Here is a 144,179-nt window from a genome sequence, read left to right as displayed (position 1 = left end):
ATATTTCAGACAGTTCTGTCTGATATGTTTCTGGATAAATGTTGTATTCCAAACAGACATGGGCAAACACACTGGCATCTTTGACGTGCCGATATTTTTTACTCTATATACAGTACATAATCTGCCGACTCTGCCCTCCCTCAGGTGGGCGCCTACTCCCGTGGCATCCTCCAGGTGCGCTACCCTGTCTGGCCACGCTATGGAAACTTCCTGGAGCATGTGACTGATGACCGCCACCTGACTGTGGCCACGTTGGAGGAGCATCCTTTTGTCATGGTGGAGAACGTGGACCCTGGGACGGGCACATGTGTCCGCAACACGGTACCGTGCAGGCGCCAGTCCAATCATACTGAGAGGTACCCCTTAACCATTGTATGACCTTCTTCACCATTCTCTTCTCTGTGTCACGCTGACCTCCTCGTGAGGTATTGCTGAGATAAGATTTCGTTTGCAAGGTCAAGAGCGAGCTGTGGAGCTGACTTGTTTGTTTTGTTGATCAAAAAGCTTGCAAGCTGAGGCTAAATTTGGCAATTTATGCAAATTGCATGCACTCTCCTTGCTCTCGTTTGGAGAACGTCTCCATCTTAAGAGTCACTTTTGTGTGATGACTGAGCTGCGTCGTGCGAAAAGGGGACCGTTGACAGTAGTTTGCAGGTTTTGGTAAATCATTTCTATTTTATTTGTATTCATTTAATCCACAAATAGCTTGTGTTCCCTCATTCACCCCATGTGGGTAATTATTCCTAAATAGTTGAGAGTACTGGCCTCTGGGACACTGTTTAGCGGGGTCAATGATCAACATCTCAGTTTTATCGGGGTTCATGAGTAAAAAGTTACAGGACATCCAATGTTTGATATCAACGAGACAAACAAACCAGATTAGAGCAGTCCTGTGGGTCAGTTAGCTTTAGTGGCACATACAGCTGAGTGTCATCAGCATAACAGTGAAAGCTAATTTTATGTTTGTGAATAATGTCGCCAAACTGCAGTATGTAAATGTTGAACAGAAGAGGGCCAAACACTGAGCCTTGTGGAACTCCGCAAGTGACACCAGAGAACTCAGGAGTCACATCATCACAGACGACATGATGCGTCCGATCCCTAAGATATGATCTAAGCCAGGGGTGCTCATTAAGTCGATCACGAGCTACCGGTCGATCGCGGAGGTGGTACTGGTCGATCGCTGGTCGATCGCGGCGTGACATTAAAAAAATATCATCCTAGCATCAATGCCGTCACTTGATTGATATACAGGGCAGCCATTCAGATGACAACTGAATGTTGCCCTTCGGGCGACCAATCAAATCAAACAACGTCTCTAAGTGCAGCAGAACTTACGATGTCAGCCTATCATCCATCCCCGTTACTTGATTGACATACAGGACAACCAGTCAGATGACAACTGAATTTTGACCTTTAGGTCACCGCTCATGCGTAAACAACGATGCAAAGTGCTAAGCTAGTCGGCGAATTGCGAGATTTTAAGCCCTCGCTAAAGTTTATGGTCACTAAAATGAGTGAAGGAGCTGGACCAAGTAAAAAGACAAAAACTGGACCAAGGAAAAAGGCAAAAAACATATCACTTCCATACGGATATGGAATATTATACGGACATTGTGATACGGATATTATCCATGACTGATAAACATTTGGAAGTGTGCTTGAGGCTGGCTATCAGCAGCTACTGTCCGGACTATGCATCCCTGGCTGGTTCAATTCAGTGCAAGTCATCAAAGTAAACTCAGGTAATTACAAAAAATGTTCATAGTTAATTATGTGTGTTTTGCAATATTGGCTCATTTGGTTATGTAAGGTACATCAACATACATTGTACGTACAAATAATCCTCAATACATTTGAAAATAAATAGATGTTTTGCATTTTTGTAGTGGGTAGATCATTTTGACTCGGTCATTTTAAAAGTAGCTCGCATGCTGAAAAAGTGTGAGCACCCCTGATCTAAGCCAAGAGAAGGCGTTCCAGCAAGCTATACCAACCTTTGTTCATCCTGAATTTCCATTGCATTTTTAAGTCCTTTTTTGTACACATTGACCATTTATTCTTATACGTATATGTCAGCATGATTCAGCATGTATACCTGATTCCCCAACAAAAACACCAGGAATTAGGAAAGTTCACCTGCACTGTCCGGTATCCAGCTATTTATTTCACAGTCACACTGGATGATTTTTTTGTCTAAAAAGTAACAGAATCAATTGAAATTCAATCGTTTCAAATGGTATCATTGAATCGTATCGGCAACCATGAATTATGAATGCAATCCACTCGGTAATAAAAGGTGACCCCCCCCCCCCCCCCACTTGCAGTTGTAGTCGTTGACAAGTAGGCATGGAATGTAACTCCCACGAAAAGTGAGACTCAACAGTACCGTTTTTCTTTTGGAAAGTTGCTCAATTTTGTGGTGAGCTGAGGCATAGAGTATGGAAGTATACCTTTCATTGTGGTAAAGCATTATGGTCCTATTTTCAGACATGTTCTCTGGGATAGGCCTTGGCAGAGGTCTGGAAGCCACGTAGTGACCTTTTTGCCAATAACATGTTGCGGTATTCCTTCGCTTCGGTCGGCTAGAATGTGACATATGAAAGTGTAACATACTGTACATACATACTGTACACATAATATCCAGTGTCATGTAATTGAGCACCACCATGCTTATTGATGACCAAGTCCAAATGTCAGCTGTCCAATATGTTAAATATCATCCTTCATCCACTTCAAACGCATGGATCATGCACCCAGTGCTTCATTCATTCTGGAGGTATGTACTGTATATATGTCACATCGATTGTCACTTAGGAAGGATGTACGAGTCCTGGGGGACACTGGGGGACATCCCAGCCGGGTCTGGCTACTGTGTCCCATTTGGAGCGAGCCCAAGCAGACTGGGAAGAAATAAAGCTCTCAGTGCACAGCAGATGTTCTTTCTGCCTTATTTAGCGTGGCTTTCATACAGTCATCTATTTTGTCGGTTTTAGGACCACAACCATAATCAATAAATCCATCCGGCCTCGATAAATTGACACGTGCAGGCATACATGTGTGTTCAGGCTGTATGCTAAGCTGTTTCACTAAGAGCACACATACTACAAAATTAAAATAAATTAGGAGCACAGAAAAACATTTGCAAATTATGGTGTGAAATTTTTGAAATGACACAATTTTATTACTAAGATCTGGGTTTGTATCTCCGCTTGCATGTTCTCCTGGTGCGTGTGTGGATTTCCTCCCCCATTCCAAAAACATGCTAGCTTCATTGGCCACTCCAAATTGTCCATAGGTATGAATGCGAGTGTTGGTTTTTGCGCTAACCACTCATCCGCCGTGCAGCCACGAAACGAAAAACAATGGCATTATAAAGAAACAAAGCAAAATGGCATTATATTTACTTTTGAAAATAAAAAAAATGTTTCTTTAATTTATTTGCCTTTTATTTAATGTACAAATGTGTCATATCATTTTGCCTGACCCTATCCAACAAATGACACTGGGTCACTGAGAAGCCAAAAGTACAAATAAAAGAGTACAAAGTAGCAAATAAGGATTACAAACTACTTACAGACAGTAGGCAACGAGGCATGACAAGGCAAACAATCTGACAGGGGAACAATGGAAGTGGAGTGGTATAAGAAGGTCTAATGGCTGATGGGCAACAGGCGTGCAGACGAGGAGAGCAAGGCAGGAGTTCGCAGCAAGACAGAAAGGAGACAACAGGGGGCAGCAGACCAAACAAGTGCAAATCATGATAGTACCCCCCCCCCCTTATCAGACGCCTCCTGGCGGCTCACCTGGTTTACCTGGATGACATGCGTGGAATTCAGTGATGAGAGAGTGGTCGCAGATCCAGGAGCGGGAGACCCAGGAGCGTTCCTCTGGTCCATATACCTCCCAGTCGACTTGACGGTAAACACCTCTTGGCCATTGACTGGAGGGCTGAGCTGACAGGTGGCGACTGGCTTGTAGCTAAGACGTGGAAGACCGGTTTGACTGGGGTCCAGCTTCCTAGAGACCCACGCCAGTCTCAAAACTTGTGCAGAAAGCCATACCTCCTGGCCTGGTTGAAAATCCAGAGCCGGGATCCTGTGTTGATCTGCCAGTTGTCTGTTCCAGTCAGCCATGCATCCCAGGGCAGCGCCAAACACAATGGCCTTACCGCAGATGGTGGTTGATGGAAGGTACAGACACATCTGACTCCTGGGAGGGGAACAGAGGAGGTTGAAACCCATGAGCATTCTTGAAAGGTGTGACATCCCTGTGGCCGAGCAGACGAAGGCGTACATGATCCAGTGGAGATGGGTGGACCAGGCAGAGGGGTGGCAATGGCAGACACAGCATAGCATAGCTTCTAAGTCCTGGTTAGCACACTCTGTTTGATAATTGGACTGGGGGTGGTGACTGGAAGATAGGCTTAATGAAGCTCCCAACGCCCTACAAAAGGCCTTCCAGACCTGGGAGATGAACTGGGGCCCGGAAGAGATGTTATATGAGCAACTGTGCTGCGATGACAGGAGACTCTTGACTCATGCCCCAACTGCAACACCTCGGACCTGAGTTCTGTTGGGAGGAATAGCTTCCCGGGGGGACATCCCTCAGGAATGGTGACGTGCTTGCCTGCATTTGCCAACTTCTTCTCCACCTCCCACTGGAGAGCTCCAACTACCCGGCTCACAGGTATGACAGGCTCCAGGGTGGATTCGTCTGTGGTAGGGAAGTAGATTCTGGAGAGTGTGTCAGGCTTGATGCTGCAGGAACCGGGTCTGTTACCGGGGAACTGGTAAATAATTTATTAAGTAATACAAATGTGGATTCAGCCTCAGGGGTCCATTCAAAAGGAACACCTTAAGAGATGTCAGCCTTGTGAGAGGTGCGGCTTGACTACTGTAGCCTCGAATGACTCGTCTGTAAAAGTTAGCAGAGATTCTAATTTGGTGGTACACGTTCCTCAAATCAAGTTTGTAAAAAGAACGTGGTGTAGTGGAGAGACGCGAAGACCGAATCCATGAGCGGAAGGGCATATTTGTTATTGATGGTTATGTCATTAAGGCTGCGATAGTCGATGCACTGACGGCGTGTCTAATCCTTCTTTTGCACGAAAAAGAAACCGGCAGCTATAGGTGAGGATGAGGGACGAATAAGGCCTGCTGCGAGGGAAGATGAAATATAGTCCTTATCCGGCAGCCACCTGATCGCACAGCCGTATGGGCGGTGCGGGGGTAGGGACTGGGCTTTATCTTTACTAAAAACAGTCTTAAGGTCATGATATTCCTCTGACACCCCGGTTAAGTCAATCTCCTCTGGGAGACTGCGAGTAAGTGGGGTAGGAGAGACGGCAGAAAGCAAACAATGGGCCAGGCAGAAGGTGCTCCAGCTAAAGAACGTAGGTTTGTGGGTGGTTGTGCGGGTTGTGGGATTGTAACCATGGGAGCCTTAAAACTACAGGTGCCGACTGCGAAGGCATAATAAAAAAAAAACTGTGGTGGTCACCAGAGAGATGCAAGCCAAGGTATTCAGCCTGGTGTGTAAACAACTGCTAAGCGGTGACCATATAAGGAGAGGATCTCCTTGAGGGTCATTGGCCCCTGAGAACTGCAGCTGCTGTCTCCTAGAACTGGTAGGTGAGGAGGCAGTAGTAGGGTACTCACACACCATACGTTGAGTGGGTGAGGCAGGAGAGGAACCTGTTGACTGTTGATGCTTGGCTGGGGGGTGAGTTGGGCAGCTAGCGAAGTGATGATCCGGCTCCCTGCAGTAGAGGCAGAGGTGGAGCTTGACTTGGCGCGCCTACTCACTGGGTGCGAGCCAACGTCCACCCCGTTGCATGGGGATTTTGGTTGGTTGACTTGACGAGTGGCGTGGTGGCAAGTTGACGGGCGATCCCAGTGTAGATACCGAGCCCCGAAGATACCATCCCTGGAGAACAAGGCCCTCAGCATCCAATGGGGGCGACCTGTTCCCTGCAGTCGCTGAGCCACTTGTCTATCTGCTCTGCTAGAGCGATGATGTCATCAAGGTTCTTAGGCATCTCAAGAGAGATGAGGTGGATAGAAATGTAAGATTGGAAATGAGCCTGTACTCAGAGAGAACATCTTGATCCAGTGTGGTTTCTTCAGTCATGGTATGATGACAGCAGTTTTTAACGCAGATGGATTGTGGCCAGCCAGGAGGGTTGAGGATCTGATGATGAACGGAGAGATGGAAGAGATGTTGGCCTTCAGGGGGCTGAGGGAAAACTTTCGTTCACTTTGCTGATGACCTCCTCCACCTCCTTCTTTGTCACAAAACAAAAAAAAAACCCTTAAACTGTATTATGGAAAGCAGGAAGTGAACAAATGCAACAGTTACTGATTGTAAAAGTACCAGATGGAGGGGTAGGATTTAATAAGCTTTGCTTCTTCCTACTCCTTTTGGACATGTGGAACTGGGAACTGATTATGGGATGCACTCAATGGTAGTGCAAGTTTTGGTCTAAAAAAGGTGATATGCACCTCTTCTCTGAGGTCTCAGAGTGGGAGAGGGAAGGGGGTTTGAGGAGGTGATTTATACTTGAGAAAAGTTGTTTTGACTTGCCACTGCTGTTGTTAATGATGGCGGAATAAAACCTGGACTGAGAGCTTCTACATACGCCTTGTAATGTTCTCTGTATGCCAGCTTGTGAACAGTACATCCAGAGGCCTGGAGCCTGCATCTCATTGTCTCTCTGTACCACACAGGCTGGATGACAAGAGGGTTCACTCTGCCTCTGTCTGTGCACATTTGTTCTATAGTGGAATGAATGAAGAGAGTGAGCCTTCCTCTCAGTTAGCCTCTTTGCGGAGGCGGGGCTACTTGTGAGTGGATATAGAGTGCTAGCAACAAGTTAGCTTCGTCAGCCAGCATACGCTAACATGATTGAAGGCACAGGCGAAGGCGATGTTTTTCAAGCCATTAGCCATGTTTTGAAAGTAGTGACGAGGACAAAAGGCACCACGGCGAACTAGTATGCACACCTGAAACACAACCATCCTTTTAGTTTTCCCAACTGGTGCAGCACAGCTTTCAGCCCAACAGCTAACACTTAGCGAGGTTTGGTCGGCACAAAATGGTGCACGCTCACAGACAGCGTTGCTCGCAACAATGCAAAAGAAAGGCTACCTTTCAATACCTTTCAATCTGAAAAGCCAACATTTGGGACAATGTTAGAAATGTTTGACAGACAGAACGAATTGCCTGGGTAGGGTGTACTTGTCACAAATAGTACTGTATAAGCCAATGAAAGAAGATATGTGGTCCAGCTCACATATGGGCCCCAACATTGGTTTAACAAAACACTACATAACTACGTGTGTGGGAGTACTTTTGTCTTATTAAGTGACCGAGTCCATTTTATTTTCATTGATTTTTGGAGTTATTTTGTTGTTTATTTAAAAGCTCTTGACATCCCAATCATAATGTTATATATTGCTTTTGATGGATGGAATGGAATGGAATGGAATGGCCTTTATTGTCATTATACAAGATGTACAACGAGATTGGAGAGCTTCTCCTTTCAGTGCAATTGTCAAGTTAAAAAAAAAACGTACATAAAAGTAGAGTAAAAAATACAATTTAACAAGATATATACAAGATATATACAAGATATATACAAGATATCCAAAATATACACATAGTATTGCACAGGAGCATATGCAGGAGCAGACATATTGCAGATATATTAATTTTAGTGCAATGATAAATGGGTCATAGTGCAAATAATGACTGGTGTATACAGATGAGTAAAGTCACATATGAGTGTATTGTATTGGGTTGTTAAATAAATAAATATGATTGCGGTAGTAACAGAGGCAGTGATGGAAATATTGCACATTTGCATTACGCTAATGACCGGGCACATTGTATATCTGAGTTCAGGGTGGTGATGGCTCTTGGGAAGAAGCTGTTTCTCAGTCTGCTTGCCTGCTTGTTTTGATGCCATGTACTGTCGTAATTATGCTATATAATTCTAGAAGAAATGGCCTGGAAATGTCAATACTATAATTATTGACAATAATTTGTAGCTAACTTGTAACTATTGTCAGGCATAGTTAGTTTAACCAAAGCTGTCGCCCATACAGTATATAGTACATCCCATAATATTCATCATCAGGTCACCAGCCACGCTGCAACACACTCTTCCAGTCCTCCCAGTTCTCTCCTTCCAATGGATGGAACAATGCAGCATACTCAGCCACGCCATTGGCAGAGCTCGTGCCAAAGAAGCATGCGACCTCCAAGGTCTCAAGCAAACGTGAAGCAAGGTCCGATTGAAGGCTTCTATTTGACATTTAATCAATTAGTCATTCAGCTGTCTCCTACGTCTGCATGGTGAATAGGATTAGACCAGAATGGGAAATGCTTCAGAAAGGCCTTTCTACTTCTCAACAGCCACTGTGGCCCTCTTCACATTTATGTTGATATTATCTTTCAGATATGTATATATTATTTTTTTTGAAATGTCATGTCAAACCATGTTTAATCCAGATCTGATCCAGATTGGACATGAAGCATGCTCTTGTAAAAAGAAGAATAATAATACAAATAATTCTACACAATAAAAAAATGTAATAGTCATAATGATAATGATGTAGTGTAGTGATGATCTTCATCATAATGATAATATAGGATGAGAATAGGATGATTTCATCTCTGTATAGGTTCTTGTTTTGTGTTGCTCAGGAGGTCCTGCATTGTTCCCTCACTGGTTTCACAGGTGAGAAATATTTAAGCCGTTCTTTCATCTTCATCAGCGTTTCCTTCCCTCGCTTTCTGAGGTCTTCTCCGCCTCATTAAGCAGCGAGGCCACACAGGAAGGCAGCACCTCCACGCTCCTTGATTAGACGCCATCACGTTGCTATAGACCGTCCGCTCAGGCTTCTTCCACGTTGTCTTGTTAACACTCATTGATTGCAGCCAATTCTGTCTGAGCACAATGTGAAATCACAGCAGACCGTGATTGATTTGAATCTCAATCAGATAAAATGTTCTTTTTTGTCAGCATCATCGGCCACTCGGAGTCCTACACCAAATTGTGCTGTAAAGGCTTCTGCATCGACATCCTGAAGAAGCTGTCTCGCACCATCAAGTTCTCCTACGATCTCTACTTGGTCACCAACGGGAAGCACGGCAAACTGGTCCGAGGAACTTGGAACGGAATGATCGGAGAGGTGAGAGCCGGAGGAAGCAAGCTCTCATCAGGAGACATACATTATTTCCCTTTACAGGCGTAAACATCTTCAGCGTGGCCTCCGAGAAAGGTCCAGGTAAAAAGTTTCACATCAACATTGCGCCAAGAAAAACAAGGATTCTTCAGTATTCTTGTGGTTTCACCTGCAGGGCAACAAGCTCTTGCATTTTTCAATTGGCTTCAAGTCATGAGTTGCATGGAGAAAAACAAAAAGCTGCTGCTGCTGTTTGGGGAGCTTTGGGATTCTTTCCAGTCGCTTTTCTGAAACCATAAAGACACGTTTCACAGCAGTGGATCATTTCATTTCATTATGGAGGTAATTATAATCAGATGATGTCATTTCTAAATATAATGGCATTACTTCCATGACATCACATTACATTCAATTGCTGGGTTGTTTTTCATTCTCTAATTAGAATTAGGACATTCTCCATACAAATGTCAACTTGAAAAGTATACTTATTACATACTAGAAATTAGTGACGTCCTTTTGCTATCTTTGACAGTCTTGGCATTTGAGGCCCAACAAATGAATGTTTCCAACAATGATCAATACATATTGATCAATACATGATCAATACATATTGATCATTAGCAGCCACAATTACAGGATGTGAATAATGTACATTTGGCACTGTTGGATCTTCACAAGCTTCAAAATGCAAAAAAAAAGACGCTTTTGCAAAGAAGCATACACGTGAAATAGGCTGATCAAAAGTTTAACATCGTAGCTGAAGAAGCTCGAAAATAGAAATAAAAGCTGTAAAAAGGAGAGAGTGATAATTAGCTATGCCGTTCTTGACGATGAGGTGAAACATGGCTTTGGGCATGCTTGATGTTCCCAGGAGGTCTCAGTGGGAATGTTCTCCAGGTGCTGAAGATGGCTTTTTGGTAAATCCATCCCAAATGTTCTCCATTGGATCTAGAATATCAAGGATGGTCCAAAAGAGTCAGCTTATTCCTCTGGAAGAAGTCCTTTGTCGGAGGCCTCGCTCATGCAGCTCAACCATCCCACCTTGTCCAAGGAGAGAAAGCTTTGCTGCCTTTGCCATCAGGAGATGATGACAGTGAGAATATCGAGCCACATTTTGACAAACTTTGCCTTTTAATGGCTGAGCTCTTCAAGCTACGATGTGAAACCTCTGAGAAACAGCCCATTTCACTTGAATGCTTCTTTGTGATGAATTGTTTTTTCTCAGTACCATTTCTTCTTTTTGCATTTTCAAGCTCCACTGAGAGCCTTCTTAAGATCCAACAGTATCAAGTGTACATTGTTCCCATTCATCACTGCCCCTCCATTGTGATGAGGAGGACGTTGTATTGGCCAGGTTTGTTCCACGGTGCTTGGGCTGCTAACATCCATCTGCTCCGCTACAGCGGCGTCTCTTTGATGGACTTTAAAGTGGGTCAGTGATGTGACAGTGCGCAGACACACACACACACACACACACACACACACACACACACACACACATAGAACAGCTGCATGTGGGAGCGAGGCAATGCGAGCAGGTGTTCTTCAGGAGGCGTTTTGCTAATCCACCTGCTCCTGCTATTCCACAATGACAGACTGACTCCCACAAAGTTGCTGCTTTTCCAAACCACCATGTTGTTTGCCAAATGACATTTTTGGTGCACCTTTAATTCTCATTTTGTATGCTGTTACATTTGTGGGAAGACCCCTTTGTGTTCCCACGGCAGAAAGACAGGTCTGCCTGGATGAGTTTGGTGTAGAAGAAGTCCTTTGGGATGAACTGGAACAGTGGACACGCCCTGAAATTGTATGAAAATAGTACAAGGTTACTGATCGCTGTCTGTCTTCCAGGTGGTCTACAGACGTGCCGACATGGCCATCGGCTCCCTCACCATCAACGAGGAGCGCTCAGAAATAATCGACTTCTCTGTGCCGTTCGTGGAGACGGGCATCAGCGTCATGGTCGCCCGCAGCAACGGGACCGTCTCTCCATCTGCCTTCCTTGGTATGGACATCAACAGACTCCTCCCAAGTTTGATTCCCGTTTGCCTTCCCCGCGCTGCTTTCTCTGGGGATGGCCTACTTTTAAAAACTCCTCCTTCTCCGCCGTTGACACTTTTCTCTTCAGGAAAAGTTTCATGAAGCTTTTATCCGACTGATAGCTGGAGCCTACAACAACCCCCAAACCTCACACTCTGCTTTGTCTCCCCCTGCAGAACCCTACAGCCCGGCCGTGTGGGTCATGATGTTTGTCATGTGCTTGACGGTGGTGGCCATCACCGTCTTCGTGTTCGAGTACTTCAGTCCAGTGAGTTACAACCGCAGCCTGATGAGCGCCAAAGGTGAGCTTCATCCCGACATGTCCTGCTAGCGCACCAGCCCCTCCCCTTCCGAGGCTAATCAATCCCAGCATGCAACCCCGGCAGAGCGTGCCTAGTCTGCAGGTCTGAAAGGTCATTTTCTCCTTTTAATTAACGTTCGACTGCGCGATAATCAAAGTTGGATGGATGGTGGCGGCTCCCCTAGCTTGTGCCGTGATGGAAAGTGTTGTTCTGCTGGAAGTTTGCAACACGTGAATGATGTTGACATGAAATGCGACCCGTTGTGAGTTGGGTGAGCAATAGATGAGGGAAATGGCAGACTCATCAATCAACCAATCAGTCAATCAATCAATCAATCAACCACAAAACCTATGAACAAATTAAATAATCCTCTTAAATATTTTATATTTGAGCTGGCAAGGAACCATGTATGGCAGGGTGTCCCAATCGTACAGGGGCCAGAAAGTCGTCTTTAGGTTGTGGGCCAACCTGGACATTACAACCCTAACCTTGTATCCTTCTTATTGTTTTCACTGACATTTTCAAGGCGTGTACATTTATGCATATTTAAAGTATTAAAAAGCTTAAAACCTTTCTGTCCTTTCAGCCAACATTTGGTGAATGAAGCACACTCATAAGCATCACCGATGCACACCTTGTTTCAAGTTGCCAACACGACAGGACATGTCCCAATAATCTTTTGTATCGGCCAAAATCAGAACATTTTTGATGAGCACCTCCACACCTCGATGGCAGTTGCCTGCACATGCAGTGCTGGGATAGAGGATAGCAACATCATGCACCCTCGTGGTGGCGTCTTCACGTTGGGACAAAATGTACATAGAAGCTGGTCAATGTCTTTTTATGTGGACATGTTTTTTTTGAAACTTCGCTTGTGTGGATGAACTTTTTCTTTACATTAGCAGGATATACGAGTACGTTTTTTTTGGCGTAGTGTTGGTTTCACTAAAGCGATTGTTGCTTGACCACCTTGTCGTCATTCTCTGGGTCTGAGTGTTTTATATCAACACAACAGCATTACAATCTGTGAAATGTGTAGTTTGCAGCTGTGGAATGAGTAGAATATGTATTTCCCAGCATGCTTTGCTGGAGTTAAAATGATGACTTTTGACTTTCTTGTGCCTCTTAAAGGTGATATTTTGTCCAGACAAGTGGAATAGTTCAAGTGATGCCGTTTTTAGTCATGTACAGTTAAATGTTATTTTGCAGTTCGGGGGCTAAATATGGCCATGTGATTCGTGGTAACTTAGAGTGAAAAACTATACAATAACAAACTATAAAATGAGCATTTCGAAATTATTATTACTGGGGCTGTCAAAGTTAATGTCTTGATGACGCGTTAACAGAAGTTGTGCTTGAACGGTTGTCATTTTTTGGATGCACAATTAACGTGCGCTCCTCCTGTTTGACCCTCGGTCCCCACCATAGTTTGATTGAAGCACGATAACTCTGTAGCCACAAGCTGGAACAAATATTGATGGGAAATGGGGAAAGAAAAGAGTATTTAGATTGGTAAAGTTAGCTTCAAAGCCCTGGTAGATGGCTCTTGTAGCAAGACCAAAGTTATTTGTATCTACTGTCGCTGTGTTAGACTTATCACGGATTACATGGCCTGGTAGAGACTGGAGCAGTGCAGGTATTGTTTTTATTGTCATATACAGTGCTACCTTGGCATAAGAGTGGCCCAACTAACCAGTGCTTTTCACATTTTTACATCTGATGATCTGATGATGATTTTGGCATTGAACTGCCAGCTAAATTGGAGTTCCAGCTGCTATTGACGGGCTGTCAATGTGATGACGGTGGCTGAAGTCCAGTGCTGTGCTAGCGTTAGCCATTTAGCATGGAACTACCACAATGATGCACATTAGCACTCAAAGTCATCAAATCTTACCTTTATGCATTCCCACATAGTATCAGCATTTGGGAGCAATTAGGAGGTGAAAGAAAAAGGGGGAAACAACATCCAAATACATCCATACATCTCTCTGGGCATCGGAGAACGGTGCATTGGTGCGTTCAATGACCATCAAAAAAGTAGGAAAAAAAACGCAGCTCACTTTAAACATTCAATAACTGTGCAAATAGTAAGAGTATTGTAATAAAATAATATTTACTGTAATATAATGACGATTTTCTATGTATTTGAATGTGTTTTAAAAGACAAATGAAATGACATTAGGTTTGCAATTTGGATGAAATGTTTTATGACTATTGCCCTATGTTTTAGGTATTTTCATTTCATGAAGGAAAGGTGCATTGAGGCAAATCTTTAATAATAATCCTTTCTGAATGTTCCTAAATAGGATTTTTTACTCACAAACATTTAGAATTTAAAACCAGTATCATACATAAACAAATCTTATTTGGAGCTGACACAAATAAACAAAAACATGTTAGTGTGAGAAGTCTCACTCGCTCATATTTTGGATTTGCTGAACATTTGTGGGTGAGTTTAAGAGCTAATATGCTAATAATAAAGAAAAATAGTAATACAAAATATGCTTGCTGACTGTATTGTTTTAAATAATGCCCCAAAGTTCCAATAATTGATATTCTTTTAAATAAAATTGGATGTAATTATCCTTGTAGTTGCACATCGAATCGTTTACCACAAAAAGATCTCCCCTACTTATTATAGATAAAAACCTATTTCTATCTGCGATTAAATGTGATTTAATCTGAGTTACCTGTGGACAAAATGTGATTAATCATGATCAAATATTGTAATCGATGGACAGCCCTAATTATATAGTGTATGTATCAATTACGGTATATATAGTATATATAGTATATATATATATATATATATATATATTCCTTTTGATACACCCCCATCAACAATTAAGACGAGAGGTCAGAGAAGCCATGCAATACAAATAAAAAGAGTCAAAAGGAGTGAGTGATGAGTAGCTGTGCCATTCCTGTTGATGATTTGGGCATGCTTGATGTTCCCAGGAGGCTAGTGGGAATGTTGCTCGAGGTGCTGAAGATGGCTTCACTGTCTGGAACGCATGTCCACTTTTGTAAATCCATCCCAAATGTTCTCCATTGGAGCTAGATGAAGGGAAGACCCAGGATGGTCCAAAAGTTTCAGCTTATTCCTCTGGAAGAAGTCCTTTGTCAAGTGTTAAAAAGCCAGTCATTACCACACAGACCAGGGCCTTCAGTCATGAGGGATCCCCCCTCTTCCCTCCACATAGCCGGCTGCCGTTTGACGCCCCCGCGTGACCTGAAGCTCCATTGTTTTATTGAAGGATGAGGATGGTGGAAAACATCTCAGGTGGGATCTCCTTGTCATGCCAGTAATGTTGGAAGCCATCAGGAACGTCAATTTAATTAAATTCAATTCAAAACATTTTATTTATCCCCGAGGGGCAATTTAAAGGACACAAAGAGCAGCATATGGAATAAAAAATGGAAAAGCAGACAAGGACAAGTAAAACAGCAGACACTACTGAACACACACATACCTAGAAGAATAAATAGAAATTAAATATTATAGAAAAAAGTAAAACAGGTTAAATGGAGGTTGTGCAAAATCTGGACAGGGAGGGGTCCAAGTTCAGAAGCTGGACTGCTGTGGAGACAAAGGTAGCCCTCCTCCTTTGTGTTCTACAGCATGGGCATCTTAGTCTACGACCTGATGGAAGCCACTCAAACACAGGGTGTAGTGTGCGGGAGGGGTCCTGTATGATCCTGTGAGCAGTGCGGGTTATTTGCTGATCGCAATATAAAGAAAGAGCTATAACAGGATGGCCAACGATTTTGGAGCAAACTCTTGAAATGCTGAATAAACGAGTCCAGTCCTGAAGATGCAGGGAATAAAACCATCAGATGAATGAAAAGGTCAATATGCTCTCAATAAAAGCGTGGTAGAAGGTCAGCAAAACTTTTTTGTTCACTCCAAAAGAACTCAGCTTCCTCAACATGTACTGTCTCTGATTGCACTTCTTGAGGATCTCCTCTGTATTGGATGAAAACATCAGAAGGCCATCAAATATAGTGCCCAGATACCTATACTCCTCAACTCCTGCTGGTTCAAGGTTCCATATTTTTCCAAGAGGTGTGGCAGTATAGTGTAGCGTTGATACTGATCTCACCTGTCCACATCTACAGTACATTTGCAAATAACGGGCACAGAAAATATGTGCCATATTCAAGTATTACAATGTGACAGCGCTGAAAAAGAAGGGCAAAGCGGAGAAAACGGGAGGTAAAAAAATGATGTGAAAAGTGATGCTGATCAATGCTAAGACTTTTCAGCTCCACTGGCTTTAGACAATCTTTCTATTAAAGGTCAGTATACAGATGTAACTCCTGTCAGTCTCACCATAGCTTCCATTTCTGTGTCTCCAGCTTCGGGCGGCCCCACCTTCACCATCGGCAAGTCTGTGTGGCTGCTGTGGGGCATTGTCTTCAACAACTCGGTGCCCATTGAGAACCCCAAGGGAACCACCAGCAAGATCATGGTGCTCATCTGGGCCTTCTTCGCCGTCATCTTCCTGGCCTCTTACACCGCCAATCTGGCCGCCTTCATGATCCAGGAGCAGTACATCGACACAGTGTCGGGGCTCTCGGACAAGAAGGTAAGAGATGGGCTGGAAAGACGGAATGTCAGAATGGAGCACGGCGCTGTCAATGAGCAAATCCATAGCTGACTGGTGGCAGCACCAGCTTTTGTTGCCAGTGTTTGTCCATCAATAATCCACCACTCAGTAGTCAGTAGACGTAGGCATCGCTAAATGTCAATATGCACATTCAATATGCACAATATTCACATACCAGGAGGGTTTGGTGCAGACTGAAGATCCCAGTGACTCTCCAGATCCAGCAGATGCAACAACAGCGTGGAGCAGTTTGCGCCTATCTTTGTGTAATGTGCTTCACTGCCACCTACAGGACTGGAGTGGAAAAGTTTAACTATCAACAAACCACCTTCATGCTGCATTCAGTGATGCCCTTTTGCTGATTTATGCACCAAGAGCACTCACTCTGGTCTGGTTCCATCCTGTGGTTCTTGGGGGTCCGACTGTACAATGCTTGTTGCCTGATGATTGGATGGCCGTGTCAAAAAGACAGGATGACTGCCAATTTGGATTTCATTTAACTGAAAAGTACCTCATCCTCCCCCCGTCCCCCTCTTTGCCTCCTTTATGCACCACCTTTCACCATTCCTTCTTTGGAGTCCTCACATCACCTCATTTCTCTCCATTTTCCACATTCCGTTCTCCCCTTTTACACTCTCCCTGGCTTCAGTTTCTCTCCTCTCCTTTTTCTCTCATCCCATCATCTCCCGTTTGTTCCCTCATCCTCCCCATCCTCACCCCCCCCCGTTCCCCTCATCTAACTCCAGTTCCAGAAGCCACACGAGCATTACCCTCCTTTCCGCTTTGGGACGGTCCCGAACGGCAGCACAGAGAGAAACATCCGCAGCAACTACCCCGACATGCACACGCACATGATGAAGTACAACCAGAAGGGGGTGGAGGAGGCGCTCGACAGCCTCAAGAACGGGTACCCAGTTTTTTTTCATATCACAAAAAGATTATATTTAACTTGGCCTGTTGTCACTTGAAGACGTTTTTAGAAGCGCATATTTAAGGAAGAAGGGGGGTGTATTTTTAGATGAAAACAGGCACCAGGAGTGTAACTTCATTTGTTTTTTAAAGTGCTGTCTAGGATGAGAGTTGGAGGCCGAGACTATGGCCCATATTTTGGATGATGATGTCATATGAAGAATATTTAGCTGAAAAACTTGTGCATTTATTTATGCACACATATTTCTTCTCAAACGTTCAATAAATGCCAAAGCATATAGTAGGGGTGTCACAAGACACCCAACTCATAAGACAATGCACGAGATTGGGTCCTCGAGACAAGACGGGACTTGCTGATTATTAATGTTCCCATCTCCTCTCTGAGCTACCACCTTATGGTGGTGGTCCTGGTCTTGGAGTATCATGACAGATGACCAAACAAAGTGTAGCTCAAGTAGTCCCGGATGACGGTGACCCCATCAGGGTTTCTGGAGACGAGGACCCTGAACAGTTGAATCTAAAAGCACCATATTTGACAGTAAGAGTTTGATGAAACAGAGCTTCTTTTTGGACAGCGTGACTAAATGAGTGCAAATGAATAAATAGATCATATAGATTTTCAGGTGTGCCTAACAATTCTATTGCATACTGAGTGTAGACAGAGATTGTCAATTGGCAGGAAGCTGGATGCCTTCATCTATGACGCAGCCGTGCTGAACTACATGGCGGGCAAAGACGAAGGCTGCAAGCTGGTGACCATTGGCAGCGGCAAAGTCTTTGCCACCACGGGCTACGGCATCGCCCTGCAGAAGGACTCCCACTGGAAGAGGCTCATTGACCTGGCGCTACTGCAGTTCCTCGGAGACGGTGCGTGACCGATCCAAACCCACCCTGTACTGGTTTGGATCTTTGAAGTCCAAAGATTATCCCCTATGGGGTCCGTTATGGGGGCAGAATTTTTTTCCCAGCTCCCAAGCAATTGGTGACAGTCCACTTTGCTTTGTAGCAGAGAGGCTGGCTTTCTGGGAAGATGTAAACCCTGCAGAACGCTGTGGCGTGTGAGGGAAATGATTATCTCCATTACACACACACGCATCCGACACAAACACAACATGAAGGCTGCCCGCGTGGACTTAATACCCGAACTCCACTGGGAGGCTTTCGGTATATTCCTAAACACACAACGCACACACGTGAGTGACAAAGGGGGCAATGGGGGTTGAAACGGTTTTTGGAGATATTGTAGATGGATTGAAATGGAGCAATCCTCCTCTTGTCTTCAGGCGTCGGCATCATAATCTGTCACTCCCTTCCTCTTCCATTTGCAGGAGACACTCAGCGCCTGGAGACGGTGTGGCTGTCGGGCATCTGTCTGAACGAGAAGAACGAGGTGATGAGCAGCAAGCTGGACATCGACAACATGGCAGGCGTCTTCTACATGCTGCTGGTGGCCATGGGCCTCAGCCTGCTGGTCTTTGCCTGGGAGCACCTGCTCTACTGGAAGCTGCGACACTCGCTGCACAAGTCGCGCAAGCTTGACTTCCTGTTGGCCATCAGCAGGGTGAGGCTTCCCGTGAATCGTGATGTGTTTGGGAGTGCTGAGGAGTAGGACATTATACACTTGGACATCTCAAAAAACAATCCAATCATGCCAATCTAAATCATTTTGTGTATCAATACCACTAAATGGACCTTTACCTGTAAAGTGCTTTTCTACACTCAAGGTTCTCAAGGCGCTTTGACAAAGTCAGCACTTTTACTGACTGATGACACAGCATCAACTTGACATGGTCACCATAGGACATAGGATTCAACCAACAACCTTCAGCTTGGGCGACTACCACTCGACCACCTGAGCCACACCGCCCCCAACATTAGCTACAAACAATGTCCCTCCCAATAAATACAGATGTATATGAGGTCTTTCCCATATGTGGTGGTAGTTTGTCCTACGTTCCGCCTGGTTTCACTCACTTCACATTTGTCCACTGATTGGCTAACAAATGAAAGGTGTGTGGCAGAAGGTGATGGCTCCATTCCGGACAAAAACAATGATTTTTGAGGCTGTAGATGTAAAAGCAAGGAGGAGATGAAGCGTCCATTCCGGGTGTTGGCTCAGCGCTGAACTTTAAAGGTCTCATTGTGCTATTCACGTAACTCAGCAGCTGGTGAGCTGGCGCCATTGTTGCTGTTGGGATGTGACTATTGAGACTGCAGCCTCTGTGCTGCTCTTCTGTGTAATTACACCATTCAGCCCGGATCAGATTAACAGCTAAAAGGGCTATCAGATCCTAAAACCGCATGAGGTGCCCCCGAGGGCATCATTAAATTCAGCTTTTTTTCTAGAATGTGCGAGTTGAGCGTCCGTCAGATTTGTATTTGTCCGTGAATTGCTCTGCGGGCGTCGTTTGACTCGTCAGTTTAGTGGGTCGTCTCTCTCTCCCTCTCAGCGCTGGCACTTTTTAGTCGCAGGAGAATATCCACGCACGGGGAGAACATGCACTCCACGCAGAGATGCCAAGTGGCAAATCCAACCCCGGTCTTCGCTGCATGCTAAGCGTGGCTGCATTGCTACTTTTAGTTTAGTTTGGTTTCTGACTGAAAGATTACACACACTCTGTTGAAATGTCATACGTTTTAATCGTCTGATGAACCGCCCACTAACATTTTTGTCCAGTCTCAGACATTTGTCAAGAGCTACTATGTTGAGCTCGTCAACGTCTCGTTTTCATCATGAAAAAAGCTTTGTTAACAAAATGATTTGGTTATGGTCATTGCGGATGAAAACAACACTGTTTTTTTATGATGTTCTAAGAGTAGTAATTAATATCTGTCCCTGAGGCTTGTTCACGGGAACCAAACACGAGAAGACTCTATAATCTCCATTACTTGTTTGCTGGAGATTTGAGAGAAGAGGCGCTCACTTTTAAAGCTGAGGCTTGCATCGATGAAATGAAAAAAGAAAGACCCCCTTCCTCATAGGCAGGATACCTCTTCTGACCTGCCTTTGCCCCAATTATATGCCCGCCACTTTGTAATAAAGGAGGCGTTGCTACACATCTTAAAATAAAGCTACAGTTTGTAAGTTTGATTATTTGTTTTATCTTCTATCAATATGCTAACCTAGCATGGTCACATTTTAACAATGTAATGTTAGCACTTGAGTTGAAATAGCTATGCTAGTGTTGCTGTGCCCGCCTTCTTTGTGATACCACATTGTATGGGATATATAGTGTATATGTCAAACGTACACAACATCTTTTCTTGAACACAGACACAAAGTTCATTAGCACTCAAAACAATATGTTCCCAGTAGGGCTTATTAAAAGCGCTTTGAAACAATTAATTTCTGTTATGCTACTGTGGGACAACTTACTCAAAATGGTTGAAAAATGCTACAATGTGCGACCTTTAAGAACAATTCTGACAAGGAACCACTGCAGTCCAATAAAGCTTCCCAATTTTCCCAAATGTTTCTTTCACACAAATTCTCTTTTCTCTTTTGTTTCTTGATGGCTTCTGTGTTTTCAACCTTTGTCTTTCATTTCCAGGGTATCTACAGTTGTTTCAAAGGGGTGGAGGATAATGGGCGTTCTGGTCTTGCTAAACCAGACCTGACGTCCAACTACGCCCAAGCCAACATGCTGAAGATGCTGCGCACCGCAAAGGACTTGGTCTCCACTGCCAATGTGGAGAGCTCTTTGGACAACGCCACCAAGACCATAGAGCACTTGAGTCGGCATGGTGGAAGCTTGCCCGTTCGTGTCCCGCACGCCGCTACAGAGACCGTACCGGGAGGATTCGCATACATCATGGAGAACCACTTACCACAGAGATCCAGCTCCCCGCCTCTGGTCGCCATGACGTCATTGAAAAAGCAGAGGGCCGTGACCAGGCCCACGCCGCTGCGCTACACGCTCCCGACTCGCTCTACTTCCTGTTTGTACGAGCGTTCGCTTCCCGTTTCCAGCCTCAGTACCCCCCAACTGGCAGTTAGTGAGACATTCCCCCATCAACATTCCCACCACTACCAGACCACCGGAAGACTCTATGCGGATGCCCACCCGCACTCGCAGTTCATCTCTTACACTGACTTGCAGCTACCTGACATCTATACCTCCCACCCCATCTCTTTGCCCCAAAACCAGCACACAGAAGTGGGCGTCTACCAGAGGAAACACAGATCTAAGAGCTTCCAGTGTGGGGACGGGGATGCAGAGAGAAAAAATTTTAGGAATCCTGAAAAGAATGAGCCTCCCATCTGCCTCAGTGAGCTGAAAGCCAACCACCTGCAGGACAACCACATCTCTGCACCCAGCATGGAGAGTATCTACTCTGTGGAGGGTACGTGTCCCCAGGTGGAGAACTACAGTTCCTGGCCTCCAGAGGACCTCATGCTCAGGGGAAAACGCAGGCGCCGTCGCTCCTCTTTCCTTAAAGCCACTTGGGGGAGCGAGCAGATCCACCAGCTGGACGAATCCCAGTCATCTCTCTCAAGCCAGTCGCCCTCCACGCTTCCAGACCTGTTCCCTTGCATCGTCACACAGACCACACCTGTTAAGGCCTACAACCCTGCCTCCGTCCGGAACAACCTGTGCCTCCCTCGGAACCAGGCCTACCTGCACATCAGGGAGGACCACAGAAGGCCTACTGGGCGTAAAGGCCAAAGGCTGCGATACTCCCACTCCACTCATCTCCCGACATACGGAGAAGCGGTGCGGCATGGTGCTGGTCTTGGGCGAGGGATGGTGCGGAGAGCCACTAGCTTGCTCAGCAAACAATACGCCCACTACCTGAACTCTTATCCTGGGCTACCCCTCTGCCATTCTACCCTGCAGTGCCACAACCAGACCCGAGGCAGGCACCCGGGCCCCAGCCCAGTGTGCCAGCTGCTTGCCTGTGGTGGTGGACGATGTGGGGGTCAGCGGGCCCTCTTGTACCAGGACAGTGTTTACGGAGGTTATGGGGTCTATCAGGGCTCCCAGACTGGATCCGACACTCATGTGAGTCAAGGAGGACTCGGCCAGTCTGTGGGGAGCCCGTGTGTGCTCCGTCCCTGGAGACGGGTGTCCAGTTTGGAGTCGGAGGTGTGAACCAGGAGGAGACAACAGACCACTGTGGAGAAGGTTAGGTCCTTATAGTACAAGTTCTTGTGAGTTGAATTAGCAGTTTACCCCTGAGAACACTGTTGAAAGTTGGCAATATTGAGCCTGTCTCTGCTTTCGTGTCCACTTTATGGGCTTTAAATGTGCACTGAAGTGTCGGCGTGTCGGTGCGTGGTGGATGTATAACCAGAGTTGTCCTGCTGTGATTGTGGCGTATATATTTTACTGTGGATGGAATTCACACTTTGGTGTTGTTGACATGATAACGCTGTGAGGAGATTAAAGGATCTTTGAAAACTGTCATCTAAAAAAAACAATACAAAGCAGACACAGTAGCGACGTGTTATGATAGGACGCACACAAATCAGACATTTTGACAGAGCAGCGTTTTTTGGGAGGACATAATCGGTTTGAGGATCTGCAAAAAGATATCAGGTACCTTCTTTAAAGTGGTTATCTATTTTTGCAGCAACTTATTAGAGTGTTTTCAAAGACGTGAAGAAGCATCACAGATCTGAAAGCTCATCTTCACAAGTTTTTGTTGGCAGGTTTATGCAAAAACTGCAGAACCCATTTCTATGGAACTTTGTAGGGAATTGTTGTATGGGCCGGTGAAGAACTTACCAACATTTTGGTGCATATTGAGAACGTTATTTTCTCTTGTCCTCCACCCAGAATGAGAAAAGAACAGTTTGTCTTCCAAGAACCAGGAAGTAGCCTGCCACCAAGAACACTTTTAATGCTTTAGTTTTAGTTTGGCCTTGTAGCCGAGGAAGAGAGACATTGGTCAGCAGTGACTAGATGCACACTATTGGCTAATTATTGGCGCATGTAGCAGTTTGAGAGCCCAACATTTTCCTCAGGTGTTGACAGAGACCAAAAACGAAGTTGAAGAAGGTTAGACTTTTCAAATGCCTCTCAATCGGAAAAGAAACAATGTTTTGCTATCCTACCTAATATATCTACTGCCAACAAGTTGCCGTAAAAGGAAAGAGAGGGCATCCAATGAGCGGCTCTTAAAGGGGAACTGCACTTTTCTTGATTTTTTTTTCCATCATTCCCAATCCTAATGTGAAACATGAGCACATATTTCTTTCCCTTTTCTGTGCATTATAATGTAGGAAAATTAGTTAATATGAGCTAGCTTAAAATGCATGTCATTGGGACGCAGCTATTTTGACGCTTAAGCCAACCACCAACCAGCCAAACACCAACAGTGTTCCATTTCCATAACTGACCTGAGATATTAACCCAGCCACAGTAATATTGTTATGGTAGCTCACACCAAGTACTATATTTCTGGCAGAGTATAACAGCACCTTGCCTATAGCTTTGCCCTAGTAATGCTACTTGTACTGTGTTGTTAGTGGGGGTGCTCCGGTCGATTGGTCACCAAACGGTATCTGCCGATATCAGCGAAAAAGGACGGCATCGATAATGGCCGATACTTGCTTTAAAACGCTGATGCCCTCCTCCGATCAGCTCCGCCCCCGTTGCAGGATCCAGAACAAGCATGTCTGCAAAACGTGCCTCAAAAATGTCTCACAGGGGGGCGCGTTGAAAAGCTTAGATTGGTGCCTCAGTTGGGGGGAACACTTGGCAGGGTGTGGTGAGTTTGAGGCTTGCAATGTGATCATGCGTCAATGCAGCGGCTATGAAGCCCCTGTCCCAACTTGACTTGCAACATTTGGGGATGAGTACTGCCTCAGTACGGATTTGGGAGCATGCAGACACACTAGCATTTTTAGTGTGGGAGGAACTTTCCTTGTGTGGGGGGGCTGCATCGGACTCTGGATGTTGTGTGATGCATGACGAGTGTGGCGAGTGAGAGCGTTTGTGCCGCGCTTGAAACGGGCACACGGAATTAACACTATTTTATTTCCTCTCTCGGGTTGGCTGCATCTGCGCTTCAGAAGGCAGCGGATGCAGCTGGGGCGGAGGGCTAAGCAGAGGTGGATAAACCTGCTTTTCATTCAGGTTCCCAGTGAATGTTGTGAGAAGACTAGAAATAAATGCATTGTGAAATAGAATAGGTGTGTTGTGGATACCAGCATGTTGTAGTAAAACAAGCATATTGACTTTGTTTGGCTTGAAATAAGCTAGGAAAATAAATGTTACCAACATAAGTAGCTCTTGGCCATCTTCATTTAGTAAAAGTATCTTTCACAGGAAGAAACCTTGGTGAGCCCTAATATAGCCAGTAGCAGGGCCATTGACGGGGGGGGACAAACGGGTATTTTGTCCCGGGCCCAGGCATGAGAGGGGGCCCAGAACTGGTGTGTGTGTGTGTGTGTGTGTGTGTGGCGAGGGCGGGGGTTATTTTGTCCCAGGCCCAGCCAATGATGTCAATGGCCCTGGCCAGTCGTACATGTAAACATTTACACTGCATCTATGGGATCAGTATTGGTGTCAGCCAACTTCATTCATGGATTAACACATTGATTGGAACATCCCTAGTTGTTAGTTTGGAAAAGACGAGGTTATCAATCATGCCTCACATGTGTACTGTTGAGGGTTGTGGCAATAAGTCAAATAGTTGGTCAACATAGAGATTCCAGTGTTTTAAATCATCAAAATACTGTAAGTAGTAGGGATAAGCCAGATACTCGATATAAACCAGTATCTGTTACGGATAATGCATTTTTGCCGGATACGAGTATGAAACGAGTACATTTGGTCATTATCACTACACAGTGCATTTTTAAGACGATCGTGCACGATCGTGCATCTGTCACCAACTGTTTTTTTTTTGTCTGCTTGTTTTGGGTGGTGGCTGGTGATATAAAGTCATTGTTTGTAGTACTGAACATTGTGCATTTTTGGTGGGTGGGGGGTCCTGTCCAGCCATTGGGGCAGATAGTATTATTGATGTAAATACCCTTACATGCTAAACAGATTTGCTCTGCCAGGGAAAAATGTAAACTCCACTTTCCCTGTTATAAGGAATATTATTTGGTTTTATCTGATGTTTTTTGCGATGCAAACTTGGAGCTGCCGGGTTGGAGCAGGAGGGGGTAGAAAAAAGAAAACAGGAGGCGGCATTGCGGGGACATTTAATATACTTGAACTTGTTCATATAGAATCACAGCATACCAGGAACCATAAAAGGTTCTTCGAGAAGTTTTTTTATTGAGGGTTTCATAATAAAATACAGTAGGTAGTTATCTCCATATGACGTGCATTGTTAGCTAGCTCACATTAACTCTATTTATAGTGTTATAATGCACAGAAAGTGTTGATGATGTTTCACACAAGACTTTTGGTTAATGGGCAAAATTCCTCCAAAAGTGCAGTTCCCCTTGAAAGGAAAAGCTCACTTTTTGGCGGCAATGTTGCGCATCGTCCACAATCCTCATGTGAGGCATGAACCCACATCTTTCTCTTTTCTATGTGTTCTAAAGATATAAAAACAGGTAAAAGAGAGGCAGCCAATGAAGGCACATAATGGGACACACCCATTGGGCCTAGAAAGGCGCTATTTAAAACACCTCCACCAAGGTGTTCTATCCATGCTGTGAGCATGTAGTAACAAGTACATTGATGCTAACATGTCATACGTGTAGTATTTTAGTATAACTTCCTTCCCGGGTGCATTGATGTCACATAGCAACATAGTAAGGAAGGCTACATCTAGCCTAGGCACCTAGGCATCGGGCGCCAGTGTGTGCTGAAGCTATTCACAATTCGGCTAGTAGCTAGCCCCTGTGGTGTGTCACTACGCCAGTACGGTAGTTTTTGGGCGGAACAATGTTCCAAACGATAATAATAACAATATTCCTCTATATATTTGGCTCACATGATGGAAATTAAACCTTGTTGGCTTTTTTGAGTATTTTCAGGAGGCTTTATAGGTGGAAAAGGTGTCCTAGCTGCCTCTTTTTGTTTTTGTTGTATATCTTTAGACCGCACAGAAAGGAGGAAGCCGTGTGTTCATGTCTCACATAAGAATTGTGGATGACGGGCAACATTCCAAAAAAGTTGTTTTCCTTGAAAGAAAGCAGTCCACATGAACACAAAGCAACGATCCGGACAGCACTGACCAGCACGAGGTGTCTTATTAACCAAACATGGGCTCTTCGTCCTCATCGGGTCTCAGCGTGGGGCCGCAGTACAGCACAGACAACACACAGGGCCTCACAGTATTTATTCCAAAATGCTATATTCATCTTATTGAGTGTCATTATTCATGTAATCTACTTAGGATAGGAATTTATAGGCACTTTTCGATATTTTCCCATTTGTGGCACATGATGTAAAGCTAGCCACTTTGTTATTATTGTATTCATAACTCAGCTCTGTTTGCTTAGTAGGATGTCCACTCCCCCTTCTTTTGTATTCCCCTCTTCCTTGTCCTGCTTCCCCATCCCCCGTAATTGCTTAATGATCAATTTTAAATGAGGTGATTGAGCGCTATTATACTATCTGTATCACCCACCATCCTCAGCCCTGTAATTAATCACTTAGACCAATTAAAGAGCCTTTTTGGATGAACACAAGTACGTGTCTCTTTTTGTAAAGAGCCTTGAGTCACATTGCTTTTCACATTTACCCCCCTGTTCCCTGCCTTAGATGGTTTGGTCAATGTCAGGGCGACGGTTTGCTACTGAGGTACCTGAACCAGACAGACCATCCGTCTCAAACCAACTGCAACTGATCTTACCCTGTGATGGTTAGCATCCTAGCTTACAGGATGTTTGGGGAGCAAGTCAACTGCTGATTGACATGGATCCGAATCAGAGAGAAATGATTTTGATTGTTTTCGATTGTTAGCAGGATTACGCACCAATCCTGATTTTCAGAGAATCACGTTACGGCTGGGGTCTGTGTGGTGGAATCCCAGAGGTTTTGTGTCCATCATTGCCAAAACTTTTCTTCAGTTGGTAACTGGCAACTTGCTTCCAATGTGCTCTACCGGGCACAGGAACGGTATCAAGCAAGTGAGCATTGTGAATTTCAGGGAAGGATTTAATCTCGTCCACCTTTACCAACTCTTGGCAGTTCTACGAAAAGCTGGAGAACTGCTTGAAAGCTGTTGAGAGACTGGACCAAGCCCAATTCCAATGTGCCCCCAGTTACGACAACAAACCTGAACAAGAGAACTTTTAACCTAATGACGGTGGAGTGGTCTGTTCACGTTTGAATGCACACAAATAGCAACCTCCTTCACCCGAGGGCTGAGGTCCACTGCCCGGTACCACCTGACTGTGATAATAAATAATAGATGCACTGCAAAAAGGCTGGCCAAATAGAAAATAAGAAGACAAGATTTTATTGGGGGAAAAAACAGTTAAAATGTGGGAAATTATCTGTCCATGTATGAAGGAAATTAAGATTTCTATCGAGAAATAAGCAGGCCTGAAAGTCTATATTTAGTAGAAAGTAGTAGTAAAACTAAAAACTATTAGTGGTGAAAATAACTACTTCAATAACTACTACTTGGGAAGAAATATTTAAGGTGGAAATACTAACCCTATCCTTAACTCAATAAAAGTGAAATACACAGTGACAGGGTGGGGAGAGCAGGGATCGAACCACCAACCTTCAACTTTCTGAACAACCTGCTGGACCTCCTGCTGATGAAACATTATTATATTTCGTATTATTTAGGGCTGCAGCTATCAAATGTTTCAGTAATCGAGTTTTCTACAGAAATTAATGAATCGAGTAATCGGAAAAAACAAGTGGTGGTTATGTTTAGGGCACGATATACAATGTATATGTATAGTATATATATATATATATATATATAATATTACTGTAAATTAATATGCAGAGTATATACTCAAACTAGTTGACACATTGAATAATAAATCCATCTGAAATCCTTAAAAGGCCTTGCCAAATATAAGACTTCCAAGTCCGCCAAGTAGGCCAGAAGGTCTTTAGTAGAAAGGTCTAGTGGTTCCAACTAAAATAACTTCTTTTGAGAGTTCTTTCAACATTTCTGGACTAAAGTAGACAAAAAGTAATCCCTGATTCAAAAATGAAGGCTATACTATCAGGTCAGTAGATGAACTAACATGTCTAGAAGTATCATTTTAAATCTTGGCAAGTGGCAAAACATTTGCAGTGAAGAAACTTTAAGATGGAAATACTTGTTTTGAAAATAAAATACTTCCCCCCCTCATAGCACTGATAAAAAGGGATCTAACAGTAGCAGGCCATCCACTCTACATCCTGAGCCAAAGCCGCCCCAAACTAATACCCAATAATTGTGTCAAATAATGAAACCAGTTGACAGATTTTGAAACAACCCGAAATCCAGAAATGCCAAACAGGGCCAAATAAAGCCAAATATAAGATAAACAGACTAGATGAAAAAAAACAAACCTTTAAGCTGAAAACACTTCCGATTGAAATAATTTGTACAACCAATAAAAGGTGGAATCTGATGAAAATATGTGAAATGACATATTAGTGCAAAATTAATCTGCTGTGTCTTGAAATTCACTGATGTAGGTTCCCAAAAAGTCGACTTGTTCCAGGAATGTATACATTAACTTGTGCTATGAAGAAGTGCTGATTGGAATAGATGAATATTGATTTTCTTGAAACAGTATAGCACGCGGCTAGGGAAGTCATCGGTGTGTACTGGTCATGAAAATGCTGACAGCATGTCGTTACCTCTCTGCCGAACAGAGTGGAAGTTTAAACGTTGTTGTTCAGCACTTCTTAAATGAAGCAACCTGTGGATGCTGTTGCGTCTTTAGGCAAGATTTCATTTGTTGGGCAAAGCTAAATAACTTACTTTACTGTAGTATACTATACTGGAAACAATTTTATATTATACTCCTGCTTTGTTTATCAACTTCATTTTTTACTCTCTAGCACTTTGAGATTGCCAAAATGTAAAGTGCAATACAGTTAAAGTGTAATATTGTGATCATGATTTATTGCTAAGTCATTGAGTAAGTAGCCCTTAAAACTCGGGAAATGTAGAACTACTGCTCTAAGTCAGTTGCAGTTTGACTTAATATTGTGATCATGATTTATTGTTAAGTCAATGAGTAAGTAGCCTTTCATCTCAGGAAATGTAGAAATACCGCTCTAAGTCAGTTGCAGTGTGACTTAATATTGTGATCATGATTTATTGCTAAGTCAATGAGTAAGTAGCCCTTAAAACTCGGGAAATGTAGAAATATCGCTCTAAGTCAGTTGCAGTGTGACTTAATATTGTGATCATGATTTATTGTTAAGTCATTGAGTAAGTAGCCCTTAAAACTCGGGAAATGTAGAAATATCGCTCTAAGTCAATTGCAGTTTGACTTAATATTGTGATCATGATTTATTGCTAAGTCAATGAGTAAGTAGCCTTTAAAACTCGGGAAATGTAGAAATATCGCTCTAAGTCAGTTGCAGTGTGACTTAATATTGTGGTCATGATTTATTGCTAAGTCAATGAGTAAGTAGCCCTTAAAACACAGGAAATGTATAAATAACGCTCAAAGTCAGTTGCAGTGTGACTTAATATTGTGGTCATGACTTATTGCTAAGTCAATGAGTAAGTAGCCCTTAAAACTCAGGAAATGTAGAACTACTGCTCTAAGTCAGTTGCAGTGTGACTTAATATTGTGGTCATGATTTATTGCTAAGTCAATGAGTAAGTAGCCCTTAAAACTCGGGAAATGTAGAAATATCGCTCTAAGTCAGTTGCAGTGTGACTTTCCACATCCAGTCAACAACCGCTCCGAGTCACCTTGAGACAAAAGGCTGGCGGATGAGAATGGGGGGGGGGGCTGCAGAGGAGAGGCAGGAGGGGAGAAGATAAGAACCTCTGTGGTGATACCAGGAGGAAATATTTGGGACAACGGGCGAATGGAGATGGAGGATGGAGTGCGGGTGATGAGTCGCTTTGGGGAGGAGATAATAACAGCAGTGAAAGAGGGCAAGACCAGGGAGTGAGATACAGGACAAGAAGTGGTACGTGAGCCCAGAGCTAGATTTATTTCTGTGAGTGTGAGATGCAAGGCGGGGATTTTATCCATGAAGGGGAATAATGAGGGAGATGCTGAGGAGAATCCCTTGAAAGACGCCTGGAAGTCTCTTTTGACAACTTCCTCAATGATAAGATGAAAACGTAAAACTCAGACAGGTTGTCCTCATGGAAGAAGAGCGGAGCTGCAACAGTTTTGCAAATACTGGGAATGATGTAGAGTGTGTGTGTGTGTGTGTGTGTGTGTTGAGGCCGCAGCTCGTCTCCCATCCGCATGTGTGTGTGTGTGTATGTGTATGTGTCGGGGCCGCAGCTTGTCTCCCATCCGCGACGATTGGATCTGCCAGCCAGCAGGAACGTTAATTACTTCAGCAATCTTCAGGCACAATTCGCACAATCGCTCCCATCTCAGCGCTCGGCCCATTCAGGCTCAGGCTTCACATTCAAACCCGATTTCAGGGGAGGAGGGCAGAACGAATAAAATCAAATAACAGAACAATAAAGATGGAATCCAAAGAAAGATTCTTCTCTGCGCTTTTGAATATGAAATCACCAAACAAGCTGGGTGATGACAGATCATAAAAGCTTTGCCAGAGAATTCTGTCGGTCAGGACATTTAAAGATTTAAAGAGAGGACAGATTTCATCTTAATGAATAAATCAAAAGCCTGGTTTGGATGCTACTTTCATTCATTTAGCCTCCATGTCCAGCAAAGTCCGCCAAAAAGCTAATAGTGTGTTCACCTCCTAGCCTGCTTTCATCAGCTTTCCATGTTTGATTTTCCATCCCTTTACTTCCCACTGCCACAATCTCTCGTCACACCTTTCCCCCTCACAGCCTTTCCATCATTAGCCGGAAACCCAAGGAACAACACGGAACACCCAAAGTTCACCTGGGAGGCTTGGAGTCCACCGGATGGGTCATGAAGGTGGTGGCTGTGATTAGCGGGTGTCGCATCTTGCTAGCGACACGCTGTCCATCTTCCTTTCGTCCTTCCAAGGTGACTGAGCTCTGTCTGCAAGCAGCTCAGCATCCTGCCTGCCAACACGGTGTCTTCAGAGGGACACACCCGACATCCGGCCCCATAGCCAAAGCGTGGCCCTCTAATTAAGCAGTCTCCCTCTACTCTCCACAACCGGATAGCCGAGAGCTGCCTTATTATCAACGACTTCTTGACCCGTTCTTTCTTTCTTTTATGAAATGAGATTCCTACCTGGAGGGGAACAACCAAAAATAGAAGAAAAAGAATGAACAGAAGAAAATACCTTTTGGTCCATCCATGTTTGGGAGGTTCTCGGCAGGACACTTTTTTCCTGGTCAGGTCCATCCAGCTATCCAAACACCTCCGTCCCCTGTGAAACAAGCCAACTTAGATCAATTCTAGATGAACCTGAGTCTGGATGCTTTTGAAGAAAAACCCGACAGAAATTAAGTCTCCGTTTGGATCACGAGAAGTCCACAGATCTAAAACCCTAGGACTGAATGGGGCCCCAGCAAAAAGTCATCTAAGTCTGCAGCCTGGAGGCCAAAGAGTCCTGTTTGAGTCCCTCGTCTATCCTCTTTTAGAGTTTGCCTGGCCTCCACAAGATCTCTGCGTCTGCCAAAAAGACAAAGCCACTTGAAGGACGTTGAAGGACGTTCATCAAAGCCTTGACTTCTTGACCACCGTCACCAAATAGAGTTGACACAAGATCACATGACTTGTACTTTTCTGGTGGATATGCACTAATTCTGCTTCTTTTTGGCTGGTTTTACCATCGGATACACAGACCTTTCATTGTGGGTGATACAGAAGGAACAGCTTGAAAGAGAAGTTTTGGAGAAGATGACATGGAGAAGTATCCATGTCATGGATCCTGAATTAAGCATAGTCAATTTCACTTTGCTCCCCCAAGGAAATCAGTCAGCAGGAGCAGGAGAAAGAGGAGATACTGACAATAAGACATTGAGGAAGATGGTTCAGACTTGCTGGGTGCGGAAAGGCAATGACACGCTGTCTGTCTCACCACATTTCTGCTAGATATTGTTTTAGGATGTCCATAGATAGCACAAAATGAGAGTTGACGTGAATAAGCTGCCAATCAGACTTTTTAGACATAAGTTTGGCTTTGCTATCACAATTGTTGGAATATAGCAGAATGCTTACAGTACATACAACAAAGCGACCCCCCCCCCCTCCTTAGTAAACATCAAATCACTGTTAGTATGCACATGAGCAAAACCAAGATGAACATAAAGTTGGTTGGTTGATATTAAAATGTGGATTTAGATATTTTCTGACCGGTTGAGGGCTGGACACAAAGCTAACAACCAATGGACAATCACGGGTAAATACGACTAATACTAATACTAATACTAATACTAATACTAATACTAATACTAATATTAATGAGTTACATTTATTCAACGAGCATCTCTCTTTTATTCTTTTTCTCTCTTTGTTCTCCTTGAGATTCATGAGATGAGAAAGAATACATACTTCGTTTTGCATGCACGGCTTTTTGTGGTTGGCTGAGAGACATGAAGTCATTAGTGGGCATCATACAGAAACCATATGCTGGTGCAGTTGGCCCTGGGTTCCTCCTAATGCCAGACAATGATAGACCTCATGTGGATGGAGTGTGTCAGCAGTTCCTGCAACTGGCCCGCAAGTTTCTCAGATCTGAATCCAATAGAGCACATCTGGGACATCATGTCTCGCCTGGTTGCACCACAGACTGTCCAGGAGTTGGTGGATGCTTTAGTCCAGGTCTGGAAGGAGATCCCTCAGGAGAACATCCGCCGCTTCATCAGGGGCATGCCCAGGCATTGCAGGGAGGTCATATAGGCACACGGAGGCCACACCCACTAATGAGCCTCCAGCATTCAACACGATCATCCCCCAGGACCTGGTATGCAAGTTGGAGTCGCTGGGCCTCAAGACCTCCCTGTGCAACTGGCTGCTTGACTTCCTCACAGATAGAACCCAGTATGTCAGAGTGGGCAACAACACATCCAGTGTCATCTCCCTGAACACCGGCTCACCCCAGGGATGTGTTCTCAGCCCCCTGATGACCCATGACTGTCGCCCCAGATACAGCAGCAACCACATCCTGAAGTACGCGGGTGACACAACAGTTGTGGGCCTCATTCAGGACAACGAACTGGCTTACAGGGAGGAAGTGAAACACCTCGTGGATTGGTGCAAGGCGAACAACCTGGTCATGTTGACAAAACAAAATAGATCATTGTCGACTTCAGGAGATCCAGACCCAGCCACACTCCACTCTGCATCAACGACACAGCCGTAGAAGTTGTGAGCGCAACCAAGTACTTGGGGGTGCACATCACAGACAACCTTGGCTGGTCACTCCACGCCTCCTCTCTGGCAAAGAAGGCACAGCAGCGACTGCACTTCCTGCGGCGGATGAGAAGAGCCTCCCTCTCCCCTCCTATCTGTAACACTTTCTACAGAGGGACCATCGAGAGCCTGCCGACCAGCTGCACCTCATAACACCCGCTGCATATCAAGGGCCCATCGGATCTACTCTGACCCCACACACCCCCAGCATGGACTGTTTTCTCGCCTGGCATCGGGGAGGTTGAGAGACAGCTACTTCCCCCTGGCCATCAGACTGCTGAATGCCAAATAAGCCCCTCTACCTGCCCACACGTACACGCAAAACTTGAAATTATTATTCTTCATTCAAAATGATTTAAATTATTTGTGTAAATTTACTCTTTACGCTGTACATTGTTGTTCATATTTGATGTCATCTATTTATTCTCCACATTATTATCATTATTATTATTATTCATTGTTACACGGGAGCCAGGCAATGACATTTCGTTGGCAATTTCACTGCAGTGTTATTGTTATCTATCTATTGTTATAATCTATTGTTATCTATCTATCCATCCATCCATCCATCCATCCATCCATCCATCCATCCATTTAATCTATCTTTTATTTTGACTTGTTTAAAGCAGGGGTGCTCACAATTTTTCAGCATGCGAGCTACTTTTAAAATGACCGAGTCAAAATGATCTACCCACTACAAAAATGCAAAACATCTATTTATTTTCAAATGTATTGAGGATTATTTGTACGTACAATGTATGTTGATGTACCTTACATAACCAAATGAGCCAATATTGCAAAACACACATAATTAACTATTAACATTTTTTGTAATTACCTCCACATTACTCCACATTTCCCTCATTTCCCTACTGCGATGGTAGAATGGCATATGAGGCAAACGCACTTGGAAAAAGACATTGTGAAAAAAAAGTCCACCTCCCATTCCGTATGGAAGTGATATGTTTTTGCCTTTTTACTTGGTCCAGCTCCTTCACTCATTTTAGTGACCATAAACTTTAGCGAGGGCTTAAAATCTGACGCAATTCGCCGACTAGCTTAGCACTTTGCATCGTTGTTTACGCATGAGCGGTGACCTAAAGGTCAAAATTCAGTTGTCATCTGACTGGTTGTCCTGTATGTCAATCAAGTAACGGGGATGGATGATAGGCTGACATCGTAAGTTCTGCTGCACTTAGAGACGTTGTTTGATTTGATTGGTCGCCCGAAGGGCAACATTCAGTTGTCATCTGAATGGCTGCCCTGTATATCAATCAAGTGACGGCATTGATGCTAGGATGATATTTTTTTAATGTCACGCCACGATCGACCAGCGATCGACCAGTACCACCTCCGCGATCGACCGGTAGATCGCGATCGACTTAATGAGCACCCCTGGTTTAAAGCATCAAAGTTGGATCCTACGTCAAAGTTAGATCAGCCTGTAGTGGGTTCTTCCACTGTCATTTTAAGTATAACTCCAAATCCAGACCTCCATGGGTTCATACATTTGATTTTCATTGATCATTTTTAGAGGGCGGCACGGCAGTCTCGGTTAGCGCGCAGACCTCACAGCGAGGAGACCAGGGTTCAATTCCACCCTCGGGCATCTCTGTGTGGAGTTTGCATGTTCTCCCCGTGCATGCGTGGGTTTTCTCCGGGTACTCCGGTTTCCTCCCACATTCCAAAAACATGCTAGGTTAATTGGCGACTCCAAATTGTCCATAGGTATGAATGTGAGTGTGAATGGTTGTTTGTCTATATGTGCCCTGTGATTGGCTGGCGACCAGTCCAGGGTGTACCCTGCCTCTCGCCCGAAGACAGCGGGGATAGGCTCCAGCACCCCCCGCGACCCTCGTGAGGAAAAAGCGGTAGAAAATGAATGAATGATCATTTGTAGGTGATTTTGTTGTCAGCACATTCAACTATGTAAGTAATATTTAATAAAAATATTTTATTTCATTCATTCAGAACGTGTTACTTTAGTGTTGCCTTTATTATTTTTTTAGCAGTATACAGCATAAAGCCAACATTGATTGACTTGGTTATGTCAACCAAAGAAAGAAATATAAAACCTGGTTTCAGGTTTCTTTACCAACTAGTGGTCTGGGATGCTCACTACCAGCAAACTTTGTCTTATTAAATATCGTACACTCTTTTCTGTACTTTCATTCTTCAGTGAAGCAATAGTCTGGATGTCACAAAGCTCCCTGCTGGACCTCAGCCCTGAACTAGCAAGTGCCTGCTCTATTATCCTGTTTTTGGGTCCCACCCACGCAGGGGTGGCACCGCTCCCCTATGTGGATCAGTGGTGTGTCTATGTGTCTTTATCTAAATAGTTCCAGTCTCGGGTATGAGTGCGGCCTGCATGCTAACCACTCCTCCAACGAGTGGTTAAGAAACAAGATATGGCTCCCACGGACATACATTTTAAGAAAGGTGGCTTTCATAGCCGAAAAGCTTCCTGAGCCCCGTTTCATGTTCATTCATGTTTCTTTCCAAAGTGACATTGCCAACTAGTGGCCTGACATGCGTACTACATCACTTTCAGTCCAATGCAGGTGACATTGTTCCAAAACCTTCCAGTTTGGTTGTGGAGAAGAAGGAAGAGAAACAATTGCGACGCAACTAAAGTAGATTTCAGCGTCGTTGAATCCACGGCGGGCGGCACGGCGGTCTGGTGGTTAGTGCGCAGACCTCACAGCTCGGAGACCAGGGTTCAATTCCCACCCTCGGCCATCTCTGTGTGGAGTTTGCATGTTCTCCCCGTGCATGCGTGGGTTTTCTCCGGGTACTCCGGTTTCCTCCCACATTCCAAAAACATGCTAGGTTAATTGGCCACTCCAAATTGTCCATAGGTATGAATGTGAGTGTGAATGGTTGTTTGTCTATATGTGCCCTGTGATTGGCTGGCGACCAGTCCAGGGTGTACCCCGCCTCTCGCCCGAAGACAGCTGGGATAGGCTCCAGCACCCCCCGCGACCCTTGTGAGGAAAAGCGGTAGAAAATGAATGAATGAATCCACGGCATTCCGAAACTCCGCAATGTTCTTCTCCAATGTGAAAGTAGGCTGCAAAGGTTACTGTGGTTCTTCTTTCCTTGCTTATTTATTCATACTGATTTCATCCCGGATGTCGGCGGCGCTTTCACCCCTCCGCCTTCAAATGAGCGGCGACGTGCTCATCTATTACAAACGGCGGCACCGTGAGGGCGTAATTGCGGCGCGGCATTTAATACTCTTTAATTCAGCATAATCGCATCATGTGCTTCTTCCCGTTCTCTCAGCTTCTCTCGTTTCTCTTCCCGCCAGGAAGCGATGCGAGTTGTGTTGTTTCATCTCACGAGTCCCCCGTGGGCACCGTGCTCAAACCTCAGTGTTTGTTTCAACCCGGGTGGCTCACAAAACAAAAAAACAGTTATTTGATCAGAAAATGAATGACATAGCACGGTGGAAATTAGGACACGGATGCGCGTGGAGTTAAAGGGTCACTCACAGACATTTTGTTTGATTAGTTTGCGTAGAAAGCCTTCAGTGTTTTGGTGCCACCGCAGAAGGGTCACGGATACGTTGGAAGGTGTGCAAGCAACTAATGACTTCACGCTCTACATCCTCCTCATCTCTCGCGCCCCAGAACAAAAAAAAACACAAAATGGAAGAGTTTAAAAATGGACATCATTGTGAACCCTGGGAGCTCCAAATGTCTTTTCCTGCCTGCCTTTCTTTGCAGCAGGAAAGCAACATTCTTCCTCATTTGCTTTTCTAACTCATCAGTCCTTTTTTCTTCTGTGCTTCATTCAACATTATCAAAACTCTACTTAACAAAAAGTTGATTTGACCCACATCACCACTAATGTTGCTGCTACCTCTTTTTGTGTCCATCTCTCCATCAGCATTTAGCTGCTAGTTTTTACATGCTAACTTCAAGATGCTAAAGTCTAGCCGCTGGCTTCTCTAAAATCCAGCTACTAGTGTCTCGCTGCTGACTTCTAGCTGCTAAAGTCTACCTATACTAGCTTCTTGGTTCCAGCGTCTAGGTTGTAGCTGGTAGTTTCTAGCTGCTAAAGTTTAGCTACTAGCTTGAAGTTATTAGCTTCTAGGTTGTAGCTGCTAGCTTTGAGCTGCTAGAGTCGAGATACTTGCCTGAGCCCCCCCCCCCACCCCATCAACATTTTAGAAGTGAAAACTTTGCCACAAAAACCAGAAGACAGAAGACCACTCATCACTCATCTCCATGGCTGCATCCAATCACTGTTAGTATGCAAATGAGCCAACACAGAGAAAGTGAGCCATTAGACAACTAATAATGAACAACAAGTATGATCAATATAAAGTTGGTAGTTAAAATCTGGCTGTAGGATACATTTTTTTACAATTCATGTTTTCTCTAGGAGGATGAGGAGGCGACAGCGCCAATATACCATCAAATGTTCTCCTATTTGGCCATGTAACCACCAGGAATGCTGGTGGAAAACAAGTAAGAACTGTGTTTAATGTAACTGTCAGGAACAGATGACGTGTCCCACCAGGTGGCGTATGTGGTGAATGATGCATGGTGGCCTCTGATTGGACATTTAAAGGCAATGAGATTGGTTAAGATTACACTCAGCTGGGTAGATTGGTTAAGATTACACTCAGCTGGGTTAAACCCGCCCTTCTCTCCTGCCTCTTTGCCACTTACGCCTGTGGGAGGGACAGAGGCGTGCCGGACTGTGCCGCTCACAAAAATTGCACCTCTGTGATGGAGCTACGGGGTGGCCAACCAATTTTTTGACAAACGCGACTCTGTGGCACGGAACACAACTTCAGCCTAATCCAGGGGTGGGCAAACTACGGCCCGGGGGCCACATCCGGCCTGCACACCGGCCTGCCAAGTGTTTGAATACAACGTTCTTTCCAAAGTATTTCATTTAAACTCAACATACGAACTGGCATCATGGCTTGAGCCAACCTTTTGATGGTTTTATCAATTTTGTTATTTGATGTGGTCTGTTGTTTACAAAGTGCTCCTGAAAAAAGGGACACAAGCATAATGATGATAATAATAATAATAATAATACATTTTAAAATATTTAAATATCAAATATTTTAATATAAATATAAAATAATAAATAATAATAGCAGATTGCATGACACTTTTACAGATACAATAATACCAGGTGGACTGTTATGTGTAAAATATATAGTCTGCCCCCCCGTTTTGTTAAATCAATGCGGCCGCGAGTCAAAAAGTTTGCCCACCCCTGGTCTAATCACTGTTTCCGCTTGGATGCCTTTCACTGCAACACACAAATTTAATTGGGGAACCGGTGACTTTGGTCGGTTCCTGTCAAATTGTCCCGCTATGTTGACTTTGACGTGATTCAGCACGCTGTTAATATTGGAAGTTCAGTGTGCTGCAGCATATTTCGTATTATGCCCTACGTGGTTTTGGCTGACATGGTCGTGAGCAGAATCTATGCATTGAAAACATGTCTTCAGCATACAGCTCAGCTATGAATTGCTCCCGACAGTCCAAAAAAACAGAATTGTCCATTTTCAAGCCCCCCCCCCCAAAAAAGGCAGGTATTTGTGATAAAATTATTCTAATTATAATAAATATTCAAATCATAATACATAATATTCTAAAAATTAATAAATTATGATGAATGTCATCTAGACATTATTGCCCGTGTGTGACCCCCCCCCAAACGTGAGTACTGGCCGCCCCAATGAAACATTTCTGGCTCCGCCACTGCTGCACCTGGTCTATGAAATTAGAGCCCAAAGGGTGAGTGACAGGTACCAGTCTGCCAGTCTGTCACATTTATTTGGCTTTATGCTTTGCTATACTATTACTATTATGAACTATAATAGTTTTTTAATAATGAAAAACTATAACTATTATGAACGCTGCACTGCTCTGGTTCTTCAACGCCTGGCTTCAACCCCCCCCACGCTTTGGAAGCGGTCTGAGACAAAGCAGTTGTATTTTATATCAACGTGAGGTTGGCGTGGACATGATGATGGACCTGAGTTGGACAGGCGGCGACGCCCCCAAATCTCTTTCCCTCTCCTCTATGTGTCCTCTCAGGAAGCCATAAACGTCATCTTCAACATCGTCACCATCAAAGACCAGACAACACACACACATGCACGCACACACACGCTTAGAGAAGTGGGGATAAGAAGGTGACCATGATGGTTTGATGTCATGAGAGTGGCGTGCAGACAGCAATAAAACCAGCTCTCATTGCAGGGGCAAAAAACACGCCAATGAAAAACATCTACACGCCTTTTCCATCCCAACAGGCACAGATTTGTCCCCGGACGCTCACCAACCTTCTTCTTCAATGGCAAGGTCACCTCACCTTCAAAATGTACGTTTGTTTGCATGCACATAAAGGTGAGTTAAGGATTTAACAAAAGGAAAACATGGATCTCATGCTGGGTTGATGTCCTATTTGTGTCATGGCTGCCACAGGATGACATCATACCCGACATCATCCTCCATCATCACCTGGCTAGTTTGGTTATTGCATCATACCCGACATCATCCTCCACCATTTTTGTCTCAAAGCTTCCTCTTTTGGAAAGATAAGAAACTTCCAGCATGACTGGGATAATGTGAACATCCAGCAGCAACACAACATTTGGCATTACTACTATTTGGATGCAAAATATACTGACACGCGTCCAGCATCCACTGATAGGTGTCACCTTGATGAAGGCTAAGCTGCAAGCTAGCTTGTCATGGCTGCTGCCAGCAGCTATAAATGTCATTTTCATTAGCATTTGTTTTTCCAAATCAAAGAATGTAGGACGTAATTACAAACTATTTATAACCTATTGAAGCAAAGTTGACGTGGTTTTGGCTGACATGGTCGTGAGCAGAATCTATGCATTGAAAACATGTCTTCAGCATACAGCTCAGCTATGAATTGCTCCCGACAGTCCAAAAAAACAGAATTGTCCATTTTCAAGTCCCCCCCCCCAAAAAAAAAGGCAGGTATTTGTGATAAAATTATTCTAATTATAATAAATATTCAAATCATAATACATAATATTCTAAAAATTAATAAATAATGATGAATGTCATCTAGACATTATTGCCCGTGTGTGACCCCCCCCCCACCAACATGAGCACTGGCCGCCCCAATGAAACATTTCTGGCTCCGCCACTGCTGCACCTGGTCTATGAAATTAGAGCCCAAAGGGTGAGTGACAGGTACCAGTCTGCCAGTCTGTCACATTTATTTGGCTTTATGCTTTGCTATACTATTACTATTATGAACTATAATAGTTTTTTAATAATAAAAAACTATAACTATTATGAACGCTGCACTGCTCTGGTTCTTCAACCAGAGCAGTGGTTCTATTGAAGCAAAGTTGATGACTCGATGTTTGCGCCCAGCTTTCCAGCCAAGGTACCTCCACTCCAGTAAAGCTCTGGCCAACAACAATCCAACATCAGGTTAGCTTGCTTCTCAAGCCTGCTTTACTCAGTGAATAATTTGCTACAATGGCGTCGAAACAACTTCAGATGGAGGTAAATGAAATGAAAGAGGCTATTAGTATGCTCTCAAGTGCCATGGCCAGAGTATCCAACCAACAACAGATCATAAATATCCTGGTGAAGGAGATGGCGCAACTGAAAACACTGAATGCAGAGCAAAAAGACAGGATTGCCACACTGGAAGATAAGGTTGATGCGCTGGAGCAGTATTTGGGACTTCATTTTAGTTATTTCATTCCTAAGAGCTGGATACTCTTGCCAAGCGACAGGGCAACCAGATACCACCGCAGACTGCTTCAGTAAATCTCTCTCTTTTCTTTTTTAAAACCAGCAGAGAGCTCCTGTCACATAGAGGATCTTTGACAGGTGTTTTGGCAGTAGGTTGGGGGTGTCCAAACATTTTCCTGCAAGGCCCGCATACCGAAAGCAGAGGATGTGGGGCCACTTTTACTATCGTTAGTTGTTTTCTGATAATTGATGAATGAAGAGGATGAACACAGCTTGTACTCGTACAGTAAATACACTCTCGGAAATACTAATGCCAGACTGTGTTGCTCTGTGGCAGAGATGTGCCAAGTCTGATTAAAAGCATATCAAGATGCTGATTGGACAGCAGGCTGACACAATAAGTCCTTTTCAGTTGGATAATGTGCAGAAAAGGGATGATATTGGTAAATACTCAGCTGCATGATGATTAGAAGTTTTGGTCCTCATGTGACCTCCATCCTTGAAGCAGCTGACAGCAGGTGACGTTCTGAGGAATAAAAAAGAAGCAAAGCAGCGTGATTGATGGCAGTGATTAGAATATTGGATGATTATTGTACTCTAGAGATAAAAAAGACAACTTCCTGCTGTACCTAATCTAAATGGTGCCTGTGTGTTGCGCTAATGAGAAGGCGAAGCTGCGGGAATGAATCACGGCTGTCAGTGGCGGGTATTACAGCCGGGGGCCGTGGGCAGCGTGCCGTGATGGATGACGCTCCGGAGCGACGGCGAGCCGAGAGGCCGAAAGGGAGACAAAGATTGGCCCATAATGACGGTAATCATCATCTCATGATGGCTAATGCCTCCATCGTTAGCAAAGAAGCTTTCTTTCCCCGATTTCCTCAAGGTGGGGGGCACTTGGATACATTTTGTACGTGAAAGATGCAAACAGCAATCTCTAATGTAGTTTGATCAGCTTGGTGTCACCGCTAGTTGGTCAATAGCTAATCATACTGTACCTACTGAATATGTCATTCATCTATTCATGTACTTCATGTACTTTACTACATGCCAAGGGCCAAGAAAAACGTGGCCCCCTGCTCGCACTTTGGACATCCTAATCTCAAAAGTAACGGGACAATAATATGACCCTCCGCACGCACAAAAAGTAGACAAGATACTGATTTTTTTTGTGAGATTTTGTGGCTGGAGGTATTCAATAATATAATAAACATAGAAAATGTTAAGACCAGTTAAAAGCATGTTACTTCTTTTCTTTGAAATATTGTCCATCATCATCATCATTCTTATGTCAGTCATGAACACACGTCTCTTTCTCTTTCCTGTGCCTTCTGAAGACATGAAAACAGATCAAAAGAGGCAACTATGTCATGGGACACAGCTATTCCACCTCCAAAAGGCCAACAAGGCATCAAGCACATTGTTATTATTATTCTTGTCAACATTGTTACGCCCAATAACTATCTTACTGGCCTAGTGACACCTAGCCTCACCACAGTGGCTGCTACTAGCCGGCTATATTCTTTAAATAAAAATCAATAATAATAAACCCAATATAAATAATAACACACCCAAATAAATAATATGAAATAGGATTGGACGATTATGGACCTTAGCATGTATCACCATATTCATTCATTCATTTTCTACCGCTTATACTCACGAGGGTCGCGGGGGGTGCTGGAGCCCCAGCTGTCTTTGGGTGAGGGCAGGGTACACCCTGGACTGGTCGCCAGCCAATCACAGGGCACATATAGACAAACAACCATTCACACTCACATTCATACCTATGGACAATTTCGAGTCACCAATTAACCTAGAACCAATTAACCTAGCATACCTAGTTTTTGGAATGTGGGAGGAAACCGGAGTACCCGGAGAAAACCCACGCATGCACGGGGAGAACATACAAACTCCACACAAGATGGCCGAGGGTGGAATTGAACCCTCGTCTCCTAGCTGTGAGGTCTGCGCGCTAACCATTCAACCGCCGTACTGCCCCGTATCACGATATGACAATACCAAATGTAAATTGAGCCAAATTGAGTCTTGTATAAAAACTACGAAGCTAAAGCCATATGATGACATAGACTTGTGTCAAATGGTAAAGCACATGTATTTATTGGTAACAATCTGGCTAACTGTTCTAATGGATGTCAGCCTCTGCACACATTGCTACTAAATGTTCAACCAACTGTAATGCCTGTGCTTGTCATGAAGGAAGATGTAGCCACCCATGCCATTCCACCTGCATATGAAGATATTTATCACACTGTTTGTTTACGCAGACATGGGGCAAACGGCACCGACACTGTAAAACCTTCCTTCCATTAAAGCCCCAAAACACAACCTGGTGAAAATACTCATCCAGCCCGAGTCACACACACAACCACACAAGCTAAGCTGATCTGATCTACCACTGCCAGGCTAACAGCGGCAGCTAGCAGGCACGAAGTGGACCAAACCATTCATGTAGTGGCGGGGGGGGGGGGGGGTAGTGGCTGGTCAGTCAATATGGAAGCTTAAGTTTGCTCAGTGTGCATATTAACTGTCACTACCAAATACCAAGAGGTTGTTTGAATACTTTATTCACTATAATTTATTCACTATAATTCTAAAAATGAAATCACAACCAGATTTCTCACATATGAAACCTATTTTTTGAGGCCTCTGTCAGTCAGGGCCCTTGGAATTGTCCTAACTTCCCGTCCGCGTTCAGCTGCTTCTTGTCCATATAAATATGAGGCATGTGTTGAGAAAACATGAGTAAAAAATTGATTTGAATTGATTGATTGATTGATTGATTGAAAAATTGATTATATATATATGATCCATCCGGCATTCATATGGAGCAAATCATGCAACAGTGATTGGTTGGAAGACATGTAAGATGTAACATGTAAGACTGGTTACATATACAGCATTTTATATTGTTTTCATTTGACTTGGATTGAAATGATTTAGACTGGCAGATGATATCATATATTCATTCATTCATTCATCCATTTTCTACCGCTTTTTCCTCACGAGGGTCGCGGGGGTGCTGGAGCCTATCCCAGCTGTCTTCGGGCGAGAGGCGGGGTACACCCTGGACTGGTCGCCAGCCAATCACAGGGCACATATAGACAAACAACCATTCACACTCGCATTCATACCTATGGACAATTTGGAGTCGCCAATTAACCTAGCATGTTTTTGGAATGTGGGAGGAAACCGGAGTACCCGGAGAAAACCCACGCATGCACGGGGAGAACATGCAAACTCCACACAGAGATGGCCGAGGGCGGGGACCGAACCCTGGTCTCCTAGCTGTGAGGTCTGCGCACTAACCACCAGACCGCCGTGCCGCCCCGATATCATATATATATATATATATTTTCCTTCTTCATATATATATATATATATATGTATATATATATATATATATATATATATATAGCCTTACTAACCTAACTAACTGACAGCCAGGAACCTCAGACGCCACCTGGGGGACCACCACCTCACAATCACAAACCTGGATGACCTTTGAACCCCAAAGAGCACTCTTTTACTTATTACAAGAGGATGAGAGTTGGGACGGGATGAATGAGGAAGAGGGTGAGCACACACGCACACATACACACACACACACACACACACACACACACACATGCATGCAGTCATACTTCTGCCATCTCCCTTGCGGTGCTGACAGATTGAGAGCAGGCAGATGAGCTTCCGGCAGCTAAAAGATGAAGCGCCGGTGCGGCGGTGAAAGACTAAAAAATACTAATGACTCCTCTGAGAGCAAACATCATCAATCCTCCCGTTACTCCTCCATGTAGGTCTCCTCCAGCCACCAGGGCGTGGCCTACAAAAGCAAATACTAACCGCTGGGGTTAATACAACATGGGCCTTAACAGCTGTGGCTGTAGGTAACCTCCTAAAGCAGTGGCTCCCAGACGGTGCATGTAGCACAGGTGGTCAGAGCATGGCTATGGGGAAAGGGGGGGGGCACAGCTTGGGCCAATGTGCTGCAGGAAATGCACCTCTAGTAGCGTAGCAGCAGGAGGATGATGATGGGTGTGGGACGAGGAAGACATGCTGATGGGTGTCTGGCCTTTCCTCAGCCGTGACCTCATAATATGCAAATGAGTAGAGTCAACGTCCTCCCATCACCAATGGTTGCTGTCCTTTCCAGTATGCCATCATTTCCTGGCTTCTCATAATGCTGAAGGCTTAACAATGAAGGCACTAATGGCCGCCCCATGCTTGGAGGATGCAGTGGCGGATGTGGCGCCACAAGCGGGGAGAAATGTAGAAGGAAAAGCCGTTTGGATTGGTGACTTCAGTTTGAAAGCCCTGGCAGATGATCTCCCCACAGACCAAAGTTATTTGGGTCCACAGTCGCTGGAGGTCCCCTCCTCAGCCACAACCAAGGGAGCGCACACCTGAACTAAATAGACAACAGAAAATAGGAAACAGGTGCGGGAGATAATTGAAAGGAAACAGAATAGAGCAACAGAGGAAGTGAATACAAAATACAAAGTCAGCTGGGATAGGCTCCAGCATGCCTCCACCCGAGTGAGGATAAGCGGCATAGAAAATAGACAGATGGGAATATCGTCCCACACAAGGGGGGATAAAGTGCATGCTGTCTGTACATTGCCATGATGGGCTGTGACATATTTAGCAGCATTTTTTGCTAATGTAGCGCAGCGGAATTATCATCCCATGCTGTACCTAATGTTATGTCCATGTGTACCTGACAGCAAGCGCACGCAAGCTCACTCCATTTTTCCCAGAGTAGTAAGACCTTGTTGTCTCGCTGCTTGTTACTTGCGCCCACATTGATTTTGCCGCGTAAAATAGACACGCCGTCTCCCGGGGTGACATATGTCTTGGTAGGCGGCGTGCTGCGACGTGGCGAGATGGTCGATGCCTGATGAATACCACGACAAAAGCGCAGCGGCACAGGTGGAGAAGGGGAGCCAGAGATGAAAAAGGTGTCACGTTGGTCTAAGTGCGGCGGGCAGCGTGCACGTGTAACATGAATAAAAATATCCTCATAGATGGACACTTTCATCCGGGATGAAAGGCTGCCTCTCTAACGACCAAAGAAATGCATCAAAGTGACATTAAAAACAGACAAAGTTTGCTACACTGCAAAAAGGGCCAAATGTGAGATAAAAAAGACTAGATCTTTGGACAAAATGACGTTGAATTTGTGAAATTATCTAAAGTACATTTACTTGGTAAGAAATCCTAAATTAAACCAGGACATGGGACATATTTACAGGTGGGTGAAGATGACCTACTACTTCATAGTAGACATGCTTCTATCTCAAGCATGTCAGAACTTCTTAAATGAAGCAACCTGTGGATGCAGTGGGATCTTTAAACAAGGTTTTATTTGTTGGGAAAAACAAAATCACTTATTTTACTATACTATACTGTAAACAGGTACTGTAAACTCACTGACTCAGTACCTCACTCACAAACTAACTAACTGAGTCACTCACGAACTACCTCACTCACTCGCTCTCTCACTAACTAGCTCGCGCTCTCTCTCACGAACCGACTCACTCACTAGCTCTCTCACTAAGTAACTCACTAACTGACTCACTAACTAGTTAACTAACTCACTCACTCAATCACCGACTCACTCACTAACTACCTCACTCATTAGCTATCTCACTGACTAGCTATCTCTCTCTCTAACTCATAACTAACTCACTCCCTCGCTCACAAACTAACTGACTCACTCACTGACTCACTCAGTAACTACCTCACTCACCAGCTTTCTCACTAACTAGCTAGCTCTCTCGCTAACCAACTCACTCACTAGCTCTATCACTAACTCACTCCTTCACTGACTGACGGACTCACTCATTAGCTCTCTCACTAAGTAACTCACTCACTAACTGACTCACTATCTCTCACTAACTAGCTAACTCACTCACTCAATCACTGACTAACTACCTCACTCATTAGCTATCTCACTAACTAGCTAGCTCTCTCTCTCTCGCTCTCTCACTAACTAACTAACTCACTCACTCACTAGCTCTCTCACTAACTCACTGACTGACTGACTAACTCACTCACTCACTCACTCACTAACTACCTCACTCACTCACTCACTAGCTCTCTCACTGAGTAACTCACTCACTAACTCACTCTCTCACTAACTGACTAAGTAACTCACTCACTAGCTCTCTCACAACTCTATCACCCCCACCTGACAGGCTGCTGGATTATTTAGTAGTTATTTATGTGTCCAGTAAGACATGAAAAGAGAGGTGTGACTTTCTTACAGGAAGTGGCCTGCTAGCATAAAGATGGTCCAACACCAACACAAAGCCAAGGGTACCATAAAGACATGAAGGATGGTCACTTTGTTGGAGATGGAAAGTGTGAGGAAGACGTGAGGGCTGTATGCTATCAGTTAGCTGACACGTTTGTGGTGGGAACATGTTGCATGCTAACACCAATCTGTTGCTCAGGCGTCATGAAGCCATCCATCATCCTGTCACCTAGAATGACAAACATTCTCTTTACAGATCAAATGGTTGGTGGGGTTGTTCATTTTGGATGCTTCTTCTGCCCCCTGCTGTTTTAGTCCAGACAGGAAGACAAGAATCTTTCATGGAAATTGCTTGCAGACGGAGGATTCCAATCCAAATGGGAGTCGGACGAGAGCAATGGAGCCAAACAGGAGGGCGAACAAAGCAATGGTGTATCAATCCAAAGATCTCACAGAAGCATGGCGGTCTGGAGGGTCCAAATGACTCCATCGCTTCTGTCACGCTCATCACTAATGCTGTCGGAAAAAAGGCAAAAAAGGTTCACGTTTCCTCGAGACAATCCACTGACATGTTGATCTTCTGTCACATCTCCTCTGGAGATTCCTCTCCACCTTCCTTGGTGATGTTTATTAATTCATTGGAGTTCTTTCTGCTCACAACTTCAGAGAGTTCAAAGGTGATTAAAGCACCATCTCGCTATCTTTTGGACATCAAACAGCTCCCACATGACATTGTTAATGGCCACGGCTCCTTAATGAGAGGAAATATTCCTCTCATGCCTTCCCCAGTGAGACAGCCGCTGGCGTCCCTCCACGCTGCTGGAGATGACGGCCGAGTGACGGGGCCGGGAGACTCGCGCTGACAGATGGAGCGAAACGAGGAGAAACGAGCCAAGAGGACGACAGGTGAAAGCGGGAAGGCTGGAAGCAAAAAGCTTCACTTGTTGATAACGACGCTCCCGCCTTCATCAGCAGCTCATCAGGTGGAACACCGTCAGTCACCTATGCTCCACCATCTTTCTCCACAATCAAATACACCTTTTCCTAGCATCTACAAGCGCCAACACCAGAACAGCGTTTTTTATTACAGACGCTTTAAAAGACCTCACAACAGACATGATGATAATAACATATTCATAATGATAATAAAAGGATGTTGAGGGACTGACTTGGCCTCTTCAACATTGAATGCAAGTCGGGAACAGTACCTCAGGGTTGGCAGACTTTTCAAGAGGGTGACCGGAAGGTGTGTTCCAACTTAAGGGGGATCACAATCGCCTTCCTGGGAAAGTCTATTCCAGGGTGCTGGAGAGAAGGGTAATCTTTGAACCTCAGCCACAAGAGCTCTATACTCTCGTGAGGGTGCAAGAGCGTACATGGGAGTTTGCCAAAACAGTCTCCATGTGCTTTGTGGACTCTGAAAAGACGTTGGACGGTGTCCCTTGCAGTGCCCTTCGGGGGGTGCTCTGGGAGTACGGGATTGGTGGATTGGTCACACGCTACATGCCATCCGGTCCTTGTAGAACCGAAGGAGAAACCTGGTTGGCATTGCCAGCTTTAAAGTCAAGCCTGTTTCCGGTGAACGTTGGCCTCCGCCAAGGACAGAATTTCTAGGCACTGCCAAGGCGTCGATGGAGTCCGGATCGGGGACCTTAGGATCTCATCTTTGCAAATTATGTGGTCCTGATGGCCTCTTCAGGCTGCGACCTTCAGCGTTTACTGGGACGGTTTGCATCTGAGTGGGAAGCTTCTGGGGTGAGACTCAGTACCTCCAAATCAGAGGCCATGGTTCTCAGTCGGAAAAGGGTGGAGTGCTCCCTCGGGGTTGGGAATGAGGTCCTGCCTCAGGAGGAGTTCAAGTTGGAAGGTGGGAACGTGAGGTCGACAGTCGGATCGGCGCAGCGTCTGCAGTCATACAGAGAGCTGATCCGGGAGGCCGACCGGTGGATCTGTGTTTCCACCCCCCCTATGGTCATGAGCTTTGGTTCGTGACCGAAAGAACGAAATCACAGATACAAGCGGATACTTCGTAGGGTAGCTGGACTCATCCTAAGAGATAGGGGGCGCTCATCTGGGAGGGGCTCAGAGCTGCTTCTCCTTCACATGGAGAGGAGCCAGTTGAGGTGGCTCAGGCATCTAGTCCCCCTGGTGAGGTGATCCAGGCATGTCCAGCAGGGAGAAGTCCCCGGGGCAGACCTAGGAGACCTATTGAGACGGCTGCCCGGATAAGCGGAGGAGAATGGAAGTGAATAATAACAAGCACAACAAGCTTAAATTTAACTCTGAACCCCTGACAGCACTTCCTGTCTGCCACCCATGCTGCGCCCCCACCAGGTAAACTGTCTAACATGTCTTATTTTCTCCTCTTCTGTCTGTATCTGTAGGAGTGTCAAGGTGAATATAGGGGTGTTATGTCATGTATAGAGGGCTCGAATAATGTAAAAAAATATATTTTCAATGTATTTTCATTGTATTTTTTTAACATGAAAATATTCCATTTAGAAATAATGAATCCTAATTTGCTGATATTCACTTATCACAGAACCAATCATTGGTTAATTGGTTCCTGTGACCATTTGTTTTTCTGCAAACAAGCAGTTTTGTCTCGGCCAAGGCATGTGGTCTGGGTTCTGCTGGTTCAGTATCCAGTCTCCATGCAATGTGAAAGGTAATGTCATCTACTAACTCATATCATCACTGATGCCTAGTGAGCATAATACTACGTATAGCTTGTCTTTCTATAGTTTGGGACTAATAATATTAATTTATGACTTAACAATTTTTGGAAAAACTGTCATTTAGTACGGGGTTGTACGTCAACATAGAAATAGAGTATAATGAAATGTACGGCGCTGTTGCTAGCGTTGCCCAGTTAGGTTACTTAGTGCCTCAGGGCTCTATTTAGATGAAGATGACTGCATGACTGCTTTTAAAGACTAATTGGCCAATATGTCATAGAGTAAACGTGACACTGGCAGCATAAAAAACTTGCACATATCTGCATGTAGAGCTGTCAATCATCCCAGCGTTGCACAAAGTATTTCCCTGGGGGTCACGTCTGAGTTATCCCACAGCGATAAAGCTTACATTAGCATAAATAAACACTCGTTGCTTCATATATGGAAGTGTCTTTTCTGTGTCTTCTAAAGACCAAGGCCACCAAGGCTCCATGTCCATCATGTGGGCTTGATTGTAATTATAATGACAACATTATTTTAACACTATAACATTATTATGTTCTCGCCTCACCACTGGGGCTAACTACTAGCCAAATAGCGACTAGCTTCAGCAAACACTGGCTCCCGATGCCTCATGCCGCTAGCCAAAGGTAACGCTACATGTTTTAGTTTTGGAGGCTAGATGTAGCCTTCCTTTCTATGTTGCTATGTGACATCAATGCACCCAGGAAGGACGTTATACTAAAATACTCCAAGTATGACATGTTAGCATCAATGTACCTGTGACTACATGCTCACAGCATCGATAGAAAACCTTGCTGGAGCTTTTTGGAGCCGCCTTTCTCAGCCCAACGGGTGTGTCCCACGACGTGCATTCATTGGCTGCCTCTTTTCACTTGTTTTTGTATCTTTAGAAGGCAAACCAAAGAGAAAGACGTGTTCATGTTTCACGTAAGGATTGTGGATGATGGACAACTCTAAATCAATATATATTTTAGGTATCTTCTCTTTAGTAATGATAATAACAATAATAATACGTTAATAGTTGTTGTAGGGTTAAATAAGCAATATAAAATACAAAGACAAGAACAAAAAAATACAATAAAGGAGTACGAAAGACAGAAGACCACACAATAAATTTAAAAATAATAACATACACATGGCATAAAACGGCATAAAAATCTATATATCCTACTGTGTGTATATATATGTATATATATATATCTTGAAGAAAATTCAAATTTCATAGGAGGGCTGATAATTTTGTCCTCAACTGTAAATCCCTGCTACTACTAAAGATAACAATAGTAAATAGAAATATAATCATTATGTAATTAAAATAAATAAGTAATATAATTATATTAATAATAATAATAATAAAATTATATTATATACAGTATATATCAGGTTAACACTTGTTAGCAGTTGTCAAGTGACTTGTCTTGCTGAAAAGGGTGATGATGGTTTTTGAGTGATGGCTGACGTCAGACCAGGAGTGTTCCACCCATGGACCATTGGATTTCCATAATAAAAAGAACAAGCACCCCTGAACTCGATCCAAGATCTACCAGGTTCACTCTTCTACCTGCCACAAATTTCAGCCTCTGGCACCATGATGGCAAAGGATCAAAGGTCAGTGGACTGTTTATGCTTTCAGCTTCCGGAAGCTTCTCCAAACACTGCCGGGGGTGTGCTGGGAATGATGTTGATGACGAGCGTCACGTACAGACATCACCGATGTTCGGCAGTGGCGCCTGACTTTGGTGAGACATGACACAAGGATGGCATCCATGGTTGGTGTGCAGCGCCACTCCATGCTTGTTGTGCAATTACCCACAAAACCTGATGCAAGCATGCCGAAAACAGCAACAGGGTTCAAGTTCAAACTCTTCATTTGCAAAGACAAAGCAAGAATTAAAAAAGCCTTCCATGCAAAAGTTCCTGTTGAATTATTGATAAGAGTTTTATTACTGTAATATACATAAGCAAATCAAACTTCCTGCATCTTCAGGTTTGGTGATTAAACGTGTTGGTTTGTTACGATGACCACATTGTTTCCATTCATGGCTGTTTTAATTTCACTTTATTATATGAAGTGAACATACAGAAATATCCGCCCATAACAAAGACTGTGTGGATGACATCATTGCTGGTATGGCTTGCATATGACCAATTCATGCAGAGGATCTGACACCACAATGATATCATAATCAGCACCAACGCTAAAATCTTAGCACAACATCCATCCATCAGCTTCCACTCATCCAAGGTCAGGGGGTCGCTGGGGTAGACCCCAAGGCAGTCCCAGGCTAGTTGAGGAACATAGTCTCTCCAACATGTCCTCAGTCTTTCCCGAGGCCTCCTACCGGGCTGGCCCTAAACACCTCCCCAAGGAGGCGCCTGGAAGGCGTCCTGAGCAATCTCATCTGGCTCCTCTCAGTGCGGAGGAGCAGGGGTTTGACTGCAAGTTTCTCCTGGATGACGGTGCTTCTCACCTAATCTCGAAGGGAGAGCCCAGCCACCCTAAGGAGAAACCTACCCAAAGTCATGACAATAGGTGAGGGTAGGAACCTAGATCCACCACTAAATTGAGAGGTTTGCCTTTAGGCACAGCTACCTCTTCACCAGAACATTCCGATGCAGAGTCCGCATCTGTGAAAAAGAGGTGCTTCAACTCCTCCACTTGGGGCAGGATGTCATTCCTGCCTTGGAGATGGGACTTTTTTCCGGGCCAGAACCTTGGACTCAGATGTGGAGGTACTTATAGGTTAGGGACTGATACTGACACTTGGGGGCATGATACTGTGCCTGATACCAGACAAACCATGTGATGATCTTATTATCACATACTATTTAATCATGAGCTTATTATCACGTACTATTTCATCAAAAGACCATTTTGTTTCCAGAAAATTTTCAGTTTATTACATGTATTATATCTAAACCATGTAAACACAATAATTGCAAAAATATTTCAACAATAATATGATATATATAATTTTATCAACAGTCTTATCTTATCAATGTCTGACAATTAAAGTTCCATTAATCAAGTTTGGGGTTTTTTTGTGACTGGAGAAGCACTAGGAATATTTATAGTTACAGTGACATTTCCTGTCACATGCGCGGAGTTTAGAAAGTTAAGCCTGACTTGTATCCGCATTTTTAGTTTTTTCGATCGTTTCAAGAGTGTCCTCCTCATTAATGGTGATAAAACGTTCCATTTCTAATATTCTGTTTGCTATTTTCCCTATTTGTCTTTCGCTGGGAGTGTCAACCGCTGACATGTTGACAGAGCACAGACGGCAGCAAAACAAATGTTGTGTGTTCACGCTCGTGCGCTGTTCTCTGATTGGTTGTTTCACGGGTACGATACCAGAGCAGCGCGCTCTGAGTGGACAGCTACGGGGGCTGATACTGGACATGGTTAAACTCTATATTTTATCAGTATCACTGCCCTGGCCTTTGACACAGTATCATTTCGGCCTTTTCCCGTATCATTCAAGGGCGGTTTCTAGGGTACAGGGCCAATTAATACTGTAGTATGTGATAATGTTCTTATCCCAGCCACTTCATACTTGGCTGCAAACCAATTCAATGAGAGTTCAAGATCACAGCCTGTTGAAGCCAGCAAGACCACATCATCTGCAAAAGGCAGAGACCCAAACCTGCAGCCACCTAACCATAGGTCCTCAACGCCATGGCTGCACCTAGAAATTCTATCCATAAAATTAACGGGCCAAAGTCCCATACAGTTATCCACCACATACAGCTATGCTCCTCTCCTGAGATGGCAGATGGTGGGCCTGAATCTCTTCAAAGACATCCGGAAGTCCTTCTCCATGCAATCCCAGAACAGAAGTCTCCCAAGAGTTTTTGACTAGGTTAGGTGATCACCAAAGCCGCATATCACTTGGCCTGCTGGTATACCCGTTATCTGCTTCCAGAGTGCCATGCTCCAAAATGGCCCCCTAGGACTCCTTCTTCAGCTTGACAGCATCCCTCACCACTGGCACGCTAGCATCTAGCGAGATGGTCCTCTATACCCGTTAGGATTGTGGGTGTGAGTTGAAGATACTAATCCGTTTTACTTTATCATGTTTTACAATGAAGGACTTGATCTTGGAGAGACCATTATGTTTACAGTATTACATGCTAATGTGCACTTTTTCCTTCTCGTTTCCCCCCACTAAGTATTTGATTTCATAGGTCTTTGTTTTTTCAAATGTTTGAAAATATATGAAACTTGCTTCCTAAATTCTGTCCTGTGATTTTGTAAATGTATCACATTCTTGGGCATATACAGGAGTGAACATGAAGAATACTTTAAGGAGTATATTTCAAGTACATAAACAGTAAGCTACAAGCAACATGCCAAGTAAAGTCAAAGTACAAGACTTAAGTTAGTAAACTAATCAAAGTTTATAAAAGTGTAAAGTATATTATAATAAAGTCAAAATAGGGACTCAAGGTATATAACAAGTACAGTGGCAGTACTTGTGGTAGTTTTAAGTATCCTTAAAGTATACTTTTATCATCTTAAAATGTTCCAATTTAGTCCGAAGATGTATTAAATTTGTATACTTTCTAGTATACTAAAAGTATAAGTGATCTTTTGGATCTTTGGACCCCTGACTGAAGTTTGCTGTACATGACTTGTCTCATTATGAAATATTGAAGTGACTTCTGCGTAATAATAAAGTTGGGATTGATTGTAGGCCTGCCTGCAGCCAGTCAGAAGCAATAACGGGAGTGCTAATTAGAAGGGAAGTGGATGGAAGGCTTTTCTTGATGCTGCAGTCCAATAACGTTGGTTCATTTCAATGCTCTCTTGGAGACAAGACGACTTCATGGAAGTAATTGATAAGAGGTGTATGTGTACAGTACAAGCCCGCCACCTAGTGGTTGAACACTAAGACTATCAATGTGTGCCAATTTTAAAGAGAACAATTGATGTGGTAAAATGTTGCTTTTCCATGCAGTGTACCCGACTAGTTGTGTATACCCATGCCGCCAAAGAAGCTCCACTTTTCCACGATATTAGTTGTCCAATAATGACACTGCTGCCAACAAGACAACAGCATCTAACGCAAGCTGCCATTTTTAAGGGTAAACAACAAGAGACTGGAGGTGAGTTAGCCTAGCCTAGCTTAGCGTCTTAGCAGCTATCAGAGGAAGGTGTGGAACACCAGCGTCCTCAGACTGGAGCGCCTCGGGACGTTCCTCCCTGGAATCTTTGAACATCTCCACAACCCAGTGAAGGGGAACCATCCGGTGGTTCGTTTGTTGCCGTGGAAGTTCAAAAAGGAGGACGAGCATCGTTGCACCACCTCAATGCTGACGGCGTGCTGCGCCGGGGCCCAGTGGCACACACGCACCAAAGTCACAGACGACAGGAAGCCACACGTGTGCGAGGAGACGCCGTGGAAGACAGACTCCCCGGGTGTTCCAGTCTCGTTCCTCTCCCACACCACACCCCCCTCTTCCGGCACACCCATGCCGCTGAGGTTGCACAGGGCCTGAAGGCACAACCCCTCCAGGACCTCATTGCCTGGGAAGCGGAGCAGGACGGCCACCAGGCGGGGCACCGCCCCTTTGCGGAGGAGCAATTGCTGATGCTTATCTGAGGGACACAACGGGAGAGCAATTCAATAAGCCCTTGTGGAGTATTCCTTACCTTCTTCCACTTACAGCTGTCATAAGATACTCGAGCTACGGCCTGAGCGGCGTATCTCAGCAGGTCCGGATCTGGACTGGTCAGCACGCACAGCAGAGCCACCACCAGGCCAGAGTCTCCGAAAGCTTTACGCACCACAGCTGACAGGAAAAGAAATAGTGGGTCGAGTTCAGGTCACCATGGTGTAGATGCCGAGGTTGCCCGTGGGTGCCCCGTGGGTGCCGTACCGCTGGTAGGCATCGGTACCTTTCACAAGCCTTCACGCTTGGACTTACATTCCTTGGCGAGTTCCGACACCAGTTTGGCCGTCAGCAATGCCAGAGAACCTCTGCTCCTCAACAGCCACGCCAGAACCGGAAGGATGCCGCTGATCACCACCTGCTCAGCGGCGCCCTTATCTGGACACATGTGGAACAACATGTGATACGTGAACGATGCCAACACCAATCCAGTGGAGGCCACCAACGTGAGCCCCCCATGACCACAGGAGGGACTTTTCATTCAGTTGGGAAGTTGGGTTAGTGGTAAATATAAAATAAAGAAATAAATATATAAATAGCATACTGTATACAACAATATATGAATATATAGTAAATAAAGCGCCGATTTAAGCTCTTACACACCACCAGGACAGAACACAGCATCTGTTCACACGCCGTTAAAAAATATCTGCTACATCCACCAAAGGTGAAGTATGATGTAGCAAGGGAACGCTGTACATGCAGCCTAGAAAGTGGTCCAACTTGTAGAGCAACTCACTTCCTTCCTGGATGTTCACCAGCACGGTACACAAGTGAGGCTTCAGCTCATCCTCAATCATCTCCAGACCAAGGACCCTGATGGCGCCTAAAGCATTGTTCAGGTTCTCTGTGGCTGGGGATGGGGGACAAAGAAAGCATCATCAAATGCGTCAGCATGGAGGACGCAGGGTGCCTCCAATGGACCAAGGACAGCTTAGAGAACCCCCCCAAATCAGGTGTCTCACAAGTGTACATAAAGGGTCATCAAATCCCAATGGTGTCCTTAGACAGTTACAAGAACGTCTCTAGTGCCTACAAGCACACTTTCCACCCTCCCAAGCATTCGAGGAGCACGAAGCGTCCAACTCACCCTGAGGCGTGTAGGGTTGCAGGCTGCTGGCCTTGTGTCTGTCCCTGTGGATGGACGGGTAGGTGAACGTCAGGAGCATGTTGGGATGTCCCATCCTGCTCTCCTTATCTCCTATTGCTTTCTTTCCACATTTTAAAACAGGACTCCTCTTAAAGATGTGCCCTCCTGTTGGCTGCTATGAGCTCCAGCGTCTGGAAGGGCTGCCAGCTCTCTTCTCTGGACCGTTGGGGGTTTAGCGCCGTGCAAATCCTCTCTCCCATCTGCGCATGTTTGTGCACAGCGGAGGTATTAGCGAGCCGGCTGACGCTGCTGAGGCTACGTATATACTCACAGCTAGGAGACCAGGGTTCAATTCCACCCTCGGCCATCTCTGTGTGGAGTTTGCATGTTCTCCCCGTGCATGTGTGGGTTTTCTCCGGGTACTCCGGTTTCCTCCCACATTCCAAAAACATGCTAGGTTAATTGGTGACTCCAAATTGTCCATAGGTATGAATGTGAGTGTGAATGGTTGTTTGTCTATATGTGCCCTGTGATTGGCTGGCCACCAGTCCAGGGTGTACCCTGCCTCTTGCCCGAAGACACCTGGGATAGGCTCCAGCACCCCCGTGACCCTCGTGAGGAAAAGCGGCAGAAAATGAATGAATGAATGTTAGCAACACATCACGTTAGTCCAAGGAAACCCTTGTCTGCTGCATGAACAGAAATACTAACCAAGTAGCGTCCAAACGTGTGAAAAGCCATTTTATTAAACCCTGTCAAGGAGCTATCCTATACAGTCTACTTCAGAGTAGTCAGTGTACATCTTATTCTTATCGACTGACAGCCATTATTGTCTCAATAGAAGATCAATTCCAACGTGTAGGATGACATTGTGAAGCAGAAACTGGCTTTCCAATATGATCAGGATCGCAAACGCATCCCAAGGGAACAAGTGCCCTCCTGAAGAAGGGGAAGGGGAAGGTGCTGAGCACCTGTGGGCCAACTCAAGCAGAAGGAAGGAAGGAAGGAAGGAAGGAAGGAAGGTATCAGTAACAGTGGCCAAGAGGATTAAGGCAGCGCTACGTAGGAATGTTGACTATGAACCATGAACGCTTTCTGTTTGCTCCTTCCTGAGAAAGATCTAGTGAGACCTAAAGGGGCATCAAGCAGGTCTGGAGCCAGTAAGACCAGTAGAAACCGTCTCATATCCCACAGCCACCAGAGTGATCATGTTGTCCTGCATGTCGTCCACTTGGCCGGCGTTGGCAGCGCCGCCTTCCTGACGGAGCTTCTTCTTCCCTCTGCTTCTTCCCTTGCCCTTGGAGACGACCTTCCCTTGCTCCTTGACCCCGAGGGACGCTTTATTCGGAGTCCTGCGCTGCCGCCTGCGGATGCGTTGCGTCTGCCGGGTGGCGTGGGTCGTCCCCGCCGTGGCAGCGGTGCCCGACAGGATGTGAATCTGCTGCTCGATGACCATAACGATCACGTCCAGAGCCACATCCAGCATCCCCAGACCCAGGCCGTGCGTCACGCTGTCAAAGGAGCCGCTGTTGGTGGGATCCTTGAAGCACTTCCTCATGTCCTCCAGGTGGTTCCTAACCAAGGGTAGTGCTTTGAGTACTCGTCTTCTCTCTCTCTCTCTACACGTATCTGCTCACCTACTTGGTCTCGATGATCTTGGACCAGTGCTGGACGGTGTTGGTCTCGGGGATGAGCTGTTTGGCCATGCTGCCGTAGTCGATGTAGTCGTGCGAGAAGTCTTTCATATCCTCACACAACGCTCTGGTGTCACCTGACAACACATGAAAACATCAACACCCCGAAGAGCTTGTTCATAGTGTGGGCCGCTTCCGGGAGATGTTCAAACCTTCAGTGAGTTTGGAGAAGGAGGAGGAAACAGAGGTGGTGGTGCTGGGCGTGAGGCCGAGGACATTCAGAGACTCCAGGAGCGTCTTCTTGCTGGCCGGCCCTCGGCTCACTCGGGTGTAGGCGGCCAGAGAACGCAGGGACATCTTCTCTGGAGCCTGCAGGCGACGTTTGATCTCCTCGTAGGAGATGAGATGTTTTCCTGAGGGAATTGGGGGATGGATGTCAGTGATAACGCCCAACACGGTGGCATTGTTATTCCTGCCACTTACGAGCCTTTGAGCCCTTCATGTTGGGGTCCAGGAGGGAGGACACCTCTGCAAAGGGCATCTGGGTGGAGAAGTCAGAGTTCTGTGGAGGTCCCTGAATCTGGCCCGCTTCCTCAGTGTGGACTGAAGCGGGAACCTGCATCTGAGGCTGGACTGCTTCCATTTCCACCTGGGTGGTCTCCAGCGAGACCTGGTCTTGGGTGGGAGGGAGGACCAGCGTGTTTTCAGCTAAGCCCTGCAGACCCATACCCCCCTGGGTCACGGCGCCTGCTTGGTCTGAGGAGGACACCTGGAAGAGCCCCACGACAGGCTTGACCACTGTGAACACCATGTTGCCCTGGGCATCCAGACCCAGCACCCTCGTGGACTGATCCATCTCTCACAAGTTATGTTTCCGTTTTTACACTTTTAGGAGGCTCATCATCACCCTGGACGACAGTGGACGCTTCCTACAAGACAAACCATGTCTGGTATTAGTGGAAAGCAAAATTAATCGAGAGGTGGCTGGCGGGCCAAACCCGGTCCTGGAATCACATCAGACATCACACCACCTGAGCAGCGTATGAAATATTACATAACAGCTCAGCACAGGGATGCTTTTCATTGCAAAATACATTAATTATCAATAAGATATATTATTTATTCTTCACAGTCGTTTTTATTGTCAGTCAGCATAAAGCACACCAGTAATAATGGTCTATAACAAGCTTTTTATTGTGAAACAATAATGGCTACTGTCGGCCGTAACCACGCCACTAAGGCACCAACAACAACAGCAGTGCTTCCTCTTAGGTTCCCTCAGCACAACACGCCCCCACCCCTGGTGCATTCACGGCCACTCGGAAAGGTCAGACACTATAGAGCGCAACATGTCAGAAGGAACACATCGGGTCGCTGCAATATCAAAGGTAAATAAGACATGCTAAATAAAAATAGACCAAGGTAAAGAAAAATAAGACCGGGTATACCTGCTTTACATGATATACAATATTATACTCTCTATGCCAATATTGAATATATTTCACATTTCCATAGTTATACATTATGTTGAGTTTTCATCTGCTTTTTTGCTTTACGTGATGACGTCACAACACTACGACTCTGCTGGCGAAGAAAAAAAGAAACATCAAATGTTAAAACATCTTGTTTTTTTTCGTCACGGGCCACTTTGACGGTACTGTAAATCTATTTTTAAAAACAATTCAACTTGAAATTATTTTCACTTCATTTGCCAATCGCGATGAAACACTGCAACCGTTGTCATATTCTTTCACATTACAGACAAAATGGCTGCCACAGTCTTTCTATTGTGCTCCGGTTCCAAGCCCGAACACAAAACCTTTTCGGAGAAGCGCAGCTGTTTTTGGACAGGAACCCGAATCAAAGCCGGCACCGCCGGTCTCGAAGAAGCAACCAGTGACGGTTGTTCCACTCACCGGCTCGCCACGCGGTCACACTGATCCTAGAACGGTCCTCGTCGAGTCAAGCGACATTTTCCCTTCTTTACTGTTGCTTCGGCGGGTTGCAAATCAGCTCCACGCTCACCACAGCCGGGTAAACTTAAGACGAGAGCCGATTGGTCGTGTGGCACGTCAGTCATCCAGGAAGTGACTTTCTATTCGTCAGAGCAGCATATTTAAAATGATTGGTTGGATTGTATGATCGTATTTTAAAATATTACTGACTTTTCCCTTATGCTGAATTTAATGAAACTAATGAAGGAAAAACAAGCATCTTACTTTGTGGTTTGAATTTATTTGAGTAGAAATAAAAAAGTACAAAATAAAGCATAGGAAGTATAAATAATTACAATGCCAACAACATGAAGGCAACCATGAAATAATAATATAATTAAAAAAAAAAGCTAAAACTTTTCAGTTGACTTGGTGAGAAAAGGCATTGACTTTAATCTTGTTGTCTAAAGAAGAGCACAACAATCAGTTACTTTTGTTACAAAAGACAACCAGACAAAGTGGACATCTCACAGGCTTTGGGGACACCATCACTTCTACGTCCTGGCTTCTTTGTCTGTCAAATGTCAAAGGTCAGTGTCTGCGTGGACGCTGGCCCCCCTGGGTGATGTGGAGGAGAGGCTGGGGTTGCCGCAGGAAGGGAACTCGCTTCAGGTTGTTCGTCTGCGCCGTGAAAGCTTCCGAGGTGGGACCTGTGAGGGGGAGAGAAGAAGTTCAAGTGGAAGAGGAGCTTTAAAAAGGAGATGCAATGCTGTCTGACCTGCTTGCTGGTTGCCAACCGGGGCTCTCACTTTGGCAAGAGGCGGGACTCCTCTTAAATGGGGGCGCAGAAGGGGCACCTGGGGCTGACCGTTGATGTGGAGATGAGGGTCTGATGTGCTGTCCAGGGGTCTGAACCTCGCAGCTGTGGTTGCTTTGGACTGAGGCAGCTGCAAGGTAACATGATATGTTATATATATATTATTAGTATATATAAATAATATATTATATTAATAATATATATATATCTACTCACTAGGGTCATTGCTCACTAAGATCATTGATAGGGTCCTCGCTAGGGTCCTGACTAGGGTGCTCACTAAAATCCTTGACAGGGTTCCCGCTAGGGTCCTGACTAGGGGGTCACTCAGGTCCTTGATAGGGTTCTCGCTAGGATCCTTACTAGGGTCCCGACTAGGGTTCTCAATAAGGTCCTGACTAGGGTGTTCACTAAGGACCTCACCAGGGTCCTCACCAGGTCATGGGTCACACTGTGTACTGGTTGTGTTTGTTGAGGTGTAAAAGTGAATAGCTGGTATGTAATTCTATTAGGATTGCAGAATGAATTGGATGTAAGAATTGTGAGACTCATGTTATCAGGTTTAGAGATTGAATAAGCCTTTTAGGGCTTTTAATGTCCATTGTGTGACTTTCTTCAGCAAATAATCAGAGATGAATATCCATATTCCATATTATACCATGTAGTATGTATTCATGTTGGAGACAAGGGGCGTCAAACTCGTGCCATGGAGGGCCGAGACCCTGCAGGTTTTCTTTCCAGCCAGTCACTAAAACAGATGATTTTAATGAAAAGCACGTCTTTCAATTTGAGGGAAGGAGCATGTTGATGAAATCACCTTCTGGACCAACCGGTTGGAGAGAAACCCTGCAGTGTCTCGGCCCCCCATTGACATATGTAGGTCTTCTAGACACACTCACTGCTTGCCCGGTGACCTCAAACGAGCGTGAGCGCCTCTTCTTGCGACGTGCCTCAAAGTCCGCCTCTCGGGGGGTCTGGTTCTTGCTGGTGGCCTTGTGGGGGCGAGTCCAGGTCACCTGCAGGCCGAGCCCCTCGCCGGTACTGCTGGACAGGTTGTCGTCGGAGGTGGTGTGTCGGAGTTCGGGGCTGGGCTGTCTGCCGCGCCGCACCGGCAGCTCACTGGAAAACAGGCCGCTCTTCTGCTTTGGGGGCTCCATCGGCGAGGACGCGGGGGGCAACCGCAAGGCCTCTGCTTCCCGGACTTTTGAGCGCCGCCGGGCTGCCTTGACTGAAATGTTGTGGACCCCCTTGAGGATCTGCTGGCGCTCTGTGGACACGCAACGTTGTTTTGTTATTGCTGTCAGGGTGAGGCAGCCATGGATGTCTTACCATTTTGAGAAAGGGGGGCATCAGGACCCGCCTCACTGCACTCAGGCGATGAGTCCAGGTGGCTGCTGACGCTGTGGCTGAGTTGAGTGAAGCTCAGTGAACTGACTGGGCCCAGCGGCTGTTTGCACACAAAGTACTGCCAATGTGATGACGAGCACAATCATCAAGGTTCATCACTTCTTACAAGGTCAAAGCCAAGTGCAAGAAGGTCATTTGTAGGTTACTTTCATACATGAAACATACATAAAGCATACTGTGCATGCTCTGATTAATAACTCTACTCAGTTAAGCGGGTTTCCTACAATCGATTGGTGCGTGGTGTACATAAGCAAGTAACTGCTAGGGTGTGTGCCAAAAACTTCAGCCTTAACAGCTGTGGCTGTAGGCAACCTTCTGATGAAGATTTGAAGATCTGAGCTGCTGATCACAGCTTTGTCTACAGTGGGTTGCAAAACTATTCATACCCATGAGCAACACTCGATTTCTCGGTACAGAACAAAGGAAAGGTGTGTTTCTCCTGTTTACATGAAAGGAAATAGCACAAACATGACAATACATCACTGTTTTTGTTCACAAGTACTCTTTACCATAAATAGATTGTATAAGTCTGTATTTCATTGTTGCAAAAGTATTTATATCATTGCACCAAAGTTGTCATTTTTAGTCAAAAATGACTGCACACCAAAAACTCTTGCATCATAGTGTCACAGGCCCACATTTCCACACCAGTGACTCTTACAGGCTTCATTACTCCCTAAAATAATAGTCACCCAATAGTCACCTGTCCACAGTCACCCCATGTTTGTCAGCAGACAACAGTCATGAAGTCGAAGGAGCTGTCAGAAGACCTCAGAAAGAAAGTTCTAAAGAAGCATAGAGATGGGCAAAGATATGCACGTTTTGTCAATGTGCCAAAAAGTTTGTTGCATCACTGGTCCGGAAGTGGAAGACGATGGTGCCACTGTGAACTTCTGAAGAACAGGGCACCCCTCCAAGATCACGGCAAATGTCAAGAGAAACCGCTTAGGCAGGCAAGAGCAAACCTCTCAGTAACTCTTGGAGGCCTGCAGCAGTCTCTCCAGGTTGCTGGGACTAATGTACGCAAGTCCATATATCCCGCACTTTACATAAGGAAGGTCATGGGTGTTTTGCAAAGAAAAAGCCACAACTGAAGAAACAACATTTCAAAGCTCGTTTGCAGTAATGCAGGAAAGAGGGATCTGGTTAGATCCAGGACAAACAAAATTGAACTTTTTGGCCTGAGCACCAGAAAGCTGATGATCCGGCTCATAATATACCTACCGTGAAACACGGAGGTGGGAATAAAATGCTATGGGTCCTGGATAAAGCCTGGACCTCGGCAGGATAATGATCCAAAACATACAGCTGGAGTGACACAAGAATGGCTCAGGGAGAAGAACGTGAAGCTTTTAGACTGGCCAAGCCAGAGCTCGAATCTCAATCAATACAAAACCTGTGGCGAGATCTTAATATTGACGTCCACCGAAGATCAGGGGGTAAAACTTTCCGAACAACACATTGCTGGCTATCCAAAGCAATTGGAAGCTGGCATTGCTGCCAAAGGATCTACAACCAAGTACTGACTATGACTTGATGACTTGCTGTGAATACTTACTTACTTACACAACTTATGGAAGTAAAGAGTGCTTAAGAACAAAGACAGTGATGTATTGTCGTGTTTGTGCTATTTCCTTTCATGTAAACAGGCGACACACCTTTCCTTTGTTCTGTGCCAAGAAATCGAGTGTTGCTCATGGGTATGGATATTTTTACAACCCACTGTATGTCATGTTACACATATTGGTATTGGATGATATAACCATAATCGGGTTATCGGTTATAAAAAAAAAAAGCGCCAATATCGGATATCACTTGGATTTTTCACCGACTGTCAAGAATAGATGCAGATGGAACATAAAATGGAACAAGAAGACAGAAAGCGGAGGTTCCCCCGGACAGTTTATGGTGATGCACCTACGCCAGGGGTGCTCATTAAGTCGATCGCGAGCTAGGTACTGGTGGTACTGGTCGATCGCGGCGTGACATTAAAAAAATATGATCCTAGCATCAATGCCGTCACTTGATTGATATACAGGGCAGCCATTCAGATGACAACTGAATGTTGCCCTTCGGGCGACCAATCAAATCAAACAACGTCTCTAAGTGCAGCAGAACTTACGATGTCAGCCTATCATCCATCCCCGTTACTTGATTGACATACAGGACAACCAGTCAGATGACAACTGAATTTTGACCTTTAGGTCACCGCTCATGCGTAAACAACGATGCAAAGTGCTAAGCTAGTCGGCGAATTGCGTCAGATTTTAAGCCCTCGCTAAAGTTTATGGTCACTAAAATGAGTGAAGGAGCTGGACCAAGTAAAAAGGCAAAAACTGGACCAAGTAAAAAGGCAAAAAACATATCACTTCCATACGGATATGGAATATTATACGGATATTATGATACGGATATTATCCATGACTGATAAACATTTGGAAGTGTGCTTGAGGCTGGCTATCAGCAGCTACTGTCCGGACTATGCATCCCTGGCTGGTTCAATTCAGTGCAAGTCATCAAAGTAAACTCAGGTAATTACAAAAAATGTTAATAGTTAATTATGTGTGTTTTGCAATATTGGCTCATTTGGTTATGTAAGGTACATCAACATACATTGTACGTACAAATAATCCTCAATACATTTGAAAATAAATAGATGTTTTGCATTTTTGTAGTGGGTAGATAATTTTGACTCGGTCATTTTAAAAGTAGCTCGCATGCTGAAAAAGTGTGAGCGCCCCTGACCTAGGCGCTACCGTTGAGCTCCCACTGGATTTGAAGCAAGCGAAAGGTTGGCTTTCACACAGTTGAGGTTAAAAATGCTTTGTCATACAAGCTTAAAATATTATGGCAACACGACAAGCGAAGGAGGAGGAAAAGCAGCCAGCTGATGTTGCTGCCAACCAGAGAACCATGGAGAAGGTCATTCATTTCAATAACTCATTTCCCAGGCAACAAGCAAATCACTAAGTCATGGACAGTAATAGCACCCATATGTAGATTGTTCTATTTAAAAATCACTGTGTTTTGTTTTCTTTTTGCACACACCTTTGACCGGACCGAAGACGGGAAGGCTGGGCACACCTGAGGCTGATAGCTCGTCCCTGTTTAGCCCGACTGCTTCTCACTGATGGCTCCTGCTCAGGTCTCATATTGTTGTTGCTAGTTTTTGTATTAAGCCAGGTTAGCCCAGCTACTCCCCAGCTATCCAGCAAGCTCCTTAGTTTAGATTCGTCTGCTTTGTGGAGTTCTCTATTTTTGGTTTTTGCTAACGCCATCGCTTTCTGGACTATTTAAGGACTAGTTTTGCACTCTGCTTCATTAAAAAGACTTGAAGTGCTCCACAAGCTCTCTCTCCAAACCTTCACGAGATCATCACAAAGACTTGAAATGACGAGAGTGCAGTGGCACCACCTTCTCAAGCTCACCTCTCTGCTGCTCTTTGCGTTGATGTGGATGGGGGGTGGCGTCATGACGGCAGAGTTCTTCATGTGTCGGGTCTGAGCGGTGTTCTTGAAAACTCTGTTGCTGTCCCTGATATCGGACAAAAGACAAACATTTAGAGGAAGTGTTGGTGTCATGGTGATTTACTGCACGAGGTGTCCTCACTGGTCAGGCTCAGGCAGGATGGGAGGCAAGGTGTGCCTGCGAAGTTTGGCTTGTCCTCGTCGTTCATTGCCGCACACGTTGCGTATGCTCTCCGGGTCCGAGTCCACGTCCTGCATGGCGTCACGACCCTGAGCGAGCACGGCGATCCTGGGGAGCGAGCCGCCCTGAGAGGATCAGAAGTTCATCACCCGGTCTGAGGATAGTTGAGATCTTGGTGTGGGAGTTGATACCTTCATGGTGTGCCTGGTGGTCACCTTGTCCAAAGCCACAGCGCGGTCCAGCTTCCTCTCGTCCAGTTCTCTGGTGTATATTTCATAGAGCTCCTGTAGGTGGGGTGGGACAAGAAGGCTGTGGTCTGGAGAACACAAAGTCAGGTAGAAGATCACAACCAGATAAAAGCTCTTCAGTAGAAGTTCCAGACTGACCGTCAATGAATTGCCGCTGCTGTTGTATGATTTCGTCGCAGAGGTGCCGGTGCATCTCAAAACGCTGCACCACAAAGTTCTTCTGTCGGATCACGTTGTCCTTGAGCAGAGCGTGCGACTGCATCTCTGCATTCTCGATCTCCAGCTCGTGCACCTTGCACAGGAGACCCAGTACCTCCCGCTGCTCCTCCGAGCTCACCCTCCTCGGCAGAAGCTCCTCCAGGTGACGGGCCCGATCCCGCAGATCCAGAAACCTGCGCTCCAGCTGCGCCTTAAAGGGGAAGAAAGGCGAGGAAGTCATCAGATTCATGTCAAAGTAGATCTTCTGAAGACCAATCAAGACCTTCTGCTTATGGAGCTTCTTCTGCTCTGCCATGAGGGCCACCAGGTTCTCTCTGGCCAACACAACCTCCTCCGTCTCGTTGGTGTCTGGTGGGGAGTCCGGGGAATCCGAGTCCTTGTCGCTGTCATCCTTACTCATACTTTCCTTTTGCTTTTCCGCTCGCCACTTCCTCCTTCTGCAGCTGCGTTCATGCTCCCAGCTGAAGATAGGACACAAATATTCAAAAGCTCTGAAGCTGATGAACCTTCTAGCGACTTGGAGACTCACTCTGCGATGGCGAGCAGCTGTTTAGACGTGTCAATTTGGATCTCCATGTTATTATTCTCCAGCTCCATCAGGTTCCTGCGGATCTCCATCTGCTGTCGGAAACCGTCCAGGAGCTGCTCCCTTAGCTGGTCCATGTCGGCCCGGCTCTGCTTGCAGGAGTGGGCTTGGACCTCCGCTGGTGTAGGAAGATAAGCAGGAGCATCAGAACCGAAGCCGTGATTGTCGTCAGATGATGATGATGATGGCCAAGAGGAGGCGGGGCTTCACCCTGCACGTGGCGGATGTCGGCCCTGTCGGGGCCGTGCTGGCGGCCTGCTTGGTCGGTGATCTTCTTCTTCAGCCGTTCGATCTCACAACGAAGATCCGAGATGATGTTAGTGTACTGAGCGATATGGTATGACACATTTATCAGGTTCTTTTTCACCTGAGGAACACAAACACAACATTATTGTTATTATTATTATTATTTAATAATACAACTATTATTATTACTATATTTTTACGATTTGCCAAAGGGCAACTAAATGGTTGCATTTTGCAAGTAAAATATGAGACATGTACTCATGCATGTGTGAGTAGATAAAAGTGCATGTTCCGTACTGAGTGGACAAGGGACGTTCCTTAGCACCATGACAATAAAATAGTGTGTGAAATGTGAGCTTGTCATAGTCTTAAGCTATGCATTATACATCTACCTACTCTTTGGTCCACAGACTCTAAATGCAGCTTTAAAAAAAAAAAAAAATATATATATATATATATATATATATATATATATTTTTTTTTTTTTTTTTTTTTTTAACCAAAGTGACTTTTTGTCCCACAGGGAAGGTTGATATATATATATATATATATATATATATATTTTTTTTTTATTTTTTTTTTTAACCAAAGTGACTTTTTGTCCCACAGGGAAGGTTGGATGTCATCTTCATGGGATGCGTGCCAACCTTTTTTAAAGTGTCACTTAAAATTCTTGCTCTCTTGTTAGCATTATAACAATGATGTCTTGTTAGCATTATAGCAATGGTGTGTTGTTAGCATTATTCATTCATTCATTCATTTTCTACCGCTTTCCCTCACGAGGGTCAACAATGGTATTTTGTTAGCATTACAACAATGGTGTCTCGTAAGCATTATAACTATGATGTCTTTGATAGCATAATAACATCGGTGTCTTGTTAGCATTATAACAAGAGCGTCTTGTTAGCATTATAACAATGATGTCTTGTGAACATTATCACAATGTCTTGTTAGCATTATAACAATGATATCTTGTTAGCATTATAACAGGAGTGTCTTGTTAGCATTATCACGAAGATGTCTTGTTAGCATTATAACAAGAGGGTCTTGTTAGCATCATAACAATAATGTCTTGTTAGCATATTTAACAATGATGTCTTGTTAATGATAATGGTAATAGTAATTAATAATGATGTCTTATCTTCCAAACAGTAGTTGTTGAACATAAAGACGTAATGTGTGCAGCTTGATGGTAGTGATGCTATCACAGGATCTTAATAGGTAGATGGCAAACTACCAGTAGCTCATCAGTTGATGACCTCCACTACATATTTTGCAATCATGCAAAAATGCAACAAATCATGGCAAAATGTTCAAAAATTACCACAGGCTACACAGCATGCCTTGCGGCGGCAGGTGGGTAGGCTACTTTGTGCGTCGTGTGTTGCCAAAATAAATTTTTGGCAAAAAGGCATCACTGGAAATACATTTTGAAGAATGAGAAAGAAATATGATTTTTAAAGAAGGAAATAATTATTGGTGCATTTTCATCCCACCCGTGTGCGAATGCTTTTGGCACGGTGCGCATATGCCAGTGTGTTGCGGGACTCCTCAAAGGCGACGGAGGCGGGGCTTATGTGGGCTATCATGATGGTTCGGCTGTTCCCGCCCAGGGAATCCTGTCAATCAAAGACATCAGCCGTCAATAATCAATGATCAATGAAACGGAGCATCAATCAAAGCATCAATCACCTTCAGGAGTCTTGTCAGCTTGCTGTCCCGGTAGTTGACGTACTTGTTGCTGTTCTTGTCGCTCAGCGCATTGATGCAGTTCCCCAAGGCCAGGAGGGAACGGTTGATGTGGGCCCCCTCTTTTAACCTTTGACCCCGATTCTGGGTCTGATTGACACATGGACTTTCATGAATACAATGAAGGACCTACAAACCCCCCCACCACACACACACACACACACACCTGTGCTGCTCGCTCTGAGCCGGCCAGGTCGATCATGAAGAGGCGTGCGAAGCGGACTTCCTGCAGGACGTCCCGACAGCGGCTCTGCTGCTTGACGGCCACCTGCAGCACAGCGTGAGAGCGCGAAGACGTCTGATTGGCGGCGGTGGGCTCCTGCGTGCGTTGCTTGTTGCCCTTCATCAGTAGCTCCATTATCTGCCAACACACCATGCTAGCTTACTGCGCTACACTAGGAAACTTTTCCACTTCAAACCCACGGGTCACCTCTTGGGCATTGACGGTGGACACCTCCGTAATGCCCGCCACCTGAATCACTCCTTTGGCGTCCTCTCTGAGGTCCAGGAAACCCGAGGACGGGTTCAGCAGGTCACGGATCATCTCGTTGTAGATCTACAATCAGGTAGATCATAAAAAGGCTAAACATGCTGACAATAATGAGAGGATTGAAATAGTGCTGTGTTTATACAGCCATAAATCTGTCATATTATTGACGATAAGAACGTTCAGATATTGACACGCACCATCCAGAGGTTTTTATGACTGGTTCATTGGGACTTTTACCAGAATCCTTTTAATCAGAATGCTTTTCTTGTCCACTAGATGGCGCCACATATATTGGCAGGACATCCTCATACGCAAAATCCTCTTCCAAAAGGCATTTCCAATCATTCATCAAGTAGTATGATACAATGTAATAATATGACTGTAGTCATCTATTTTCTTTGGGGAAAGGAAGTTGAGTAAAAGCATATCAAATGAGTGTATATGCATGTTTCTGTTTCTGTAGTGTCTTCTTCTTTCTCTTCAGGCTTTTCCCTTCAGGGGTCGTCATAGCAAATCAATCTCCACAGCACAGCTAATAACACTTCTTCTAACTTCACATCCCCACGGCACCCCAATAAAGCTTTCCATCACGGAAACATGACAGTGCTTTGCAAAGCTGCATTTCCACCCAGGAAATGTTCTCTGATGAAGGAACTTGGTTGTCTGGATTGCTTCATAAAGCATCTCCATCTGTGCTACTCCATCTGTTCTCCTCCAAGTGATTCGTCTTATCTTAGCCAGACATTCGCTATGCTTGGAACTTTGCTGGAGGAGCGTATGAAACATCTTTGGTCAGAAGGGATCCATCACTTCCAACATGACTGACATCTCAACCACACACCGACGCCAGAAGAAGCTGCTAGAGATGTTGTAAGGCTCCACAGGTGTTCCACTACTTGTGTTCATGCATTACAACACTTGAAGATGGAGAAATGTGGATTTCTGACCTCCAGATAGGACATGGAAACACTGTACATCATGTCATCACTGGTCTCCTCGATGGCCCTGAAGAGGTCGTTCAAGGTGCGAACGTAGATGCCAGGCTCCTTGTCGGTGCCCAGCATGGTGTAGGTCTTTCCACAACCTGGAAAAAAGACATCTTGGCATCTTTGAAGATTTTGTATGCAGAGTCAACCATTGTCACTGTTTCATTGCTCCCTGCGTGGAGCACTCCTTAAAGTCACTGGGGTTAGGAGTAGTGACTGTGCAGCAATTTGTACCATTAGGATGGCCGAGAAAGGACCCACAGATGGCATCATTCATTCAATGTTTCTATGTGGATGGAATATGATTTAGTGTCAGGTGTTCACACTGCCATCATCTCTTGATGGCAAAAACAAATAAGGGGTCATAATTTGACCTCCTAGAGGAGCACGAACAGAGTAAAGACCTCCACCAAGGGCCATAATTCCCCCATATTATTCACACACAAAATAATAATCCTACAGTTTTTGGTTCAGTCTTTGACATTTTGTACAACCTGTTGGTCGTTGTAGTGTATTTTGTTTTCTCTGACCATTTTTTGTGGAGATGCATGCACAAATGCCGACAATGGTCCTCGCATGTTAAAGAATCCTTTCAAAAATTCCTGGATTTAGACGGCCATCTGCATCACCCCCAAAATATAATCCGTTCTTCCATATCCCATTCACCACAATTCCTGAAAACTTCATCCAAATCCATTCAGAACTTTTCAATTTATTTTGAACACAAACAAACAAACAAACCACAAAGTACCCTCCGTGCTATACTTGATCTTAGCAGAGGTAATAATATAGTAATAACCACTCAATAAGCCAACAGAAATTCCATCAAGCTCTGTATTTAACTGTTGCCTACTTTGTCCAGCTAATAGCCTAGCCTGTGAAACCTGCTTGCCATTTTTTCATTGGCCGATGGTAGAGTTATTCTTGGGTGGAGTGAAACCTGCCTAGCAACAAGTGTCCATACATGTATTTACTGATGTTTTATGCGTAGAAGTGAGAAGATGAGTGGAAGTATAAAGGAATACAAATGGTACTGTGATGAAGATATAATCCAACCTGTTGGTCCGTAGGCAAAGACGGTGGCATTGTAGCCTGATATGAGACCCTCAATCAGGCCTTTGGTGGTGGCCCGGTACACCTCCTCCTGCACAAGCCACATTTAGTCTCAACGTCAGCAACTAATGTTGCAGTATATGTGTGTCTATTGGGCTAACCTGACTGGCCAAATAGTCGAAGGCCACGTCAAACACGTAGGTCTTCTCCCTGGAGCGGTTGGCCCGCAGGACGTCATCCGGATCCTCCAGAGGGTCCATCAGGACCACCATCTACGGAAGACAGACGACAAAAGATATAGCAGGAACACACACACTTTTAGTAGCTAATAAACCCAATTAGACAACGCTCAATTCCCCACACCGCACTTGTTGGGGAGGGGGGAAGGTTCTTGGAGATAAATGTAGCTTTTGGCTTTCTGTCATTTTGGGCTTTTCCATCATGCAAACTAACAACACATATAACAACATATATAGCACCATATGACAACACATATCACCGTATTGTATATAAAACAATATAAGACTATATACCAACATATATAGCACCATATACAAAACTAAATAACACTATATAGCAGCATATAAAGCACCATATATAACACTATAACACCATATACCAGCATATATAGCACCATATATAAAACTATACACACCATATATAACAACATGGGCTATACTTTTGCAGACCAGGCAAAAATATATAAATAATATATATATTAAAAAATATATATATATATATATATATATATATATATATATAGAATAGCTAACACTAGCACAGTTTTCATAAAATATAATAATATGCAGTATAGGTATGCTGGAGCCTATCCCAGCTGTCTTCGGGCGAGAGGCGAGGTCCACCCTGGACTGGACAGTGGACCATGAGTTCCTAATTTCTCACCTGGACCAGTGGGTACATATTAGAGGTGCGGCAATGGAGTGGTTCAGGTCATACTTGGCCGACAGAACTTTTTGTATTAGCCTCTGTGTCCTCTGCACCCCTCTCATGTGGGGTCCCACAGGGCTCGGTGCTTGGCCCTCTCCTCTTTTCACATTACTTGCTCCCACTTGGCTCCATTTTTAGGAAACATGGCGTTTCTCTCTATTGTTATGCAGATGATAGTCAAATTTATGTGCCTCTTAGCACAGCCCGATCAGTTCTGTCGTTAGATCCAGTTTCTACCACCTGAGGCAGCTGGCTAAAATAAAACCTATTCTATCCAGGCAGCATTCTGAGACTGTAATCCATGCCTTTGTTATCTCTCAGTTGGATTACTGGTGCAGAATGCTGCAGCACGTCTTTTAACTGGCACAAATAAACATGAGCACGTTCCCCCCATTTTAGCTCCACCCACCGGCTGCCTCTACTTTTAGGGTTCATTTCTAAATTCTTTGGTTTGCTTTTAAATCCCTCAATGGTCTTGCCCTGCAGTACCTCTCCGAACTTCTACATTTTTACACTCTGTCCTGGTCTCCCGGGTCAGCTGATCAGCTGCTCCTAAGAGAGCCTAACTACCGCTCAAAAGTTTGGGATCACTTGGAAATTTTTTTGGCCAGTCTGAGATATGGCTTTTTCTTGGCAATCCTGCCATGAAGTCCAGCATCCTGAAGTCGCCGCTTCACCGCTGATACTGACACGGATATTTGACGGGTACTATTTAGTGCAGCTGCCTGACGACCTATGAGGCGTCTTCGTCTTAAACTACACACTCAGATATTTCTCTTCTTGTACAGTTGTGCGTCAGGGCCAACTCAACACTTTTCCTCACAGGGGTGCGGGAGTGCTGGAGCCTATCCCAGCTGTCTTTGGGCGAGAGGCGGGGTACACCCTGGACTGGTCGCCAGCCAATCAAAGGGCACATATAGACAAACAACCATTCACACTCACACTCATACCTATGGACAATTTGGAGTCGCCAATTAACCTAGCATGTTTTTTTGGAATGTGGGAGGAAACCGGAGTACCAGGAGAAAACCCACGAATTTACGGGGAGAACATGGAAACTCCACACAGAGATGGCCGAGGGTGGAATTGAACCCTGGTCTCCTAGCTATGAGGTCTGCGCGCTAACCACTCGACCGCCCATATAATATTATATTACAATATATAACACCATATCCTGTAACATATACCACCATTACACAACCTCACATACCAATAATGTACCAATATAAGCATATATATGACCATATAAAACACCATATGGTAGGCGCTGATAGAAATGCAACTGGGATATTGTGTTGGCTTAAATGCTATCACGGGACGCTTGCTCAAGGTGTCAGACTCATTCTTACCCAGAGGCAACCTGAGGACCTTGTTATGGAAACGCTCCATTGTGCATGCACTCACATACACACATACACACATACACACATGCAAACATACACGCACAGACACACACAATGGAGAGTCAAGCTGCTGCAGAGTGCAAATGTAGCACGCCTGGATGCTCTTGCGTGTGTATTAGCACACCTTGGCAAGGTGGATGATAAGAGGGGGGTGTTGATAACACAACAGCCCCCATCTGGCCTTTGTTGACTGCAGTATGCTGGAACCAACCCCACTCATTTCATGCTGGGCATTGATAGAAAGCATGGCTGTATGTCCAAATCATTTTGACTGTAAGAAATGACATGAAACACAACACCAGAGCCACTTGCTGTAAAAAATGTCATCAATATATTGACATATTATTATTTGACATATTATGTCAAAGCAAATTGGATTAAATTATTAGAATGAATTGTTTATTAGTGGACACATTTTTATATAATTCAATACTTTTACGAAATACATTTTACCAATCAATGCTTGAAGTTTTAAAAATAATAATATTTAAAATAATTATGTAAGGATCTATTACTGTTCATGAAAAACTGTGTCATATGGAAATGGAAGCTGTTTACAGTGTCAGCATCAATATAAAAATATTTATTTGGCTGTCACTAGCTCTAACCTGAGATGCTAAGCTAAGCTAACTGGGGATGTTAGTCTTTGGGGAATTATTGTTGGTGGTTGCATGGTAGCATGATAGCAAGGTAGCATTATATCATGATAGCAAGGTATCGTGGTAGCTAGATAGCATTATAGCATGATAGCAAGGTAGCATGATAGCAAGGTAGCATTATATCATGATAGCAAGGTATCATGGTAGCTAGATAGCATTATAGCACGATAACAAGGTAGTATGATAGCATGGCAGCATTATAGCATGACAGCAATGTAGCATGATATAATGATATTAAAGTAGCATGATAGCAAGCTGGCCTGACAGTAAGGTAGCATTATAGAATGGTAATATGATAGCAAGGTAGCATACAATAATGCTACCATGCTCCCGTTAAATGCATGGAAAGAAAAGTTAGGAATAGTTTGTCCCTTATTTGAGGAAATACGCTAATCTGGGAGAGAACGTTATTTGAAGGTCATTTTGAGGAAATTGACTTCATTGTCCAACAAGAAAAAGCAAAGCAGCAGCAGTTGGACGAGATTAAGCTGTTCAACAAAAGAGATGAAGCTGTTCAACAAAAGACCACCACGCTCAGCTACCAAGGTCACAAGGTCACTTGCTAACTCACGTGTGGTGCATGCCGCAGTGAGATAAAGACGAGCGAAAAATGCTTGTTTATCCGCGTACTGGTTAAACTAGTGATGTTGCGGTCGTCATGGTGGCCCAAAAAGCTTGGAATGCTTGGTTGGAGGCTAGAAAGGGTGATTTAGCTTTGTTATCTTTATGCTGCCGTGTCAACAATGAGCTTTGACCTTTTCTGCTGCTTCGGAAAGTCTGATGCTGACAATGTGGTTATTTGATAGAAAAGCCTGGCAGCTGTCCTCGCTGCACCCCAACAAGGCCAACCGAGATCTCCTTTCAGACCTTCTCCATGTCACTGTTATGCAAGACCTCACCATCCTGTCTGGCTAACAAGACTCAGTCATAGCACTCCTGGCTTTTCAACCACATGCTAATAAACACATGCTAGTCACATGCTAGTAAAATACAGTAAGTGTCCCTACAGGCCGTTTCTACCACATGCTAACAGTAACATTCAGAAAGTGTCCCTACAGGCTGTTTCTACCACATGCTTACAGTAAAATACAGTAAGTGTCCTTACAGGCTGTTTCTACCACATGCTAACAGTAAAATACAATAAGTGTCCCTACAGGCTGTTTCTACCACATGCTAACAGTAACATTCAGAAAGTGTCCCTACAGGCTGTTTCTACCACATGCTTACAGTAAAATACAGTAAGTGTCCTTACAGGCTGTTTCTACCACATGCTAACAGTAAAATACAATAAGTGTCCCTACAGGCTGTTTCTACCACACGCTAACAGTAAAATACAGTAAGTGTCTATCTATGCAGGCTGTTTCTACCACATGCTAACAGTAAAATACAGTAAGTGTCTATCTATGCAGGCTGTTTCTACCACACGCTAACAGTAAAATACAGTGTCTATCTATGCAGGCTGTTTCTACCACATGCTAACAATAAAATACAGTAAGTGTCTATCTATACAGGCTGTTTCTACCACATGCTAACAATAAAATACAGTAAGTGTCTATGCAGGCTGTTTCTACCACATGCTAACAGTAAAATACAGTAAGTGTCTATGCAGGCTGTTTCTACCACATGCTAACAATAAAATACAGTAAGTGTCTATGCAGGCTGTTTCTACCACACGTTAACAGTAAAATACAATAAGTGTCCCTACAGGCTGTTTCTACCACACGCTAACAGTAAAATACAGTAAGTGTCTATCTATGCAGGCTGTTTCTACCACATGCTAACAAAAAAATACAGTAAGTGTCTATGCAGGCTGTTTTACCACATGCTAACAATAAAATACAGTAAGTGTCTATGCAGGCTGTTTCTACCACATGCTAACAGTAAAATACAATAAGTGTCCCTACAGGCTGTTTCTACCACACGCTAACAGTAAAATACAGTAAGTGTCTATCTATGCAGGCTGTTTCTACCACATGCTAACAATAAAATACAGTAAGTGTCTATGCAGGCTGTTTCTACCACATGCTAACAATAAAATACAGTAAGTGTCTATGCAGGCTGTTTCTCCCACCTACTAACAGTAAAATACAGTACAAATACAGTAAATACAGATTTATGAATTTATGATAATGCTAGTTCTGGTGGCCACTACACAGTTTCTTCTGAGCAGGAAATACATCTTCTTCACGCTCTTGTGACAGCCCTACTGCTACTGCTCGTAACTAATAATTATGTTAGCTAAATAGCAAGGCAGGAAGTGATATGCTGATAATGATGCAGACGGTGGGCCAGGAAAGCTAGAGAGTCTCTCATTTGACATTTTGAACAGGAAAGGCAGAAGTAGGATGTACGTTCTGGCATGAAAAGAACAACATGGCCCCCCACTGGTGTTCTTTACCACTCATGAACATTTGAAACATGCTAAATGCCAACAAAACACATGAAAAAGCAGTTTTGGCTAAGAATAGAATCTAAGCAGGTGGTAAGCATGCGTGTGCCACCTATTGGCCTGGCATGCTTATGATGTGTCCTTTTAGACCTTCCGCAGCCAGCCTGTCACACATGTACTACCGTCTTTGGCATCATAGTTCTGCAGCTAACAGTGGCAGGTATATTTCATGTAAATACAGTACACCCATGCGTCCAAGAAGGGGAAGGAGAGCAGGAAGATGTGCCCGTAAGAAAAGAGAGAAGAGGAGCGCCAAGAGCCTAGAACTGAGAGTAGGGACTTTGAATGTTGGAACCATGACTGGGAAAGGTAGAGAGTTGGTTGACATGATGCAGAGGAGGAAGGTAGACATACTGTGTGTCAAGGAGACCAAGTGGAAAGGTAGCAAGGCCGGAGGTTTAGGAGCAGGGTTCAAGTTGTTCTATCATGGGTTAGATGGGAAGAGAAAGGGAGTAGGGGGAGTTGGTTAAGAATGTCCTGGAGGTAAAAAGAGGGTCAGATAGGGTGATGAGTGATGAAAAGTGATGGTGAAGAAGCGTGTGCATGCAGGCAGGATGGAATGGGTGGAGAAAAGTGTCAGGCGTGATGTGTGATAGAAGAGTTTCAGCTAAAATGAAAGGAAAGGCATACAAAACTGTGGTGAGACCAGCCATGTTGTTTGGTCTAGAGTCAGTGCCACTGAGGAAAAGACAGGAAGCAGAACTGAAGGTAGCAGAGATGAGGATGCTGAGTTTCTCATCGGGAGTGACCACGATGGATAGAATCAAAAAGGAGTACATCAGAGGGACATTACATATTAGAGGCCTTGGAGATAAAGTCAGAGAGGCCAGACTGAGATGGTTGGAACATGTCCAGAGGAGAGATAGTGAATATATTGGTAGAAGGATACTGCCAGGTAGGAGGCGTAGAAAAAAACCAAAGCATGCATAATCCCGCCAAAGGACAGACAAAGATGACAGAAGAATCTTCTTGGAAGAGATAAAAGCAACCAGGAGATTATCCACTTCCCCACGTCACACGGTCTATTTACAGACACTTCCTTCAAAACAACAAAGTAGTAGCAAGTGTCGTCTGAGCCTGTGCTGCCTTCCTAAGCATGAACACTTTCATACACTAACTAGCTCACCAAGGAGTCAAGTTGGACCACCCGAAGCATCTTATCCCACCCCCCTACCACCCTGGAGGGAGCTTCAGGCACCACGAGCTGCTCCTCAAAGCACCTGCAGCCTGACTTCTTCTCTGACAACAATTCTCTTGGTTTCTTCTCTCCATTCTGCTTTCATGCACTTTCGCTCTGAAAACACCACCCTGGAACATCCATTCCGTTATCCTCACTGCATCACTTTGACACCACAGCAATGTGCCACTGTTGCTGGACACAACATCAGGTACAGCGCTGGACACAACATTAGGTACACTCATGCTGTCTAGGTCATGCAGTGCAGTAAGTGTCAGCCTGACAGTATTTCCACGTGTGTGTTTGTTGTTTGTCTTTACAATTAAAATCAATACTTTAAAATGATTGCATCATTTTGTATGACATATTTAATATCTATAAAATAGAAAAAAAGGATGATGAATTATCATGTTTTAGCTGTTATTCCAAGGAGTAGAATATATATTTGGTAATGGTAATGGTTTTATTTCATTTGAACATGCATCAGATTACAATTGAGTGCATCCCATAATCAGTTCACAGTTCCACATGTCCAAAAGGAGTAGGAAGAAGCAAAGCTTATTAAATCCTACCCGTCCATCTGGTACTTTTACAATCAGTAACTGTTACGTTTGTTCACTTCCTGCTTTCCATAATACAGTTTAAGGTTTTTTTTTTTTTTTAATAATGCACCATATGATATGACCATACAATGACATAATGGGTACCATAGTGCGTGTCAATATAGAGATATATATAGCACATCATGACTGGTTCAAGACTCTTCATCCTTGTATTTAGCAAACATCAACTGCTTGTATTGTTTCTTGAATTGGCTCATCGTTGTGCATTGTTTGATTTCCTTACTCAATCCATTCCATAGTTTGATTCCACATACTGAAATGCTATGGCTTTTTAACGTAGTCCTAGCATATAAGGGTTTCAAATTTAGTTCTTCCCTGAGATCATATTTCTCATCTCTTGTAGAGAAGTATTGGATGACATTTTTAGGTAATTGGTTATTTTTAGCCTTATGCATTATTTTTGCTGTTTGGAAATTAACTATATCAGCAAGTTTTAAGTATTTGTGATTTTAGAAATAAGGAGTTAGTATGTTCTCTGTAGGCGGCATTATGAATTATCCTTACGGACCTTTTTTGCAGTACATTTAGCGAGTGAAGATTGCTTTTATAGTTATTAGCCCATATTTCCACACAATAAGTAAGATATGGTAGAACCAGAGAGCAATAAAGAGTGTGGAGTGATTTCTGATTGAGAACAAGTTTTGCTTTGTTCAATATTGAAATGTTTCTTGCCACCTTATGTTGTATATTTGTAATATGAGGTTTCCAGCTCATATTTTCATCTATTGTGATCCCCAAAAATGTATTTTCGTTCACCCTTTCAATGTCTACACCGTCTATTTGTATTTGCTGGTACGTGTCCTTTCTGCTGTTACCAAACAGCATGATTTTAGTTTTACTTAGGTTCAAGGACAATCTATTAACATCAAACCATCTTTTTAGTGTGAGCATTTTTTCTCTGACCTTTCTAATGATTTTGTCTATACTCCCTCCAGAACAAAAAGCAGTGGTATCATCCGCAAATAATACCAGCTTTAAGTCTTTCGTTATTTTGGAGATATCATTGATGTACAAGTTAAACAATTTTGGCCCCAGTATTGACCCCTGGGGAACTCTATTTCTCAAAAGTTAGAAAAAGGTGCCATTAAATAGAAACTAGCGGCTGCTGAGTGTGTACGTTAAAAGCTAAACGTATCTTCTTCCTCATTCGCCTGCAAAAGGGGGCGGTGCCACAAAAACCCCAACACAAACAATGGCCATGACCTTGCCTGGCTGTCTCCATGGCAACGGGGCCTGGCCATAAAGCACCCCCCCCACTGTGTGCTACTGTCAGCTCACCAGGCTTTCTGTGCCCTTGCCCCCCCCCCCCCCCCACTAATATGAACATATGCTAATACTAAGTACACAAAGTACAACACATCAAATATTGCTTAAACATGTACACAACCCCCCCTTGATAAATCCCCTCCATGACACTACAGTGTGTCCAACTGGTGGTGTGGGTTAGGGGTAAGGAGGCTTAACCTGAGACACAAAAGCACCCAATCAGCAAATTAAACTCCCACCCCAAGGATGGCATATGGCATTCGTGGATCTTATGGACGGGGGTGGGGGGGGGGGTGTTATGGTATTTGTGTAGACACGTACGCACGTAGAGCTAAATGGCTGACTTTTAGCCAGCAGCCAGTGCAGCATGCTAGCATTAGCCATGTGCGTCTAATCCCTCGTGATGATGTCAGCAGTGCTGTCCTCAAGCCTGCCGATAATTCCATCACTTCCCAGACGGCAGACAAACAAACACATCTGATCCTGTTACCACATGGGGGATGGGTTATCCCTCCAGGTAAAACCCTCCAGTCCCATCTTGGAAGGTGAGACGATCCATCCGGCAAAAGTGAGTCACTGGGTCGTCATGCAGGGAACGACTCTATACGCCGCCTGCTAAATGCCGCCTGCGGGGGGCGCTTACTTCTGGCCCCAGCTGGCAGCCCCTTTCGCAAAGACATCATGATGTGTGTCGTATACGTATACTTCACATCATTACATGTGACATATGGACGCCTGTCAAACATCCATTCTTCACACCGATCTTACACGCCGTACTTCCACCAAGGTGCTGGTTCAAGGTTCATGTATCTATCTGTCTACCTGCCTGCTTGACATCACAACGACTGCAGAAAGGCAGGCAGGTGCTGGCCTTGGCAGACGGTGTGGGAGGGGCTAACATTCCCAAAGTGGACTAGACCATTTTCACACAACAAAACAACAACATGCGTGACAGAAGATACCAAGACAACACACGACTATTTACAGCCTGAAGTCTCCTTCACACTGCCGCCAAACGCTGGCTTTCTCATAGGCTGCTTTTGTGTGGAAGTGGTCCTGAGGTGAAATTGGCAAGGACTAATTACGACCACAAACATTCTTGTGAGGTAGTATCAGAGGCGGAATGGCACCTGTGTGGAACTCACTTCCTGTTGTGCTGAGAAGAATTGTGGCTGTCCAACAGGCGCTTCTTACCTCACACCAGATGCCAAGGCACCAACAGATCAGTGACTGAATCCTGCCGTGTGCATGCCAGGCCACTAGAAGGCAGTGTCCACTCTGGGGCGCTAGCATGCCACTGGTGCTTTACACTTCATCAGAAAGAGGCAGTAGTGCCGTCCAACTGTACCACAACGTCACGCTTCTCCATCAGAGCATTGTTGGCCTTCCGGAAGCAAACCCCAGCAGGACGACCTGACGCCACCCGATGCCCCTTGACCTCAAGTCCACTCTCACCTGCTCATCCAGCCTGTGGGCCACGATGGTTGCCGCCTCCTCCTGCTCGCCGTCGCCGAGGGGGCGGATCCTCAGGGCCACCTGCCGGCACAAGGGCGGGTTACCAACGTATAAAGGCAGACGCTTATGTAAGACTGTACGACGCTAGCTCATCATCATCACCATCATCATCATCATGCCCGTGGGCAGTAGAAAGTCAGCTCGGTTACAACCGCCGCTTCAATTATTCACCGTCACACCCGACTTCTTTCTTTCTTCATCCACCCCCCCCTTACACCTTTGGGACTATCTTCCATCCATATATTCATCCATAGCATATACAGTACTGCAAAGACCCCCCACCCCTGTACTACCACTACTACTACATGCATACAGTATACTACTTGACTGTGCAGGGTACCTAGTGGTGTATAGTGATACATCCCACATTATAGATAAGACAATTAATCTCCAAGAGAAGTTCACACAACAAACTTCAAATAGGAAACAGTAAGATTTCTGAGAGGAAAAGGTCAAACATCATAAAAGCTTACTGACTTCTTGCATCTTTGTGTCTTTCAACAATGATGATGGGGAAATGAAGCTTAAATAGTACAAATAGTAGAAAGTACTGCTTTGTACTCACAGTCAGTTGCTGCTCCTTGGACTCTCCGGTGTCCTTCATGTTCCCTTGGGGTCCCGTCCGAGGTCCGAGGGCATTACTTCCAGTCCAGCCTGGACCGTCCCGTACCTATCTGACCCGGCATACCTCCTCCTCCCCCCTTCCTCCTGGGGGAGCCACCAGCAGCGCCTCCCCCTTCAGCTTTGATCTAATCCTTTCTTGCTTTTGCTCCGTCCCACGGCGGCCTCTCCGCGGAGTCGCCGCCGGCCGAGTAGCGTCGATGTTCGCCCGCAGGAGGCGCGTCTTCCCGATGCGTGACCCCCGGGCAGGTAAGAGGAGGCGCTCACCTGCGCGTCGGGTCAATCAGTCGGTCCGCCTACTCCCTCCCCACCCTCCCCCATCCCCGAGGCGTACGTGCGCATGCGTGCATGCGTCTCAGTGGACGCGACGTCGCCCCTGGAGACTCGGACTCGGTAAACAACGGTGACGTACTTTTTAATTCACGAGCACGGGCCAGAATATTAGGCACACCTGTGATGCCAAACATGTAGAAATAAATAAAACATCACGACACATGAAAAGTACTTATTTTTCACAATCACTTGAACGGCCCATAAACTTTTTTTTTCAGCTTTGCTGACCCCTGCTGAAGAAATATGAACTACAATCTCCAGCAATGTACGGAATAATAGAAGAAGATAACATTGATACGTAAAATTCATTTATTTAACTCACAAACGGAGCCCAGATCTTTCAGGTCCCACACAGAATGAACGACCACCCTCGGTGCCTGTGCCCCCCCACTCATGCTCAAACAACCCCACTGCATGATTTGGGAATATGATTATGCTGATACCAAGACAGCTAGGATAGCCTCCAGCATGCCCCGCCCCAGTGGGGATACGACCATAGAACAGGGTTGTGCTGATGAGCAGAATGATGCTGTTACCTGAATATCTTCATGCTGGTTAGAAGAGCAGCAGAGACTCATAAGGAGGTGAAAAATGGCACCTTGTGGTTGGGAACAAAACAAATATCGAAAACATAACACAGCTAAGCGGCTGTCCAAGTATTTGACAGCAGTTCAGTGTGTGCAGAAAAATAGAAATGAGTGAACCAATAAAGTCATGCTAACAGAAGCTGTCCTTTAGTACAAAATGATATAGAATCTCATAAGAAAAGATTTAGTAGGATGTTGTGTCATGGAATCACACTTTGGGCCATTCTTTCCATTCTACACAGTCTTTGCTCACCTTTGACCTGAGAGTGGTCATGTGACATCTACACTTGGAAGACAATGTCCCTGAAGAAAGAAAGCTTCAAATAAAATGTCTATGCTTGAAAGTCGTTCCCAAAGTGGCGGCTCTGCTGGTCGGTCATGGACAGGTAGGTGGCCCTCATGCTGGGGGAGTACTGCCAGGAGGGGGGAGAAGAGCACGACGAAAGTAAGACTTCATCAGAAAGAAGAGCATTAAGGGAAGTTTCTTAGAATATTTCAATGATGACTGCATGCCCTTTAAAACATTCTTCATAGGTAAACCTATCAGCACAGACAAGCACTAAGACAAGGCTACTACACCACAGCGCCCTCTGGTGGCCATGCAGAGAAAAGCAAGCTGAGGATGGGAAGCGTTTTTAGTCAAGAAAAAAAAGACTTACTCTGCTTCTATACTGCTGAGTGTATACCTCCAAAAGTTGACAGAAATCAAAGAGAGATAGAAATGACGAACAAACAAGCAAAACAAACCAAAGAAAATGAAAGTTAGCCAAAACGCAGCAAGCATGGATTGCAGCACTTTAGACAAGAAATGAAAGAAACGTTGCAGCAGCTGACAAGAAGAAGCAAAGACTGAAGCAGCGTTGCTGCCTCTGCCCCTGAACGACCAGCGTGTGGCGTCCAGATGCAACCTCCTTCCCGGCTTAGAGACTTAGAGCACTGCTCCTGGCCATTTAGTCTGCCATTCAATGCAGCTCATTATGAGTTAACTAGTTAACACGTGATTACTTATGATTAAATATTTGAATTGATTTACAGCTGTAGTATATATGTAAGTATGAGCCCGCCGAGGTGTAGTGGTTAGCGCGCTGGACTTTGGAGCGGATGCCTCAGGTTCGAATCTCCACTCGTAAGCATCATTGGTATTCGTCAGGAAGGGCATCAGGACTATAAAGGGCTCAGGCCAAAAATCAGTATGCGGATCAAAAAGACTTGCTATGGCCACTCTAAGGAAAAAGCTAAAAGAAACAAACAACGATATACTATGTATGTATATATTAGGAGTGTGCAACGCAGCCTGTATTTGTATCAAAATAAATGCAATAAAATAAAAATACAAATAATAATTACAATAATAAAAATTATGAATACATTTACTGATGTTTTGTTTTCTTATAAATCCACCTATGAATAAGGAAAAAATAATAATGACATCCATAACCATAACCTTTAACCATTACAATATCATTGTCAACATGAACCCCCCCACACTAACTTAAAGGTACCAAATACCACCCAGAAGTGCATCCAATTCTACACAAGTTCCCAAGCCTTAGTTGCTTAACCGTTTAAAGCCAATGTGAACATTACACTGTCGTTAGCGAGCTAATGCTAACAGAGCCCTAGAAGTAAACAGCAACTAAATGCGATCATCTCCCGGTCAAACTCCGCTATTACTGATAGTTGAAAACAGCACGTGAAACCCAGCTGAGGAGAAAGGTAGTATGTTTACAAAGTTAACTAAGTTGAGTCTCCTCCATTGCTCGGAGGGGCAGGCAGACTGCTCTGTGTCGCTCTGTCCCCACCCCGACTGCTGAACACCAGCCCAGTTCCAATTCATTATTCCTAAAAAAAAGTCACTATTCATGCCGTTATGAATACCATTCGGCCCTACCCCTATGTATATATATACACACACACACACATATATATATATATGTATATATATATACGTATACAGTGCCTGACAAAAGTCTTATCCAAGCTGTAGGAAAAAACAATTTGGTTATTTGGTTGCTTACTTGAATGGCAACCACCTCTAAATTATGTTTTTATATCAAAATAAAGTATTGTATCATTTATTGTATTTTATAATTGAATTAGGGCAGAAAAGTCAGATTGTACCTGGACAAAAGTCATGTCGCATATGAAATGAATGCACGGTAGTAATGATATTTTCCTTTGAAAACGCTATCATGCAACAGAAACATCAGAACACAAAGTCAGGGTGCTTTGGTAAGACGAATGAATATTGTGTATAACTTTGATGAGCTTGGGAAGAAACTGTTGAGTATGTTTGTTTTGGTTGTGATGCACCAGTAGCGCCTCTCTGAGGGCAGCAGGTCAAAGGTAACAGGTCAGACCCAGGGTGGGAAGTGGCGTTGATGATACTTTTTGCTCTGCTGAGGCAGCGGGGGGAGGTGTAAATGTCCATCAGGGACAGGGGAGGACAGCCGATGATCTTCTGGGCTGCCTTTACCACACTCTGGAGCCTCTCCCTGTCTACCATGGTGCAGCTGCCATACCACACTGTGATGCAGTAGGTCAGGAGGCTCTCAATGGATCTCAGTGGGGTCAGGTTGTATACTTTAAGGACTCTCAGGCGGTGAATCATCTGCTGAGCCTTCTTGATCATCGCCGAGGTGTTGATGAGGACGCCAAGAAACCGGAAGGTGTGGACCCTCTCCACACACTTGCCATTGATGGGGGGGGGGGGCTGGGTCGGTGCTGAGCTTCCTGAAGTTGACAGTGATCTCCTTGGTTTTCTTGGTGTCCAGAGCCATGAACACATGAACATAATTGAGCATGTTTGGGGTTAGATGAAGGAGGAGGCTTGGAATCTTCATGAAGTCCGGGGGTCCTGCAAGACTGCTTTCTTTGCCTTACAGATGATTTCATCAATTACTTATTAGCGCCATTGCTGGGACGAATGGATGGAGCCCTCTAAGCTCATGGGAGTCAAATATAACATTAACTGTTCTTACCCTGGCACCCTGACTTCATGTTGAATTTTTTATAGAATGTTTTCAAAGGAAAATATAATTTCTATTGTACATAATCTTGGGATGCAGCAAGACTTTTGTTCAAGCACAATCTCACCTTCATCTTCTTTCTCTTCTTTAGATGGAATTCAGGGGTCACCACAGTTAACCAATCTCCTCCATCCAACCCTGTCTTCTGCATCTCTCTCACACCAACTACCCTTATGTCCTCCTTCACTACATCCATAAACCTCCTCTTTGGTCTTCCTCTCAGCCTCCTACCTGGCAGCATCCTTCTACCACTATATTCACCATCTCTCCTCTGGACATTTCCCAACCATCTCAGTCTGGCCGATAAATGACTTTATCTCTAATATGTAATGTCCCTCTGATGTACTCCTACCCGATCCTATGCATCCTGGTCACTCCCAATGAGAACCTCAGCATCCTCATCTCTGCCACCTCCAGTTCTGCTTCCTGTCTTTTCCTCAGTGGCACTGACTCTAGACCAAACAACATGGCTGGTCTCACCACAGTTTTGTATGCCTTTCCTTTCATTTTAGCTGAAACTCTTCTATCACACATCACGCCTGACACTTTTCTCCACCCGTTCCATCCTGCCTGGACACACTTCTTCATCTCCTTTTCACAATCTCCATTGTTCTGGATTGTTGACACCAAGAACTTCAATCTCACAATACAATCTCACCTACTTCCCTAATTAAATGACAGACCCTCTCGGTGACACAAGCAATGGATGCACACAGAACATCAGAATATCGTTGGGTAGCTCCAGTTCGATAATGTCGCTGACACAATCCTGGAAACAAGTGCCAAAGGGGAAGCTAAAGATGCCTTACGACCAAGACCATGATCATCATCAGCCTGACTGCAGAGAGGTTCGGTATAGGACAAGCGAAGAGCGGTGCTCCCTTACACCATGAACAACAGATCTCGTAAGATCCATCAGGACAGACAGGAGCTCAAAAGCTTGAGGCGTCAGTTCAAGGCGGCCAGTGAAGAAGAAAAGGGATTTCTTTTGCATAATTTCGCAGTATAATCCGCAAGAAGCTCATGACCCTGAAGAGGGCCGAGTGGCACAGGAAGAGGGAGAGGTGCTAGGTGCTAGCTACTAGATCAGAAGCACAGTGGTCAGCTTGACTGCTCCAAAGCTGAGGTCGAATACCATCAGGGAGACCTACAGCGATGAAATCAGATGACAAGACCTGGGCCCGTGCAGGTCCTTGATTGATCCTTCCTTACCAGCTTTGGATTTCGACAGGAAGGAACCTGGGTAGAAGGAGATCCAGGTGAGATCTTCAGCCTGAGAGTCTCCTCCAGAATATGGAAAACCAAAATACCGTCACTCACTGGGAAAGGTTTTCAACTGCAGCCTGAGAGACGTAGCCTCCACACGTGCAACCAACCTAGAGACCTGGCTAGCTGCTAAGTCTGGCCTCCGTGGCAAGTTCAAGGCCTGGATTTACCAGCACGGCATTCTCCCTCAGATCCTCTGGCTCCTCTTAGTCTACCTAGTCCCCATTTCAGCAGTGGAAATCTTTGAGACAAGGGTCAGAAGGTTCCTCCACAGGTGGTTGGGACTGCGGCGAAGCCTGAGCAGCATTGCTTTATATGGGCAGAACAACAAGCTGAAGCTTGCCATCAGCAGCCTGTGTGAGGTGTTCATGGTGACTCGAGCCAGGGAGCTGCTTTAATACTGGGATTCCAGTGACTCAAAGGTTGCCCAAGCTGGGATTGAGATCTGGACGGGACATAGTGGAGAGCTGTGGGCACAGCAGAGTCAAGGCTACAGCAGAGGGTGCTAGTGGGCACAGTGGCACAAGGGAGAGCTGGACTTGGTAGCGGTAGAACATCTCGCTATGACAAGGCAAAGGGGAAAGCGAAGAGGTCGCTGATCATTGAGGAGGTGCGGAGTAGAGAAGCAGGCCAGTCAGATGGTGGGAATGTGGCAGCAGGGAGCCTAAACGTTGATCTGGGGAGCTGAAGTTCCCAGTAGCAGTCAATGCAACATCCCTGAGACATCGTCCTCACTTCAACAGCATCTAGGCAAGTAATCAGAGGACAGAATGGAGGAGACCCATAAAAGAAAGAGGAAAAAGTATGAAGAACTGGTGGAGGAGTGCTGGAACGACGGTTCACGGGCAGGATAGCAGTCCATCGAAGTGGGATGGTTTTGTGGGCCAATCCAGGCAGCATAGAGTGTTGAGGTGGCTGTGGATCAAGAGGGGAGAGGAGTGGCATGTAAGGTCGTGCCAGGACCTCAAGCCCAGCTGGGTTGTCTAGGGGAAGGGGTCTGATTGTGGAAAGACCCACAACCCCCTGTGATCCCAGGTCACATGGGTGTGCTTTGCCTGTGTCGAGAATAGACCAGGCTGGAGCTGGCGAACTTTCAGCACACCTTTGGCACGCTGTTTTGCCACAAAATTGTCACTGTGCCACTGTGAAAATGTGGCAACCTCCCCTGGTGCGCCGCCACGCCCAACTCGGGGCAGCCCAGTCTACCAAATTACCAAATTGGCTGTGCATACTGGTGCACTGGACCAAATTACAACAGTGTGGGTTGTGCCACATATCCTAAACAAATTATTCACATGAGGAGTTTATTCAGAGGCACGGTATCGATATTGGTTGATACTTGCTTTAAAACGCCGATCCCCACCGCCGATTCAGCTCAGCCCCCCCGTAACATCCAGTATAAGTATAACTGCCGTGTGTGGGACTCCCTGTCTTTGTGAGAGTAATAGAAGTTTTGCACTCTTTTGCACAAAATGTGCCTCAAAAATGTTTCACCAAGCTTTAGATTAGTGTGCCATTTGTGGGCGGGCACTGTACTTACAAGTGTGTGGCAAAATTTTGGGAATGACTACCGCCTCAGTACAGATTTGGGAGCATGCAGACACTATGTAGCACTTTAAGTGAAGGAGGAATTTTGTTGTGTGCAGGGCTGCATCGGACTATGGATGACGTGTGACCCTGCAACCACTTCTGAGTCAGTGGTGGGTGCACATTTGTCTCTGCACTTCCCCAGTTCGGCTGTCCAATACATAGCTCGTGTGGACCCTGATGAGTGAGCATTTGTGCCGCACTTGAAAGGTGCTGATTTCAGCAGTGACCGCTGGCATTTTCTCCAGCCACAAAAGGGGGAGTCAATTGCATCTGTGGTTCAGAAGGCAAAGGATGCGGCTGGAGGGCCCAGCAGAGGTGGGAAAACCTGCTTTTCACACATGGATGATCAGGATTGGTATTGGCAGAATAAAAGTCTGATCGGAACATCCCTAATATACAGTATACATATATACAGTATATATCCTGATGTATATACTGTATATCATTAATTAATTCATTTTCTACAGCTTATCCTCACGAGGGTCGTGGGGGGGTGCTGGAGCCTATCCCAGCTGTCTTCAGGCGAGAGGCGGGGTACACCCTGGACTGGTGGCCAGCCAATATATATATATATATATATATAGCACATGATATAATATATAGCACATATAGACAAACAACCATTCACACTCACATTCATACCTATGTCACCAATTAACCTAGCATGTTTTTGGAATGTAGGAGGAAGCCGGAGTCCCTGGAGAAAATGCACACATGCACGGGGAGAACATGCAAACTCCACACAGAGATGGCCGAGAGTGGAATTGAACAAAGGTCTCCTAGCTCCTAACCACTCGGCTGCTGTGCAGCCCTACTGTTAAATCCTGGAGCGCTGGCCTAAATGTTGATGGCTGGTTTCTTTATGCTTCATTTGTGCCTCAGGGTGGGGGTCACACAAGGGGCTGGACCTACCGAGGGTGGGGGCGAGCCTCGTCCAATCAGAGGCACGTTCTCATAACGAGGGTTCCCTCCAAACAGGGCATGCTGGTTCCTGAAGAGACAAAGAAGAGGAATGAAGAAGAACATTTTTAACATTGGTCAATCAATCCATACGTGTAGTCGCCCATGGGTGTGCTAGAGAGGGGCGGGGGAGGCTGGAGGCTGTTTTGGCTGCCCATGCTGCTGCTGTAGCTGCACAAGCTGTGCATGTTAGTCTGGTTCTGGTTCTGTGAGGCCATTCCGTTCCGCCGTGGGTTGAAGGGGTCCTCATCATCGATGTCGTCGTAGTCCTGCTCCCTGAGGACGGATGGATATGAGAGGCTTTTAATGGATTCTTCTTGTTCTCACAAGCTGGTCGTGCTGGTCCTCCAACGTCATAACCCTAATCTAGTCACCCCTAACCCAAACCTTGTAGGACCTAACCTAGTAACCCCCAACCTAGTAACCCCTAAGCTAGTCACTTATAACCCAAACCTAGTAAGACCTAACCTAGTAACCGCTAACCCAAACCTTGTAACCCCTAAACTACTAACCCCAACCTAGTAACGCCTAACCCAAACCTAGTAACCCCTAAACTACTAGCCCTAACCTAGTAACCCCTTACCCAAACCTGGTAACCCCAAACCTAGTAACCCCTAATATACCAACACTAACCTAGTAAGGCCTCACCAAGTAACCCCTAACTACTAACCCTAACCTAGTAATCCCTGACCCAAATCTATTAACCCCAAAACTAGTCACCCCTAAACTACTTACTCTCAACTAGTAAGGCCTAACCTAGTAACCTCAAACCTGGTAACCCCTAATCTACTAACCCTAACCTAGTAAGACCTAACCTAGTAACCCCTAAACCAAATCTAGTATCCCCTAAACTACTAAACCTACCCTAGTAAGGCCTAATCTAGTAACCCCTAACCCAAAGCTAGTAACCCCAAACCTAGTAACCCCTAAACTACTAACCCTAACCTGGTAAGGCCTAACCCAAACCTAGCAACCCCTAAACTACTAACCCTAACCTGGCAAGGCCGAACCCAAACCTAGCAACCCCGAAACTACTAACCCTAACCTAGTAAGACCTCACCTAGTAACCCCTAACCTAGTATCCATACCAAAACCTTGGAAGCCCTAACCTAATCTTTTTGTTTTGTACTTTTCTGATGAAGACCTATTTCTAGAAGGTGGCAATGATGAAAGCTGACACCAAACGGACCTGCTAGCTATTTGTGTCCAGGCTTTGGGGACGGCACACAGCATGACGGTGAAGGCGCATGCCGCCAAAATAGAGAAGAGGCATAGGTAGAGCACGCCCTCCACGCCGTCGTAGCACACGCCCACCATAGCGTCCAGGTAGTCCTGCACAAAGGAGAGTTGGCATGTGTGTTGATGTGTTGTGTAGTCGCGACCTCACCTTGTTGAGTCCCCTGCAGTCCAGCAGAGCAGTCAGCTGGTGCAGGCTGGCCTCTGACGTGTTGAGAAGGCGTTGGATGCCCAGGAGGTCTCTCTGCACGGAAGACACCACACCGGTGATGAGGATGGCGGCATGGTCAGACAGCAAATGTGTCATACTTTACCTCCGCCGTAGGGAAGAGCGGCACGGCGAACTGCAGCAGACCTTGGATCTGGATCTGCATGGTGGTCAGAGACCTCTGGAAAAGCGTGAGAGGCTGCAAACAAGGAATGGATTACCTTGACTTTTATCAATCAAAACAATCATACAACAATCACACAAAATATTACTATACATGCACATGTGCTATGTAGTAAATAGTAAATACTACATGTACATATACAGTACAAATACATATACCGATTATATATAGTATCTTTGTCATTCTTATTCTTTTTAATTATTGGAATAAATTACATGGAAAAGTATTTGAATTATTACTAAAGTAGTAATTAGCGTGTAATTGTAATTAGCATGTCATTGAAAAAGTATAATTCATGTAAAAAATGACAATTTTAGTATTAATATGATATACTATAATTCTTATCTCTATTTATTATTGGTACATTAGGAAAACATTGTATTTTAGGGATTTTTGTTTTTAATCATGTTTAATTACATATATCAAAATGCTAAACACACATCATGTGTTGTTATAGTATATTTTTATTCATGCATTTTTTAAGCTTCAAAGCAGTCACTTCCTGGTCAATATTTGATTTATTTGGGATTTATTGCCAGTCCTGCTTTGCAGTGAAAGCATTGAAAAAATGAAAAAGCATCAAAAATGAAAAGATGTCTACGAGGGAAGATGAAACAACAATAAATCACTGTAACATGTGGTTTGGTGTCATTATGGATGTTGTAGGTCTACATGTTTACCAACAGGGGGTAACATTGGCCTAAAGATGGCCTCAACAAGCACAACCTCGCCTGGAGATGACAATGGCCTCCATATTTCACAGTGGGGGTGGGGGGGGGGGCACGGTCATGTTTTTATACACAGTGGTGGGGGAGTGCTTGCCTCCCTCCAGATTTATTATCCTTAACATATTTGTCACACTCAAATGTTTCAGATCACCAAAGAAATAAATATTAGTCATGGCGTCTCAACACTTGATGACCCTTTTCCAAAGCTCCATGTCCCTGTGTGAAAGGTACTCCCTAAAGCCAATAAGTGCTTGAGCCCCCCTTAGCAGCAACAACTGCAATGAAGCCTTGGTGATAACTCTCTTCCAGTGCTGTGGAAGGATTGTTGTCATTCAGACACATTGGAGGCTTTTCCAGCAACCCAATAGGATTCAGCTCAGGACTTGGACTAGGCTGCCACAAAGTCATCATGTGCTTTGGTGGACTCGCTGCTGTGTTTTGGATCATGGTCCTGCTGGACGAGCAAAGTTGCCCTGGACCATCACACTACAACCACATCTGACATCTGACCCTACTTTTTCAATGCCAGATGGAATGGGACACACACCTTCCAAAACGTTCCCAAGTATTTTCCCAAAGGTCTTGGCGATCATCAACATGTTTTACCAGCCTGAATGTTCTTTTTCGTCAGCTGTGCTTTTGGTCTAGAAACTGGTTATTGCCCAGTGTTCTTATGGTGGAGTCATGAACACTGACCTTAAGTGAGGCAAGTGGGACCTGCACTTCTTTAGATGTTGTTGTGGGGTCTTTTGTGACCTCTCAGGTGAGTTGTGGCTGTGCTCTTGGGGTCATTTTGTTTGGCCGGCTAGTCCTGGCAAGGTTCACCTCTGTTCCATGTTTTGGAACAGAAGGACCATGTAGCTTTGGATCTTTTTCTGTCCTTTCATCATAAAATGTTTCATTTGAAAAGTGCATGTGTTGAGTTGTGATGTCATTGACTAATATTTACATTAGTTTGATCTGAAACATTGAAGTGTGACAAACATGCAAAAAAAGACTACTGTCCACAATATTAGGTATCATGTATATAATAGGTATAGGTATATACAGTATATGTAATATGAGGTTGAGTGCATGAAGTCAGAGTATAGCTGTGTATATTATTATTTATTGTAATATTTGTATGTGTTCCTACCTGCTGGTAAGGATTGGAGAGGGTGTGGTTGCAGTAAATGTAGTAATGCAGGATATCTGCAAGCAGACACAACATTAGGAACGTGCTGGGCGTTTATTCAGCGTTGTGAACGCGCACAAATGCCACACCTGTGCCCACGACACCTTTGACTTGGCTCATGATGTACTTGTCAGGTGCCACACAGAAGTCACTGGTGCCCTGAAAATAAGAGAGAGAAAGCAACGTGTGATATCAATATTTCAGAAGCACTCTGTGGCCAAGCGGAGGAAGAACATCTTTATCTCATCTCTGAGAGCTCAACCCACAAAGGCTGAAAACCTCATATGGAGCATCTTTACACCTCCGTCATGCAAACGTGCCATATCAATGGTGTGCTATCATCGGAGCACACGTTTAGCAGCTACATCTTCTCCTCCCTTTCTTTGTTTCACTTTGGAGAGAAGGTGCAACTTTCCATGATGACATGAAGGAAAACCCCCTCCCTTCATGGACATGGTGGCACCTCTAATTCGCCCCCAGCTAGACCGGTCCGCCTCCTGGATTTTAGCTTCAGCCATCAGTCAGCAGGGGTGTGCTCACAGCTTCCGAAAATGGCTTTATAAAAAAACAACAAACAACAGGCTTCGCTACACTTATTAAAATAAACGCTGGTGTTTTGCCAAATATCTGTAATCTTTTTCTTCAGTGACTATGCTAACTTAGCATGATGCTTGTTTTGAAATGAAATGGTAATGGTAATGGTTTTATTTCATTTGAACATGCATCAGATTACAATTGAGTGCATCACATAATCAGTTCACAGTTCCACATGTCCAAAAGGAGTAGGAAGAAGCAAAGCTTATTAAATCCTACCCCTCCATCTGGTACTTTTACAATCAGTAACTGTTACATTTGTTCACTTCCTGCTTTCCATAATACAGTTTAAGTTTTTTTTTTTTTTAATAATGTACCTTGTACCAAAGTACAAGGTGATATGAGCATCCAATGACATAATGGGTACCATAGTGTCAATATAGTGATATATATATAGCACATCATGACTGGTTCAAGACTCTTCATCCTTGTATTTAGCAAACATCATTGTTTTGTGCATTGTGCATTGTTTGAGGTCATTGTTTGAGGTCCTTGTGAGTGCAGTGTTAGCGCTGTAGCATGACACAGCTATGCTAGCGTTAGCACCTACATTGGCAGCGTGGCCATTACCTCCAACACAAGCTACGAGGTGGTTTGGGTCCAGGGCATGAACCATACCATATATCAGTCAGCTGACATGAGGCTCCCCTGCTGATTTGCTGGTGCCCCCCAAGCAAAGTGGTGAAGAGATGTCTGCAACTGTATACGGAGGTGCAACTTTCATCTTTCTTATTGGGATCATGGATGCACTATGTTAGAGCTCATGTGACTGTATCTCCACCAAAAGTTATGTGTTGACTCGTAGCGGCTAGAAAAGACTCCACTGATGGCTTTTCTTGGCTTCCTGAGCTCTGCTATAGAAATGTGTTTTCAATACTTCCATCTGTGAAACTACTATTTCATGATGGATTGGAAAAGGTGTCCATGCATTGCTCAAAGCCTTTTCATGTTGCCTTGACTTCATTGTCTTTAACATCATCATTTTCATTTCTTCTATATTCATGTGCACTGCTTGCTAGCAAATGTTAACTGGATGTAATACATCATGCGCGTGTATAATAAAGGCCATGTAGACATTTGACTGACATATTACTATGGCTATGTACACAACTATGGAGGAATGTCATGTGTCATCATCTTCATTGCCATATTGAACTGACTGATTAAATGATATAAACTTTGGGACACAGGTGGAATTGTCCTTTTGTTGTGCACAGGACAGTAAGAGGACAGTAAGAGGAATGATGTAATGGCGGGGGGCGAAATGAAGCCGTGTAAAAACTCACCACAGCAGTGGCCAGTTCAGCTCCAAGTGACGCCCAGCTGAGGATCAGGGTGAGCACCCCACACAGCATCATCCTGGGGAGGGAGGAGGGTTCAAAGGTTAAAGTTCATCCAACTAGACCATTGGTTCTCAATGGTCATGGACCCACGGGGGGGGTAGGCATGTTTTCGGACCCCCCTGATTAGAAATACTATCGAGAAAGTGATAATATCTATTTATTGATCTGTACTGTACAGAGTGAAAGCAGAGACAATGGAGAGCAGTGAAGCATTCAAGCATATTTAAAGTGGTTGCTGACAACAAGAAATTCATACATGTTGGCAGGTCTGCACTAATAGTCCTGATAGTCCACCCTGCCTCGCCTCTCTTGGCCCCCCCAGGGACAGCAGACATGCTTGACAAAACACGGTTGCAGCAGGGTGGCGTGTTGTTGTTAGTAGGTCAAGCTGAGCAAAGCAGGGGGACACCATCGTGGATTGGTGGATGGATGGATGGATGGATGGGTGGAGGGATGGATAGTTGGATGGGTGGATGGATACATGGAAGGATGTATCTATGTATCATGTATCTATGTACATATCTATGTACAGTATGAAGATCTAGATGTATCATTGTATTTCGGGCATGCAATTGAAAGAGGTGAGGACGTACGTGGTGAGAAGCCAGCGAGACTGCTTGGCGAGTCCCAGACAAGCCAGCAGGCAGATGATCAGGTCCAGGATGAGGAGCAGCAGGTAGGCCAGCCACCTGGAACACAGCAACAAACTTACAGTCCGACTCACAGGGCCTCGCCACCCCACCACAGACCCATACACATAGCACAGCTTGGTACCTTCCTCGCTCCTAACTATTCCTTCCTTTAGCATCCCTTTACATCATTGATGTCCTCCATTGTGCTCCACTGTCTTATTTCCACCCTCATCGACACGTCCCCACTACTAGTCCAACTGACCCAAACGGGTGTATGTTGGTGTCACATATGCTTCATCCAATCATAACACACCAAGCACTCCTCATGGACGCACAACCCATAACTTCACTGCTTCTCATACCCGCACATTTCATCCTGGCAGGCCGTTGTAAAGACAGAACCATCTTTCAGGCTGGGAAAGACCAGGCACATTACACACACACACACACTAATGCACACACCCTGTAAGCTCTTGTTTTTCTACATAATTTTCATGCTGGAACTGACATCTATTTTGTGTGTGGACCTTTAATGCTAATGCTAACCCAAGAAGTGCTATTATGTACTTGGGTACGGTGTAAGTGTGTACCCAGGGAGTAGATGACAGATGCAGTAAAGGTAGTATCACATTCAGCAGCATTAGGGTAGGTAACATTACACCCACATTTTAACAGGAACATCACGCTAGCTTAGCATATTTGCTGAAGAAAAAGTCAATGATCAAACATAGAGGTATTTTAAGACGTACAGTGAAGCCTGCTTTAGTGCAAAGTTATTTTTACATGCAGTGATAGCGCCCTGGATATTGTGGTGCATGCTACAAGTTCCTGCTTGTAGGCAACTTTAGTATTCTTCAAATTTCGGTGTGTCTCACCTGGCAACAAGACGAAAGAAGGTGTGGTGCTCCTCACCTGTAGTACTCCACACTCGCTGTGAGGTCGGCCACTGACGCCAGGTCCATGTCTGCCCGCGCCCAGTCCGGCAGGCCGAGAAGCTGCTTGATGATGTTGTCGGCCATCTGCTGCATGAACTGCAGGGTCTGAACGTAGTCGCCACGTGTGGCGAAGATCTCGTCCAGTCTGGCCAGGTGCTGATGCAGACCGCTCTTCATGCTGCCCATGGTGGTGGTCACCTGCAGCTCCCCACGCAAGACACACATGACACGGTTAGCGCTCTCAGTGCCTCCACATGCCTCCAGCTACCGAACACCTTTCCATCATACGAGGCATATAGAAGATTGCTTTGTTTGGCCACTCCATTTAGTGGACGGATAAAGCCATGACTTTACTATGTGCAATGTGATACCAAAACCCAGGCAAAATCTGGCATTTTTTCCAAAAGCAAATGAGAGAGACCCTGGGGGGACCGTTCTCCCAGACCTCAGTGTGCTCTACAAAACCACCTGCTGTAACGTAATGTTGCTCAGCCCAATCACCATGAACGCTGGTCCGCTGGTGCATACACTACGTCTTAATGTTCAACTCAGCCACCAGCCTTGGCGTCATAATAGACAGTGATTTTAAACTCAACAAACAAATTAATGCAGTTATAAAATCCTGTTTTTATCATCTTCGGCTTTTATCTAAAATTAAATCTTTTTTATCTTTGCAACAGTTTGAGCAAGTCATGCACGCTTTTATTTCATCACGTCTGGACTACTGTAATGCACTTTACTCTGGAATTAGCCAAAAGTCTCTCTCCCGCTTACAGTTAGTCCAGAACTCTGCGGCACGGCTTTTAACAGGAACCAAAAAGGGGGAGCACATCACCCCAATTCTGGCCTCCCTTCATTGGTTGCCTGTTCGTTTTAGGATTGATTTTAAGATTTTATTGTTTGTTTTTAAGGCGTTGAATGGGCTGGCCCCCAAATACATCTCGGACCTCATCCAAGTTTACTCTCCAGCTCGGTCACTGAGGTCCGAGGGCCAGCTCCAACTTGTGGTGCCCAAGACGAGACTTAAGACCAGGGGGGACCGAGCCTTTTCTGTGGTCGGCCCCAAACTATGGAACTCTCTGCCCTCCCAAGTAAAAAAGGCCCCCAATATCGAAAGCTTTAAGTCTCGTCTTAAAACCCACTTTTATTCTCTGGCTTTTAACTCAGAGTGAGTCGTATGGTCCTGTGTCTTTTAGTTCTTTGTTTTTATTGTAATTGGTTCTATTTTTTATACTTTTATTGCTTTGTTTCTTGTTTTTAATATTTTAATATCTATTTTATTATTTTATTTCTTAAATGCTCTTTTAGTTTTGGATTATTACTTTTTATTTTTACTCGTCTGTGCAGCACTTTGGAAACTCTGTTTATAAAATGTGCTATATAAATAAAGTGGATTGGATTGGAACATTATTATAAGAGAGCAAAGTTGTTCAGTGATACTTTTAGAAAGTAAGTTAGCACATGAACGTTACAGCCATCCTAGCTTCCTTGTGGGTCAAAAACCAGCTTCCGATGAACCGCATTGCTTTATTATTTTAAAGAAAAAATGTCACTTTTGGAGTGCGTGGAACAAGGACGAGGCACATAGCTAAAGCGAGCCGGTTAGCTGCCGCCAGAGAGACAGTGGAGCCAGGCAAAATGTGTTGACAAAGATAGTAGAATAGTTAAACATCAAGGTGAACCGACCACTGGCATGGATAGATTCAGACTGTGACAAGATGACTCCATATTTCACACATCATTTTATTCTCACCATGATAAGGAACACATTTTTATCTGCTCACACATGCACGATGATGATATCATCAGTCATGGGGTCAGACAAGAAAGAGCCTCAGCCTCCAGCAGCAATAGTTGGCTGTGGGAGGCTGGGCGCAAAGCAATTTTTACTCCTCCATTTTTATCTCAAGAAGAAACAATCAGAGAACATCACGCAGCCTAACGGGGAACGTCCTCTTGACGGTAAAGCTCATTCAAGATTAATGTGGAAACCGCAGCGTGAAAGGGAACACAAACTCGGCCTCTTGTTCACCCCAGAAACAGCAACTATCTTCACGGCTGGCTGGTGAACATCAGGAAGTGGGCGTCGGCTTCACCAAAAGATGAAAATGAAGGCAGCTGAAGAAGATCATCCATCCAAGGGGTTCAGGATAGTGAGCGCAGGAACCTTGCAGGAACGTAGAAAACACTTACATGTAGATGCTGGATTATGCAAAGTGTCCCCAACATGGGCCCAGACCACCAGTCCACCGGGCCGTGCTTTCTGCCAACCTTCTCCAAACAATGGAATTCTTATTCCTGCTTCTTTGGTCCCTTTCGAGCATCTTAACAACATCCTGTTTGGCCAGGCTCCATCTTTTTCCTTCATCAACACATGATCAGCATAACTTCCAGACTGTGGCCAATCAGGGTCTTCCCGCAATGGCAAGTCCACAAAAGCTCCAAAGGCCGGTGAGGCCTCCATTCTTCATTTGCACATCTTGCTCTGCCAATCAGAAGCCAGGAATTCATTTTCATTTTGTTTCCTCTGCTTGCTGGGTCAGAGGGGGGTGGTGGGACTGCGGCACACTGGACTCTTTGTCCTGCTTAAGAAGTGGACTCCTTGGCAGTCTATAGATGCATGTTTGCCATGCACTCCCTCCAGGAAAGCAGCTAGCATGAGATTCCCCAAATAGAGAAGGTCACATCCAATGACGCAGTGGCTGGTCTCTCAGGACTGTTGACAAGCTGTGCTGTCTGGTCCTGTGTTGCTACCCTGGATGGACAAAACCATGGAGGTGGTCTCCACTGTCCAACTTCCACTCTTCTGGGAAGACTTCTGGGGGGCGTGGAAACATTTCCGTCCCTTGGGGTAGTGGGGGGGCCATGACGGAAAATAACTGAGAAGCAGAGCATTAGCTGAACACCGCATGAAGTCAGCTATGGCATGATGAAGTGAACGAGGTTATCCTCCCATTCCATGTGGAAGTTTTTGGCGACTTACTTTGCTCTTCTTCCCCACTCCTTTGAAAGTTTAGAATAAGAACTAATTAGCCTGTTAGCATGCTATGCTTAAAGCTTACACTAGGGATGACATCATTACATCATGAACATCATTAAAAAGTCCCTTTTGCATCATAGGAGGCTTTCAAACAATCCAGTAGCTTCCATCTTGGTCCCGTCCATACTGGTTTGGTTTTATTGTTCCAGAATCCTACTAAAAGAAGTGACAAGAGAAAAGCCAGCAGCTGACGTCTATCTCCAGAAATAGAAGCATCTGAGTGGAGTTTCAGTGATCTAGCAAGTGCATCAGGCAGAGGCAGAGGCAGAAAGATCATCTGTGGAATTCAGTCATCAGCAGCAGCAGCATCTCGCCTCATTAGTCGGATGTTCCTTTCCATGCCCGACTCTTTACATTCCATCTCGCGCTTGAAGCCGCGATGCATCACCCACGCGTCATCGCTCTACTCTGCGTCAGGAATGTGGCGTCCTGCTCCTCATTGCTCTTCTCAAGGAGCCACCAGGCAAAAGCTCACTTAGCAGCATAGACATCTCCATGAACACCTATTTCCTGAGCAGCATCCCCAGGGTCCTAGCTTGGTGCAGCTGGACAATCTACGAACTCATCTCTGGTGTATTTATTGAATATTACTCACACTTTTCATAAAACATCCCATATATGTGGCTGATGTGGTTCAACCAACACAGGAGCTGGAACACAGGACCTCTTCTTCTTTATCTTCAAGTGTACAAAAGCTCTTATTTTATTTTGAAGTATACTGTATGTTTTTAGCATATACGCTAAGCACACAACAGCCAGTCACAGCTTGTCAAAGCCAACAAACTGGATTTCTTGTATTGGTGTTCGAATGCCACTGTCATCATCATCTCCCCCACAACTGAAAGAGAAAACGATATAAACACAAACAAAGAGCTGAGCAGGAAGCAGCCAGGCATTAAAGGGGACCCATGATGATCATGTTGGGCCCTTTTATTATTATTTGAGTTGTGGACTCCTAGAGCAGCTACACATCATAACCTGCACAGAAAACTTCCTAGGTCTTCCAGAATCTGCACCTATTCCAGCTAGATTTTCTTGGATCTGGAAAATGCTCGGTTTTCATTTATTCCACCCACGACCTGCCCCCAGGCATGCCCACTCTGCTGTGATTGGTCACACTTCTAAGCGCTACGGAGTACCTCCAGGCTACTGCCGGACTCACTTTCTAATTGTGTCGGTATATGTAGGTATTGATATTAAATGAATAAATCCTTGAAGAGCTATTTCAAAGTGGTTAGGAGCTACTGGGAGATTATAAGACCCCCGGAGACCACGCCTACTCTGTTCCGATTGGTCAAGAGTCAGCTCCAGCCCCCCATCCCCTCAAGCGGTTAGCTGCTCATGGCAGAAATGAAGAGTAGAATTTGATAGTGGAGGAATACGACAATATGAAATGAATACTGGTGTGAAACCGTGCCTTGTTCACCAAACAGCTAGCCATGAAGGAGCAGCGATCATGAGGTGGGACTTTAGCTCCCTGAAAACATAAACATCATTCCAATGATGCGTTATTCCGGTCTGAATACACAATTCCTACTTCTTTCTTGGTCTTACCAGGTTCAAGAAAAAGTAACAAACGGTACTCAGCAGCCGTCAATGATAGCTGTTGGACACCCGGCAAGTTTTCATACACAGACTTACTGAAGGTGAGAAGTTCTTCTACCCTATAACAGACCAACTAACTAGCAAACTCACTAAGGCTAGCGGTTGTTAAGTCAACAGTCCAAGGCTGCTTGTGTTTTACCTACCAGGCTGTCCACGCCGCCCAGCGTGTTGTTGGCGTTGTACAGGGAGTAGGTCAGCTGGTACACGCCGTCGTTGGTCTCGCTGTTGCCATAGAAACCCACACCCACTGCCACGCTGCACAGACGGAAGGCAGGCAACCAGGTCACAACAGTCATTTGCATGAACACATCAACATTTGTGTTTAAAAACTGCGAAGAATTAAGTGAGCTGCACTAATGATTGATCCTAGATTAATATTCCATACAGCCTCATAGCTTTTATGTCTTCTGATCATACTATATTCCTCATTCACAGCACAATTCCATCCACCTGAATCTGAAAGGATCCCCAGGTGAGGACCAGTAGTCAGTATACAACTCAAAGATGCTAACTACTATACAAAATACTTTTTTCATTAAAAATGAAATAAAGAAAATCAAGACTTCATCTTATCTGCTGGACAAGCACTATTGCTGCTTTTTCTGGAACTTTTGAGGGACAATCATAAAGACAGGGAACGGTACTTGGTGCAAACATATGTGTTGTTAGCGCCATGCTAGCATAACTGTATACAGTCAGTACCTACTCCATTTGATGTCATATAACCACCACATTCATTCTCATCGATAATATGGAAGACATTGCAACATGCTAAATTATGCGGTTTAACTTATGCATGTGGAAGTTTGACACAGTATGAAATATGATATTGCTTATGAAATATTGTCAAGCTGTGTGATGGAGACAGTATGTAACAGGGTCATGTCATTGTAAATACTGTATATAATGTTATAATGTATAATGTATATATAATGTATAATGTTAATGTTATCATTACACAAATGTCTATGTTTTAAGTAATACCTGATGTGTTTGTATTGTCATATTAATGTGGAACGCTAAAAACTTCACTGTGTAGCCCCCTACTGCTGTAATTAGTACAACACAAGTTTAGGCCACTCCTTTCTACTTCCCTTTTGTTCGTGTGTGTTCAGTTTAAAACTTTATCTGTCTACGGACATGTTATTCAGACACATTTTGACTGGAACATATTTGTTGTATTTCCATCGGATGTGAGTAAACCCTGTGGGTGTCGTCACTCTTCAGTCACAACGCAGAGAGTCAAACACCACCGGTTACAAGTATTCACTATTACAGTATTCACTCTCATTCTCATTAGCATTTAGCCTGCAGCTAAAGCTAGCTCACACACAGTAGGTTTGAACATAGCGCCTGGGGGAAACATGCAGCGAAAAGCTGGGTGCGGGTGGGGTGGGTGTAGGGGGTTAAAGACATGACATAAATAAATAAAAAGGTTTGCAGAGCGGATAGAGTGAGCAGTCATGATGAAACAATTCAGACAAACAAATTGGAACATGTTCTCATTTCCTGCACGTACACATACATTCATCTTTCTTCCTTTCCTGCTTTATGCTAAAAGATGCTAAGCATGTCCTGCTAAATTATGCAAACCATGTCATGCTAACCATGTTGTGCTAAAAGATGCAAACCGTGTCATACTAAACATGTCATGCTAAAAGATGCTAACCTTGTTGTACTACAAAATGCCAACCATGTTCTGCTAAAAGATGCTAACCATGTTCTGCTAAAAGATGCTAACCATGTCATACTAACCATGTCGTGCTAAAAGATGCTAACCATGTACTACTAACCATGTTGTGCTAAAAGATGCTAACCATGTACTACTAACCCTGTTGTGCTAAAAGATGCTAACCATGTCATAATAAATGATGCTGACCATGTTGTACTAAATAAAGCTAATAATGTTGTGTTAAATTCTGCTAAAAGATGCTAACCGTGACGTACTAAACATGTTGTGCTAAAAGATGCTAACCATGTCATAATAAATGATGCTGACCATGTTGGACTAAATAAAGCTAATAATGTTGTGTTGAATTCTGCTAAAAGATGTTGTGCTAAAAGATGCTAACCATGTCATACTAACCATGGCGTGCTTAAGTATGCTACCCATGTCATGCTAAGATGCGAACCGTGTCATAGTAAATGACACTGACCATGTTGTGCTAAAAAAAATGCTAAAAATGTTGTGCTAAATTATGCTAACCATGTTATGCTCAAAGATGTTACCCATGTCATGCTAAAAAATGCTAACCATGTCATTCTAACCATGTTGTGCTAAATGTTGCTAACCCACATTGTGCTTAAAGACGCTTTACCGTGTCAAATATGGAGAGAAAAAGCAAAGAATTCAAGTGGGAAGGAAAAGATGATGACAAGGAAGCAATATGTATTTTTTATATGCCACCGGTGCCACCCCCCCCCCCCCCCCCCCCCCCACTCCTCCTGCAGCATCATCCTCACAGAAAGAGCATCACAGATTGGAGCAGCTGTCACGCCAGGAACCACAAAGCGCAGGGAAGATGGAAAATTTGGAAAACAAAACGCTCACTAAGCAGCAGACGGACAAAGTGGCTGTTAGCTAAACTGGATGGACTCGGACAGATTTATTAAATATTTACATTTTCACCCAAACTGGCAGCCACAATTCTCCTGAACGAAGGAGGAGACATGATGCTATGCTATGTGGTGATGCTATGCTGTGATGCTATGCTATGCCAAACCAACCTTTATCCAGCACATTTTGTGAGCACTGTGTTTATGTTTGCCAGCCTTTCCATTAGCGAGCATGCTACTTCCTGGTTCATTAAGGCTAATTTAAACACAAATCAATATTCATTCAAACCTTTTTCAACATTATTTACAAAGTTTGACAAACATCACTATGGTAGTTGTTGTGCAACTCTAGGAGCTAACTGCTGTTTTCATTTGTTAGCGGCTGAGAATGAGCACACTTTCTTACCATGTGACCAGGCCAGCGCTAACGGCCGACCAGGTGACGCAGCAGGACGTGGGCTTCTTGCTGTCCTCATCCTCCTCGTCCTTGCGGCGGCAGCAGAGGCAGCCGAGGTAGACGGCCAGACACAGAAGGTTCACGCCGAGCGCCGCCGCCGCCATGCAGCACACGAACAGCAGTGACTGTGCAGTACAACATAACTCTATTTAATACATATATACAGTAAATATCACATTCAATACACCCAGTCACCCCTAAAGAACATTTCATGGTAAACGCTCATCTTGCAAGATCCGCACTTGATGGCCCAAGCTTAAACTTAAAGTGAAACAAGAATATATGGGCGGCACGGTGGTCTAGGGGTTAGCGCACAGACCTCACAGCTAGGAGACCAGGGTTCAATCCCACCCTCGGGCATCTCTGTGTGGAGTTTGCATGTTCTCCCCGTGCATGCGTGGATTTTCTCCGGGTACTCCGGTTTCCTCCCACATTCCAAAAACATGCTAGGTTAATTGGCCACTCCAAATTGTCCATAGGTATGAATGTGAGTGTGAATGGTTGTTTGTCTATATGTGCCCTGTGATTGGCTGGCGACCAGTCCAGGGTGTACCCCGCCTTACGCCCGAAGACAGCTGGGATAGGCTCCAGCACCCCCCGCGACCCTCGTGAGGAAAAGCGGTAGAAAATGAATGAATGAATGAATGAAGAATATATGGGATGGCTCAAAACGCTTGGTTTGAAAAGACGTGGTAAAAGTGTTCCTTTTTGGTGTCACAGAGGGGCGGACTTATGGTTCTTAGGTAGAAAGCACTTTGGGCATGTGACCAATCACAGCAGAATGGGCGTGCCCAGAGGCGGGCCGTGGGTCAAATAAATTAAAATAGAGTGTTTTGGCAGAAAGCACAAATCAAAGTAAATACAGCTGGAATAGGTGCAGATTCTGAAACAAGTTTTCTGTATGGGTTATTGTGTGTAGCTCCTCTATATGAGACCACAACTCAAGGGTGGAAAATGAGAATAGTAGGTCCCCTTTAATGGAACAAAGAGTATCATTGAAGACAAGACATGCTTATGTTACATCATGCTAACATGCTAAACCATGTGTGAGTTTGTTGCACGCAGGTAAAAGCTACTTTGCATGAAGTGAATGAAAGGCTCCAAAACTTTCCTCAGTGGCAATGAAGACATTTGTGCTAGTTTCACAGCTTACTGCTAGCAAACGGTGGAGAGTAAAAAGATGCTGCGCCTGTCAGCCAGGCATCCTTCTGGCTCGTACTGATGAGTCCTGTTTGTGTTTGTCGGATACATCCACGTTTTCTACCATACTGCTAGATCATCATCTAATTAGCATATGTTGATGTTTTTGTGCTTTTTATTCATTTATTCATTCATTTTCTACCGCTTATCCTCACCAGGGTCACGGGCGTGCTGGAGCCTATCCCAGCTGTCTGCAGGCGAGAGGCAGGTCTCCTAGCTGTGTGACCTGTGCACTAACCACTCTAAACCGTGCTGCTTTTTATTGTGTATGGTTATTGTATCCCTCAACAGCTCCTAAAGTCTCGTTTCTCACTAGTCACTTTTTGGTATCGAGTGTAACTGCTGTCAAGTTGAGTTCCCATCATGCATGACTTCTTTGATCTGACATCAGATGTGATGGGACAATGAATACAAAAATGTACATGCTGGTTAAGGCCCTTACATTAAGTAGTGGTTGCTGGTTGCATTGAAATGTGCCTGACACTCAGTTAAATCTGTGAGGTTTTGGTGACGAGTGTGACGGGTTTACCACTGTGCACTCCTGCCTGTGCTAAGAATAGGCCAGGTTGGAGCTGGCAATCTTGATACTACGCACCTCGCACCTGGCCTCTCATCTCAGCATCATCCACAGACGGAAGAATAGATAGCTAGCTCTCCACTTGGCTACCAAGACTCAACAAGATGCTGGTTTGTGTCAGCATTTTTGACCTGAGGACTGGAACACACGTCTTGTGCTGGAAGACACAGCCATCCCAAGGAGACCAGACATCCTAAGTGTGGTCACCGCTGTTGTCGTTGACGGAACTAGCATAAGTATGTGTATCAATCCGCCTCGGAAAGAAGTTTGGCTAGTGTTTCATATCATCCAAATATGGCAAGATACTGTCAGTATTACATGTAATCATCAGTGTGCGTGTTAATGCATGATCACAGCATGAATATCAAACCATGCAACCTTGGTAGAGGTTTTTTTTAGAGGGCTTCATAGTCGCCGCACGGTGGTAGAGTGTTAAGCATGCTGGCCATACTATCAGGAGATGGGAAGATCTGGGTTGGATTCTCCACTTTGGCATCTCTATGTGCAGTTTGCATGTTCTCCCCGTGCATGAGTAGCTTTTCTCCAGCTACTCCGCTTTCTTCCCCCATTCCAAAAACATGTTAGCTTCATTGGCCACTCCAAATTGTCCATAGGTATGAATGTGGGTGGGACTGGTTGTTTGTCTATATGTGCCCTGTGATTGGCTGGCCACCAGTCCAGGGTGTACCCCGCCTCTCACCCGAAGACAGCTGGGATAGGTTCCAGCATACACCCACGACCCTAGTGAGGATAAGCGGCATAGAAAATGGATGGATGGACTTCATATTAGAAATAGGTGTATCCCAATGCATTGTAAGCTAGCTCATATTAACTCCTTTTCTTGTGTTATAATGCACAAAAATGGTAAAGAAATATGTGTTTATATTTCACATAAGGATTGGGAATGATGGGCAAAATTCAACAGCATCAATGCCATCAACCCCATCAAATCTCATCAATGTCATCAACCTCATCAGTGCCATCTGTCACGAAGCGGCATGTCTGTGTTGCGGTGCGACCCCAGGATGCAGAGAGCAGGACCGAATGCAGGTAAAAATATTTATTCTTTGCAATAAATACGGCAGCAAGAAAAAGGTAACTCAGGTAGCAGAAGGACAAATGATAATAATCCCACAAAGGGAGACGCACACACCTGAACTAAATAGACACTCAAATTAGGGACAGGTGTGGGTAACTAAGCCAACAGAGGCAGACAAGGAAAAACAGGAAGTCAAACACAAAATAAGAGCGTGCCAAAAGGAAACCAAAGCCCAGACCGTAAACTCAAACCCAAACTGTCACTTAGGAACCCACACAGGGCGTGACACCATCAACGCCATCAACACCATCAACCCTATCAACGCCATCAACCCTATCAACGTCATCAACCCTATCAACGTCATCAACCCCAACAACGCCATCAACCTCATCAATGCCATCAACCCCATCAAACCATCAACCTCATCAATATCATAACCTCATCAACCCCATCAACCTCATCAATATCATAACCTCATCAACACCATCAATGTCACCATCACGGTCAAGACAGTCCGAAAAACTGCAACAGAAACGACGGGATGTAACTCCCGCTATAACTGTTGAATGAAATCACCTAAAATTTTTGAAACTTTTTGAAACATATCACTTGTGTGTATCTAGATGTGTGTATCTAGATTCAAATTGAATGGTCCATCACAAAGATTTACATCCCAGCAGGAAATTAGAGAGAAACGTATACCACCACTTAAACAGGGTTAGGGTTCACCTGGGCGCAGTCAAAAAATGCAGAAGTTGAAAAGAAGAAGAAGTTCCCAAGGATTTCCATGGCAACGTGCAGATCTTTCTGGGGGGGGGTTTACCCTGGTCTTTGCAATGGAGCAGCATGTGACCTGCTTGCATTGCCTGCCTTGTGATTGGCTGCACAGAAAGGCGGGAATGTGACAGGGGGGCAGGGAGAGAATGTGACTCTATCAGGCTCCGCTCAGCCGTCAACAGAATCGTTTAGGATGCGGAAGAAGAAGAAGAAAAAGCACCATGAATGCTTCCTTCCCAGAACAACACAACCAACTACTGTGTGTACCTTTCCACTTTATTCAAGCCGTCTAGATCTGAAATAACACCCATAGACATCTTTACACTCCATGACATAATATATGACACATAATAAGAGGAAGTAAGACATAAATAAGACTGGTGAGAACTCCGGTACTCCGGTTATGATCTTTTACCCTCTTTATCACTCTTATACAATCTTTTACCCTCTTTATCACTCTGATATCATCTTCCTCACTCTATCACTCTGATACGATCTTTTACCCTCTTTATCACTCTTACACAATCTTTTACCCTCTTCATCACTCTTATACTATCTTCTACACTCTTTATCACTCTTACATGCTCTTTTACTCTTTATCACTCTTATACGATATTCTACACTCTTTATCACTCTTATACGATATTCTACACTCTTTATCACTCTTATACGATATTCTACACTCTTTATCACTCTTACTCAATCTTTTACCCTCTTTATCACTCTTATACTATCTTCTACACTCTTTATCACTCTTACTCAATCTTTTACTCTTTATCACTCTTATACGATCTTGTACCCTCTTTATCACTCTTATATGATCTTTTACCCTCTTTATCACTCTTATACGATCCTCGACACTCTTTATCACTCTTACACGATCTTCGACACTCTTTATCACTCTTACACGATCTTCTACACTCTTTGTCACTCTAATACGATCTTACACACTTTTTATCGCTCTTTTACGATCTTCTACACTCTATTACTCTTATATGATAATCCACGCTCTTTATCACTCTTATATGATCTTCCACACTCTTTATGACTCTTATACGATCTTTCTACTCTCTTATTCAATGTTGTACACCCTTTATCACTCTTATATGATTTCTTACACTCTTATTCGATCTTCTACACTTCTATATGTTATTGGTTGGATAGTTGCATCCTAACTACTACATACTTCCATGCCCATACTATCCACACTCCATAATGCATACCCAATCCATCAGACAGTATGCAAAGCGTTTACACTACAGCGTACTACATGATAACCCACAATGCATTGCGCTCTTACCTGAGCCGAAAGCGACAGGCTGAAACTGATTTCACTTTAGCTCTAAACTCTTTAAATACATCACTTTATTGAGATTTTTTTTTTTTAATCAGGCGAGAAAGTGGCCGTTTAGATCCCGAGTGTGCCATTTATTTGTCCAAATACCAATCGTTTACAATTCGGCAACATTTAAGCTAGCGAAGTGAGCAACGTACTTTTCAGTTATTTTCACAAAATAAAACACCCGCTTACTTTTCTCATCAGGAAAAGGAAAATCAGACAGGAAAAGTAGACTGTAGAATGATTCTTTGGTGTTTGATGGATTGGATATTTCTAACGTTTCTGGTACATTTTGGAACAGGCTGATGATGAAAGCGAGCTTTCATTCTGCGTGTTTTTAGGAGATGATTGACATGCTGCTGTACATTTTCACGTCTCCAAAGAAAAACTTTTAGTTTCAACAATGTGCTGGTACAAACACTCAGGATCCCGTCTCCATCATGCCAGATGTTGGTGTAGTACAGGCTCGCTTCTTTTTACACTTGTATGACCTTTCCTTACTTCAAGCCTTGCCTGCTGGCCGCAGTTTGCCCTTGGAACGGATTATTTTTATTCCAGTGTTTGCTGCAGGAATGATGATTCTTCTTGTGTATGCTATGACATCATTAACAGCACCCCCCCCCCCCAATCCTGCACCATCACCAGTCCCACCGCTCCTCGCCTCGGGGCAATGGAGGCTCTTTCCGTCACAGTGCGCCCGACTGGGCCGTGTGCATTCCCAGCTGGGACGCCTTGGAGTCCCAGTAAAGCGGCCATGCTTGAGTGATGGGGGAGGATGGAGGAGGAAGAGGAAGGAAGGAAGAGTGTTGTGCTGGTTCGTGTTCTGTGCTCTAGAATATTTAGTAGGTGTGGAAAAACAGACAAAGACACGGCTCCCTCTTGGGACCTTCTGAGACCTCAAAGCCCAAACGGTGCCCTCAGGAGAGTGGAGGGGGTCGCTCTCAACAAAAGGACAAAGCCAAACCCTAACCCCCCCGCATCTTCTTGCGTATGTGAGCAGGAGCAGACCTCTTCATTGTTGACTGGGTGGTGGGGGGGCTCAACTGTTAACAAGGGCTAACCTAACGTGTGTTAGCCTGCAAGCTACCTCCTGCTTCTTAAAAGATGATGAAGTGTAAAGAAATCCCACTGTAGTTGTGCTGAGCCACTTACTCCATCTTCCTGCCTGCTAATGCTATCATGCCTTTTGGTTAACATGCCATCTATTTCATATTCATGCTTCTGATGGTTTATTGCTATTAACTGTGGACATACATGGACATACATGGACATATATGACGATGGACAAAGGGCAAAATCACATCATAACTCACAATTCACAAAATATCAACATTCTTCACCTGACTAGAACAGCCTCACTGGACACTACATTAGGTACACGTGACACATAGTCAGGTCACATGACCTCCAACCCGCTGACCTCCACGTGGTCTTCTTCACACACACACCATCCCATTCAAACAATTAGCCCACACAACAACTTTAACAGCCAATCAGAACTCTTCCAGGCAGTCATGTGATTCCTCCTTAATTGAATTCTAGCCTATTAAGCCAGCACACACACAAACACACACACACACACACACACACACACACGAGGCTAGCAATGAAAAGAACGTCACATGAACCTTACAATACTGATATTATATGACAATCATTTACACATGCAGCCAATCACACGTTACTTTTCCTATTATACCTATTCCTTCCTATTATACCTATTCCTTCCTATTATACCTATTCCTTCCTATTATACCTATTCCTTCCTATTATACCTATTCCTTCCTATCATACTTATTCCTTCCTATCATACTTATTCCTTCCTATTATACCTATTCCTTCCTATTATACTTATTCCTTCCTATCATACTTATTCCTTCCTATCATACTTATTCCTTCCTATTATACCTATTCCTTCCTATTATACTTATTCCTTCCTATCATTCTTATTCCTTCCTATTATACCTATTCCTTCCTATTATACCTATTCCTTCCTATCATTCTTATTCCTTCCTATTATACTTATTCCTTCCTATCATTCTTATTCCTTCCTATTATACCTATTCCTTCCTATTATACCTATTCCTTCCTATCATTCTTATTCCTTCCTATTATACTTATTCCTTCCTATTATACCTATTCCTTCCTATCATTCTTATTCCTTCCTATTATACTTATTCCTTCCTATTATACCTATTCCTTCCTATCATTCTTATTCCTTCCTATCATACTTATTCCTTCCTATTATACCTATTCCTTCCTATCATTCTTATTCCTTCCTATTATACTTATTCCTTCCTATTATACCTATTCCTTCCTATTATACTTATTCCTTCCTATTATACCTATTCCTTCCTATTATACCTATTCCTTCCTATTATACCTATTCCTTCCTATTATACCTATTCCTTCCTATTATACCTATTCCTTCCTATTATACTTATTCCTTCCTATTATCTTATTCCTTCCTATTATACCTATTCCTTCCTATTATACCTATTCCTTCCTATTATACCTATTCCTTCCTATTATACCTATTCCTTCCTATTATACTTATTCATTCCTGTTATTCTGCCAAAGCCTCTAGAATGTTTTTTTTTACAAAAATAAATAGTATAGTATAGTAGTATAGCAGAGTACATGTGTAGTAGATCATGCTGGGTAGTGTATAGTACAAGTGTATACTGTAAGTAATATAGTACAAGTGTATACTGTAAGTAGTATAGTACAAGTGTAGTAGATCATGCTGGGTAGTGTGTAGGACAAGTGTATACTGTAGGTAGTATAGTACAAGTGCAGTAGAGCATGCTTGGTAGTGTGTAGTATAAGTGTATACTGTAGGTAGTATAGTACAAGTGTAGTAGATCATGCTAGGTAGTGTATAGTACAAGTGTATACTGTGGGTAGTATAATACAAGTGTAGTAAAGCATGCTTGGTAGTGTGTAGTACAAGTGTATACTGTAGGTAGTATAGCACAAGTGTAGTATAGCATGCTGGGTAGTGTAGAGTACAAGTGTAGTAGATCATGATGCGTAGTGTATAGTACAAGTGTAGTAGATCATGCTGGGTAGTGTATAGTACAAGTGTATACTATAGGTAGTATAGTACAAGTGCAGTAGAGCATGCTTGTTAGTGTGTAGTACAAGTGTATACTGTAGGTAGTATAGTACAAGTGTTGTATATCATGCAGGGTAGTGTATAGTACAAGTGTAGTAGATCGTGCTTGGTAGTGTATAGTACAAGTGTATACTGTAGGTAGTATAGTACAAGTGTGGTAGATCATGCTGGGTAGTGTATAGTACAAGTATATATTATAGTACAAGTGTAATAGATCATGCTGGGTAGTGTATCGTACAAGTGTACACTGTACTATACTATCATGGTGTAATACTACAACTACTACTACTAATAATAATCATGTCATATTGACAGGGGGCTGCCAAACGTAGTGCCCCACGGTCCACACTGACCTGCTGGTAGTTCTCCTGCTCGGGATGGAAGGTGTTGTCCACGGGCTGGAAGCTGAGGTTGATGTGAGGGAAGGTGTGCAGCCAGTAGGTCCACCATGGCGCCACGTAATCCACGCGGGAAGAAGACATCCCTGCTCTGCTCGGCGGCTTCAAAACAATCAAGAAGAAAAAGTATAAGTTCACCCAACGGAGCCTCGACCGGAGGCCAAGTTGGCTCTCAGCAGTCCCGACTCATGTGAGACAAAGACGGGATGACAACATGCTCCGTGAAGGTGGTGGTTGGGGGGGGTGGGGATACACGCACGCCTCCTCCACAACACACCACGAACACGCAAGAATACTCCGATCCAGGAGTGAAGGGTAATCTCACGGAGCGCGTGGGTGGACGCGCGTCTCGCTCCGAACACACGAAGAGCGGCCACCGCCGAGCGGGAGCGCGCACCGTAACCCTCAAACCCTGAGGGGGGATGCGTGAGACTTTAAGGAGTGGAGGAGGAGGGGCATGGTGAGGGACAGGAGACGAGTGTCCAGGATGAGTGGGTGGTCCCTTCCAAGTCTGTCATGTCCTTTTTATGCCCATTCCTACTTGCCACTCTCGGAAAGCAAGCATGTTACTCTGCTGCCATCTGGTGGACAACTGCTGTCGTGACAAGGCAGGTGCTGCAATAGCACCGCTTGAATTACGAAATGTCTTCCAACCATATCCACCTTTTCTTACACTGCAAATGATTTGCCACTTGCAAAGATTTAAAATTATACTTCTAGATATGGTAATTCATCTGCTTGGTTTTAAGGTCTATTGACTTACTGACTTTATAGTATAGTCGTCATTTTCGAATTAGGGATTACTTTTTGTCTACTTTAGTTCAGAAATGTTAAAATAACTTTAACTAAAATATTTTGGTTTTCCCAACAAACAAAATCATGTATAAAAATGTTTGATGCCATACTGTAAAGCATTATTCACGACCAATACTCACCAATGACTAGATGGGGGGGTCAGGCGGTAAAGTGGTGGCCTCCCAACCTGAAAGTCGCGGGTTTGATCCTCCTGTGATCACGTGGAAGTACAGTACCTTTGGGCAAGATAGTGAAGCCCCAGTTGATCCTGATGCTGCGTCATCACTAGCTAAATGTGCTAATGGTGTCAAAGCCCTGTGAGTGCTTTAGAGGTGGGAAAGTACTAACCAAGTCAAAGACCATTTACCATCTTATCAAATGATCCGCTTGGGACTTGAACAGCATGAGTTATGATATACCTGGATATTCCTGGAACCACTAGACCTTTCTTCTAAATACATTTTGGCCCACTTCGAAAATGTCAGTTTCAGGATACTGCAAATTCCTTTTGGGAAGTAAAATAAGCTACCTGCATAGACGGCTCATTCCACTAGTTGGGAATCTTTCTTCCTAAAATCTAGTCTGTTTAGGATTTTTAAGGATTAAAAGGAAGTCCTAAGGATTTCAGATGGATTGACTTATTTCAATGTGTCAACTATATGTACATCCCCACACAGCCACTGTGTATTGCACTTTTAATCAGTTGTAACAAGGTTAAAAAAATCTAAGCATTTCCAGCTTTTGGTCCTGCTTATTTGTAAATATAGAAATCTTAATTTAAGATTTGTTACCAAGTTAAATTTGCTTGCTGCAGGGAGAGATCATTTCACTAGTTTGAAGTCTCTTTTCCACAGCATCTAGCCTTTGTATCTTTTATTTGGCTGGCCCTTTTGTAGTCTACATGTTTTCTTGCATCTGATGCTGGCATCCTTGGGTTGAATGCCTTCAATGTGAGCAAGACTTTTCTAGTCCACTCCCGATGACTATGGTTTCATTCATTAATTTTCTACCGCTTATCCTCACGAGGGTTGCAGGCAAACTGGAATTGGCATTGCCGGAACTGCTGTAAAATGAAACTATCATGTTCAATAGCTGAAGAGAATGAAGATAAAGGATGTTTGTCAGTGTGCATGGGTAGGGGGACATGGCATCAGGTGAAATGTCTGAAGGGGTACGGGACTAAAAGGTTTGGCAGCCAATGATAGCCTCTTTCAGGGAATCCCACTGTGGGGGATATAACATCAATATAATATGTCATTGCAATGGGGTAGACGTAGCCACTCTGGGATGTATAGCGTTTAAAACTAGCATCTTGAAGGCTTTCAGTGAGCAGAGACAAGAAGGTGAGTTTTCGCATTTTTATTACCATCATCTGTACATTTACTTCAGCTCCTTCACAGCCAGACCTGCAAAAACAAAATGAAGTGTATTATTTTCCACAGCATCAAATAAATCATTACACAGTTAAACGTAGTTCGTTGTTGGCTTGGGCTTTTACTACATAGTATAAAACACGCCACACGGCAGGCATAGGGGGCAAGTAGCTATCCAACCATCAGCAGGCACGCTAAACTCATGAGTATTAAATGTTGTGCTGGTGCACGTCATTGCTGGCTTGAGACACCCTCCCAGAAAAATGAAAAACCTGTCACGACTGTCCATCAGCTGGAGTTTCACGGATGGACCAATGAGAGGACAGGATACTATTGGGTACTCTAGCTGGTAAACTTGAGGAAAAAATACTTGATGCCAACCTGTCCCGAGCTATTTAACATTTCAAAAAGAATAGGAAGGCAGCAGCATGTGACCTTGTTGGCACTCGAGTTAAGTTAAGCTGACAATTATACACCGACATTTATCTACATTTATCTTCAATACCAGCAAAAGCACTCAACACGGGCCACTTTTCAACCACTTTGATTTCCCCCAACTTAGCTCCAAATCTGACAGCCAATCAAAAGCGTGGGAGACCGGTCACTGGATGCGAACACATTGCCAACCCTAGCTAGCCACAGCCACTCATCACCTCCCGTGTGCAGCTGTGTGTCAGCGAGGAGCTTCGCCAACCACAGCTGTGTGTGGCGCCCTTCGCCAGGTCATGATTTCAGTGTGCATGACAAGGCTCACCTGGAGGAAGAGACTGCTTGAGCTTCTCCGCCTTTTCCTTGTCTGTGATGACCAGCGTGTACAGGTACCTGCTGCAGCGCACCTTGAACTTCACATTGTCCTTGTTCTTCTTGATCTTTACGGCTGCAGAGATGCACACACAGATGACTCATGAGCACACATGCATGCTGCTAGCTGTCATATTAGGGTGTTACCACATACACTTGGCATCCTTCCTCCTGGCGGTCAGCAGGAAGTCTTTGATTTCTTCAATCTTGCGGGGCTGCAAACCCCACAATGACACGTTACTACCCAAGGATAAACATCAAGTAGCTTACATTGCTAATTCTTTCGAGTGTTAGTGGACCGGTGGAACTGGGCTTTCTGTGACAATGTGAAAGTCAGCACTTGGTCCATGGCTTATTCTTGCAAGTGTGTAATGCATCAGAGGCACAGCAGCACTAAGATGCTTGGACGCCTTGCTACTTCAGTGCTGCTAAAGTTGTCTAGCTAACAAGATGGCCGCCGCAAACCAGAGAGCTATATTAAAAGGTTACTATCATATCACCAACAACAATGAGACCTCTCTGCTTTAGTATCGATTATTCACGTGACTTTGCATCGCATCTGTAACAAAACATGTTTAATAAGATGCGTTAACACATGTCAACCTATGCGGGGCACCATGCTAATGCTAACATTTAGCCGTCAGTGTTCGTTAGCGCAACTTTAAATTCCGATCGCTTTGCCCTTAAGCACAAAGTAAATCACGTCATTAAAAGGTTAAAAAGTAGTATTACAGAAAGTCCAATCTTACCATGATGCCGTGTCAGGGGGCTGGACGCTATGGAAGAGCACAGACCACGTCAGACTGTCGGTTAAAACACGGAACACAAACACTTCATGTAACAAATAGTCGGGTCAAATGATGGCCATAAAAGAGTGTTACTATACTTTAGTGCCAATGTGGTGAAGTTGTTAGCGTTTGAAAGGGATGGATGATGATTCTTAGTACAATGTTGTTGGTGTAGGAATGAAAGGCTCACCCGGTTGGGCTATGCGGAAATAGAAAGAGGGATTTTACTTCCGGTAAGAAGTCCTTAAATAGTCTACTACGGCAAGCGCAGAGAGTCAAAACAAGCTATTCGAATGAGGCTTCGGACTGTAAATATCGAGGAACACTTATACTAGACATACAATAAGTTTACATGTAAGTTAACAATTACAGTAGTGCTGAACTCAAATAAATTACTGTAAATTACAAAGAGTGGCTGTAATGTTGAGAAAATAAACAGTAGTGGATGGTCCTTAATGTACTCTGTGTCTTTGTGTAGGTTTATTCAAGAGTGGTCCTCAAAGCTTCCCCCACATCCCCAAAACAAGCATGCTAGGCTAACTAGCCACCAAAGATGTGACTGCTTGTTTGTTTCTGTGTCCTGTGATTGGCTGGGATAGACTCCAGCTCACCCGAGACCCTAATAATGACACGCATTGCTGAGGTTAGCGTGTGGCACGAATGACCAACTTGTCAATAAATCACATCAGGAGCTTCCTTAGAGCCGAGCACTCGCCGCTTGTTAACGTTTGAGTGACACTCTGGCCCGTTTCCATGGAGACCCACTTCCACGTGAATTTGTGAGCATGGGTGAGTGCCAGTGCCCTCCCCTTCTTTTTAATTAACTTATTTACCGGGCTGCTTTGTGCCCGCAGGCCGTCCCCCACCCCCAGACACCCAATTAGACTTTGGACTTCTGCAAGCATGTAAGACAGCCTCTTGACAGTTCAGCAGTCTGCTGTCAATCATTGCAACGTATGCATAACATACCCTATACACATGCTCTCCATTTAAAATATTGATATTGTTTTAGTTTCTTTTTCTCCAATGGACTTCTAATGACATCACTTCAAGATAGTTTCAAGATAGATTTATTCCTACAATTACTACACTCAAAAAAAAAATGTTTAGCCTCAACAAAAAAAATCAACGCAACAGTTTCCATTAGTCTTTCTTAGTTATGACAACTTAATTTGAAATTGCTTTGAACCAACAAACAATATTGCATTGCATGAAATAGCTTTTCCTCTTCACTCAAAGCTTATTTTAAGTAATGCTTACTGAATAATTGTTGTCATAGGGACAAGTTTTTAAGTTCGTAACTCAAAAAAATATGTTGAGTTAACTGACTTAATAATTTTATTCAAAGTAGTTTAATTTGTTGTCTACTTAATTATAATAACAATGCACACAGCTTTTTAAGTAGCAGTAACTTAATATATATATATATATATATATATATATATATATATATATATATATATATATATATATATATATATATATATACTTCATTTTTTCTTTTTGGTATTTTTTGTACTTTCAAGAAAGACAGTTCAACCACTGCTTTTGTGCAATTAGCTGCATATTTTTATTTTGAACGCGAGCGTTGCAAAAAGAAAGTAAGAAAACAATCTTACATTTCAACTGCTCCTCTGTGACAAAAGTTTGTAATTCTTATGTATGTTTGTGTGAGCAGCTCAAAATAACCACATACAAAGTCTTCATAGATATATAACAGCAAAAGACAACTCGTCCAATGTTATGGCAAGAGACAAACTGCAAAAGACTGAAAGCTGCATAGTAACATAAGTATAATCCTAACTAAGCCCGCATCAGCCATTTGAAAACAAACTAAAAAACATTCTCTTTGGGCTAAAATATGTGAGTGTGATATATATATGTAAATATATGAGAAACAGTCTCCTTTTTTGTTGCATCTTCATTTCAATAAATTAACTTTGGGCTAAAATATGAACAGATTTTTTAACTAATACCGTTTTTGTCCACTGTCACAACTGTCATGAAGGTTGAACATACTTTACAGCATAATACTAACTAGCTAACCAATACTAACCAAACATTTGGTTCCTTCCACAACAATTGCTGTTCCCCAGTGTTCTGATCCAGAGGTAGACCTGTCTCCAACAATGGCGATTTTCATCATGTGACTTTCAAGGCTGGTCTCGAACTCTTGGTTGTCCTTTAAAAGGAAAAGAAAATGGATGTATTGTCTTTGATGGTTTACATTTGACCTTAAATTTGTCTGTAAATGTGGCTGTGGCACTTGGGTAACAGTTGCTGTAGGTAGCAGTTACACGGCTAAACTAGCTCAGGGGAAGAATACAACTAACATGTGGTAACAGTGCTATACAAGCTAGCAGTCACATCTTTAAACAAGCTAAGTTTTACTTATCTCAATGAAAGTCTACTGTGACTAATTTAAAGCCATCACTTCAGTAGAACAAATAGAAATACATTTTACTCACCATGAAATGTTGCTTCAGTCTCCTGCTCCTTGTAGGAGATGGAACTTAAAATGGAAAGGTTAATGTTGAGAAAAATTATGTTACCAAGCTAATTTTATTAAGTCATGGCAACTTGAATTTTGTTTTAAGCTTACCAACAATAAAATTTGAGTGTATATGACATGCTAAATTAAGTTCATGTAATAGCCAACATTATTATTTGAACATAACTTAAAAAATAAAGTTAGCAACTTAGAAAGTTTATCTAAATCAATGAATTACATTTTTTACATTGCATTTATGTATTAAATCAAGTGGTGTCAAAAGATACTCTGAATTATTTTTTAGAGTGTACTCCTACTAATAGTCATCATCATCGTTTATCAGAAATGATACCTAAACATTCACAACAACAAAAAAGCAATTATCATAGAATTATTACAAATTATTATTTTCAAATTACAAATTATTGAAATTATTAAATGGTTAGCATGTAGGCCACATAGTCAGGAGATGGGAAGGCCTGGGTTCAATTCCCCCTTTATTATTATTTATTACATTATTATTAATGGAGCTTGGCTTTTCCCCGGGTACTCCGCTTTCCTCCCCCATTCCAAAAGCATGTTATAGCTTCATTGGCCACTCCAAGGTGTCCATAGGTATGAATGTGGGGTGGGAATGGTTGTTTGTCTATATGTGCCCTGTGATTGGCTGGCCACCAGTCCATGGTGTACCCTGCCTCTCGCCCAAGACAGGTCGGATAGGCTCCTGCATAGCCCCACCCTAGTGAGGATAAGTGGTATAGATGGATATCATTATTAAGCATATAATACACAACATAATAAAATGCACGTAAAACACCAGAAAACAATCATAAATAGCAATAATAATAATACAATGGAAAATAACGAATGATTATGATGATCTCCAAATATGACAAGTAATATAAAAAGGTGTTGGCCAGCCTCACACGAGGCTGCTAAAAAGCGGATTAGCATGAGCTGCTATGAGTTCACTAAAGTTTAATTACTGTATGTCATCTTAAAGTTGCAGTTCTGCCTGGCTGACGATAGAGGGCAGTATATAAACACTCAAATCTCCTTCATGGGAACAACATCCCTGCAGGCAGCGTTGGAGGGTGCTGTGGGTTAACACACGTCCTATAGCGGGTTGAGTATGATTGGCGTATTGAATATGAGGGTCGTGTGACGAGCGAAGAACCAAGCAGTGTAGTCAAAGTTGACTTCCATCACATCCCAATAAGAAACAAGTCTTCTCCTTCTCGTCATCCATTCTTACACTCCTGACAGCAAGCATGGCTCCTCAAGGCCACCTTTGCTGCAAGCTCCTAGTCATAAAAACATGCTGTCATGCCAGGACATGGATAGTACTGTAGTACTGCACTACGTACTGTGGTACAGTTGTGTATATTCTTGTGTGTTTGTTTTATTGGCCAGGAAACCCAAAAACAACAGCAAGTTCCCAGTTCCCATACATTGCTTTACTGGTGACAGCCCACCACAGGTACATTGGGAGCGCCTCAGAAAGATTTTTTTTTTATTTGGCACTACTGCAAACATTCTGCAGTACTCACTCCTACTTGGCGGTTCATTGGTTCCATTTCCACAAAGTAGACTTCCATATAAATGCATGGAATATGTTCATGGTTATGGCATAGAAAACCTGTTTCCCATTTTCTAAATATGCTAATTAGCACCATTAGAGCCCTCCAGGCATGACATAACACCCCTACAGTCACCTTTACACTCCCATTAGCCCAAATAGAGAAAGTAAGACGTGTGATATACACTCTAAAAAATAATTCAGAGTGTCTTTTGACACCACTTGATTTAATACATAAATGCAATGTAAAAAATGTAATTCATTGATTTAGATAAACTTTCTAAGTTGCTAACTTTATTTTTTAAGTTATGTTCAAATAATAATGTTGGCTATTACATGAACTTAATTTAGCATGTCATATACACTCAAATTTTATTGTTGGTAAGCTTAAAACAAAATTCAAGTTGCCATGACTTAATAAAATTAGCTTGGTAACATAATTTTTCTCAACATTAACCTTTCCATTTTAAGTTCCATCTCCTACAAGGAGCAGGAGACTGAAGCAACATTTCATGGTGAGTAAAATGTATTTCTATTTGTTCTACTGAAGTGATGGCTTTAAATTAGTCACAGTAGACTTTCATTGAGATAAGTAAAACTTAGCTTGTTTAAAGATGTGACTGCTAGCTTGTATAGCACTGTTACCACATGTTAGTTGTATTCTTCCCCTGAGCTAGTTTAGCCGTGTAACTGCTACCTACAGCAACTGTTACCCAAGTGCCACAGCCACATTTACAGACAAATTTAAGGTCAAATGTAAACCATCAAAGACAATACATCCATTTTCTTTTCCTTTTAAAGGACAACCAAGAGTTCGAGACCAGCCTTGAAAGTCACATGATGAAAATCGCCATTGTTGGAGACAGGTCTACCTCTGGATCAGAACACTGGGGAACAGCAATTGTTGTGGAAGGAACCAAATGTTTGGTTAGTATTGGTTAGCTAGTTAGTATTATGCTGTAAAGTATGTTCAACCTTCATGACAGTTGTGACAGTGGACAAAAACGGTATTAGTTAAAAAATCTGTTCATATTTTAGCCCAAAGTTAATTTATTGAAATGAAGATGCAACAAAAAAGGAGACTGTTTCTCATATATTTACATATATATATCACACTCACATATTTTAGCCCAAAGAGAATGTTTTTTAGTTTGTTTTCAAATGGCTGATGCGGGCTTAGTTAGGATTATACTTATGTTACTATGCAGCTTTCAGTCTTTTGCAGTTTGTCTCTTGCCATAACATTGGACGAGTTGTCTTTTGCTGTTATATATCTATGAAGACTTTGTATGTGGTTATTTTGAGCTGCTCACACAAACATACATAAGAATTACAAACTTTTGTCACAGAGGAGCAGTTGAAATGTAAGATTGTTTTCTTACTTTCTTTTTGCAACGCTCGCGTTCAAAATAAAAATATGCAGCTAATTGCACAAAAGCAGTGGTTGAACTGTCTTTCTTGAAAGTACAAAAAATACCAAAAAGAAAAAATGAAGTATATATATATATATATATATATATATATATATATATATATATATATATATATATATATATATATATATATATATATATTAAGTTACTGCTACTTAAAAAGCTGTGTGCATTGTTATTATAATTAAGTAGACAACAAATTAAACTACTTTGAATAAAATTATTAAGTCAGTTAACTCAACATATTTTTTTGAGTTACGAACTTAAAAACTTGTCCCTATGACAACAATTATTCAGTAAGCATTACTTAAAATAAGCTTTGAGTGAAGAGGAAAAGCTATTTCATGCAATGCAATATTGTTTGTTGGTTCAAAGCAATTTCAAATTAAGTTGTCATAACTAAGAAAGACTAATGGAAACTGTTGCGTTGATTTTTTTTGTTGAGGCTAAACATTTTTTTTTTGAGTGTACACATGTCAGCAGTTCCTTCCAGTGTACTTCCTTGCAGCTTGAAATGGCTTCACGCTGCTATCAGCTGGTGTAGTAGACCGAATGAGAGTACATAAGCCATGTAAGATGGAAATACAGCTCCTACTCCAGCAGTGTCACAGTAAATGTGTTCCCTGGGAAAGTGAGGCGTCCCTGCCTGTCACACTGAACATCGACCCCTCGTGGCCGAAGCGGAATACTACGTTCACTATTCCAATGCATCTTCTGCTTTCTGTTTGTATTTTGTTTCCTTCAGTTGGATCATTTATGCTTCATTTAGGCTAAGAATGAATACAGTTGGCTTAAATATGCATAAAAAAAACTAATGACTGGTCAATTCATTAATTTCTTAGACTCAAACTTGTTGTTCCAACTGTGTACAGTAGATGGCATTAACAACAATGCAGCGAAATAACAGATGTGTATGTTTTTATATGATATTGTTATCATCAGCTTTCCATGCACAGCTGCACGGTGATCGAGTGGTTAGCGCGCAGACCTCACAGCTAGGAGACATCTCTGTGTGGAGTTTGCATGTTCTCCCCGTGCATGCTTGGGTTTTCTTCGGTACTCCGGGTTTCCTCCCACATTCCCAAAACATGCTAGGTTAATTGGCATCCATAGGTGGGAACGGTTGTTTGTCTATATGTGCCCTGTGATTGGCTGGTGACCAGTCCAGGGTGTACCCCGCCTCTCGCCTGAAGACAGCTGGGATAAGCGGTAGAAATTGAATGAATGAATGAGCTTTCCATGCTTCTCTCTCTCTCTCTGGCCGATCAAGGAGGGGTCACATGTTAACAAGGGGAACAAGTCTTCCAAATGTCCGAACAATCGCCTCTTGAACCCCCCCCCAATGACTACTAATTAAAAAAGGACTCCTTGGGAGGCGCCTGGAGACTGTTGACTTGTTTCCTGATAGGAAGTGCTTTTGGATCCAGATCCAGATGATTTTTGCACACCAGCCTGCAACTGATCATGAACGATCAAATGGCTTTCAGAAGAGGAAAGGAGCTCCCAGGAAAGTATGGATGACTGATTTCCATCCAATCATTCATCTCACTTTCATTGTGGGATAAAGAAAGCCCAACATGAAGTGCTGCGGGTGAGAGGCGTCGCGATGCATTTGGGGATTTGAGGGGCTAAAAAGGTTGCTATTCAAGTTTGCATGCAACCCAAATGAAAGTCACAGCAGATGAGAGCACCTCATCAATCTCATCCACTGGTCAGGTATCGAGCCGCCCTCTTATCAACGCTAAAGCACACATGAAGATGATGAAGGATTTACTCTGACAGAATCTCAATCAGATCCTTTAAATACCTCTCATGTAGCCCTCACCAGCCCTCAAATAGCGACCATAACCCATCCATTAAAAAAACCCGCACCGATGAGGCCAGATTACCCTGGGGATCAAATCAAGCGCTTCTCTTGCCTATGTTGTTAAAGGGGAACTGTGCTTTTGGGAAATTTTGTACATCATTCCCAATCCTTATGTGAAACGTGAACACATATTTCTTTCCCTTTTCTGTGCATTATATCAGGAGAAAATGACTTAATATGAGGTAGCTCACAATGCTGTCATTGGGATACACCTATTTCCAGTATGAAAACTCTAAAAAATGCATGGTTTGATATCCATGCTGTGATCATGCATTCACAGGGCACATATAGACAAACAACCATTCAAACTCACATTCATACCTATGGACAATTTGGAGTGGCCAATGAAGCTAACGTGTTTTTGGAAATGGAGAGGATGCACGGGGAGAACATGCAAACTCCACACAGAGATGGCAAGCGGAGATTCCCACCTTCGACTTACTGTAAGTTAATTATTTTTCTTCATAATAGTATGACACTATTCTCATAATGGTATGGCCTGGTACAGCAGTCCAGGGTGTACCCTGCCTCTTGCCCAAAGACAGGTGAGATAGGCTCCAGCATACCCCAACCCTAGTGAGGATGAGCGGCATGGAAAAAGGATCTATGACTTAAAACGGCAGCACTTGTGCTATTCCACCCTGTCTGTACAAAATAACACCTGATAACACCTAAGAGGGGCTGCACGGCGGTCGAGTCGTTAGCGCACACACCTCACAGCTAGGAGAGGTTAATTGGCCACTCCAAATTGTCCATAGGTATGAATGTGAGTGTGAATGGTTGTTTGTCTATATGTGCCCTGTGATTGGCTGGCCACCAGTCCAGGGTGTACCCCGCTTCTCGCCCGAAGACAGCTGGGATAGGCTCCAGCACCCCTGAGACCCTCGTGAGAATAAGCGGTAGAAAATGAATGAATGAATGAATGAACACCTAAGTGAAAAGTAATCATTTCAACAACAGGAAGGCATGCTGGGAAATGCGTCACTGTCCATTGCTGTCAGGTTCAAACTCCTGTGACACTTTTAAAAACACTTAAATACAGAAATACAGAAGGGACAGACAACAATATTCAAAGTTACTCGCAGCGAGGAGAGTGAAACCACATACCCAGTGACATGCCGCTCCACTCTGAATATGCAGTTCACACTCCTCCCATTTTATTCTCTTTCGGGGGTCCCTACTACATGGTCGTGCAACTCTAAGGGGGGGGGGGGGCTGTATTTGTTTGTCTATGTGTGTGTGTGTATGTGAGAGCAATTACTTTTATTGTTTTATGAGTTCTTTATCATTCTAGCAGGATTAACATGAGCATCTGCAGGGTTGCTGTTGGCGCATCCAGGCACCTCCAGGACCTGGGGGTCGCCGGGGGTCACTGGGGATCTCTGATCAAGGTCACGGGAACATTTCTTCTTCACCACATTCAAACACTTTCGATTGTGATATAAGGAATATAAGGGTGATAACTAATGCTATATTCATTCTATCTACATTTTATTCCAACAATTGCACACATGCAAACTCTGCCAGGTTACACATCTCACAGATTGAGATGTTTTTGTGTTGATCTAAGATACTGTAGCGTTGTGTAACATTGAGAGACTGATGAGGAGGTGGTGGATCAACAATGATTTATTGGGACCAACAACCACACCAAAACAACCATTAGTGGGACTTGGGACTATGCAGATTTTGCACAGCAGACACAAAAATGCACATTTCCCCCTCCCTCCCAAAATAACCGTCCATGTGCATGGGGGTTAACGTCCAGTTCGGCCAACAACCTAGAAAGCAGGCTAGAAGAGTAAATCAAGGCTAATAAAGCCTCACACTCTTCAGCCTCACAGGATTTTGTGGGCAATGTTTGGAAAAGCGATTGGCACTCTGATTCCATCGATGTGACAATCGTTCGTCAAGGTCAAAGCGGCATGTGTCTTCACCATGGAAGGAAGGAGCCCAGGCTCAAGTTCACGCTTTGCAAACCCAGCACGTCTGACTGCTTGCCAGACTCTCCTCGAACGATGTGACCCAGCCTTCTCACCTTCATGACGCTTGTGATCAAGTTCTCTGCTTCCTCCTCACAATCATCTTCCAGTGTAGGAAGATGGAAGGCCTGTATACGTATCAGCATCATCAATCGACTCAAAATGGCAGCAAGGCTAAAAGATGGTGTGGCCCCTCCCCAAACCGTCGGCTGCTGGTTTTAATGGAGATGGCTTTCAGCTTTCATGACAGAACACCAAGTGTGTGAGCTGCCATCTCGAACAAACAAACCCACTGCTTCTTCCTGGTAATTGCCGCCATCGTGTCAGGTTATCATGAATGTTGCAAACATTCATGATTTCCCTTTTTACTCTGCTCTGTCAGCAGAGGGTTGTCTAATGTTTATGTCCTCTCACCAGGACGGGTGAAGATGTAGACGACTGGGAGAATATGTTCCTGGGAATGATCATGCAGGTTGAAGGACAACTTTGAGGAAACGGCAGGTTTCCAAGGTGATTAAAACGACATTTGCTGAACGAGTCTCACAGGGGGTTTGCCAGGCGGTGGCGGGACACCCCGTTAGAATCCAGCACCACCTCCCGCTGATGAAATCTTGTTGCATCATTTCAAATTGCTTGAGTTCAAACTAGCATGCCCAAAATGTCATTTCTCACCCTGCAGGGAATCTGGCCGCAAATATTTACATTCAAGTTTTAGCTCTAATGCTATGGCCAATGCTAATGCTAATGCTAATACTAATAATATGAGAGCGGTACCTTTAAATCTCCATCTTGGAGGGTGTGCTGACTGAGTTGTGATTCAAATGTGTATTTGTACTCTACATTGACCACAAACTCCAATCTATTTCTATTCATGGCTTATTTGCTTCCATCCTTCATTCCAAGCTCCATTATCTCTCAAGATTGCTTTCGTGCTGTTTCATGCTACGCTACACAAACTCAACAAACGCTAGCGTACATCTACAGGACAGCACTCCTCTCACCGTAATATCCCATAAAATGACAGTCTCGTATGTCATCTTCTTGCTTTTTCTTTTCTTGGGGGCCAGTTTTACACAACACAAGTGACACTTACTAGGGTTGGAACCTCAACCCTAAATCTTACGTTATTGTCATGTCTTTGGGTCGAAGACATTAATAATTCATACGTTTCACAAGTTAGTTAAAATGAAAGTAATAAATAGCTAAAAGTTCTCAAATATTGTTAAAAACGCAAAGGTTAAAAAGTTTACAGAGTGAGACATCTTCTCTAGAAAGTATCGTTTTGGGCCACTAGTGAGTGAGTGCTCTCGCATATAGACAAGCTTTGTCGTTTTCTCTCGGTGAAAAGCAGGCTGGCCTCACGGCAGAAAGGAAAACCTCATAAACATAAACACGCTGAAAGTTGCTCAAAACGCTTGTTTCTTGGGAAATTATCGTCTTTGTAAGTATATTGGTGTATAAAGCACTTACATAGATGCATTTTCTATTTCAAAAGTTGTACTTGTTTTGTCAAGTTCGCTACTGCTAGTTTGCATTTGCAGTTGGTGTACGTGTGTTAGCTAGCTGTTAGCTGATTTAGCTGTTTAGCCTGCAACATGAGCAGTATTGGAATTTTATTTTATGTTTTCTGTATGTTTCAGTTTGTTTCAAGAAAGCTTTATAAAGCAAGAAAAGCAAGCCTTGTGCGCGGAGTTTTCTTCCATTGGTTTACTGGCTGTCTAGCGGCATACAGACACGTGTTGTGAGGACAGCACAGTTATGTTCTTCCTCTCTTCTTGGAGCCGCAGTTAGACAGCTTTAACACACATTGGACACGTCATCATTGAACATGTAATACACATTAACACGTTGGACACGTCATCATTGAACATGTAATACACATTAACACGTTGGACACGTCATCATTGAACATGTAATACACATTAACACGTTGGACACGTCATCATTGAACATGTAATACACATTAACACGTTGGACACGTCATCATTGAATATGTAATACATAACACGTTAGCCATTTCATTGAACATGTAATACATATGTAACATGTTAGCCATTTCATTGAACATGTAATACACATGTATAACACGTTGGACATGTCATCATTGAACATGTAATACACATGTAACACATTGGACACGTCGTCATTGAACATGTAATACACATGTAACACGTTGGAACGTCATCATTGAACATGTAATACACATGTAACACATTGGACCCGTCATCATTGAACATGTAATACACATGTAACACGTTGAAATGGTCATCATTGAACATGTAATACACATGTAAACACGTTGGACACGTCATCATTGAACATATAATACACATGTAACGCGTTAGCCATTTAATTGAACATGTAATACACATGTAAAAAGTTGGACATGTCATCATTGAACATGTAATACACATGTAAAAAGTTGGACATGTCATCATTGAACATATAATACACATGTAAAAAGTTGGACATGTCATCATTGAACATATAATACACATGTAACACATTGGACACATCATCATTGAACATGTAATACACATGTAACACATTGGACCCGTCATCATTGAACATGTAATACACATGTAAAAAGTTGGACATGTCATCATTGAACATATAATACACATGTAAAAAGTTGGATAAATTGGACGTGATGTATCATGTCCTCAGTGTGCTGTGTGAAATGCAAATTGTGACTGAAAGAAGTGTGATCGTTTTCCAGGAATGGAAGTGAAGTTGACGTGGAAGCTGAGAAGAAATCAATTCATCCAAAGTGTTTGACATCAGTCACGCCAGCTGTTAGCCTGCAGCTAATTGCCTGAACTGGTAGAGCAGTTGGCAGGATGTGTTTGGATATCTCCATCCAGCCATAGACGTCTTTTGTCTCCTTGCCCAGGCGGCTTGGACAGGAGATCTGTTGAAATTCTCAAATTATCTTTTAAAGTCTCAGCGTCCATCTTAGGGGGTGTTGGTTGTTTCTTTTGGGGGGTTTTACATCTGATGGACATTGGTTCTGCTGGGCCTTCATGGACACACAGAAACGTCATTAGGCTTCCTGTTGTGTTCAAACGTTGGCATTTCCCTTCACACGGCTTTGAACGGAGTCAGTTTATCTGGTGCGTACTTTATACACACACACACACACACACTCATCTTTCACAAGAAAGCTTCCATCAGTCTTCCTTTTGTCCCTTCAAGTGATTTGTGACACCTCCAAGACAATAAGAAGTTAGAATGGAAGACACAGCAGTAGACCTCTCACTGTCTCATCCAAGGACACGTCAAGGTCCTTGATCCCCTTTCATTCAGTCAAGTGATGACCTTCACTTTTAAAGTTTGAACATCCATAAGGATTCTATTCACCTTCTTGCAATCTTACCCAAAGGTCTCCAATTGATTTGGTGGTAGGGGGTGAGGTTGTTAACTTTGGCATCAAAAGAGACATTTTGCCACCTCATTCAGTAAAGAAAAATGGTCGGGAGCCACAAACATGACACAGCTTATAAACATTTAAAAGTAAAAAAAAAATCTTTAAAATATGATTTCAACAGCAGATTTCAAGTCACAGAAGTGCAGTGTGCTAGATGTGATAGATGTGGTTTGATAATCGGACCCCAAAATGCAGAGAGGACACGCTGGTAGTGAACAAAAAAGTTGAATACGAAACAGATAACCACAAATACAGGGCTGAGCAACAGAAAAATACGAGACAAAAAGCACTGCCAGCAAAAGGTGCAGCAGGGTAAAAAAACCACACACACTACTTCTGGACAAAAGATTCTGCTGAAAAACCAGCAGGTACTTATCTTAGCAAAACAAGATCACTGCTGGAAAAGCCAAACAGGTAACAATACTCACAATCGGGTAGGCTAATGATCACACAGCCAGGGAACAAAGAAAACATGAGGCAGGTGGACATGTGGAGCTGGAAAGGTACAAGGAAACAATCTGGCACTGGACTACTGCCTACAGCCAGCTTAAGGTCAGGTCAACATGCAGTACAAGACAAGGCAGACAACTCAGATCATGACACGTGATCAGTCTACACAAGTTCATGACACGTACGTATATCATATATATATATATATATGTATATATATATATGTATGTGTATATATATAAGTAGTAATAAGTATATCGTCAAGGCAAGGAAACTCCAGGTAAAAAACAATGTGCAGCAGACAAATGCACAAAAACACAAACTGCGATGCAACAAAACAGTCCGAATGCACCACGACAAGTGAGGCAAAAGTCCAAAAAAAGGGGAACTAAAAACTACTTGAGAGTCAGGCGGGCTACTCGATGAGCAAAAGGCTGGCTAATGAGCAAACCAAAAAGAGCTATGTCCAGACCACAGTTGGGAGAGTGTCTAGTCTAGGGGTCAGCAACCCACGGCTCCAGAGCCGCTTTCGTCTCTTTGTTGTGGCTCCCTTTGCAATGCTCTAATATTGTTTTAAAATGAAAAATACACGTCTTAGTTAGGGTTGTTAAATGTCAAATGTTCACTTGTCCATTCCTTTCTGCATGTGTGGTTAAGTAAATTGTCTGTAAAAAATGGTGTAAACCTTTTTGGGTGTCTGGAATGGATGAAGCAAATATGCATTATTTTCCATGGGAACATTTGCTTTGGTTAGAGTCCGTCTTGGTTTGAGGTGCACTTTCTGGAACGGATTCATGACGTTAACCAAGGCTGCAAAGTGTGAGAAAGCAGTTGCTTATTAAAGTAGCAGTAAGGGAAAGTTGTGGCTCCAGGATTACCCTGGTTGATTTTCTTTGAGTTATTAGCTTAGCCAGTGAATGCTAACAAAACATCTTGTTAAAGTATCACCCAGGAATAGTTTTAGTGACTAGACCGTATCTGGGTCTAAATGCTAACACAAACACGACTGTGCGGCTGCAGGAAAGTTTGTCTTTATTATAGTATTTCCTGAAATTTTTTTAGTTTTTTTAGTTTAAAAAAATCCAACTTTATGTGAGACCATGAATGAGTCCTGCTGATGACTGCTGATTGGCTGTACATGAGGATGGACCGACACACACAGGTAAACATGGAGGAAAAAAGTCATACTTTCCCATACTTTCTATTTGACATTTCTAAAAAATAAATGAGAGATCAATTAAAAAATAGCAGCATGGGAACTTGTTCACGCCAGACTAAACAAATCAGGTAAGTTTACAGTCATTGACACATACATTTATGTAAGTTTATCTCCAATACTAGCAAGAGTACTCCATCAACTGGTCTTTTCTTATCTGAACTACTTTGATAGCCCAAAATTCCTTCCATATTTTCCTGCCCGCCAAAACGCTGGGAGACTCCTAATTGGCTCAGCATGTGATCTCATCCCAGCCGTTGGTCGCCAGCTAAAAAGAAACAGGCTGTCAATCGCCGAAGATGAAAAGATGACGAAAAGATGATAGCATGATAAGGGTTGGCATCCCTTACACATGCACACTCACTGTATTTCTGTTTCTTCTAGAAGACCTTCTTTTCATGTTTTGTGGCTCCAGGCTATTTTCCTTCAGTGGCCAAGGGGGGGGGGGAATGGCTCTTTTCATAAGTAAAGGTTGCTGACCCCTGAGATAGATGATTGGGGATAAGGGATAGGGGTTAGAAAGGTACGGTTTGGCGTAGTGTTTCAGTCAAGAGTAGAAGAATGCAGATTTACACTGTGCACTACCATGTTATCTGTATTTAACCACTATTTCATAGTCAATTAATATTAGTATCTAATTAAAATATACCGGCATCCATATTTCTTTTTCTTTTTTTTTCTGCATTTAAAGTCCCGCCATAAAATAAAGGATGCTTTAGCAACATTCCTGATGACAGTGAACACTTTCTAAACATCCAAATGTGAGCAATTATCCGAGAAACACTTTGGCAAAGAACATTCCAAGCAATTTCCGAATCTTTGATCATTTCAATTCAATCCCAGCAGGACATCAGTGGATATCTGTCGGGTTGCCACAGGAGGGGCCGCAGCGTCTATCGTTTCCCCTCAGACGTGCGTATTAATAATGACTGCTATCGTCGTCTTCATGCTATCTTGCCTCCCATTAAGGCTGTAATTGCATTAGTGCTGCCACAAAAGAGGGATAGACGTGCGTGGTGTGGTTGGCCTGGGAAGTCGCTAATTGAATGTTAATGGTTTTTTTATGCAGCACGGGTGTAAATAAGAATTGCACCAGAAGCAATAAGCCACCTTTACCACCTTGGATCTTGGTCAAAACATGAAGGCTATGTCCACACTATTAGGGATATTTGAGAAATGCATCTTTTTCTGTGCGTTTTGGTTTCTCATCCACATGCAAATGTAACTTTTTTCTTCCTGCAGGAGGCTTTTAGAAGAGTGGCCATTTTGGTGTGGAGGAGTATGAAGGAGCGTTTTGGTTCGGTCATAATAAATATGCAACACGATGTTACATTTTAAAGATTATTGAAGGACAGAATATGAAGTCTTATTTATAAGTTTTACATGTGTGTGTCTTATAACAGGATTAAAAGAACATTCATACTCTTTCCTGGACTCGTGTTAGCATGAAAGCTAACTACACATCTTTGTTTGTGTAATATGTCCTTATAGTGATTAATGCAGTCATCCCTCACAAGATCAGACATGAATGGATGAATGACTGTGGCCTATTATTAGTCCAAACATAACTACATAAAGTACAGTACAGGCGGTGTCTGGAAGACATTAGACAGCGCCGGGATCCTCCTCTGCGGCACCATTGTGGTCCAGGTAGCAAAGATCAAACAGAGGTGTCCCAGCAGAGCTCCCCAGTAAGTGCTAACCGGGAGGCAACGTTGCGCAGCGCTCCAAGGGGCAGCGGGGGCTGCCATATGGCTTTTTGAAGATAGTGCTTGGAGATCCCAAAATGGGAAGTATTGAGAGTGGAAAAGTGTGAGTGCAGATAAGGCCAGCATCACCTGACCATCATTTCTTTGACTTGTTTTCCACCCCCCCCCCCCCCCCCCCACTGGGACTAATATCTGCTGCGCTCTTCTGTCCAATTGGAAAAGACAAAAAAATAATCTAACACAAGTCCTTGACAGCTGCTCCCCCGCGGATGCTTTTTATCTCCCAAATATCTCAGTATTAGAAAAAAAGCACTCAATTGTACGCAGGGGCGGGAGGGCCGGAGGGGGGGGGGGTGCACCCCACTTGACTGAGACTTATGACCACCGTTTCTGTGAAGTGATGTCTTGGCGATATTTGCTCTGATAAGATGGCAATTTCAATAAGAGGCTTCTGGCCCCTCCAGGCTGGGACGGGAGAAAGAAGGGATTTATTTCAGAAGGGGGCGGGGGTGATACAAAGAGTTTGCAAAAGTCACAGCATGGATAGAAAACCTTGGTGGAGCTTTTTGCAACTCTTTTAATAGCCCAATTTCTGGACCCAATGAGTGTGTCCCATGACGTGCATTCATTGGCTGCCTCCTTTCACCTCTTTTTATATCTTTAGGAGGCACAGTGAAGAGAAAGACGTCTTCATGTCTCGCCTAAGGATTGTAGATGATGGACAACATTCCAAAAAAGTTCACTGTTCCTTTAGCAAACACTGCGTGCATGTGGGCGTGTCATGTGTGCGTGTGTGACAAGCCACTGAACGGTTGGTGTGAAAGTGGATTTTTGCAGAAGACATGCACACGTAGCTCGTCTACAGCCGTGGTGAGCTGTCGTGCACGTGAAGCGCGGCACGTGTCAAAGTGATGGCGTAGAAGAGGACAGGTGGAAAGGGAAGAAATGTAATTGGCCATCCCAGCGTGTCTAATGGGATTTAGAGCCAACAGATAAGAGCTGGGAAAAGCTACTCTGTAAAGAGACTAAAAAGTGGAATAAGTCAACACAGAGACGCTGGAGTCCAATGGTAGTTTCTGCATTCAGCAGTGTGCGCTCTGACCACGCAGTAGATGAGATTACTCCATGTAGCATCAATCAGTATGATACCACTGATTTAGTTTCTGATATGACACATAGTAAGATTCTGACCTGTATCGGTGATATCCATCCCATAATTCACCTCTTCTTTCTCTTTGGGCTTTTCCCTTCAGGGGTCGCCACAGCAAACCGATCTCCTCCATCCAACCCTGTCTTCTGTATCTGTCTCTCTCACACCAACCAGCTCATGTCCTCCTTCACTACATCCATAAACCTCCTCTTTGGTCTTCCTCTACGCCTCCTACCTGGCAGCGTCCTTCTACCAATATATTCACATTCTCTCCTCTGGACATGTCCCAACCATCTCAGTCTGGCCTCTCTGACTTTATCTCCAAGGCCTCTAATATGTAATGTCCCTCTTATATATTCCTTCCTGATCCTATCCATCCTGGTCACTCTCAATAAGAACCTCAGCATCCTCATCTCTCCTACCTCCAGTTCTTCTTCCTGTCTTTTCCTCAGTGGCACTGACTCTAGAGCAAACAACATGGCTGGTCTCACCACAGTTTTGTATACCTTTCCTTTCATTTTAGCTGAAACTCTTCTATCACACATCACGCCTGACACTTTTCTCCACCTGTTCATTCACAATAATTCACCTATGTGTCTGCTCAATTAAAAAAATGTGTATTTCATATTACAGCATAAAGAATACAAGACAATTCATTCATTTTTCCAGGTGACTTCTTGCCCCAAGTCAGCTGGGATAGGCACCAGCCTTCTCCCACCACCTTAGTCAGGAACATTGCATGAGGATGGATCTTCTGGCAACATGATTTCATGGGACGGGCGTGTGCGCCCCATGAAAGCATACTCACATGCTAATCAGTGAGCCTGCCGGTGCCGGCCTGCTAATCATGCTCAACAAAGTTCTTCATGAACTTCTTCACAAGGTCCAGCCAAAACCGGACGGTATTAAAAGTCTTTTTATGGGAGCACCAAAGATATGAAGTAGAGGAGTCAGTGTGCAGCTTGGACGCATTTACTGCCCCCTCAGAATTCTTCACTCCACATTGGTGTCTGAACCACTGCTAAGAAAAGTGAGCACACCCATTATGTCAAAGTCTACTGTCATTGGCCAGTTTTTCTCCCCATTGTTATGTGACTTCCTGGTCTCAGGTGTGAACGGGAAGCAGGTGCGTTAAATTTGCGGTTATCGCTCTCGTCCCTCTCATACAACTTTGAATTGAATGGTCAATATGGTGCATCATGACAAAGGACTCTAACCAGCAGACACACATGCACTTCTTAGGTGCGTCTGACACGTGTCATCTTTTGATGTGACGCAAAAGCCGTAACATAGAAGCCTATTTGTGATGCGCTTACACCTAAATTCAGCAGCATACTAGTAGGAGAAAAAATGCAAAACAGCTTCTGGTGTCAAAATAAACTTCCACATTTAACAAAGGTTATGTAACCAGCGTTCAGTGCAACAAAGACGATGAGAACTTTAAATATTGGGGAACCTGATGATATTATTCCGCGTTTCATTCGTGCCCCCCAATGTGAGTGTGTTACCTATCATTCACTTGAAATAATCATCATTAAGAAGTAAAAGGGCCTCTGTGACATGCTTTCCTCAGTTGGCCACATTGTCTACCAGAAGACCCATCCTGAACACCCTGACAGGCAGCATGAACAACACAGTGTCCATAAAGACAGTCGGTCTACACCGCACACTCCTCCTCGCGCACACTCCTCCTCCATCGCCTTGAAGACCTGCAGGGTCCAGAACAGGGGTCAGCAACCCGCGGCTCCAGAGCCGCATGTGGCTCTCCAGCCTCTTTGTTGCGGCTCCCTTTGCAATGCTTGAATATTTTTTAGCACCCGTGTGGTGAAAATGCACGTCTTTGTTATGAGTTTACAAAAATCCAACTTTGTGTGAGACCATGAATGCATCCTGACTGAGTTCTGACTGGTGACTGAATGAGCAGACAGGATGCTATCCAGTTCTCTCTGACAGGTTAACATGAAGGGAAATGAGTAATACTTTGAGTTATTTGAGTTATTAATTATTATTAATGAGTTATTTGACGATTCTAAAAAATAAATTAGAGCTCATTTAAAAACAAAAGTTTATCTCCAGTACTAGCAAGAGTACTCCAACTCGTCTTTTTTTTTCCCTCCAATGTTGTTTTAAACATACAACGTTTTGCGGCTCCAGGCTATTTTTCTTTAGTGGGCAAGTGGGTGAAATGGCTCTTTTCATAGTAAAGGTTGCCGACCCCTGGTCCAGAAGTTCATCTCTGCGAGGTCGTCATCTGGTTGGTTCATTTTGTCACGTACCGGCTTGAGAGCGTTACGGTTTGACCCCAGGATGCAGCGATGAGGACCCACTAGCATGTAAAAATGTATTTATTGTTGATGCTATGCAGCAACACAACTCACTAGCCTGACCAACTAAAAAATGCCAATGACCCAACAAAGAAAGGAGTGCGCACCTGAACTAAATAGGCAACACAAACAATGGGAAACAAGTGCGGGAGGTAATGGAAAGCAACCGAAAACAGAACAGCGCAACACAGGAAGTTAATACAAAATAAGGGCATGAACTAGGAACTGAGGAAAAGAGGAAAACTAAGAGCTGTCACGAGGGGGTGAAGCCCAATCGTGACACAATCACTCACAAGAGCAAAGATAGTTTGGGCTGTGCAACAACAATGTGGGTGGATGCTGTATGAGGGTGAGCCAATCAGTGGCAAAGGATACTGAAGACTAACTTCCTGTACTACGTGGATCCAGTCCTGGATTTTCCTTCATTAACATTTTTATGCTTAAAAACGCTTCATTTGGCCCAAGAATACATTCACACAACATCCAGATGTTTGACAAACAATCAGTTAGCCAACCAGAAAACAGCAACCACTAATTCATGAATCAACTTCTGATGCAGCGCAGTGAGGGAGCGATCATCAAACTGCGATATTGTGATTATTGTAGACTGAAATATCATTCATTCATTTTCTACCGCTTTTTGCTCACAATGGTTGCGGGGGGTGCTGGAGCCTATCCCAGCTGACTGCAGGCGAGAGGCAGGGTACACCCTGGACTGGTAGCCAGCCAATCACAGGGCACATATAGACAAACAACCATTCATACCTATGGACAATTCGGAGTCACCAATTAACCTAGCATGTTTTTGGAATGTGGGAAGAAACCGGAGTACCCGGAGAAAACCCACGCATGCACGGGGAGAACATGGAAACTCCACACAGAGATGCCCAAGGGTAGAATTGAACCCTGGTCTCCTAGCTGTGAGGTCTACGCGCTAACCACTCGACTGCCGTGCCGCCCTAGAATGAAATATAGTTTGTATATTTGTTTCATTCAGCTTTTTAAAAGTAAAGTTAAAAGCAGGTTTGGTTCTCGCAGACACCCCCTGACACCCCCGCCACAAGCCAACTGTCAGACATAGATCTAAGTTACTCGGTAGCATTCACAGGCAAAGCAAGAGAGGAATTTAATGCAGTGGAAGGTCATGGCAGAGGGCGTCTCAGGACGAGGATGGGGATGCGGGCTTTTTGGTAGACAATGACAATAAAAGCGATAGATGTTATGGAATATGCATTGTCTTCCACTCTGAGATAAACATGAATATGAATTTCCAAGAAGCTTTATTTCTATTCCCAGCCAATGACCTCTGCTAATCTGCTAAAGGCCAATCTTTCCCGGGAAAAGTGCCGGGGGAGTGCAAGCACAGGTGTTGAATATTACTGGATGTGTATTGAAAATATTCATGCATCCATGGCAGCACTCCACCCCTCCTTCCTGCCCCATCGTGCACCCACGGGACGACGTGGTCAATCCATATTCACACCGCCCAAAATATGACACCTTTGGTCTGCAGGAAACGTCATTCTTTGTTTGCTAGAGAAGAAGGAAAAGTGCACTTTTGGGGGGGATTAGCCGCCATCCTTATGTGAAACATGAACACAGATTTATTTCCATTTTCTGTGCATTATAACATGAGAAAACAAGTTAATTTCAGCCATCTTACAATGCTGTCATTGAGATACACCTATTTACACTTTAAAGCCCTCTAAACAAACCTTTACCAAGGCTGCATGGTTTGATGCCCATGCTGTGATCATGCATTAATACATACACTGATGATAAAATTAAAAAGACTACCCAAACTTCTTTCCTGGGTGCACAGACGTATGCTAGTTCCGTCAACAACAGCAGCATAGATACAGCAACAATACTTCCTTGGGATGGCTGTGTCTTCCAGCACAAGACGTGTGCTCAAGTCCTCAGGTCAAAAATGTTGACAGCAAACCAGCATCTTGTTGAGTCTTGGTAGCCAAATGAAGAGCTAGCTATCCACTCTTCAGTCTGAAAATGACGCTGAGACTAGCGGTAAGCGCGAGGGCGTGTTAGTCCGCCAGATGAATATAGTTTTTTGTGTTAGCTGCTACAGTGACAATATGGCTGTTTCACATAAGGATCGGGATTGATGGGCAAAATTCCAAAAATGTGCAGTTCCCCTTTAATGTGATGCATCGGTTTGATGCACACGTTGGTTACGTTCAGCGCACTCTGCTTCAGCAATGCTAGGTTTGTTTGTCCTTTGGCTTAACCTGATGATGATGACAGACATTGTGTCCATGTCGAAGACATCACATCCACCGTGTGCTTGTAGAAGATTCCTTATGAGCTGCTCTGGCATGAGAACCGCCAGCTATGTGATGCTCGGTCACAGTCACATGTTCATGCATGTTGACTGCTCTAATCATCCATTCTATGCATTATTTGTGATATAAAGTCATCCATTTTGCTTTTTAAAGGGTCCCTGACATTATTGCGTTAATGATGTTTGTAAGTATGTTCTGCATTGTTTGAGTTTTGAAATCAGATGGCAAATTTGAAAAATGACATTTAGCTCTTTCAGTTCAGCCTCATTTCCCGAAGTTATGTCATCGAGGTATGATCACTCAGGTCGACAACATGGCAGTGGACAAGACACAGGAGGTTTCCAGTCATTCCAGCAAAGAACAGAACTGGGGGTGGGCGCCCATCTGTCTCTCCTTCTCTGCACTAGCTACCTCCATTTTTATCTTAAAGCTTCCTCTTTGGGAAAAGATTAGAAACTTCCAGTATGACTGATATACTGTGAACATCCAGCAGCAACACAACATTTGGCATGACTACTATTTGGATGCAAAATATACTGCAGCACGTCCAGTGTCTACCTCCGTCAGTCTTTGTTTATTCTGCTTTAGCAGAGATAGATTAGAAGGTAGAAGAATGCTGCCAAGTAGGAGGCATAGAGGAAGCCCAAAGAGGAGGTTTATGGATGTAGTGAAGGAGGACATGAGTGTAGTTGGTGTGAGAGAGACAGATGCAGATAGGGTTGGATAGAGGAGATTGGTTTGCTGTGGTGACTCCCGAAAATGTAGTTTTTGCTTTCAAGAAACAATATATATACATAAACATTATATAAGGATCATGTCAGGGACCCTTTAAAGCAGGGGTGGGCAAACTACGGCCCGGGGGCCACATCCGGCCCGCCAAGTGTTTGAATACGGCCCGCCCAATCTTTCCAAAGTATTTAATTTAAACTCAACATACAACCCGGCATCATGGCCTGAGCCAACCTTTTGATGGTTGTATCAATTTCGTTGTTTGACATGGTCTGTTGTTTACAAAGTGCTCCTGAAAAAAGAGACACAAGCACATAATAATAATAAAAATTAAAATAATTATTATTATATTATTATTATAACTATTATGATTATTATATTTATTATATTAATGCTAATTATTATATTAATTATATATAATATTGTTATATTTGCATATTTTACATAATAATAATATAATAATTATTATTTTAATGTAATTTTAATTATTATACTATTTTATTATTTTTTAAATATTTAAATATAAATATAAAATAATAAATAATAATAGCAGATTGCATGACAATTTTACAGATACAATAATACCAGGTGGACTGTTATGTGTAAAATATATAGTCTGCCCCCCCCGGAAATTTTGTTATATCAATGCGGCCCGCGAGTCAAAAAGTTTGCCCACCCCTGCTTTAAAGCCTCCAGCACATCCGTTTGTTTCCAAAGCGATGCCTTTTCATTCCTGAAATCCTTCATGTTTGACGTTTTCATGCTGTTTCTCTATTTTGTTGTTTATCTCCTTCCTTATGTCATTCAACACCACAATTATCTGGTCGCTGGCTTCCTTCCACGTCCTGCTCCTCAGAAATTAGCTTGTCTTGCTAGCAATTGTCAGCACTTGACATAACTCGTCTTTACGAGTTAGTTTCTCATGCCAGACGCTGTGTAAGCTCGTGGTGTCAGTAAACAGATCCTCCAGGAAAACTGGTGCGGAGCTCCTTTCGGTCCATCCACACAGGAAGTCATGTCACAGAAATAAATAAATCAATAGAATAATTTTGGTGCACAATGGTTAAATGAAGGGCGGCACGGTGGTCTAGGGGTTAGCGCGCAGACCTCACAGCTAGGAGACCAGGGTTCAATCCCACCCTCGGGCATCTCTGTGTGGAGTTTGCATGTTCTCCCCGTGCATGCGTGGGTTTTCTCCGGGTACTCCGGTTTCCTCCCACATTCCAAAAACATGCTAGGTTAATTGGCGACTCCAAATTGTCCATAGGTATGAATGTGAGTGTGAATGGTTGTTTGTCTATATGTGCCCTGTGATTGGCTGGCGACCAGTCCAGGGTGTACCCCGCCTTACGCCCGAAGACAGCTGGGATAGGCTCCAGCACCCCCCCGCGACCCTCGTGAGGAAAAAGCGGTAGAAAATGAATGAATGAATGGTTAAATGAAAAAGAAGGAGCAGTCATAGTTAGTATTTCTCTACACTTTTAATATGAGGCTAGCAGAAACATTTCCTTCAGTTAGTAAAAGTCTGATAACGCGACATGCTAGCATCCAGGAAGGCAAACAGAGAGAAGGAATAAAAGCATGGAGATGAGCTGAGGCTCCTTGACATATCGAGAGATGTAACACTTGTGTGTGTGAAGTGGTCATCTTATTCGACATTGTGTGTATTTTTCAAGTAGTAACGGGCCGTACGGAAGAACAGCAGACGTGTTCAGACCAGCATGTTGGCAGAAAGCATCCAGCGACCAGATCCATTGCATCCCTGAGGATCGGGGTCGCCACCCCGTCCAACGTGAGCCACTGGTCGATCTTTGGGACTCCATTGTGAGAATATTAGAGAATATTCCCAGAGATAAACCTGCCTGCTTTATGACAACTGAGCATGGAGGCATGCAACCTGCAAGCTCTAGCCAGGAGTCAACTCCCCCAAAACCCGACTGGAAGTGTTAGCATATGTGCATCGGATGGCCTTGACAAGCAAGCATGCGGGGGTAAAGCAGGACGAGAGAGAAGGTCAGAGGGCAGCGAAGTGCCCGAGCCCACATTGGTAGTTCCAAAGCTGCCTTCGCTACCCTAAAGTGAAGGCAGAGCTAGAAATGCATAGACGTGCACCTCCAAACAAACTCTGACCCGTCTCTCTCTCCTCACCATGGCTCGATCACGAGTCTGAGCCAAGTCGAGTTGTCGTTTGCTCATAGAACTCAGGGATCTTCGTATAAAAAAAGGTCGGTGGTCCTGCTCTCCATTCTACCATTGGTCTCCCTGGAGAACATGCTGATTACAAATTAGTTGGAAAGGGTGTGGTACCATTTTGTGGTCTGATGGACTGATGGAGGAATGAGCACGTCATGTTTACAGTTGGCAAAAATGCATGGAGGACATCGGGAAAAGAAGCGTGGAGTACAGGCTAGCTGCAGTATTGGTGTAGAAATACTTGGAAAAAAACGCGGCCTTCCCCACCTCATTCCTGGTGAATGTCCAGTCGCTGGTAAAGGTTCCATTTCATTTCTTTTCTAAGCTTTGCTAGCATCATTTTGATCAAACAAGTCTGTCGTCTTCTATTGCTGCTTCATTGTGACGTGTGCACCTCCTGTGTACCCCCTGTAGGGTAGAGCAGGTACTGCACGGTTAGCCGGCAAGATGAAGCTTTGGTGGGCGGACCTGCTGTTGCCATATATTTGTAAAAATACTAAAAATATCATCACCAACAAAATGGCATGAATGTGAAATGGAACCAAAGAAAAAATCATACAAAAAGAAATACTAAGAAAGAGTATAGAAAAGAAGAGAAAAGAAGGAAATCATAAATAAATCACAGTAATAACTCCATATGGCAGATTGATGTCCGGAAGCCTTGACATGTGTTGCCTGGTGAAGCCAACACCGCCATACTTCCTGGACAAGTCAGAGGTTAAGCAACCGCCAAAGTGAGCGTACAAAACGAGGCGGCGGCGCTAATTAACACCGGAGCTCATTTGGGCGTGTTGTCTCCAGGTGAGGCCGTCAGACGCATCCGGTGCAAATGTAATTTCATGGCCTGTTAGACACAACAAGTCTGCTGGCGGGGGAGTTGGGGGGGAACCACCGGGACCTGTGCGGCTAATCTGGCAGAGAGAGAAAGAACTCTGGCTTAGACTGCATGAATGTCGTGTGGTGTTTCCTTAATTGAATAATGGCCGCTACTTTGAATCAGAAAATGACGGAAAGTCCCCCCTGACGTGGCGTGATGCCAGGCTTGCTCAATGGATCAAGTATAGCTACAGCACACATATGGACCAACGCATAGCGCTTTAAGCTGTGGAAGACGATGAGGGGATACGCCGACCTTGTAAAAGATTCAGCGCTGCTCCGAGCCCGGAATGTGAGCAAAGAGATGGCTAATGAGTCCCTGAAGGCATCAAACGTGAGGAAAAACACATCACGCTGTTCATGGCCATCAAATGAGAGAATGGTACCGCCCTCGCCTTATGAATGATGGACTCATGTGTCTGTGGATGGAGATAAAGACATTTAATAATTCACATGGTTGACCTTTGACTCCTCCCCCAGGAAGGGCCACTTTCATCCCAAAGTCACACACACCACAAAATAAAGTTCTGGCCCCTCCAGCCCGAAGATGGACCACATATCACATGAGGGGAGCACCTCTCAGGAATGACCTTCCATAATGTTCTCACTGACAAGAAAGGGTACACCAATGGAGTAAAAACAAGCTAATAGCAAAGACAACAAACATCAACTATACTGCTCTTGGCTATTTTTCCTTGTCTTAAAAGATCTCCTCATTATCTGAAAAATACTGATCTTCATGACAGAATGAAAGCCATCGGTGAAAGAAATGTAGCGCCAGGGAGAGAAGTCCCCTTCCAGACAGGAACTGCAAAATCCACGTGTCAGACATCAGACGTTATAGAATTCATAGATTTTCATCAAAGAAAGGATGTATCTATCAATCGTCAAAGTCAGGTTTTCTATGCTTTAACGACAAACGCATGGATGTATTCCTATTGAATCCTATTCTGTGTACATTGACTACATTGTTCGGTCTGGAACCACTTCAAGCCGGTGCTTCGGTCCCCTTTTTCAACATCAGAATGCATCAAATTTAACTTGGTGCAAAAGTCGCTTACACGGAGAGTTGGGATGTTTCGACATGACCTGGTATGACATCCCCATCAGCAGTCTAGTGCAACAACAGTGAACGCCCCCCCCCCGAGAGACCACAGGAAATAATTGGCTACTTTAGAGGGAATCCAGAAATCAAA

General features: G+C 43.9%; 6 protein-coding genes across 18 annotated transcripts in view; 1 reads left to right on the top strand and 5 right to left on the bottom strand.

The window, feature by feature from the left end:
- The window catches only part of LOC131126084 (glutamate receptor ionotropic, NMDA 2C-like), a 100,891-nt gene extending 71,707 nt beyond the window's left edge, over nucleotides 1-29,184 (top strand). For all 4 annotated transcript variants that reach the window (XM_058068268.1, XM_058068266.1, XM_058068267.1 and 1 more), the window contains 9 exons: nucleotides 145-356; nucleotides 9,029-9,197; nucleotides 11,043-11,196; nucleotides 11,408-11,533; nucleotides 15,893-16,122; nucleotides 16,890-17,050; nucleotides 17,753-17,940; nucleotides 18,402-18,634; nucleotides 20,625-29,184. In XM_058068268.1, the coding sequence (XP_057924251.1) occupies nucleotides 145-356; nucleotides 9,029-9,197; nucleotides 11,043-11,196; nucleotides 11,408-11,533; nucleotides 15,893-16,122; nucleotides 16,890-17,050; nucleotides 17,753-17,940; nucleotides 18,402-18,634; nucleotides 20,625-22,166 (3,015 nt within the window). In that variant the 3' untranslated portion in view covers nucleotides 22,167-29,184. The remainder of the gene's footprint in view (nucleotides 1-144; nucleotides 357-9,028; nucleotides 9,198-11,042; nucleotides 11,197-11,407; nucleotides 11,534-15,892; nucleotides 16,123-16,889; nucleotides 17,051-17,752; nucleotides 17,941-18,401; nucleotides 18,635-20,624) is intronic.
- A 16,022-nt stretch (nucleotides 29,185-45,206) lies between these two features.
- Nucleotides 45,207-57,446, bottom strand: si:dkey-21e13.3 (uncharacterized protein LOC100150043 homolog). The gene is made up of 5 exons (XM_058068280.1): nucleotides 56,918-57,446; nucleotides 56,567-56,680; nucleotides 56,083-56,205; nucleotides 55,822-55,947; nucleotides 45,207-55,753 (listed from the first exon to the last, which is right to left on the bottom strand). Exons 1-5 carry the CDS (start codon nucleotides 57,009-57,011, stop codon nucleotides 55,299-55,301), a joined length of 912 nt encoding a protein of 303 aa, XP_057924263.1. The 5' UTR covers nucleotides 57,012-57,446; the 3' UTR covers nucleotides 45,207-55,298.
- A 186-nt stretch (nucleotides 57,447-57,632) lies between these two features.
- On the bottom strand, nucleotides 57,633-60,635 carry si:ch73-127m5.2 (uncharacterized protein LOC561202 homolog). Its single transcript, XM_058066625.1, has 5 exons — nucleotides 60,468-60,635; nucleotides 59,035-59,480; nucleotides 58,764-58,964; nucleotides 58,559-58,688; nucleotides 57,633-58,491 (listed from the first exon to the last, which is right to left on the bottom strand). Exons 2-5 carry the CDS (start codon nucleotides 59,405-59,407, stop codon nucleotides 58,059-58,061), a joined length of 1,137 nt encoding a protein of 378 aa, XP_057922608.1. The 5' UTR covers nucleotides 59,408-59,480; nucleotides 60,468-60,635; the 3' UTR covers nucleotides 57,633-58,058.
- Nucleotides 60,636-60,749: 114 nt separating this feature from the next.
- On the bottom strand, nucleotides 60,750-82,899 carry kif19 (kinesin family member 19). Of its 3 annotated transcripts, none has more exons than XR_009129003.1 (20): nucleotides 82,540-82,899; nucleotides 81,915-81,995; nucleotides 72,096-72,206; nucleotides 71,938-72,025; nucleotides 70,843-70,979; nucleotides 69,836-69,961; nucleotides 69,572-69,766; nucleotides 69,349-69,495; nucleotides 69,153-69,275; nucleotides 67,621-67,777; nucleotides 67,354-67,528; nucleotides 66,744-67,285; nucleotides 66,549-66,673; nucleotides 66,319-66,482; nucleotides 66,138-66,243; nucleotides 62,632-62,749; nucleotides 62,202-62,569; nucleotides 61,264-61,432; nucleotides 61,017-61,195; nucleotides 60,750-60,949 (listed from the first exon to the last, which is right to left on the bottom strand). XR_009129003.1 is itself a non-coding variant. In XM_058066618.1 (20 exons), the coding sequence occupies exons 1-20, from the start codon at nucleotides 82,576-82,578 to the stop codon at nucleotides 61,077-61,079; spliced, it is 3,018 nt and encodes a 1,005-aa protein (XP_057922601.1). In that variant the 5' UTR covers nucleotides 82,579-82,899; the 3' UTR covers nucleotides 60,751-61,076. The 3 variants fall into 3 exon arrangements, 2 of the variants coding, with proteins under 2 accessions (XP_057922600.1, XP_057922601.1); XM_058066618.1 differs by having other exon boundaries at nucleotides 60,751-61,195; nucleotides 66,744-67,014; nucleotides 67,087-67,285; XM_058066617.1 differs by having other exon boundaries at nucleotides 60,750-61,195.
- Nucleotides 82,900-82,954: 55 nt separating this feature from the next.
- Nucleotides 82,955-113,917, bottom strand: ttyh2 (tweety family member 2). 5 transcript variants are annotated; one of them, XM_058066619.1, is made up of 15 exons: nucleotides 113,456-113,917; nucleotides 105,002-105,177; nucleotides 102,183-102,294; nucleotides 97,372-97,598; nucleotides 96,421-96,516; nucleotides 95,771-95,843; nucleotides 93,980-94,049; nucleotides 93,852-93,907; nucleotides 91,911-92,003; nucleotides 91,748-91,840; nucleotides 91,550-91,692; nucleotides 90,454-90,636; nucleotides 90,313-90,391; nucleotides 84,175-84,201; nucleotides 82,955-83,928 (listed from the first exon to the last, which is right to left on the bottom strand). In XM_058066619.1, exons 1-15 carry the CDS (start codon nucleotides 113,582-113,584, stop codon nucleotides 83,848-83,850), a joined length of 1,638 nt encoding a protein of 545 aa, XP_057922602.1. In that variant the 5' UTR covers nucleotides 113,585-113,917; the 3' UTR covers nucleotides 82,955-83,847. The 5 variants fall into 5 exon arrangements, with proteins under 5 accessions (XP_057922602.1, XP_057922603.1, XP_057922604.1 ...); XM_058066620.1 differs by having other exon boundaries at nucleotides 97,372-97,592; XM_058066621.1 differs by lacking the exon at nucleotides 84,175-84,201.
- Nucleotides 113,918-115,639: 1,722 nt separating this feature from the next.
- On the bottom strand, nucleotides 115,640-117,522 carry rpl38 (ribosomal protein L38). Of its 4 annotated transcripts, none has more exons than XM_058066628.1 (5): nucleotides 117,448-117,522; nucleotides 117,219-117,245; nucleotides 116,624-116,684; nucleotides 116,423-116,545; nucleotides 115,640-115,701 (listed from the first exon to the last, which is right to left on the bottom strand). In XM_058066628.1, the coding sequence occupies exons 2-5, from the start codon at nucleotides 117,219-117,221 to the stop codon at nucleotides 115,676-115,678; spliced, it is 213 nt and encodes a 70-aa protein (XP_057922611.1). In that variant the 5' UTR covers nucleotides 117,222-117,245; nucleotides 117,448-117,522; the 3' UTR covers nucleotides 115,640-115,675. The 4 variants fall into 4 exon arrangements, with proteins under 4 accessions (XP_057922611.1, XP_057922612.1, XP_057922609.1 ...); XM_058066629.1 differs by having other exon boundaries at nucleotides 117,356-117,472; XM_058066626.1 differs by having other exon boundaries at nucleotides 117,219-117,272; nucleotides 117,356-117,470.
- Nucleotides 117,523-144,179: the final 26,657 nt, after the last annotated feature.

The sequence above is a fragment of the Doryrhamphus excisus genome, chromosome 3 (genome assembly GCF_030265055.1).
Source record: "Doryrhamphus excisus isolate RoL2022-K1 chromosome 3, RoL_Dexc_1.0, whole genome shotgun sequence".
Taxonomy (NCBI): domain Eukaryota; kingdom Metazoa; phylum Chordata; class Actinopteri; order Syngnathiformes; family Syngnathidae; genus Doryrhamphus; species Doryrhamphus excisus.
The sequence above is the reverse complement of the archived record's forward strand: the minus strand, read 5'-3'. Positions and strand labels throughout refer to the sequence as shown.

Excerpts from the sequence above, each read along its gene's own strand:
- ttyh2 (XM_058066619.1), bottom strand. The coding sequence starts at position 113,584 with ATGTCTTCTTCCCGCGTGGATTACGTGGCGCCATGGTGGACCTACTGG. Across the intron at positions 105,178-113,455 it reads AGCAGGAGAACTACCAGCAG|TCACTGCTGTTCGTGTGCTG; the intron begins GTCAGTGTGGAC and ends TGTACTGCACAG. Across the intron at positions 94,050-95,770 it reads CTGAACTGGCCACTGCTGTG|GGCACCAGTGACTTCTGTGT; the intron begins GTGAGTTTTTAC and ends TCTTATTTTCAG.
- kif19 (XM_058066617.1), bottom strand. The coding sequence starts at position 82,578 with ATGAAGGACACCGGAGAGTCCAAGGAGCAGCAACTGACT. Across the intron at positions 81,996-82,539 it reads CCAAGGAGCAGCAACTGACT|GTGGCCCTGAGGATCCGCCC; the intron begins GTGAGTACAAAG and ends TTGTGCCGGCAG. Across the intron at positions 70,980-71,937 it reads CTTTGCCTACGGACCAACAG|GTTGTGGAAAGACCTACACC; the intron begins GTTGGATTATAT and ends TCTTTTTTCCAG.
- si:ch73-127m5.2 (XM_058066625.1), bottom strand. The coding sequence starts at position 59,407 with ATGGATCAGTCCACGAGGGTGCTGGGTCTGGATGCCCAGGGCAACATG. Across the intron at positions 58,965-59,034 it reads CATGAAGGGCTCAAAGGCTC|GAAAACATCTCATCTCCTAC; the intron begins GTAAGTGGCAGG and ends CAATTCCCTCAG. Across the intron at positions 58,492-58,558 it reads TCCAAGATCATCGAGACCAA|GAACCACCTGGAGGACATGA; the intron begins GTAGGTGAGCAG and ends ACCCTTGGTTAG.
- rpl38 (XM_058066628.1), bottom strand. Across the intron at positions 116,546-116,623 it reads CAGGAGGAAGGATGCCAAGT|CCGTAAAGATCAAGAAGAAC; the intron begins GTATGTGGTAAC and ends GCATCTCTGCAG. Across the intron at positions 115,702-116,422 it reads CAAGCAGTCTCTTCCTCCAG|GTCTGGCTGTGAAGGAGCTG; the intron begins GTGAGCCTTGTC and ends TTGTTTTTGCAG.
- si:dkey-21e13.3 (XM_058068280.1), bottom strand. The coding sequence starts at position 57,011 with ATGGGACATCCCAACATGCTCCTGACGTTCACCTACCCGTCCATCCAC. Across the intron at positions 56,681-56,917 it reads GCAACCCTACACGCCTCAGG|CCACAGAGAACCTGAACAAT; the intron begins GTGAGTTGGACG and ends CCCCATCCCCAG. Across the intron at positions 55,754-55,821 it reads TCGAGTATCTTATGACAGCT|ATAAGCATCAGCAATTGCTC; the intron begins GTAAGTGGAAGA and ends TGTGTCCCTCAG.